The following is a 121,896-nucleotide window of genomic DNA, read 5'->3' on the forward strand; positions in this document are numbered from 1 at the left end:
TGCCAGACGCTTCTGAGGAGGACCGCTGGCGGCTGGAGTGAAGGCCCCGAGCTCTGTACGTCACCTGCAATGTGAGCAGCAGAGCCGGGTTGATCATCGGTTTATTGGTGGCGGCGGCCATCTTCCCGAGGCCGCGCGTGTGCAGATGGAGTGCTCTGCTTCACGGGGCTTCAGGAAAATGGCCGCGGGAGGCCGCGCGTGCGCAGATGGAGATCGCGGCGGCCATTTTCCTGAAGCCGAGTTTGCAGATTTAGATCTCGGCTTCAGGAAAATGGCCGCCGAGATCTCCATCTGCGCACGCGCGGCCTCCCGCGGCCGTTTTCCTGAAGCCCCGTGAAGCAGGGCACTCCATCAGCACATGCGCGGCCTCGGCAAGATGGCCGCCGCCACCGATATTCAACCCGGCTCTACTGATCACACTGCTCAGTACTGCTCTACTGCTCACATTGCATTCCGGGCCGCTGCGTCACCTCACCGGTGGAAGGGACCCTATGCACGCCATACCGCACCTCTGCCATCACCACACCACTGCTGCAACCCCCCCATGGACACCAGGCCGTGTCGTCGCCCACCTAAGCAGGAAGGGACCCTGCTCAGGTGCACGCCACACCGCATCACCCCACCTCTGCCGACACCATGCCTCCTGTGACCCTGCTCTGCCACCACCAGCCCTCAGGTAAGATACTGTAAATTCGGACAATAAGACGGACCCCCATCTTATAAAAAATCTTTTTTTTCTGCAATTTTCACCCCAAATTTGGGGTGCGCCTTATGGTCCGGTGCGTCTTATTGTCCGAAAAATACGGTAATTATATTAGTCCAGCCCTCTAAAACCATCCCAATTTCTCATGCGGCCCCATGGCAAAATTAATTGCCCACCACTGTCTTAGAGCATTAGTGATTTGGTTTGAGTGATCATTCCTCTCACTAAAAACTTGCAAAGTTCTTGCGAGAACTCTGCACAAATAAGTTTGGAGAACGAACTCAGTGTTTATTAGTCCTGAGACAATTGTGTGTACTGGTAATTATCCCTTCCCTTTCTGTTCGTTTTTCTGTCCTATCTTTTATTTGGCAACCATGGTTGTGCTGGGAGAAACCTTTTATAAGAAGCAGTCCATGGACACTCTTATGGCCTTGTGCAAGTCACAGCAGATTGACTGTGCAGGCAAAACCAAAGACCAAATGGTCGCTGAACTGGTGCAATTCGAAGCACACCGCTCTCAGAGCCCAGTGGCTGCAGAAGCCAGCACAAGCGAACATGGTGCTGCAGTAGAGGTCCAACCACTGATTGCCGGCCCTACTATCAATCAGGGCGAATTAGACCCCCACCTGCTGGCGGCCTTGGAAGAATTCCCCACTGACGACCATGAGGGACGTCGGCAGCTGATTCAGCAATACCGGCAGGAGGCCCAGGCCCAGCGAGCCAAGCGAGAGGCCCGAGCCGAGTGGCAAGCAGAGCGGGAGTACCAGCTGCAGTTAGCCCGACTGCAAATGCAGGGGTCGTCCCAGTTCAGCCGTGAGCCCAGCAGCACTCAGATACCGAAGCCCCGGCCCGATCACTTTCCTGTTATGGAAAAGGACGGGGACTTGGACACTTTTCTGCGGGCCTTTGAGAAAGCCTGCAGGCAGTACCAGCTGCCTACACAAGAATGGGCACTATACCTGACACCAGGGCTGAGAGGCAAAGCTCTGGAGGCGTTTGCTGCCCTCCCTCAAGAACAAGATGGTGACTATGAGGCCATCAAGCAGGCTCTGATAGCCAAGTACCAGCTTACACCCGAGGTGTACCGTAGAAAGTTCAGGAACCTCCACCGTGGCCCACATGACAGCTACGGCAATGTGGCATATGGACTGGGGACCCACTTTGACGAGTGGACCCAGGGACTGTCAGTGACCACCTTTGCACAGCTGCAAGACCTGATGATCAAAGACCAGTTCTTCCATCTTTGCCCAGCTGAGGTGCGACAGTTCGTGATGGACAGAGAACCCAAAGACGTGATGAAAGCAGCGCAGATTGCCGATGCCTATGAGGCCAACCGTAGATCGGAAGTGCGGAAGCCAGTCACCACCAGCTGGAGAGGCGGTAAGCCTGCAACCAACGCCAGTACCCCTGCCAGCCAACACACCAGAGGTCCTGTCCCCGTAGCCAACAGCATCAGACCTACCACCGAACCTCCCAGTGTTACGTCTGCAAGCGGACTGGTCATATCAGTCCCCACTGTCCAGACAAGCAGAAGAACCCCCCATCCAAGGCCCCAGGGCCTAATGCAGCAGTTCTTTTGGTGGGTGGTGTGGCTGGGAGGGTGTGTGACAACGTACAGTATGTCACCGTGAGAGGCCATGTTGCTACAAGCCTCAAGGAGACCGGGGCTGAACGAACCCTGATCCGACCCGAACTGGCGGCCCCTGAAGAAATCATTCCGGGGAAAACCCTGTCACTGGGATTGGGGCATCAGCTGTCCCTTGCCAATGGCCTGGGTTTATATTGATTGGGGTGCTGGGAGCAGGGTGAAGGAAGTGGGGCTGTCTGATAATTTGCCCACTGATGTTTTGTTGGGGACTGATTTGGGGAGGATGGTTGCATACTACGTCCCTGACACCCCTCCCCAATCTGCTAATAAGGGTAACGTTAACCCTGATGATGATGATGGGAAATCGCATGTGTTACCTGACCATGCTTTATCTTATAATGATGCATCTGACAACCATTATTACCCTAGGAGTGATGGTGAAAATGTTGTACCTGTGCCAACTGAACCTGATAATGATTTTTTTGTGAAAGTTGATGTGTCTATACGTACAGGAGTGCTCAGCCACATCGCTCTGCGGAGTGAGATGGCTTAGGAACCCCTAGCAGGGGCAATTGTCGGTGCTACAGGAAATGGGGAGATACATGGGAACCGTGAGGAAGGTGATGCCATGCAATTGACCAGTGCCACCGAGGAAGGTAACTGGCCCATAAGTGGCAATGCTCCTGAGGTAATGGGGGTGGATGGGGAGGTAGAGCCCATAGCAGAGTCGGCTGATGGGTCGGTAGAAATCCCCGGGGGAGACAGCCTACGTAGCTGCTGTCACCCGCAGTCAGAGTGCCCAGAACGCAGATAACTGTCTGCCTTCTGGACCCTCCTCAGTCATCTTTGTGACTGAACCAGAGGTGGACCCAGAGCAGGTCTCAGAGGGTTCCCGTGGGGAAGGGACCCTGACGTCGCTTCTGGCTTCCCCTAGCCAGGAGTTTCAGGCCGCTCTGCACACAGATGCGAGCCTAGAGAGTTTGAGACAACTCGCCTAGACGCCCATCTCCGAGACTGATAAGGAGAGGGTGTTCTGGAAAGAGGAAGATTGTACCGGGAGACAGTACCCAGAAAATTGCAAAAGGAGTGGTTGAGGGAAAGACAGCTGGCCATCCCGCAGCAATTCCGGGGTGAGTTGTTACGGATTGCCCATGAGATCCCGCTAGCTGGACACCTGGGGATCAGCAGTAGCTCTGTTGGCTATCTTTTCATGTGTAGGATTTCCCAGGGAGATGCTCACTGATCAAGGGACCCAATTCATGTCTCGCCTAATGGAGGCTCTCTGTAAGAGAATGCAGGTGAAGCACCTGGTATCGAGTGCGTATCACCCACAGACCAATGGCTTATGTGAACGCTTCAATGGTACCCTCAAACAGATGCTACGCATGCTGGTTGAGACGCAAGGGCACGACTGGGAGCGGTACCTCCCACACCTGCTGTTCGCTTACCGAGAGGTTCCGCAGGCCTCAACGGGGTTCTCCCCTTTCGAGCTCCTGTACGGCAGGCGAGTCCGGGGACCCCTTGGGTTGGTCAGAGAATCCTGGGAAGAGGAGCCGAACCCTTCTGAAGTGTCCATAGTGGAGTATGTCATGCGCTTCCGTGACAAGATGCAGACCTTGACGCAGTTGGTGCATGACAACATGACGCAGGCTCAGGCTGATCAGAAGCGCTGGTACGACCAGAACGCCCGGGAGCGGACCTACCACGTGGGTCAGAAGGTGTGGGTGCTGGTCCCCGTGCCAACGGATAAGCTTCAGGCAGCCTGGGAGGGCCCATATGTCGTCCACCAACAGCTCAACCCGGTCACCTACGTGGTCACGCTTGACCACGCTCGGGGTAGGCGAAAGGCCTTTCACGTCAACATGATGAAGGCTCATCATGAATGTGAACCTTTCATCCTACTGGTCTGCAGCTTACCCGAAGACGGGGAGGAAGACACCCTCCTGGACATGCTGGCCCAAGCCAAGGCCGGTGGGTCCATTGAGGACGTGGAGGTAAGCGCCTTGCTAACTGAACCACAGCGGTTGCAGTTGCAAACCACACTGAAAGCCTTCCGGGTCGCGTTCTCCAACCGACCTGGAAGGACTGAGTTAGCAGTCCATGAGGTGGACACCGGGAATCACGCCCCATTACGGTGAACACCCTATCGAATCTCCGACCAGGTGCAGCAGATTATGCGCCAGGAGATCAATGAGATGTTACAGCTGGGGTGATTCGACGGTCAAAGAGCGCGTGGGCCTCACCCGTAGTTCTCGTGCTAAAGAAGGACTGGACCACCCGGTTCTGCGTGGACTACAGGGGGCTCAACGCCATTACAGCCTCTGACGCGCACCCAATGCCGCGCATCGAGGAGCTGCTTGAGAAGTTAGCTGGCGCAAAATACCTGATAATAATGGATCTGAGTCGAGGATACTGGCAGATTCCCCTGAGCCCTGAGGCGCAGGAGAAGTCCGCCTTTATCACACCCTTTGGACTGTACGAGTCCACGGTCATGCCCTTCAGCATGAAGAATGCCCCTGCCACTTTCCAGTGGATGGTCAACCTCCTGCTTCAGGGACTGGAGGAGTACGCCGTGGTGTACTTGGATGACATTGCCATCTTCAGTCCCTCCTGGAAGGAACGCTTGCAGCATCTCGAGGAGGTGCTCAGGCGAATTTACCGAGCAGGACTGACTATCAAGCCGGGAAAGTGCCAGATGGGCATGAGGGAGGTCCACTACCTGGGGCACTGAAGCCACATTTCAGTCCCGAGCGAATTCGTGCTTGACAACAAACCCAGTCCTCAGAGAGTCAGTGCTTGACGACAAACCCAGTCCTCAAAGTCAGTGCTTGATGAAAAACCCAGTCATCAGAGAGTCAGTGCTTGATGACAAACCCAGTCCTCAGAGAGTCAGTGCTTGACGACAAACCCAGTCATCAGAGTCAGTGCTTGACGACAAACCCAGTCCTCAGAGTTAGTGCTTGACAACAAACCCAGCCCTGCCAGAGTCACTGCTTGGCGACAAACCCAGTCCTGAGCGAGTTGGAAGTAAAGCCCCAACCCAGTCTTGAGAGAGTCAGTTCTGACTAAATCTGTGATTGTGGACAAACCCAGTTCTCAGAGAGTCAGTGCTTGACAAAGCCAGTCCTCAGAGAGTCAGTGCTTGATGACAAACCCAGTCCTCAGAGAGTCAGTGCTTGACAGTACCGAGTGAATTCGTGCTTGACAAACCCAGTACGGAGCCAAGAGCCACAACCTAGTCCTAAGACAGTCACTTCTGACCAAATCTGTGTTTGTTGACAAAACCAGTCCTGAGAAAATTGGTACTGGAGCCACAACTCAGTCCTGAGCGAGCCAGAACTAAAGCCACAACCCAGTCCTGACCGAGTCAGCACTGAAGCCACAACTCGGTCCCGAGCGAATTCATGCTTGCCGACAAACCCAATCCTGAGTCATTGCTTGATGACAAACCCAGTCCTGAGTCATTACTTGATGACAAACCCAGTCCTGAGAGAGCAATGCTTGTTGACAAACCCAGTCCTGAGAGTCATTGCTTGACCACAACCCAGTCCTGAGTGAGTCTGACTGACTGAAGCCACAACTCAGTACCGAGCTAATTAATGTTGTCAAGCACGAATTCGCTCGGTACTGGGTTGTGGCTTCAGTGCTGACTCGCTCAGGACTGTGTTGTGGCTTTAGTTCCGACTTGCTCAGGACTGGGTTTGTCATGAAGCACGCTGACTCTTAGAACTGGGTTTGTCATCAATGACTCTCTGAGGAATGGGTTTGTCGTCAAGCACGTGTCACGGGGGAACTGGGTAGACTAAGGTAGGTTACCCGGGCCCCTGCGATATCTCTCAGGCTAGGGAAACCCTGTCTGTCCCTTTCCCAGAAGTTACACTAAAGGTGTGTGTCACGATATGGTATGAAATATCATATAAGTAGTTTCTCTTGCTAGCAAGCTGTGGGCTAAAAAGCCCCCCTTCCCTTTCACTCAGCCAAGAGCTGCCTTGCCAATGTACATGGGGGAAGAGCGTTTTATTGCCTAAAGGAATTTTTACGACCAGGTTAGAATCTTCCTCCAGCAAGAACTGGATTCTAAGTCTCTAGAACCATACGGTCCTTTGTTCGGTTATTGTAAGATATTAGGCAAACTATTTAAGATAGGAGAATGATAAATACATATTTGGAATCTCCCTCGGTCGACCTACCCCTCACTCTAAGCATCAGCTTCTAACTCCATCTAGTAAAGAAGTAGGGATTTCTCTGTAAATATGTATCCCAGATAGGACATATTTGATCTCATAAGAATGCTCACGTTAATCCGAGATGAATGCTGGTTTTGTTACGACTATGATATGTTCAGTAGCGGAACTACAAGTCTTAGAAAGATTTAGCTTATACTTAGTCAGAATTTAGAGAGAGGAGGGTCTGGATAAGCCAGCCTTTCTGTGATGTCACTAGCTGCAGGTTTTAAGTTTGTGGCAGGATCCCCAGCTCAGTCTTCTTGTCTTTTCCTGAAGAGCCCTGAGCACGTCCAATGAGCTGGGACATATGGTTGCCTGCAATGCAATGATCTGAGAATATGTGTGTGTTATCTTTTCTTCATTTAACCCTTTTATTTTCATAATTACCTTGTACATATTTGCAATTGTCTCCTTTGTAACAACTTTGTAAAATATTTTGATAAAGCACTGCCTACATTTTGTGGGGTATATTATTTCATGCCAGTTCTTTCTCCATGCTCTAAAAACGTACCCTGTCTCTTGAAGGGAAATTACGCTACTGTGTTGGGTTAGATTCGGACCCGTTGAATCGAGGCTGGTGGCAGCTTACCGTGTGCAGGCCATTGGGTGTTGTAGTGACTGTGGCATTGATAATTATTGTTCCTGCCTGAGTGGGAGTAGTTATCGCGTCGCTGCAGCGTGCCCAATAGCCAGTACATAGCAGGCAGCCCTTCTGGCGACTAATTACCCTAGGTGCAGTACCTAATCTGACCTGAGGGTAAGGGAGGCGCCAGAGAGCTGCACGTGTTAAGTGGAACTGTAAGCGGGATATACAAAAATCCCTGCAGTTCATGGTATATTGAAGAGCAGTGGGATACCTAAAATAAGCCCCTGCTGTAAACTAAGAGGTCAATAACCTGGTGTGTAGGTTTTTTCATCACATTGTGGCAGTGGAGGGATAACCAAGATAAGCCCCTCTGCACATGTGATAGCCGTCTGTTGGTCTAAAGTCACCCCAATCCGTGACCTAATGGTGGCAGTGGTCAGGAATCCCAGTGGATTTCGTGACAACCTGCTGGCCGCGGCTAAGGGATCTTGACAGTCACGGTGTGAATCGTGACCGTGTGCATGTCTGGGCCGCCAGGCCTGACCCTGACTCCTGTTTCAGCCCTAAGCTGAAACCACCTCCCACCACCCAGTGAAGAGACCACACACCAATCCCCACAGAAAGCACAGACAGGGAGAACTGAAAAACGCACCACGCCGCAGACACACAGGAATACACTATAATGTGCACAGGGCAAAACAAATACAAATAGGAAGGCGGAATGTGACAAAGGATTATACACCACCAGATACGATATTCCTGCAACAAGACCACCACTCCAGACCGGAATCACCAGGCAAAGCACAAGCTATAATCGGCGATGCCCAAAGTCCAGCGCGACTATTTAAAGGCCGTGGGCGTGACCCAGCCTCCAACCAAATTATCAGCTAGATTAATCCCTAGCAAGCTGGATAAAATCTAGCTGATGCCACTGAGCGTGTAGTGGACGTAAGTGGAATTACTGCTGTCTGTCGGACGCCGTAGTGTGAACAGCGTCCGACATGACAGTACCCCGCCTTCTACGAGGGACCCCAGGGCCCTCACGACTTATAGGACCCGGCTTGTCCGGATGGCGGTGGTGAAACATACTGACCAGCCGGTCCGCATGAATGTCCGAGGCTGGTACCCAGGACCTCTCTTCCGGCCCATAACCACGCCAGTGTACCAGGTATTGTAATGTGCGGCGCACTACACGAGAGTCAACCACCTTGGAGACTTCAAACTCCAAATTGCCATCCACCAAGACTGGAGGTGGCATAGGTGCCGTGTCCACAGAACCCACCACCTTTTTTAATAAAGATCTGTGGAACACGTTGTGTATTTTATATACCGTAGGGAGCGCCAAATGGTAGGCTACCGGGTTAATGATGGCGGCAACCCTAAATGGACCAATAAACCTTGGACCCAATTTTCAAGAATGGAATCTAGAGTTTTATGTTTTTTGTGGACAACCACACCCAGTCACCCACACTCAGGTCCGGACCTGTCACACGTTTACTGTCAGCCACTCGTTTGTACCTTGCACCTACGCTTAGCAAGCGCTGTTTCACTCTCCTCCAAACGGATGACAGTTGTGCTCCTAACTGGTCCTCCTCCGGGATGCCAGTAGAGCCCCCCTGATGCAGAGTACAAAACTGAGGATGGAGCCCATAAACACAAAAGAACGGGGTCTCCCCAGACGATTCCTGACGGTGATTATTTATAGCAAACTCAGCTATAGTAGTCGACCACTGCTCCTGATTGTCAGAAACAAAACCGCGTAAGTACTGCTCCAAATTCTGGTTCATACGCTCGGTCTGACCATTTGACTGAGGATGAAACACAGAAAAATGCGACAACTTGATCCCCAGCCGTGAGCAAAAAGCTTTCCAAAATTTTGCCACAAACTGAGTACCCCTATCAGACACGATGTCAGACGGGACCCCGTGAAGTCTGACCACCTCCTGCACAAAATCCTGAGCCAGAGTCTTAGCGTTAGGCAACGAAGGCAAAGACACAAAGTGCGACATCTTTGAGAACCGATCAACAACCACCAGAATGACCGTGTTCCCAGTGCAGCGCCCCAGAGTCCTGGTCGTTGCAGTACTGTGGCTCCGCCACTATGGGGAGCTACGGTGCGTCCGATGGCACTGAAGGAGTTCATCTGATCAGGTATCACAGACACCAATACATTTCACAGCTGGGCCTCCGGGGGGAGCTAAGGGTTCTATTCACTAGGCCACTCCCCACCATAGTGGGTAAACTGGGGGTCAGGCAGGAAGTTAGATCAGAAAGCTGACTGGGTTGGAACCAGGCAACACCTTGTGGCAGAGGGTGTTGTAGGGGAAGATACAGTAGGGTCTCTGTCAGGGGTGGGATCCTGACAGAGGCTTGGCATTGGAAAGAACGTAACGGGTTCGCGCCAGCTCCGGGAAGCGGCGGGGCCCAAGAAAGGACTAGAAGCGAGATAGATTGTGCTGAGTGAGAAACGAGATCAAGCAATAGGAGAATACCAGTAGGGGTCGTGCTGTAAGACCGGAGCAACACCCTACTGAGGCGCACTACCGGTGGCCGGAACGCCGAGGGAGTATTATAACATTCAGCTTCAAGCAATACTCTAAACAGCGGCAGGACAGTCAGTCTAAGGCGGGCTGTCTCACACAAATCACCTATGAAGTCTTGGGGGGCACCTTGTGGAGAGGGGCGACTCTAGGGTCCCGGAAGAGCTCCGAGCCTACCCGTCAAACGGGTGCCGTCCCAACCAGAACATCAGGGAGGGACGGAGGATTAGAAGAACATCATTTAATCGAGTTGTGAGGGAACTTAAGAAACAGACACAACGGTTGTGGGGACTTTCCGTAAGCACAGCAGGGAAGGACCGCAACACATAGCGCTAGAAGGAAGGCACCGATTTCCACCTGTGAAGAGAACTCTGGAGGTGCCATTGGACCGGCCGGACTTGCGCAGCCTGGTGAACCGTATGCTGGACTGTGGACCCAGAGATCTTCAGTAAAGAGGTAAAGAGACTGCAACCTGGTGTCCTCGTTATTTACTGCACCGCACCCCCACTACCAACATCCACACCTATCATTCACTGTGCGCCCCACGGCAGGGTCACGGGCCGGGGCCTAGCCGCCGTGACAACCCCAGAAGCAGAGACCCGTAGGCCCGGTACCGGGTACCCCTCGGCCCTGCGGCGGTGGGGGCGCTACAACTTGGCGTCACGAACAGGATTCTACTTAAGCCTGAAAAATCGGGTCATGTGTGCCTTGGAACTGTAATTTGTTGTGCTTGGACTGTACTTTATTGCAAAGACTGTGCTGCGCCATTTACTGCCAAAAATCCGCCGCCATTACAGCGCAGGAGAAGAAGAGGGGCGTGAAGTGGGCGTAGACAAGCTGGAGAGCGCGAACAGCAATGGCCGCCCAGTCTAAATATTTCTGTGTCCTGAGGACGTGTCCGTCAGAGGCTGAGGTCCGCCTCCTGATCTTGTTTGGAGGGTGGAGACCATGGAGACGGGGCCGCCCACGAAAGAGACCGCGGGAAGAGAGCATTGGAGGAAAGGCAAAGATGGCGACACCAGGAACACCGCGTGGGGCTGACCCGATCCGGCCTGAGGCTGCGCAACCCGACACAGCCCCAGAGGCGTCAACGTTGCGGGGTCTGACCCTCACGGAGTTACCGATGGGCCGACCCCCTTTGCCGCCGTCTGAGGAGTGTGTGGCTGCAGCCGAGGCCCGACAGCTAGCCTGCCGGCTGGAGGCTGATGCCTGCGTGCTTACTCGGCTGGGCCAGCCCACGGAGGTCCGGTTGTCCCCTGTTCCCTCCCACTTGGCCGCGGCTGGAAGTACGCTACAGACGCCGGGCCTAAAGATCATGCCGGACGCCGAACATCTACGGCGTCTGATGGCAGCGTGGCGGAGCCGGCCCCAACCTGCAGCGCCGATTGACTTGGTCAGAGCCCCGGAGATCCCGCCATCACACTGGGGTGTGGTAGTGTCTTTTAACTCCCGGCACGGGAGAGGAGTCATCCAGGAGATTGGAGAGCCGCTGCAGGTCCGTGTCGATCGGGAGGAGGTGGAGCCCTGCAGCAGGAGGTTCGCTCGTGATCTGGAGCCGGGCGACGCTGTGACCTACACGAGGTGGAGGAGGGAAGCTGGTGGGACGGGCTGGATAGACCGAGGCGTACAGCGATGCATTGCCCTCCAGGCTGCTGCCGGAACACCGGAAGAAGATGATCCCGTAAAGGGGGCAGCAGAGCCCGGCCCCGCAGAACCTCGAGAGGCCCGGCCTCACCGTGCCCCGGAGGGACGTGTGCACCTGCCAGTGAGAAGGGCCTCCCGGCGAGGGATCTTATCGCTGCGGGGACCGGAACCGCGTCCTGGCTCACCAGTGCGATCCGTTGGCCTGGTGAGGCCAGATCGGAAACCACCCTGCTCCACAAAGGACGAGTAAGCATAATTGCTTTATTACTATGTACATAGTTTTTAACTGTTTGTTTCCTGTTTGGCTGCTAAACCCGTCCAGGGTAAACTTTTAAAGGGATCCTTTTGTTGACCCGGGATCCCTAGTGTTTTGTTTTGTTTGTCTTTCCAAAGTTTTTGCACAAGTTTTAGAACTGCTGAAATCATGAACAGTGCATGATCCGAACTTCTTGTAAATAGTTTGCACCTTATTAAAGGCGCTCCCTACTGGTTTTACTTTAAAAAGGACTCTTTGTGAAGATACCGCACTGGAACCTTTGCTGAGTATGGACTGGTAGCTTGAGAAGATACGCTACCTCATAGAGACTTGGTCCCCTCTTAAAGGGGATGTTCATTTGTTACGCTTAAACTGTGATATTGCTTTAAGATTGGAAGCAATAATGTCTTGACCAAAGAAAGTGATGATAATGTTTACATGAGAAAGTTATATGTGTTTAATTAGTTAAATGTGAAGAAAAACTGATGATGTGCTCTGAGAAGTAAAAGGTGAAAGATAGAAGAAGGATGCAGTGGACCCGTAGGGATAGATGTGGTGTCCAGCATGCATGAAAGAAAGAAAGATAATGAGAAGGTTTAATGTTCGATAGAAAATGTTTTTGATAATGCTGATAGATAGTTAGGATAGAAGGTAAACCCTGAGTCCTCATAGGAGTCATGTAGAGATGACTTAGTGCTCTTAAACTGAAAGTAATGTTATGTTCTATACTGTGTATAGTAGTTGAAAAGGCAGTAGGCCCTGGCTGAACGGGGCGGTCCTGTAACAGAAAGGAGAGGCAGTAGGTCTGGTGCCGATAGGACAGGCGGTCCTGCAGATTTAAAGAAGGAGAATGAAAAAGTTAAAATACCTTATAATGTGATTATAGGAAGGTCTTTAGTGGATTAAGAGTGTATGTCCTTAAAGGCAAAGTTAAATTATTGTTCAACAATTTTTGCACTTAGTAGAATACCCGGTTGGGTAAGAAAAGTTAATTATAGCATGTTGCTATGATGTTTTACCAAGTTTGTAACGTTCAAGTGTCCTCACCTCCCATAAAGGGAAGCTCTGTTCAAATATGCTTATTGTTATTGCACTCAACAAAACTGTATGTCTTTTTGCTAACTTGTATTGTTGTTTTCTTCCCAGTCCCGGAATACTGTGTTTAACCAGGGGGGAGTGCAGCGCCCCAGAGTCCTGGTCGTTGCAGTACTGTGGCTCCGCCACTATGGGGAGCTACGGTGCGTCCGATGGCACTGAAGGAGTTCATCTGATCAGGTATCACAGACACCAATACATTTCACAGCCGGGCCTCCGGGGGGAGCTAAGGGTGCTATTCATTAGGCCACTCCCCACCATAGTGGGTAAACTGGGGGTCAGGCAGGAAGTTAGATCAGAAAGCTGACTGGGTTGGAACCAGGCAACACCTTGTGGCAGAGGGTGTTGTGGGGGAAGATACAGTAGGGTCTCTGTCAGGGGTGGGATCCTGACAGAGGCTTGGCATTGGAAAGAACGTAACGGGCCCGCGCCAGCTCCGGGAAGCGGCGGGGCCCAAGAAAGGACTAGAAGCGAGATAGATTGTGCTGAGTGAGAAATGAGATCACGCAAAGGAGAAATACCAGTAGGAGTCGTGCTGTAAGACCGGAGCAACACCCTACTGAGGCGCACTACCGGTGGCCGGAACGCCGAGGGAGTATTACAACATCCAGCTTCAAGCAATACTCTAAACAGCGGCAGGACAGTCAGTCTAAGGCGGGCTGTCTCACACAAATCACCTATGAAGTCTTGGGGGGCACCTTGTGGAGAGGGGCGACTCTAGGGTCCCGGAAGAGCTCCGAGCCTACCCGTCAAACGGGTGCCGTCCCAACCAGAACATCAGGGAGGGACGGAGGATTAGAAGAACATCATTTAATCGAGTTGTGAGGGAACTTAAGAAACAGACACAACGGTTGTGGGGACTTTCCGTAAGCACAGCAGGGAAGGACCGCAACACATAGCGCTAGAAGGAAGGCACCGATTTCCACCTGTGAAGAGAACTCTGGAGGTGCCATTGGACCGGCCGGACTTGCGCAGCCTGGTGAACCGTATGCTGGACTGTGGACCCAGAGATCTTCAGTAAAGAGGTAAAGAGACTGCAACCTGGTGTCCTCGTTATTTACTGCACCGCACCCCCACTACCAACATCCACACCTATCATTCACTGTGCGCCCCACGGCAGGGTCACGGGCCGGGGCCTAGCCGCCGTGACAACCCCAGAAGCAGAGACCCGTAGGCCCGGTACCAGGTACCCCTCGGCCCTGCGGTGGTGGGGGCGCTACACCAGCAGAGGAGGGAAAATCTGTGATAAAATCCATGGAAATCTCCGTCCATGGCCTACTGGGTACCCCGAGAGGATGTAGTGGGCCAGCAGGACATCTTAGCCCTAGCGCACGTGGTACATGGTGATACGTATGAGAGCACATCCTGTCGGATTTTGGGCCACCAAAACCGACGTGACACCAACTCCAAGGTACCCCTAACCCCTGGATGGCCAGCCAGGACAGCATCATGATGCTCACCCAACACCTTTAGGCGAAGATGGAGCGGTACAAACAATTTGTTAATGGGAAGCTCTGGTGGCATCTCCACCTGAGCCTCGGCAATCTCAGCCTCAACCTCGGTCGTGAGAGCCAAGACCACTACACCCTTTTGGAGGATGGGTACCGGATCTTCCTGAGGTTCTCCACCCGGAAAACACCTGGACAAAGCATCCGCCTTAGCGTTCTTAGACCCAGGTCGGTACGTAACAAAAAAGTTGAACCGCGTGAAAAACAATGCCCAGCGAGCCTGCCTGGGGGACAGACGCTTGGCTGACTCCAAATACAGCAGATTTTTATGGTCGGTGATCACTGTAACCTGATGGACCGACCCCTCCAAAAAGTGTCGCCATTCCTCAAAAGCCAACTTGATAGCCAACAACTCCCTGTTGCCGATATCGTAATTACGTTCGGCAGACGACAGCTTCTTGGAAAAGTAGGCGCAAGGACGCAACTCGCCCAAAGATGAGCCTTGTGACAGCACCGCCCCCACTCCAACCTCAGACGCATCGACTTCCACGGTAAATGGTTTTGATACGTCCGGTTGCACCAGAATGGGGGCCGAAGCAAAACTGTTCTTCAGAAATTCAAATGCGCGCACAGCAGCCTGAGGCCAGGCAGAGAAATTGGTACCCTTTTTCGTCATGTCAGTAAGTGGTTTAGCAATGGTAGAAAAATCTTTGATAAACTTTCTATAATAGTTGGAAAACCCAAGGAACCGCTGGAGTGCTTTTAGGTTATCAGGCCGTTCCCAACGCAGCACCGCTTGCACCTTAGCGGTGTCCATTTTAAACCCTGAAGCAGAAGCAATATAACCCAAGAAAGGCAACTCCTGAACCGAAAATACACATTTCTCAAGTTTTGCATAGAGCTTATTTTCCCTGAGAAGCTGTAACACCTGCCTCACATGCTCTAAATGAGTATCACGGTCGCATGAATAAATGAGAATGTCATCTACGTACACAATAACGAATTTCCCCAGAACGTGCGAGAATACATCATTTATGAAATGTTGAAAAACTGCAGGCGCGTTTGTCAATCCAAATGGCATCACCAAATTTTCAAAATGACCCTCAGGAGTATTAAAAGCCGTCTTCCACTCATCACCTTGACGGACTCTTATGAGGTTGAACAAATCAGGTATCAGTGGCATAGGGTATGGATCACGAACCGTAATCTGGTTTAACTCCCTGAAATCCAGACACGGGCGTAGTCCACTATCTTTCTTTTTAATGAAGAAGAACCCCGCTACCACGGGCGAGGATGACGGCCTGATGTGCCCTTTGCTCAGACTCTCAGCAATGTAATCTTTTAAAGCTTGCCTCTCAGGACCAGAGATGTTGAACATCCTTGCTTTTGGCAATTTAGCCCATGGTTTAAACCTAATAGTACAGTCATAGGGGCGATGTAGTGTCCATTCTAAGCAACCCTTCTCTGGGAACACATCCGCGAAATCCAGCAGAGACTCAGGAATGCTTGGAGTCACAGAAAACACACATGTGGCCAGGCAATTCTCCTGGCAAAATCCGCTCCACTGAATAATGTCCTGAGTTTTCCAGTCAATAACCGGGTTGTGCATAGATAACCATGGAAAACCCAGAACCATTTGAGCAGGAAGGTTACTGAGCACCTTACATGTAACCTGCTCCTAATGTAGGACCCCAATGTGGAGTTTAACCTCAGTCACAAACTAAGTAATCTCCCCCTGTGGGAGAGGGGTAGCATTGATGGTTACCACCCGGATAGGATGAGGCAATTTTTCGACCGTGAACCCGGCCGTGCGCGCAAACTCCTCATCAATGAGATTAGTGGCCGAACCACTATCCACAAAAAGGGATTGGCAGCTCTCTGCCAGCGACCATAATTCTGTCAGGGAGCATACATTGAGAGACCACCATGGAGGATATGCATAAGCTCAGATTGGCCTCCTCCACACCCACTGAGCTTAGAAGTTTTCCGCCGTTGCGTTTTTCTTAGAAAACAGAGGACAAGCATTTACATAATGCCCCTTTTTACCACAGCAAAAACAGAGTCCCTGCTTCCTGAGCGAGGGGGCTTGATGACGTGACACCCCTGCGATTTGCATAGGCTCCGTGGGCTCACCTGCAGCAACCTCACGTGCACCTACAACCTCCCCCATAGTGTCATGTCGGACGCTGTTCATACTAGGGCGTTCGACAGACAGCGGTAATTCCGCTTTTGTCCACTATGCGCTCAGTGGCGTCGGCTAGATTTTACCTAGCTGGTCCGGGGTTAATTTAGCTGGGGTTCGGATTGGAAGCTGGGTCACGCCAACTGCCTTTAAATAGTTCTTCTGAACATTGGGCATCGCCGATTATAGCTTCTGTCTTGTGCTTGGTTATCTCGGTCTGGAGTGGTGAGCTAGGAGAAGGAGTTTCGTATCTGGTGGTGTATTTCCCTTTGTCTTATTTTCTCCTTCCCATATTTGTATTTGTTTTTGCCCTGTGCACCTATATTGTATTCCTGTGTGACTGCGGCGTGGTGCATATTTTTTCGTTATCCTTGTCTGTGCTAACTGTGGGTATTGGTGTGTGGTCTCTTCACTGGGTGGTGGATTCAGCCTAGGGTTGAAACAGGAGACAGGGTGAGGGTGGAGGCCCAGACATGCACACCATCAGTGTAATCTCTGGGAGAGGGTCAGTCAGGGTTTCCCTAGTCTGAGGGAAATAGCAGGGGCCCGGGTTATTAGCTCTTGCCTACCTAGGCTTCCCGTGACATTATAATCGGCCTACATTATTTGAATTCCATGGATCCCATGACTTCCATAACCCGCCAGTTGGAGGCGCTGTCCATAGATAGTCACTGAGTTGAGGGGGGCAGTGCAGCAACAGGAACTAGCAGTATCTAATGTGCAAGCCAGAGCGACAGGTAGAGTTGCTGAGCCTAAGTTTCCTTTGCCTGAAAAGTTTGCTGGGGAACGCAGTAAATTTGTTACTTTTCGTGAAGCTTGCAAACTATATTTTCTTATGCGCCCGGTCTCCTCAGGTAATGAGGCTCAGCGTTATTAAACGGGGACCCCCAAGCATGGGCGTTTTCTTTGTCATCTGATTCTGCTGCATTTAACTCTGGAGAGTTTTTTTCCTGCTCTTGGACACATTTACAATGATCCTGACAGAATGGCTCTAGCAGAATCTAAGATACGCACTATTCGCCAGGGTAAGCGTGTTGCAGAGGATTACTGTTCTGAATTTCGCCGCTGGGCGGTCGACACACAGTGGAATGATCCCGCGCTGCGGAGTCAGTTTATTCATGGGGTTTCTGGAAGGGTTAAAAAAGCCCTCCTGATGTACAAGACTCCTGCTTCTCTAGATTCCGCTATGAGTCTTGTTGTCCGCATTGATCGCCGTTTGCGTCAAGGGGAGAATGAGACGCCGCCTATGGGAGAGGGTTTAGGTTCACGTGAGGTTGCTGCAGGTGAGTCCACGGAGCCTATGCAAATCGCAGGGGTGTCACATGTTAAACATCGAGCCCCTGTGTTTAGGAAGCAGGGAGCCTGTTTTTACTGCGGTAAAACTGGTCATTTTGTTAACATTTGTCCTCTGCTGTCTAAGAAAAACGCAACGGCGGTAAACTTCTAAGCTCAGAGGGTGTGGAGGAGGCCAATCTGAGCTTATGTATATCCTCCATGGTGGTTTCTCAATGCATGCTCTCTGCCAAAGTTATTGTCACTGGCAGAGAGCTGCCAATCACTGTTTTTGTGGATAGTGGTTCTGCCACAAATCTCATTGATGAGGAGTTTGCGCGCACTTCCGGTTTTAGCATAAAAAAACTGCCTCATCCTATCCGCGTGGTTACCATCAATGTTGCTCCTCTCCCACAGGGGGAGATTACTGAGTTTGTGGCTGAGGTGAAACTCCACATTGGGGTTCTTCATTTCGAGCAGGTTACATGTAAGGTGCTCAAGAATCTTCCTGCACAGGTGGTTTTGGGTTTTCCATGGTTGACTATGCACAACCCGGTTATTGACTGGAAAACTCAGGACATAATTCAGTGGAGCGAATTCTGCCAGGAGAATTGCTTGGCCACATGTGTTTCTGCGGTGACTTCAAGCGTTCCTGAGTCACTTCTGGATTTTGCGGATGTGTTCTCTGAGAAGGGTTGTTCAGAGTTGCCATCACATCGCCCCTATGACTGTACTATCAGGTTTAAACCAGGGGCCAAATTGCCTAAAGCAAGGATGTTTAACATCTCCGGTCCGGAGAGACAAGCGTTAAAGGATTACATTGCTGAAAGTTTGAGCAAAGGGCACATCAGGCCTTCATCCTCGCCTGTGGCAGCGGGGTTCTTCTTCGTAAAGAAGATGGCAGACTACGCCCGTGTCTGGATTTCAGGGAGTTAAACCAGATTACGGTTCGTGATCCATACCCTATGCCATTGATACCGGATTTGTTCAACCAGGTGGCAGGTGCTAAGTGGTTTACCAAGCTTGACCTCAGGGGGCGTACAACCTCATAAGAGTCCGTCAAGGTGATGAGTGGAAGACGGCTTTTAATACCCCTGAGGGTCATTTTGAAAATTTGGTGATGCCATTTGGGTTGACAAACGCACCTGCAGTGTTTCAACATTTCATAAATGATGTGTTCTCGCATGTTTTGGGGAAATTCGTTATCGTGTACCTAGATGACATTCTCATATATTCTTGCGACCGTGATACTCATTTGGATCATGTTAGGCAGGTGTTACAGCTTCTCAGAGAGAATAAGCTATATGCAAAACTGGAGAAATGTGTATTTTCGGTTCAGGAGTTGCCTTTCTTGGGTTATACTGTCTGCTTCTGGTTCTAAAATGGACGCCGCTAAGGTGCAAGCGGTGTTGCGTTGGGAACGTCCTGAACCTAAAAGCACTTCAGTGGTTCCTTGGATTTTCTAACTACTATAGGAAGTTTATCAAAGATTTTTCTATCATTGCTAAACCGCTAACTGACATGACTAAAAAGAATACTAATTTCTCCGTTTGGCCTGAGGCTGCTGTGCGCGCATTTGAACTTCTTAAGAACAGTTTTGTTTCGGCCCCCATTCTTGTGCAGCCAGACGTATCGAAACCTTTTGTTGTGGAAGTCGATGCGTCTGAGGTTTGTGTGGGGGCGGTGCTGTCACAAGGCTCATCCAAGAGCAATTTGCGTCCGTGCGCCTATTTCTCCAAGAAACTGTCGCCCGCCGAACGTAACTACGATATCGGCAACAGGGAGTTGTTGGCAATCAGGTTGGCCTTTGAGGAATGGCGACACTTCTTGGAGGGGTCGGTTCATCAGGTTACTGTTATTACCGACCATAAGAATCTGCTGTATTTGGAGTCAGCCAAGCGTCTGTCCCCCAGGCAGGCTCGCTGGGCATTGTTTTTCACGTGGTTCAACTTTGTTGTTACTTACAGACCTGGGTCTAAAAACACTAAGGAGGATGCTCTGTCCAGGTGTTTTCCGGGTGGAGAACCTCGGGAAGATCCGGTACCCATCCTCCAAAAGGGTGTAGTGGTTTTGGCTCTCACTACCGAGGTTGAGGCTGAGATTGCCGAGGCCCAGGAGGAGGTACCATCTGAGCTTCCCATCAACAAATCGTTTGTACCGCTTCATCTCCGCTTAAAGGTTTTGGCGGGGCATCATTATGCTGTCCTGGCTGGCCACCCAGGGGTTAGGGGTACCTTGGAGTTGGTGTCACGTCGGTTTTGGTGGCCCAAAATCCGACAGGACGTGGTCTCATACGTGTCAGCTTGCACCACGTGCGCTAGGGATAAGACGCCCCGCTCCCGTCCTATTGGCACACTACTTCCTCTTGAGGTACCTAGTAAGCCATGGACGGAAATCTCCATGGATTTTATCACTGACTTGCCCTCCTCAGCTGGGAACACGGTCATCTTGGTGATTGTTGATCGGTTCTCAAAAATGTCGCACTTTGTGTCTTTGCCTTCGTTGCCTAACGCTAAGACTCTGGCTCAGGTATTTGTGCAGGAGGTGGTCAGACTTCATGGGGTTCCGTTTGACATCGTTTCTGATAGGGGTCTCAGTTTGTGGCAAAATTTTGGAAAGCATTTTGCTCACGGCTGGGGATCAAGTTGTCTCATTCTTCGGCGTTTCATCCTCAGTCAAATGGTCAGACCGAGCGTATGAACCAAAATTTGGAACAGTACTTACGCTGCTTTGTTTCTGATAACCAGGAGGAGTGGTCGACGTTCCTTCCTTTGGCTGAGTTTGCCATCAATAATCACCGCCAGGAGTCTTCTGGGGAGTGTTTTTTTTGTGTTTACGGGCTACATCCTCAATTTTGTACTTTGAGTCAGGGGGGCTCTTCCGGCGTCCCGGAGGAAGACCAGTTAGGAGCACAATTGTCTTCAGTCTGGAGGAGAGTTAAACAGCGCCTGTTGAGCATGGGTGCTAGGTACAAACGTGTGGCTGACAGTAGGCGTGTGCCAGGTCCGGACCTGAGTGTGGATGACTGGGTGTGGTTATCCACAAAAAACATAAGACTCAAAATACCATCCTTTAAATTGGGTCCAAGGTTTATTGGTCCATTTAGGGTCGCCGCCGTCATTAACCCAGTAGCGTACCGATTGGAGCTTCCTACGGTGTATAAGATACACAATGTGTTCCACAGATCGTTGCTAAAAAAGACGGTGGGTCTTGTGGACGCGACACCGATGCCTTCTCCAGTCTTGATGGATGGTAATTTGGAATTTGAAGTCTCCAAGGTGGTTGACTCTCGTGTAGTGCGCCGCACTTTACAGTACTTGGTACACTGGCGTGGTTATGGGCCTGAGGAGAGGTCCAGGGTACCAGCCTCGGACATTCATGCGGTTGGGTGGTCAGTATGTTTCACCGCCGCCATCCGGACAATCCGGGTCCTATAAGTCGCGAGGGCCCTGGGGTCCCTCGTAGAAGGCGGGGTACTGTCATGTCGGACGCTGTTTATACTAGGGCGTTCGACAGACAGCGGTAATTCCTCTTTTGTCCACTATGCCCTCAGTGGCGTCGGCTAGATTTTATCTAGCTGGTCCGGGGTTAATTTAGCTGGTGTTTGGATTGGAAGCTGGGTCACGCCCACTGCCTTTAAATAGTTCTTCTGAACATTGGGCGTCACCAATTATAGCTTCTGTCTTGTGCTTGGTTATCTCGGTCTGGAGTGGTGAGCTAGGAGAAGGAGTTTCGTATCTGGTGGTGTATTTCCCTTTGTCTTATTTTCTCCTTCCCATATTTGTATTTGTTTTTGCCCTGTGCAACTATATTGTATTCCTGTGTGACTGCGGCGTGGTGCATATTTTTCCGTTATCCTTGTCTGTGCTAACTGTGGGTATTGGTGTGTGGTCTCTTCACTGGGTGGTGGTTTCAGCCTAGGGTTGAAACAGGAGACAGGGTGAGGATGGAGGTCCAGACATGCACACCATCAGTGTAAACTCTGGGAGAGGGTCAGTCAGGGTTTCCTTAGTCTGAGGGAAATCGCAGGGGCCCGGGTTATTAGCTCTTGCCTACCTAGGCTTCCCGTGACACATAGGCAGTGTCTCTAGCGCCCAATGACGCAAACGGCGATCAATGCGGACAACAAGACTCATGGCAGACTCTAGAGAAGCAGGAGTCTCATACATCAGAAGGGCTTGTTTAACCCTTCTCGAAACCCCACATATAAACTGACTCCGCAGCGCCGGGTCATTCCATTGTGTGTCCACCGCCCAGCGGCGAAATTCAGAACAGTATTCCTCCGTCATTCGCTCCCCCTGGCAGAGAGCGCATATTTTAGATTCTGCTAGAGCCAATCTGTCAGGATCATCATAAATTAGTCCAAGAGCAGAAAAAAACCTCTCTACTGAGTTAAATGCAACTGAATCAGAAGGTAATGAAAACGCCCATGCTTGGGGGTCTCCGTTCAGTAATTACAAAACCAAGCCCACACGCTTAGCCTCATTACCTGAGGAAAGCGGGCGCATACGAAAATACAATTTGCAAGCTTCACGGAAAACAACAAATTTACTGCATTCCCCAGCAAACCTTTCAGGTAAAGGGATTTTTGGCTCTGCAACTTTACCTGCAGTTTCCACTTGCACATTAGATACCACTAGACCCTGTTGCTGAACTGCCCCCTTCAATTCAGTGACCTGTAAAAACAGCGCCCTCAACTGGCGGTTTATGGAAGTCATGGGATCCATGACATACAAAAAAAATATATATATTTTTTTTCTTTTGGGCCGATTATAATGTCACGGGGGAACTGGGTAGACTAAGGCTACGTTCACATTTGCGGCCAGCGCCGCAGCGTCGGGCGCCGCAGCGGCGCCGCATGCGTCATGCGCCCCTATATTTAACATGGGGGCGCATGGACATGCGGCGCACTTGCGTTTTGCGCCGCATGCATCGCTGCGGCGCCCGCGTCGGGTCGCAGAGGACGCAGCAAGTTGCATTTTTGCTGCGTCCAAATTCAATGAAAAAAACGACGCATGCGGCGCAAAACGCAGCGTTGTGCATGCGTTTTGCTGCGTTTTTGTTTGCGTTGTGCGCTGCGGCGCCGACGCTGCGGCGCACAACGCAAATGTGAACGTAGCCTAAGGCTGGTTACCCGGGCCCCTGCGATATCCCTCAGGCTAGGGAAACCCTCTCTGTTCCTTTCCCAGAAGTTACACTAAAGGTGTGCATGTCTGGGCCGCCAGGCCTGACCCTGACTCCTGTTTCAGCCCTAAGCTGAAACCACCACCCGCCACCCAGTGAAGAGACCACACACCAATCCCCACAGAAAGCACAGACAGGGAAAACTGAAAAACGCACCATGCCGCAGACACAGGAATACACTATAATGTGCACAGGGCAAAACAAATACAAATAGGAAGGAGAAATATGACAAAGGATTATACACCACCAGATACGATATTCCTGCAACAAGACCACCACTCCAGACCGGAATCACCAGGCAAAGCACAAGCTATAATCGGCGACGCCCAAAGTCCAGCGCAACTATTTAAAGGCCGTGGGCGTGACCCAGCCTCCAAACAAATTATCAGCTAGATTAACCCCTAGCAAGCTGGATAAAATCTAGCCAAGGCCACTGAGCGTGTAGTGGACGTAAGTGGAATTACTGCTGTCTGTCGGACGCCCTAGTGTGAACAGCGTCCGACATGACAGCACGCCGACTCTCTGAGGACTGGGTATGTCGTTAAGCACTGACTTTCAGCAGCCACAGCCCAGTCCTAAGTCAGTTCTGACCAAATCCGTGCTTGTTGACAAACTCAGTCCAGAGCAAATTGGTACTGGAGCCACAAACCAGTCCTAAGCGATTCGGTGCTGGAGCCACAACCCAGTCCTGAGAGATTAAGTGCTTGACAATAAACTCAGTCCTGAGAGTCATTGTTTGATGACAAACCCAGTCCTGAGTGTGTCGGTGCTGAATCCTCAACCCAGTCCTGAGCAAGTCGGAACTAAAGCCTTAATCCTGTTCTGACCGAGTCAGCACTGAAGCCACAATCCAGTCCTGAGAGATTCAGTGCTTGACAATAAACTCAGTACTGAGCCTGGAGCCACAACCTAGTCCTAAGAGAGTCAGTTTTGACAAAATCTGTGCTTGTTGACAAACCCAGTCCTGAGCAAATTGGTACTGGAGCCACAACCCAGCCCTAAGCAATTCGATGCTGGAGCCACAACCCAGGCCTGAGAGAGTCAGTGCTTACCTACAAACCCAGTTGTCACGATTATATGAATATGCCATGTTGTGAGTATATACCTAAAAGGTCCATGGTTTTCAAACACATACTGTGGGCTTTTCCGACCCCCCCTGTGACGGGGTGTACGGCAGAGCCGGAAGGGACAACAGGCCGAGGGACGATCCAACGAGATTTATTAAAGCAGGGAGCATACAACATCAAATATCCATAATGTCCTTCAAGTTCACGAGAAGTCCACAATAAGTCCAAGTAAAGAAACAGATCTGGAGGTGCTTTCCAGTAATCCCGCACCCGATAAACGAAACAATAGTCCTTCCACGAGTCCCACAGAACAGATCCCAAAACAATCTCACGAATGACGAGATATGTCCTCAGCTCAAGTCTCGCCCCGTTCACTTCCGCAGTCACAGATGGACGTGGGGTCTTGCCTCAGCTAAGAATCCCCACTCCTTCTCCTTTTAGAATCAACTCACATCTGATCTCAAAAATAAGAATGGATTGTCTGAGCTCCTGGGATCCGCCCATGAAGGGGGGTAGGGGTCACACCTTCTGTTCAATGGTTGGGTCCACCAGAAGATTCTATGCTGGTCGGCTCCGCTTAGTCTAGGTAGTATGTACATTTGACTAGCCACCTGCTGTGAGGAGGAATGGCTATTCCTTCACTAGTTGACAAAGCTTAATTACATTAAAGCTTAGGGCTGCAAGTATTGGGGGAAGGAGACATTGTTACAGGTAAACTCGCAGCACAAGAAAATACATAAACTACAGCTAATAGAAACCAGAGAACAGTTACATACATCAAATGGCATATTATTCAAATACAGGACAGGGCAAAAGTACATATCATGACAATCCCTTCCCCTCCCAATTTGTGTACGTACTAGGGACCTCTATAGGTCGCTGGTTAAGTACACACAGGCAGAGCGTAACTTACATGTGGCTTCATGCAGCCATGAATTGGCATCGTAGCTCTCCCACATCATTGCCCAGGAGAACATCTGCAGGCAGACCACCCATCACCCCAACCACACATCGCCTGACCCCAAAACCAAAGTTCAGATCCACAGTGGCTGTGGGAATAGTCCTCCATTGTCCACCAGCCAGTTTAAATGACAATCCCAGGTCCTCTATGAATTGCCTCAGGCCGAACCACTCGGGGATCAGCCACTGTGAGGAAAGCCCCTGAGTCACAAAATCCAATAAGTCTCTGTCCATCCAGCACGACCTCCTGCAAGTGCTTACCTCGATGAGCAGAAGTCGTCATAGCTGCAGGTCGCACACCATAAACTCCTAGTGGTGCAACATTGGTGGGTGAGGCACTAGGCCAGTCCTCACGTAGTGGTGACACGTCTTCCTCCATGGCACTTGGCTGTACATAATTAGTAATATGACTGGGTACAGGATCAATCCTCATTTGAACAGCTGGGCAGGAGGCTTGCAGATGCCCCGGCTGCCCACATCGATAGCATCTGTGCTGGGTCTCACTCCATCCAAGGCGTCCTCTTGGGCGAGGGGTAAGGGAACCTGGAGGCCGGCTCCCACCTGAAGGTGCTGTAGGGGTTTGAGGATGACTCCTCCATGGGCTGGCTGGGCATGAGGCCTGCAGATGCCCCGGATGCCCACAACCATAACACCTGCGCTCTGCTACTTCCTCTCCTCGTCATATTCCAGAAAATGCAGTAGAAGCAACTGGAGGCACATTTACACGGGTATCAGCATGAGGTGTGTTGTGAATTCCGCTCTTGGGCTCCCTCCAGTGGTTATAAGTAGCATTTTTGTGAATTCTGCTCTTGGGCTCCCTCTTGTGGTTTTGAGTGGTATGGCTGCTTCTTGGATTTAGCATCAGCAGCTGTTCTCACTGATCGTCTTTCTGGCTCGGCTATATTAGTCTGGCTTTATCCCTAATTCAATGCCAGTTGTCAATTGTTGAGCTTGGAGTCATGGCTCTCTGAGGATTTCCCTGCCACTCTGACCATTTCAGCAAAGCTAAGTCCTTGCTTGTCTTTTTGCAGTTCACTTGTTGTGGACTTTGTTGTTTGGCATTTTCTAAGTTTTGCTCATTTGTCCAGCTTATCAGTATGGATCTATTTAGCTAAGCTGGAAGCTCTGGGCAGCAGAGTTTGCCCTAAACACCTTTAGTCAGGTGTGGAGATTTTTGCATTTCTCTGCGGTGGACTTTTTCTAGTTTTTATTACTGACCGCACAGTTTTCTGTTCTGTACTAATTCTGTCTAGCTAGTAGTGGCCTCCTTTGCTAAATCTTGTTTCATATTACGTATGTAATTTCCTTCTCCTCTCACAGTCATTATTTGTGGGGGGCTGTCCTATCCTTTGGGGATTTTCTCTGAGGCAAGATAGCTTTCCTGTTTCTACCTTTAGGGGTAGCTAGTTCTCCGGCTGTGACGAGGTGTCCAGGGAGTGACAGGAACATCCCACGGCTACTGCTAGTGTCTGTGTTAAGATTAGGAACTGCGGTCGGTATAGTTACCACCTGCTCAGAGCTAGTCGCATGTCGCTCCTTAATCACCAGACCATAACAGAGGTGGTGGTTTAGAGGAACAGGGAACAATGGGGACAGAAGAACTGGGGGCCACCGATGTTGTGGAGCTGGTAGGCCTCTCTCCATCCTCCAACAGAACCCTCCACTGAGGCTTGATGGTGAGAGCCTCATCAGCGAGAGATGCAGCTTCTTCCACTGTCGCTGGTCTCCTCTCACGCACCCATTCCCGGATCTCAGCAGGGCACTTGAAGTAAAACTGCTCTTTTAGGATAACCTGGAGGAAGGTCTCCCAGGTTAAGGCCTCCTCTGCCTCCAGCCAGCGATGACATATTTGTTTGAGTCTATGAGCATATATCTTAAAAGACACTTCCCCATCACAGGCTAAAGTACGGAACTGAGTCCTGTAAGTGTCTGGCGTCACAGCATAATGTTCTAGAATAGTCTGTTTAATCTCCACATACTCATGGTTCCCCCGAGGGTCCATAGCTCTATAGGCTTCGGCAGCTCCACCCTCTAAGAGCCCCACCAGATGTCGGACTCGCTCCCTTTCCGGGACTTCCATTAATCAACACTGATGCTCAAAGTCCTGGAAGAAGCCCTCAATGTCGCCTGCAGCCTCATTAAAGGGCTTGAAGTCTTTGCGGGACACTCTGGGGAGTTCCCTCACGGTGGGTGCTGGGGTTACAGTCTGTCTGGAGCTTCTAGCTGCTTCCAAAGCGATCTGCCTCTCCAGCAATGCCATCTCCTGAGCTCTGTCCTTGGCTGTGAATGGCCTCCCTCTCCTGAGCTCTGTGAATAGCCTCTCTCTTATCGTCTATGGTGGCCTCCTTGCCCAGCAATGCCAACTCCTCTTCGTACCACACAACCCACTGACTTTTTTGGGTATTTACCTCCGGCTGCAGTCTTTCCTCCATTTGCTGCAAGGATCCTTCCTCAGCGTCATCTTGCAGGCGAACTCCTTCCAAAGCCTCAATTAGCTGCTCCTTGGAGAGTCCTTTAAAACGGACTCCTACTTCACGAGCCTTTGATTGTAGGCTCCCCAAAGTCCAGTTCTTGTACTCTGCGGTGCTGGTTCCCGATGTTGGGCCATTGTCCTCCATTCCTTCTGCTCTGATCCCGCCGCTGCCACCAGTTTGTGACGGGATGTACGGCAGAGCAGGAAGGGACAACAGGCCGAAGGACAATCCAACGAGATTTATTAAAGCAGGGAGCATACAACATCAAATATCCATAATGTCCTTCAAGTTCACGAGAAGTCCACAATAAGTCCAAGTAAAGAAACAGATCTGGAGGTGCTTTCCAGTAATCCCGCACCCGATAAACGAAACAATAGTCCTTCCACGAGTCCCACAGAACAGATCCCAAAACAATCTCACGAATGACGAGATATGTCCTCAGCTCAAGTCTCGCCCCGTTCGCTTCCGCAGTCACAGATGGACGTGGGGTCTTGCCTCAGCTAAGAATCCCCACTCCTTCTCCTTTTAGAATCAACTCACATCTGATCTCAAAAATAAGAATGGATTGTCTGAGCTCCTGGGATCCGCCCATGAAGGGGGGTAGGGGTCACACCTTCTGTTCAATGGTTGGGTCCACCAGAAGATTCTATGCTGGTCGGCTCCGCTTAGTCTAGGTAGTATGTACATTTGACTAGCCACCTGCTGTGAGGAAGAATGGCTATTCCTTCACTAGTTGACAAAGCTTAATTACATTAAAGCTTAGGGCTGCAAGTATTGGGGGAAGGAGACATTGTTACAGGTAAACTCCCAGCACAAGAAAATACATAAACTACAGCTAATAGAAACCAGAGAACAGTTACATACATCAAATGGCATATTATTCAAATACAGGACAGGGCAAAAGTACATATCATGACACCCCCTCTTTACTCTGCCTAAAAAGCTCTGCTCTCTTAGCCTGCAGGCAACTCGCTCCCCCCTGCTATCTCTTTGTAATGTGAGACCAGCCAGCACATTCACTGAAGAATTTATATGGCTCTGTGCTACAACAGCCAGTCTCTGTGTAAATCCCTCATTCCCCCCTCCCGCCGGATACTAGCTAAAACTGGTACAGCCTGTTCCAGAAGGCATGGGACTCTATTGTTCTTCTCTTGTAATGTATACTGGCACCAATCCAGGCTAGAGATATAAGGATTATATATTCCGGATGTCCATCGACAGATCTATAGCTCACTGAAATCGCTAGCAGCTAAACCCAACGAGTTGCAAGGAACAGATTTCTCCGTAAGTGGCTCATTTATCTACGCTGTGTTTATACTTAAAAGAACCCCCCAGTACAAAGTAAGGCAGCCTTTCTAGCAAATAATTATCCTAGGTGCAGTACCTGGTCTTATCTGAGTGTAAGGGGGGCGCCAGAGAGCTGCAAGTTCCAAACCGGAACTGGAAAGTGGGATATAGATAAATCCCCTTCAGAAGGAACCAAACAACCCCAGTCATGACAAATTGGTGTGAGTGGTGCGGAAGATAAGGGCATCCTCCCCGTGAATCGTGACATGTTGGTGGCAGCGTGGTGGGATAATAGAGCATTAGTGATCTGGTTTGAGCAATCATTCCTCTCACTAAAAACTTGCACAGTTCTTGAGAGGATTTTGCACAAATAAGTTTTGGAGAACAAGCTCAGTGTTTACTAGTCCTGAGACAATCGTGTGTACTTGCGATTACCCCCTCCCTTTCTCTTTGTTTTTCTATCCACGGCCTGGACCCCATGGCAAAACCAAGGCCCAATTGGTCACGGAACTGGTGCAATTTGAAGTGGACCAAGTCCGGTCTCAGAGCCCAGCGGACGCAGAAGCCAGCACCAGCGAAGGTGGTGCTGCAGCAGAGGTCCAACCACTGAATGCCAGCCCTACTTGCAACCACGGCGGATTGGACCCCTATCTGCAGGCGGCCTTGGTGGTTGTCTGAGGCTGATCCAGCAATACCAGCAGGAGGCTCAAGCCAAGTGCCCTGCTGAGCAGGAGGCCCAGTGGGAGGCGGAGAGCCGAGCGGCAAGCAGAGCGGGAGCACCGGCTGGAGTTAGCCTGACTCCAGGTGCCGAGGTCATCCCAGTCCAGCGGGAAGCCCAACAGCACTGAGACCCCTAAACCCCGGCCAGAGCACTTTCCTGTGATGGAAAAGGATGGGGACTTGAACACTTTTCTGCCGGCATTTGAGAAAACCTGCAGACAGTAGCGTGTCACAGTTCCCAATGGCAAGGGAACGTCAGAGAACTTAAACAACAGACTAGCTCTTGGGTGATGGAATCTCGAGCTGACCGTGAGCTAAACCTAACACACAACTAACAGTGGCCGGGTGGCGTACCTACGTTTTATCCCTAGACGCCTAGCGCCAGCCGGAGGACTAACTAACCCTAATAGAGGAAAAGACAGACCTGGCTTACCTCTAGGGAAATTCCCCCAAAAAGGAGACAGAAGCCCCCCACATATATTGACGGTGAGTTCAGAGGAAAAGACATACGCAGTATGAAGTTAGGTTCAGCAAAGCGAGGTCCGCTTACTAGATAGCAAGAAGATACAATAGGGAACTTCACGGTCAGCTGAAAACCCTATTAAAATACCATCCCGAAATTACTTTAAGACTCATGTGTCAACTCATGACACCGGAGTGGCAATTTCGGCCCACAAGAGCTTCCAGCTACAGAAAAATAACAAAACTGAGAACTGGAACAAAAATGCAAAACAAACTTAGGACTAAGAGTCCAACTTAGCTGATAGTAGTCTAGAAGCAGGAACATGCAACAGAAAGGCTCTGGTTACATTGATGGCCGGCACTAGAATAACTGAGCAGCAAGGCTAAATAGGATACACCCATATCCTGATGGAAACAGGTGAACAGAGAAAGTGAAGCACACAAGTCCAGTACCACCAGTGACCACCGGGGGAGCCCAAAAACCAAATTCACAACAGTAGCGGTTGCCTGGGAACCAATGGGCCCGATACCTGACCCCAGGGCTAAAAGGCAAAGCTCTGGAGGTCTTTGCTTGTCTCTCGCCAGACCAAGATGAACACTATGAGGCCATTAAGCAGACCCTGATAACAAAGTACCAGCTTAAACCTGAGGTGTAAGAAAGTACCGGAACCTCCAAAGTAGCCCACATGACAGTTATAGCGATGTGGTGCATGGACTCGAGACCCAGTTTGACCAGTGGACCCAAGGATTGTCAGTGACCACCTTTGCCCAGCTGCGGGACCTGATGTTCAAAGACTAGTTCTTATATCTTTGCCCAGCTGAGGTGCGACAGTTCGTGATGGACAGAGAGCCCAAAGATGTGGCTAAATCAGCGCAGATTGCCGACACCTATGAAGACAACCATAAATCAGAAGTGTGGAAGTCAGTCACCACCAGCTAAAGAGGGGGTAAGCCTGCATCCAATGTTAGTACCCTTGCCAGCCAACTCACCAGAGGCCCTGTCCCCGTTGCCAACAGCATCAGACCTACCACCGACCTTCGCAGTGGTTTTCCTGCAAGCGGACTGACCATATCAGCGCCAACTGTCCAGAGAATCAGAAGAACACCCCAGCCAAGGCCCCAGGGCCTAATGCAGTTCTTTTGGTGGGTGGGGCGGTTGGGAGGATGTATGACAACGTGTAGCACATCACCTTGGGGGGCCATGTCGCTCAAGGTCTCAAGGACACCAGGGCTGAACGAACCCTCATCCCGAACTGGCGGCCCCTAGAGATTATTCCGGGGAAAACCCTGAGTGTGACCGGGATTGGGGATATCCTCTGTCCCCTGCCAATGGCCCGGGTGTTTATAGATTGAGGTGCCGGAAGCGGGGTGAAGTGGGGTTGTCTGATAACTTGCCCACTGATGTTTTATTGGGAACTGAATTGGGGAGGATGGTTGCATATTATGTCCCTGACCCCTCCCCCATCCAATGCTGATGATAGAGATGGGAAATTGCATGTGTTACCTGACAATGCTTTACCGGTTAATGATGTACCTGATAATCATTTTTCTGAAAATGCCGAGGGTAATGATGATGCTGATGATGTAAATGTGCATGTTTTACCTGCTAACCATATATTTTCTAAGAATGATGTGTTGACAGGTGCAGGAGTGCTCAGCCACGTCACTCTGCGGGGTGGAATGGCTGAGGAACCTCTACCAGGAGCAAGCGATGGTGCTAAGGGAAATGGGGAGATGCATGGGAACAAAGAGGAAGGTGATGCCGTGACACAGAGAAAGGTAACTGCCCAATAAGCCCAGGAGTAGTGACTCCTGAGATGTTGGGGGTGGATGGGGAGGTAGTACCCATAGCAGCGCCGGCTGATGGGTCTGTGGAAATCCCCGGGCAGCCTACGTAGCTGCTGTCACCTGCAGTCAGAGTGTCTGGAAAGCAGATAACGTTCTGCCTTCTGGACTGTCCTCGGTCACAGGTGTGACTGAACCAGAAATGGACCCATAGCATTACTGTGGGGAAGGGACCCTGACGTCACTTCTGGCTTCCCCTAGCCAGGAGTTTCAGGCTGCTCTGCACTCAGATGCGAGCCTGGAGAATTTGAGGCACCTCGCCGAGACGCCCACCTCCGTGACTTGCAAGGAGAGAGTGTTCTGGGAACGAGGCAGGTTGTACCGGGAGACAGTACACGGAAAATCAAAAAAGGAGTGGTTGAGGGAAAGACAGCTGGTCGTCCCGCACCAATTCAGGGGTGATTTGTTGCGGATTGCCCACAAGATCCCACTCGCTGGACACTTGGGGATCAGAAAAACTAAGGCCCGGCTGTCTCAACACTTCTATTGGCCCAAGATGGGGACAGATGTGACAAACTACTGCCGCTCTTGTGTCACCTGTCAAAGAGTGGGGAAGGCGGGGCCTGCTCTTAAGGCTCCCCTGATCCCTTTGCCAGTGATAGAGGAGCCTTTCCAGAGGATCGCAGTGGACATTTTGGGCCCGCTGGCCACCCCCAGCAGCTCTGGAAAGCAATACGTCCTCACTGTGGTAGACTACGCTACCCGATACCCAGAGGCAGTGGCTCTGTCCTCAACCAGGGTGGATAAGGTGGCGGATGCACTGTTGGCCATCTTTTCACAGGCAGGATTTCCCAGGGAGATGCTCACTGATCAAGGGACCCAATTCATGTCTCGCCTAATGGAGGCTCTCTGTAAGAAAATGCAGGTGAAGCGTCTGGTATCGAGTGCATATCCCACAGGGGCAACCAAACCGCCCCGGTTCTTGACAAATTGGTGTGAGTGGTGGGGAAGATAAGAGTATCCTCCCCGTGAACCGTAACACTAGTACTGATCGAGTCGGTGCTGGAGCCACAACCCAGTCTTGATCGAGTCACAGCTGGAGCCACAACCCAGTCCTGAGTGACACCATGCTTGGTGACAAACCCAGTCCTTAACAAGTCAGTGATGGAGCCACAAATCAGTCCTGAGTGGATGCTCGAGTCACTACCCAAGACCTGAGTGAGTGTAAATCAGTCAATGCTGACATCCAGACCTAAGTCAGTGATTGCAGGTGTTTAGGAGTAATTGGGAAGCCATCAAGTCTTTCCTGTGGACGCTGTCTGGCTACACAGCACGCCGATAGCTCGGGCTACATGAATAGAAGCCAGGGAAGCATTACTCCACTTTTTCAATGGATCTCTGCAGTTCAGATTCTCCATCCACTGCTCAATCCTCACTTTGAGTGTGCAGGCAGATTCTCCTCACCCCATTGCACCTTCCCATCTTGGCAATGCTGCCTTCATCCAGAGCCAACAGAGCTGGGTATGCAGCAGATCACAGGAAACCATGGGATTATCCAGACAACAACGTGGCTGATCCAGGATGCTCTCAGTAGTGGTGCATGCTGCAGGGTGACATCACTGGCCACAGTGACTCCTGTCCACCGCACCAAAGACAACGCACACAGTTCTAGCGCATGGCTTCTCTTAAAGGTACACTTGCCATTTTACGTGGTTTATTTTCCCTGTCCTAGATATCAGAATTTATTGGACAAAATATATATTTCAAAAGTTAAAATAAAGCAAATGATTCTGCACAACAGTTTCCAAACACTTGTGGGATTTGCGGCATTAGGTCACATTACTGACATCAGAAGTTGTTTTGATTACAAATAGTGATGAGCAAATATACTCGTTGCTTTTTAAGTGCTCGGAGATTTAGTTTTCATCACCTCAGCCGCATGATTTACATCTGTTAGCCAGGCTGATTACATGTGGGGATTCCCCAGCAACCAGGGAACCCCCACGTGTACTTATGCTGGCTATCAGATGTAAATCATTCAGCTGAGGTAAGGAAAACAAAATCTCCGAGAACTAAAAAATACTCGGAGGACCCCCGAGCAACGAGTATATTTGCTCATCACTATTTACAAACCTCCTACTAGGCCGAGTCCATGTAACATCGGAGCTTCTGTGATTTCACCTTCACAATTCTGCCTCCATCGAACTTGTGAGTTTTTGGAAAATTTCTGCGTGAATTTCTTTGCAGGATGTCAGAGTCGCTCCCAGAGCTGCTGTTCTGATATGATCGGCCCCCCACCCTCATATATCTTCTGCTGAGGATACCCCAAAGGTTCTCAAAAGAAGGATGAGAGGAGACTTAATAGCTGTCTAAATATCTGAATGGCTGTCACAGTGTAGAAGGATCATCATTATTCTCATCTACACATAGAAACATGAGAGGCAATGGGATGAAACTGAAAGGGAGAAGATACAGATTAGATATTAGAAAAAAGGTTTTTACAGTGAGACTGATCAATGAGTAGAGCAGGCGGCCACAAAAGGTGGTGAGTTCTCCTTCAATGGAAGTCTTCACACAGAGGCTGGACAGACATCTGTCTGAGATGGTTTAGTAACTCCTGCATTGAGCCGGGGGTTGGACACGATGACCCAGGAGGAACCCTCCCAACTCTAATATACTAGGATTCTATGAATAGGGCAGGGGAGGGTGGTGGCCGCACTGTTTCTCTCCTTTATGCCCATAGCAGCCATTGAGTCAAATGTTTCTTTGGAGCATGAGATGGGGCATTGTCAGCATGAAGATGATTTTGCTACGGACGGCACGGTTCTTATTTTTGTACTATGAAAGAATGTGGTAACTATGTACTTTGTCAAGGTAATTTTCACACCTTCAGGGACCCTAAAGAGGCTACCAGCTGTCCCCATGACTCCCCCACCTCCTTGCAGACATCACAGCATTGGAATATGGAGGTCATCCACTAACCGTCCATCTGGGCTATCCAGGGTTGCACATCCTTATCAGTAAATCAGTAAACATGGCTGGTTTACAATAACTCTACATAGATGCCGGGGCCAATGCAGCTGTCTCTGCTTGTAAGCGCTGTTCAGTGGCAGACAAATAGTAGGTTTATGCACAACTGCTGTCTTTCGAGGATCCTACACCTTGAGGTTCACGGACTCCAGATACTTCATATAGCCGTTTGCTGCTTTATAATGGTATTTTATAAGCTGCTCTCTTAATCCAATGAATTTGGCAGAAGCCTTCCTCATTCTGCCTTTATCTGCAGAAACCTTTCTTATTATGTCTTTACATGCACGAACCAGTCTGTGCTCTGTATCAGCCACAAATCTCTTCAGAAGATGATGATCGCACTTAAGTTTCCATGAAATATCTAATGTTTTCATACCTTGTCCAAGGCATTGCACTATGTGAAGCTTTTCAGCAGCAAAGATCCTTTTTTCCCATATTGCTGGAAACCTTCGTCTCCTTAATAATATGGAACGTCTTTTTTAAGGAGTTTTCCTGTAATTGTTCACCTGGCAACTAATTATCACAGTGGCCTGAGATTAACGTCCGTGATCCAAAGGCCCCGAGACACAAACCGTTCAAGAGGATATCAAAAGAAAACAATATTACATTTTTATAACACTGTCATCCAATTTGTACAATAATTTAGAAAGCAGTGTGGTGTCTGCTGGAGGCAACGGTGGAATCCTCCCAGGTACCGTGCAGATGGCTTCAGCCGTGGCCTGTAATGAGTACACATCTACAGACTTCATTCACACCTTTATTTCTGGCACGTTGGTGTAAGGCAGGGTTATACATACAATCGCTGGAGGCTTCTATTGTGAGGGTAAACCTAGAAACCTAATGGATGTGAGGCCACCACGCTACCGTTCTCAACCAGGGCCGCAGACGCGGAGCGCAGGTTCCTAAATAAAGTTGCTCCAGTTCCTCCGCTCCGTAATGTCCTCAGTCTGTCGTGCACGCGGGTGGACGCCTGTAACACAGATCTGTGAGCATTGATCCTGCATGTAGACAAGTAGTCACACAAGGGTTCACTTACTTCAGAGCACCAGATGTCACACAGAATCTTCTCGTGAGCGGACGTTGGGAGTCCCTGGGACAGAGAATTGGAGGACCTGCCAGAAAAAGCAAAATGAATAACAACTCGGAGCTGGAGTCCGTATCCTGATGTGGCTCCGACATTAACCCTTAATGCTGCGAGATCCCCTCAGTCTTGCACATTCGCTGGCACCCCCAAAGGGCACAGGTGGTCCATACAATTCATGAGTAATGAATGGCTTATTGGGCCAGAAATTGCGTGTTGCGTGCCAGGTGGGAAGAGACAGATTGCAGCCAGTCCTCACCTGGATAACACCACCACCATGGCGTAGAGATCGATGGCGCAGTCTGCCACCCTCTGCAGCACGTACTGTTCATCTGGAAGAAGCACAAGACATTACAGGTGGCACAGCACAGACAGCGGGCAGTGGGGGGCAGGGACGTCGTCTTACCCACAATCCTCTTGCCGTACTTGATAAGCAGCTCCTCTACAGCACTGCCGAAATCTTCAATGGCACCAACTGCCTGCAGTGGAAGTGAAGCAGCAGACGTGAACGCTGCTCACCATGGCATATGGCGGCACAGACTACGATGCCTGCACCCAACTCACCAGCTCCGCGCTCTTCTCCACCTCCGGGTGCACCTGGCCTTTCAGTGTGAGCCCTGTGCCCAAGCCGGCCTTCCTGCAGACAGGAGGGAAAACACTGGGGACTAACAGTCTGCACCCGAACCCTTCACCCAACACATCCTTCCCCACCCTGTCCACACTCTGCCCGTATCCCCCCTCCAACCGTGTCCAGCCCACCTACGTCTGCTCATCCCCCACCTCTCTACACCACCCTTCCAACCATATGGTTCCAGCCTCTAACTTCTCGTCCACCCACAGCCTATCTGCCCAGTCTCACCCCTCACCTCTCGTCCCTCCATCTGCTCTGCTTCACCCCATATACTCAGTCATACTCTTCTTGCTTTCTCAGTCTTGACCCTCTCGTCCCCTCATTTGCTCAGTCTCTCACTCGATCTATCTCACCTGTCTACTCTGCTCAGTCTCACCCCTCTCGTACCCCATCTGATCAGTCTCGCCCCTCTCGTACCCCCGTCTGCTCAGTCTCGTCCCTCTCATAACCCCGTCTGCTCAGTCTCGCCCCTCTCATACCCCCGTCTGCTCAGTCTCGCCCCTCTCATACCCCCGTCTGCTCAGTCTCGCCCCTCTCGTACCCCCGTCTGCTCAGTCTCGCCCCTCTCGTACCCCCGTTTGCTCAGTCTCGCCCCTCTCGTACCCCCGTTTGCTCAGTCTCGCCCCTCTCATAACCCCGTCTGCTCAGTCTCGCCCCTCTCATAACCCCGTCTGCTCAGTCTCACCGCTCTCGTACCCCCGTCTGCTCAGTCTCGCCCCTCTCGTACCTCCGTTTGCTCAGTCTCACCCCTCTCGTAACCCCGTCTGCTCAGTCTCGCCCCTCTCGTACCCCCGTTTGCTCAGTCTCACCCCTCTCATTGCCCCCTTCTGCTCAGTCTCACCCCTCGTACCCCCACCTGCTGTCTCACCCCTCTCGTAACCCCGTCTGCTCAGTCTCACCCCTCTCGTACCCCCATCTGCTGTCTCACCCCTCTCGTAACCCAGTCTGCTCAGTCTCACCCCTCTCGTACCCCCATCTGCTGTCTCACCCCTCTCGTAACCCAGTCTGCTCAGTCTCGCCCCTCTCGTACCCTCATCTGCTGTCTCACCCCTCGTAACCCCGTCTGCTCAGTCTCACCCCTCTCGTACCCCCGTCTGCTCAGTCTCTCCCCTCTCGTACCTCCGTCTGCTGTCTCTCCCCTCTCGTAACCCAGTCTGCTCAGTCTTGCCCCTCTTGTACCCCCGTCTACTCAGTTTTGACAGTCTTGTACCCCCATCTGCTCAGTCTCATCTCTTATCCCACCTCACCAAGTCTGCTCAGTCTCACCTCTCTCATCCCCCTGGCGCAATCTACAGTCTTGAACCTCTCATCCCATCTGCTCAGTCTCACAACCCCCAAATCCCCACTGGCCCCATCTACTATCTCGACCCTCTCATCCCTTCATTTGTTTAGTCTCTCACCTATCATCCCACCTCACACAGCCTGCTCAGTCTCATCACTCTCACCACCCTGGCCCCATCTATTGTCTCGACCCATCTGTTCAGTCTTGCACTTCTCGTCACCCTGGCCCCATCTATTGTCTTGACCCTCTCGTCCCACCTGCTCAGTCTCACCCCTCTCGACCCCATCTATTGTCTTGACCTTCTCGTCCTATCTGCTCAGTCTCACCCCTCTTATCCCCCTGGCCCCATCTACTGTCTCGACCCACTAGTCTCATCTGCTGAGTCTCGCCCCTTTCATCCCCCCTGGTCCCATCTACGGTCTCGCTCTTCTCATCCCCCCTGACCCCATCTATGGTCTTGACCCTTTAGTCCCATCTGCTCACTCTTGTGCCTCTCATGCCCCCTGGCCCGATCTACTATCTTGACCCTTTAGTCCCGTCTGCTCAGTCTTGTGCCTCTCCTCCCCCCTGGCACCATCTACTATCTCGACCCTCTAGCCTCATCTGCTGAGTCTTGCTCCTCTCATCCACCCTGGCCCCATCTACTGTGTCAACCCTCTCGTCCCATCTGCTCATTCTCACCCCTCTCATCCCCTGACACCATTTACTGTCTTGACTCTCTCGTCCCCTCATTTGCTCAGTCTCACCACTGACCTCATTTACGGTCTGGCTCTTCTCATCCCCCGGTCCCATCTACGGTCTTGACCCTTTAGTCCCATCTGCTCAGTCTTGTGCCTCTCATGCCCCCTGGCCCCATCTACGGTCTTCACCCTTTAGTCCTATCTGCTCAGACTTACACCTCTCGTCCCCCTGGCACCATCTACTATCTCGACCCTTTAGTCCCATCTGCTCAGTCTTGTGCCTCTCATGCCCCCTGGCCCCATCTACGGTCTTCACCCTTTAGTCCTATCTGCTCAGACTTACACCTCTCGTCCCCCTGGCACCATCTACTATCTCGACCCTTTAGTTCCATCTGCTCAGTCTTGTGCCTCTTATGCCCCCTGGTCCCATCTACGGTCTTGACCCTTTAGTCCTATCTGCTCAGTTTTGTGCCTCTCATGCCCCCTGGCCCCATCTACGGTCTTCTCCCTTTAGTCCCATCTGCTCAGTCTCGCCCCTTTCATCCACCCTGGCCCAATCTACGGTCTTCACCCTTTAGTCCTATCTGCTGAGTCTCGCCCCTTTCATACCCCCTAACTCCATCTACTGTCTCGACCCTCTCGTCCCATCTGCTCAGTCTAGCCCCTTTCATCCTCCCTGGCCCAATCTACAGTCTTAACTAGTGTTGAGCGATACCGTCCGATACTTGAAAGTATCGGTATCGGAAAGTATCGGCCGATACTGTCACAGTATCGGAATCCAATCCGATACCGATACCCGATACCAATACAAGTCAATGGGACTCATGTATCGGACGGTATCCCTGATGGTTCCCAGGGTCTGAAGGAGAGGAAACTCTCCTTCAGGCCCTGGGAACCATATAAATGTGTAAAAGAAAGAATTAAAATAAAAAATATCGCTATACTCACCTGTCCGACGCAGCCGGGACTTCAGCGAGGGAACCGGCAGCGTTGTTTGTTTAAAAATCGCGCTATTACTTGGTTACGTGAATTCCCGGCTTGTGATTGGTCAGGTCGGCCATGTTGCCGGGACGCGGACCAATCACAGCAAGCCGTGACGAAATTACGTCACGGCTTGCTGTGATTGGTCCGCGTCCCGGCAATATGGCCGCCCTGACCAATCACAAGCCGGGACGTCACGGGAGGCTGGACACGCGCTCATTTTAAAATGGGCGCGTGTCCAGCCTCCCGTGACGTCACGGCTTGTGATTGGTTGCGCCGCGATCAACCAATCACAAGCCGGGAGGCTGGACGCGCTCATTTTGAAATGGGCGCGTGTCCAGCCTCCCGTGACGTCACGGCTTGTGATTGGTTGCGCCGCGATCAACCAATCACAAGCCGGGAGGCTGGACGCGCTCATTTTGAAATGGGCGCGTGTCCAGCCTCCCGTGACGTCACGGCTTGTGATTGGTTGCGCCGCGATCAACCAATCACAAGCCGGGAGGCTGGACGCGCTCATTTTGAAATGGGCGCGTGTCCAGCCTCCCGGCTTGTGATTGGTTGACCGCGACGCAACCAATCACAAGCCGTGACGTCACGGGAGGCTGGACACGCGCCCTTTTTAAAATGAGCGCGTTTCCAGCCTCCCGTGACGTCACGGCTTGTGATTGGTTAATGGCGGCCATGTTGCCGGGACGCGGACCAATCACAGCAAGCCGTGACGTATTTTCGTCACGGCTTGCTGTGATTGGTCCGCGGCCCGGCAACATGGCCGCCCTGACCAATCACAAGCCGGGACTTCGCGTAACCATGTAAAAGCGGGAATTTTAAACAAACAACGCTGCCGGTTCCTGCGCTGAGGTCCCGGCTGCGTCGGACAGGTGAGTATAGCGATATTTTTTATTTTAATTCTCTATTTTACACATTTTAACATTAATGTTGTTCCGATACCCGATACCCGATACCACAAGAGTATCGGAATCCCGGTATCGGAATTCCGATACAGCAAGTATCGGCCGATACCCGATACTTGCAGCATCGGAATGCTCAACACTAGTCTTAACCCTTTAGTCCCATCTGCTCAGTCTCGCCCCTCTCAGCCCCACCAGACCACTCACCTCCTTGCTCTCCGCAGACCTTCCTTTACCAGTAGTGGCGTGTTGCTCAGGGGGCTGCTCAGCGCTTTCTGCAGGGACTTCAGCTCCTTCCCGGCACTCTGTAGTAAGGTGAGAGTTGTCAGTTCTAGTGTTGCATGTTCTTTAGTCAATGCTCTGCTTTTAGGCGAAGCCGAGTTAGTTTACAGACCCCCTTTCTGCACATATTCACGTTCACGCCCAGTCAGAGCGCCCATCCGGAAGAGGTACCTGCAGTCCGTACAGGGACACGAAGAGGCGAAGAATATCATTGGCACCTTCAAAGATGCGGAAAATGCGCAGGTCTCTGAGAACGCGCTCCACCCCTGTGTCCTGGCCATTAGAGAAACCAGCGTTACCAGCAGCCTAGGTCAGTCAGGTGTGGTGCCATTACCACGCCCGCGACAAATGGCACTACCTCACACCCCGGGCACCAGTGCAGGAACCAGTGCTCGTTACCTTCATGAAGCCGTTTCCTCCCAGAATCTGGATACATTCATCGGCCACTGACCAGGCCGCCTCCTGAGGGGGAAAAACGGACGTTAGGGAGACCATAACCATCCAGCTGCCAATGACGTGACCACCGGGAGGCGAGAGCACCATCAAGGACCACTGATTGTAAGCAGAGAGTCATACTCACCGAGCCAAAGATTTTGCTAATGGCAGCTTCTACTTGAAAGTCCTTGGCCCCAGAGTCCATGTTTGCGCTGATCATGTACGCCATTGACTAAGCAATAAAAAGCAAAGCCGATTATATGGAGCATCTTCCCCATGACACCGCTTCACACCCTGCTCACCCCAGGTTACCTCCGTCACATACTGCAGGACGGCCATGCGGGCCAGCTTCTCCTGGATGACGCCAAAGTTATGAAGTTTATTTCCAAACTGGGAGCGATTTGTGGCGTGCTCCACCTGACGAGAGATAGGACTGCAGCGTGAGGCATGGTTCACGACTCCATTGTGCTCTGTCCCCCCTCTAGTAACGGTCCGTGCACTTACAGCTTTCTGGATCAGGCCCTTCATGGTGCCAGACATGGCCGCAGCCATCCCAAACCGCCCGTTGTTCAGTATGTTCATGGCCACCTTAAAGCCGTTGCCTTCGCCCCCCAGGACATTCTCTGCTGGGATACGGACCTCATCAAAGTACACGGGAGCCGTGTTACTCGCCCGAATGCCTAGTTTCTTGTCTGGGGGCCCGCTGTAGTGGAAGACATGAAGAGGGGAGACGTTATGGACCCACAGCAACAGAGGCGTCTGGCTCACCCCCTACCTGAGCCTCACCTGTTCATCCCCCTCTGCAATTCTGACCTGCTCTCCCACCTCCCCGATCCTCACCTGCTCACCCCCTCCGCCATCTATACCTGCAAACCACCTCCCTGAGCCTCACCTTGCATCCCCTCCCAGACCCTATTCTGCTCATCCTTTCCACGTTCCACACCCTGCGTTCCTGATCTTCACCTGCTCATCCTCCTCCCCGATCCTCATCCGCTCAACCCCCTCCCTCATCCTCACCTTCTCATCCCTCCCAGACCCTATTCTGCTCATCTTCTCCCCAATCCATACCTGCTCTCCCCCTCCCCGATCCACACCTGCTCATTTCCCTTCCAGACCGTATTCTGCTCATCCTCTCCACTATCCACACCCTGACTTCCCGATCCTCACCTGCTCACTCCCTCCCCAATCCTCACCTTCTCATCCCCTCCAAGATCCTATTCTGCTTATCCTCTCCCCGATCCACAGCTGCTCATTCCCCTCCCAGACCCTGTTCTGCTCATCCTCTCCACGATCCACACACTGCCTTCCTGATCCTCACCCTCTCCCTGATTCTCATCTGCTCATCCCCCTGCCTGCTCCTATTCTGCTCATCCTCCTTCCTGATCCTCAACCACTCATCCTTTCTGTGATCCACACCCTGCCTTCCCGATTCTCACCTGCTCTCCCCCCTCCCCGATTCTCACCTGCTCTCCCCCCTCCCCGATCCTCACCTGCTCTCCCCCCTCCCCGATCCTCACCTGCTCACCCCTTCTCCTCGCTCCACGATAAATGCTGTGATCTTATCTTTCATCTCTCCGGTCGTTGCGTCCCGAACCTCAGTTCTTGCAAACACTGTGAACAATTCTGCGATGCCCCCATTACTGCAATACAACAGACAGATGTTATTCTGGGGGCAGGACAATAAGGGGGTCTGCATGGTCACAGGACAATAAGGGGATCTCTTCGGTCACGTGGAGGCTGGGATAACTGGGAATGATGTGGGTGTGTGTCTCCAGATCCTACTGCCGTTGGTCACGTCGAGACCCTCATATAATCTGTTCATTTCCAGCCCCACATGACACCAGAGTGCAGGTAATATGGGGATCTCTGCCTGTTCTCAGGGGTTTTACTCTCTCCCGGATTCACCTGATCCATAGCTTGCCCCCAGACAGGGTGTAATACTTTCCACAGGGGCTCTTCTTGGCAGTGGATCTGATAGAGGCGGCATCGGATCCACTGGTTGGCTCGGTGAGACAGTATGCAGCAATAATTTCACCTGGATCATTTAATAGGATAAAAAATTAGTGTAACGCTTCGACAACTCGGAGATCCTCCAAGCCCTCATCCTCCATCCTTACCTGAAGCAAGACGCGGCAGGTACTTCTTCTTCTGCTCCTCAGTGCCATACAGAAGGATCCCTTTAAAGCCAATTGATTGATGAGCACCTAAAGTGATACCAACACCAAGGTCGTGCTGCCCCACGATCTCCACCAACCGGGCATACTGAGCAGGAAAGAAAAGAAGAACCCATCAACTCAAGAAAGGGTCATAGAATCATGGAATGTTAGAGTTGGAAGGGACCTCCTGGGTCATCTGGTCCAACCTCCGGCTCAAAGCAGGATTCACTAAATCATCCCAGACAGATGTCTGTCCAGCCTCTGTTTGAACACTTCCATTGAAGGAGACCTCACCACCTCTTGTGGCAGCCTGTTCCACTCATTGATCACCTTCACTATCAAAAAGTTGTTTATAATATCTAATCTGTGTCTCCTCCCATTCATTCAGTTTCATCCCATTGCTTCTAGTCTTTCCTTCTGCAAATGAGAATAAAGATGATCCTTCTACACTGTGACAGCCCTTGAGATATTTGTAGACGGCTATTAAGTCTCCTCTTAGTCTTCTTTTTTGCAGCTAAACATTCCCAAATCCTGTAAACGTTCCTCATAGGACATGGTTTGCAGACCAGTCACCATTCTGGTTGCTCTTCTCTGAACTTGCCCCAGTTTGTTCATGTCTTTTTTAAAATGTGGTGCCCAAAACTGAACACAGTATACCAGATGAGGTCTGACCGAAGAGGAGTAGAGGGTAATAATGACTTCACGTGATCTAGACTGTATGCTTCTGTTAATACATCCCAGGATTGTATTTGCCCTTTTTGCTGCTGCATCACACTGTTGACTCATGTTCAGTCTGTGATCTATCACAGTACTTGACCACCATAGAGCAGTAGTGGTGGCCAGGCTCGGCCAGGGGGTCACAGTATGAGATTATGATTATTATTTTTATAGCACCATTGATTCCATGGTGCGGTACATGAGGAGGTTAGATAAAAATTCCAAATAGAAATTACAATGAACACACTAATAGTGACAGACAGTAAAGAAGGGAGAGGACCCTGCGCTTGGGGGCTTACATTCTACAGGATGATGGGGAAGGTGTAACGCTTATGCCGAGACTGGTTGGAGTGGGCGTCTGGGGGTGTGGCCCCACTGGACCACAGACCGAACTTCCCTGGAAGGGGCGTAACTAAGTAGCTTCCTAGGTATTCACTGGAGCCTCTGATGGTGAGGTCAGAGTTGCGCAATAGGAAGCTACCAGGTACCACTCCAGGGTGGAGTGGGACTGTGGATGCTGATCCCACCGGGGACAAGACACAGGCAGGCAGGCACGTGTTATGATCCGGTGACCTTGGAGCCGCATGAAACTTTCTCTGGAGTCGGTGGAACCTGTACTGACCGCAATCCTGAACTAACACCGCAACTAGAAGTAGCCGTGGGGTGTGCCTAACACGAACCTAGACACCTCGACACAGCCGGAGGACTAAATACCCCTATAGAGGGAAAGAGGAATGCTACCTTGCCTCAGAGCAGACCCCCAAAGGATAGGCAGCCCCCCACGAATAATGACTGAGTAGGAGAAGAATAGACACGCAGGTAGAAACAGGATTTAGCAAAAGAGGCCACTCTAGCTAAATAGGAAAGGATAGGACAGATTACTAGGCGGTCAGTATTAAAACCCTTCCAAAAATATCCACAGCAGATAATACAAAAAGTTCCACAATCAAAAAGGTGATAAAAAGGGGAGAATCGACCCCAAGACGTATCACATATAATCTCCCGAACTTCGCAGCCCCCATATGTTGTCGTACACCACTGTTTGGAAGGCACGACCAGGCTGGAAAGCAGGAGTGCGGTTTGGATTTTGGAGCACAGGTTTTACTGGGGAAGATTTTGAGTGACGTTTGTTGAGCCCTTGAGGGACCACAATAATAATTTTTATTTATATAGTGCCAACATATTCCACAGCGCTATACATTATAGAGGGGACTTGTACAGACAACAAACATTACAGCATAACAATAAACACAGATCAAAACAGATACCAAGAGGAGTGAGGGCCCTGCACACCAGATACCAAGAGGAATGAGGGCCCTGCTCACCAGATACCAAGCGGAGTGAGGGCCCTGCACACCAGATACCAAGAGGAATGAGGGCCCTGCTCACCAGATACCAAGAGGAATGAGGGCCCAGCTCACCAGATACCAAGAGGAATGAGGGCCCTGCACACCAGATACCAAGAGGAGTGAGGGCCCTGCTCACCAGATACCAAGAGGAGTGAGGGCCCTGTTCACCAGATACCAAGAGGAATGAGGGCCCCGCTCACCAGATACCAAGAGGAGTGAGGGCCCCGCTCACCAGATACCAAGAGGAGTGAGGGCCCTGCTCACCAGATACAGGAGGAGTGAGGGCCCCGATCACCAGATACCAAGAGGAGTGAGGGCCCTGCTCACCAGATACCAAGAGGAATGAGGGCCCCGCTCACCAGATACCAAGAGGAGTGAGGGCCCTGCTCACCAGATACAGGAGGAGTGAGGGCCCTGCTCACCAGATACCAAGAGGAATGAGGGCCCCGCTCACCAGATACCAAGAGGAATGAGGGCCCTGCTCACCAGATACCAAGAGGAGTGAGGGCCCCGATCACCAGATACCAAGAGGAGTGAGGGCCCCGATCACCAGATACAAGAGGAATGAGGGCCCCGCTCACCAGATACCAAGAGGAATAAGGGCCCTGCTCACCAGATACCAAGAGGAATGAGGGCCCAGCTCACCAGATACCAAAAGGAATGAGGGCCCTGCTCACCAGATACCAAGAGAAATGAGGGCCCTGACGCTCACAAGCTTACAATCGATGAGGAAAAAAGGGAGACACGAGAGGTGGATGGTAACAATTGCTTTCGTTGTTCGGACCAGCCATTGTGTAAGAATCGGGTGTTCACGTAAAGCTGCATGAACCGGTTATCAGCCTAAATATGTAACCGTACAGACACAGAGTGCTATTAACTGCATAAAGTGTATGAGAACATGATGCGAGGAACCGGATTATGGTTTAAGTTTTTTGAATGGGCCACACAGGGATAGTTAGGTTAAAGGGCCACTGTCACCCCCTCCAGCCGTTATAAACTAAAAGAGCCACTTGTGCAGCAGTAATGCTGCAGTCTAACAAGGTGGCTCTTTTAGTTTTTGATTCATTTATTACCTCAATAAAGCGTTTTAAAAATTGGCCACAAATACCAGATATTGTACCTGGAGGCGGTCCGAATCGTCCTCTATGAATCTCCCAACTGCCGTCACTCTTCTCTTCAGGGGCGATGGTTGCCGCCCACTTCGCGGTGTTTCTTCTTAAATCCGGCGCCTGCGCTGTGCGTGCCTGCCTGGGGCCTGCGCAGTCTTCATTGTCAGTCACAGCTCAGACGCAGGGTGCCTGACTGCGCCTGTGTGGGCAGTGCGGCCACCCTGTTGCTGAATCCCCACCCCGCACTGTGTTATTCATTATGCACAGTGCGGGGCTGGCATTCCTGGGCATGCGCACTGCGCTGTTTAGACGCTCCCCAGCTCAGACGCTACCCAGCTCAGACGATCCCCCAGCTCAGACGCTCCCCCGCCTTCCCAGGAACCCCAGCCCCGCACTGTGCATAATGAATAACACAGTGCGGGGCGGGGATTCAGCAACAGGGTGGCCGCACTGCCCACACATGTGCAGTCAGGCACCCTGCATCTGAGCTGTGACTGACAATGAACATTGCGCAGGCCCCAGGCAGGCACGCACAGCGCAGGCACCGGATTTAAGAAGAAACAGCGCTCAGGGGGCGGCGACCATCGCCCCAGAAGAGAAGAGTGACGGCAGTTGAGAGATTCATAGAGGACGATTCGGACCGCCTCCAGGTACAATATCTGGTATTTGTGGCCAATTTTTAAAACGCTTTATTGAGGTAATAAATGAATCAAAAGCTAAAAGAGCCACCTTGTTAGACTGCAGCATTACTGCTGCACAAGGTGGCTCTTTTAGTTTATAACGGCTGGAGGGGGTGACAGTGGCCCTTTAATGCGTTCAGGCGGTAGGTCAATCTGAACAAATGCATTTTTAGGGCACGCTTAAAACTGTGGGGATTAATTGTATTAACCTGGGTAGTGCATTCCACAGAATTGGCGCAAAACGTGAAAAGTTTTGGAGACGGGAGTGGGAGGTTCTGATTATTGAGGATGCTAACCTCAGGTCATTAGCAGAACTGAGAGCACAGGTAGGGTGGTAGACAGAGACCAGGGAGGAGATGTAGGGTGGTGCTGAGCCATGGAGTGCTTTGTGGATGAGGGTAATAGTTTTGTACTGGATTCAGGAGTGGATGGGTAACCAGTGTAATGACTGGCACAAGGTAGAGGCATCGGTGTAACGGTTGGTGAGGAATATAATCCTGGCTGCAGCATTCAGGACAGATTGGAGAGGGGAGAGTTTGGTAAGAGGGAGGCCGATTAGTAGAGAATTACAATAGTCCAGACGAGAATGAATGAGTGAAACAGTAAAAGTTTTTAAAGAGTCGAAAGTAAGAAAAGGTAAAATTCTAGAAATGTTTTTGAGGTGCAGATAACAATAGCGAGCCAGTGATCGGATGTGGGGGGGGGGCAAATTAAAGTTCGGAATCAAGTATAACCCCAAGGCAGCGGGCATGTTGCTTGGGAGTAATGGTGGAACCACACACTGAGATGGCAATGTCAGGCAAAAGTAGGTTAGTAGAGGGAGAAAACACGAGGAGTTCAGTTTTTGACAGGTTCAGTTTCAGATAGAGGGAGGACATGATGTTAGAGACAGCGGTAAGACAATCACTGGTGTTTTCTAAAAAGGCAGGGGCGATATCAGGAGCAGAAGTGTATAATTGGGTGTCATCAGCATAGAGATTGTTTGTCCAATAGGGGTGGTATACAAAGAGAAGAGGAGGGGGCCTAGGACTGATCCTTGAGGAACCCCAACAGTAAGGAGGAACCAGCAAAAGGTACAGTGAAATAGCGGTCCAAGAGATAGGAGGAGAACCAGGTGAGAACAGTGTCCTTGAGGCCGATGGAGCGGAGCATAGTGAGGAGGAGCGGATGATCCACAGTGTCGAATGCTGCGGAGAGATCCAAGAGAATTAGCATGGAGTAGTGACCATTAGATTAAGCTGTTAGTAGGTCATTAGAGACTTTAGTGAGGGCAGTTTCAGTAGAGTGTAAAGAGCGGAAACCAGATTGAAGAGGGTCAAGAAGAGAGTTATCTGAGAGATAGCGGATAAGACGGGAGTGGACCAAGTGTTCCAGGAGTTTAGAGATGAAGGGAAGATTAGAGACAGGTCCATAGTTATCGGCACAGTTTTGGTCGAGGGATGGTTTTTAAGTAATGGATGTATGATGGCATGCTTAAATGAGGAGGGAAAGATACCAGAAGAGAGCAAAAGGTTGTATATTTTTGTTAGGTGAGTGGTGACAGCAGGGGAAAGGGATAGGAGCAGAAGTGATGGAATGGGGTCAGTGGTGCAAGTGGTCGGGCGAGAAGATGCAACAGACTGATCACTTCTTCTTCTGTGACTGGTTCAAAGTCAGAGAGTGCTAGATACAGTGGAGGAGGGAGGACAGTGCATGGTATGAGGGGATTGAGATTTCATTTCCTGTCAGATACGGTCAATTTTTTCTTTGAAATAATTGGCCAGATCTTCAGCGCGGAGATCCGTGGTTGGGGCCTGAACTCTTGGGTTGAGTAGGGAAGGAAATGTGTCAAAGAGATGTTTCGGGTTATTGGATAGTTAGGTGATGAGGGTGTTGAAATAGGTTTGTTTGGAGAAGTGAAGGGCAGTGTTGTACGTTTTAAGCATAAACTTATAATGGATGAAATCTTTGGGTAGATTGGATTTTCTCCACAGGCGTTCAGCGCACCTGGAACACCGCTGTAGGAAATGTGTTTGCAGCGTGTGTCAGGGTTGTCGCCGTCTGTGCCGCATTGTCGCTGTCTGTGCCATGTTGTTCTATGTACAGGAGGGTACAGCTTCATCCAGGGCACGTTGCAGTGTTTCATTATAATGCTCCAGAGCAGAATAAGGATATGAGAGGGGGGAGATAGGGGCCAATGAGGACTGCAAGTTCTTCATAAGTTTCTGGGCGTTAATGGCCTGTATGTTTCTATAAGTGTGGAAAGTGGGGGTGACCTGAGCGGGATGGCAGTTCTTGATAGAGAAAGAAAGAAAGTTGTGGTTAGAGAGCGGGAGAGGGGAGTTTGTGAAAACATCCACTGAGCAAAGCAGTAGAAGACCAAGTCGAGGGAGTTTCCGTCTTCATGATTTGAAGAGTTAGTATTCTGCGAGACGCCGAAAGAGGAGGTTAGAGATAAAAGGTGAGAAGCTGATGGGAAGAGGGGAAAAGCAATGGGGATGTTGAAATCACCCATGATGAGGGTGGGGATGTCACAGGAGAGAAAGTGAAGTGTGGAAGCCAGGTAGCAAAGTGATCCAGGAACTGATGGGAGGGGCCTGGACGACGATACACCACCACCACCACTCGCATGGAGAAGGGGGATGTAGAGTCTGACAGCATGGACCTCAAAAGAAGGGAAGACAAGTGAGGGTACTTGGGGGATAACCTGAAAGGTACATTTGGGTGAAAGGAGCAGACCAACGCCTCCACCTGTTCTGTTGTCTGATCTTGGGGTATGAGAGAAGTGTAGTCCACCATATGAAAGAGCAGCAGCAGCGGTGGTGTCTGACTGCTGGATCCAGGTTTCATTAAGAGCCAGGAGATTAAGAGAATCAGAAAGGAAGAAGTCATGGATGAAGAGGAGTATATTACACACGGAGCGAGAATTCCAAAGGGCACAATTGAAAGAGACAGAAGGCATGCATGGAATATTACTGAGATTAGAGGGGTTTCTGAGTGTGGCAGTTGGGAGGTTCGACTTGCTATAACATGGGGGGTTGGGAGAGAGGTCTCCTGCGACTAGGAGGAGGACAGAAAGAGTGAGCAGATGGTTAAGTGATTTGTGAGAGCGTCTCTTGTGTTGGATGGTGGGATTGAATGGATCTGCGCTGTTAAGCAATGTGAACAGAGCATGAGTGCTATACATAGGAGCAGAAAGGACAGAGGGGCCGATATGGATGGAGTGTAGAGAGTTAATGCAAGGGCAGTGAATGTGAGTGACTGCAGCAACCAGGATACAGATTATACAAATACATATGGTGAGTATTTGGTGCGTTCCAAATATACAGGGATTAGATTTATTGTCTCCACAAGTGACCCCATATCAGAAATGACACCTCTGGATGGACTCGTCTACATCCACACTGCCGTTTTCTCTTGTCTATGTCCACCCTAGACGTTTTTCTGGAGACCGCTGCAGCTCTGTGCCCGGTTATTGCACGTGGCTTGTGCTTCTAGGGTCTGCAGCCAGAAATTAGGGGCATTACAGCAGTGCCCAACCTGGTGGCTAGCTGCGGTGCATCTATAAATGCAAAGTGGGCATTTGGATTTACAAGCACAGAATTAATTGGATTTTGAGGGGGTGGGGGCCATGTCGCTTTTTCAGAGTCTTTGTTCTACCAGTAACATGGGAACCCCTCCATAGTTCCAGTGACACATGATGGACCTGAGTGGGATAAATTAGGGTTTTATTTGTAATATTTTGGAGTACATAATATTCTTAGATCACTTCCAGAATAAGGTTTGATCACATTCTTGTGTTCTACACTGAGCACTTACCTCAGGGTTTACCTGTAAAACCCACAAAAACGCGATTCAGAGGAAACCCCCAACAGAACCACCCACCATAATGAGGCAGATGGAGACACTTCATACTTTGGTGTCTGCTCCGGGGGTCTTCATCTTCTTAGGCACACAGGTCTGTGGTCACCCAGACCAGTCCAAAGTGACTCCATCTGCCTCATAAGTCAGTGGTTCTGTCCGGGGTTTTGTCCGAATTGAAGTTTTGGGAATTTACACGGAGACTCTGATGTAAGCGCTCAGCGGAGAGTGCAGGATAAGTGGGAGCCGATCCTTGTCCCAATGTTTGGGAGGTAGAATAAGCAGACAGCAAGACAAGAATACTTATTATCGTGCCATGTAAGTGATTAGGTGACTTTGTCGGTGCGATTACTGCAATACCAGATTTATCTCGGGTTTTTAGGTTTGGCTGCTGTCACACACACAGACACTTTTTATAAATACTTTTTTTGCATCCCCATATTCTGAGAGCTGGAGCTTTTTTTGCCTTATGAGCCACTTTAGGATTTGTTTTTTTGTGGGACGAATTGGCATTTTCATTTATAATATATATGTGTATTTTTACATTTGACAGCTTTCTGTTCCATTTTTTGTGCGTCAGAATGATGAAAAAGCAACATTTTTGGCGAGTGTTTTATTAATTCTGTGTTTGGTGTTCTCAGTACAGAATAATGTGACGGTTTTAGGGTATGTGCCCATGTTAACATTTGGTGCATACATTTCAGCAAGAAACGTGATTAACAATAATATTATCATTATGTGAAGATCGCATAAAATGAAATCTGCAGCAAAAACAGTGAAAGAATGGACGTGATGCAGAATTACACCTGCACCGTGTGAACAAGACTTCAGGACTCTCATGCACGTTGCTGCACCAGGAAACCCTTCAGGTAATAAGAATAATCTTTATTTATATTACAGGCTGTGTAACGAACCAGCAACGTGCGCACAGGCGCTTAAAGCGCGGGTTGTAGCGATACCAATGTGTACGTTCCTTTATTTTTACTGGCGAGACGGGTTTTTTTTTTTTGTTTTTTTAATTCGTTTATTAATAACAAAATGAATCATGTTACATATACATTTGTATCCAAAAGCTTGAACATAATAAACAATACAATGCAATCATGCATTGGTAAGCATATAATAGGATAATATTTCAATTATAACAAACGCTCTTTTGAAACTGTAAAGTAAAAGCGTTAAGTTATTGGTAACATATAGAGATATGAGCCATATATTATACCCATCACTAACTACTAATACGCCGCAGTACCTCGTGCCCGTCGCCCATGCCATGTCCCCACTCACCACCAAACATGTTGTAACTACAGAGTAAGGTGGGAAGAATTCCATTTACCCCACATTCTTTCTAACTTTCCCGGACATCCCCTGTTCTGATACAATGTGCACTCATATGGGATGACCGAATTTACCAGGTCAATCCAAGTTCTCCGGGAGGGGCATGAGCCCCCCATCCACCGCAGTGCCAGTGCCTTTCGTGCCATAAAAAGGGTTTCCCGCAAAAGGATCTCAGTGTAATGATCCCAAGTCCCCTCCTCCCACACTCCAAATATACAGATTAATGGGTCAAGGGGAACAGGAAGCGATAACAGCGTTGTTAGTAAGGACGTCACCTCCCTCCAATAGTGAGAAGTAATAGGGCACCTCCATATCATGTGGGTAAAGTCTGCATCCGATGAGTGACATCGCGGACACTCTGATGTTTGATATCGACCCATTTTATAAAGCCGTGTCGGCGTTAAATAAGCTTGATGCATTATATATAGCTGGGTCATCCTATTATTAACTGATGGAGACACCCCACCGGAGACTCGAGAACGTCCTCCCAATCCTCCTCCTGTATATTGGAAAGGAGTCCCTCCCATGTTCCCCTAATAACCTTAAGGCCATGTGCACACGTTCAGGATTTTTAGCGTTTTTTCGCTATAAAAACGTGATAAAAACGCGAAAAAAACGCTAACATATGCCTCCTATTATTTACAGTGTATTCCGCATTTTTTGTGCAAATGTTGCGATTTTTTCCGCGAAAAAATCGCATCGCGGAAAAAAAAGCAACATGTTCATTAAAAATGCGGAATTGCGGGGATTCCGCACACCTAGGAGTGCATTGATCTGCTTACTTCCCGCACGGGGCTGTGCCCACCATGCGGGAAGTAAGCAGATTATGTGCGGTTGGTACCCAGGGTGGAGGAGAGGAGACTCTCCTCCACGGACTGGGCACCGTATAATTGGTCGAAAAAAAAGAATTAAAATAAAAAATAGTCCTATACTCACCCTCGATGTCTTCCCGCCTCTCAGCTGCACGCTGCCGCTTCGGTTCCTGTAGCTGATGTGCGGTGGAGGACCTGCGATGACGTCACGGTCTTGTGACCGTCCTGTGATTGGTTGAGACCGGTCATGTGACCGCGACGTCATGGAAGGTCCTGCGCGCGCACACCATCTATACGGAACGGACGCCGGTGAGGAGATCAGCTGTCTGCGGGTGAGTATAAGCATTTTTTTTATTTTTTTTAAACATTCTATCTTTTACTATAGATGCTGCATAAGCTGCATCTATAGTAAAAAGATGGTCACACTTGTCAAACGCTATGTTTGACAAGTGTGACCAACCTGTCAGTCAGTTTTCCAAGCGATGCTACAGATCGCTTGGAAAACTTTAGCATTCTGCAAGCTAATTACGCTTGCAGAATGCTAAAAAAACGCGAAAAAAACGGAAAAAAAACGCAAAAAAAAAAAATGCGGATTTCTTGCAGAAAATTTCCGGTTTTCTTCAGGAAATTTCTGCAAGAAATCCGCAACGTGTGCACATACCCTAAGAGTAGATGTAGCTCCTGACGATGGCAGATAAGTGTAGAGGGAGGAGATAAGACCCTGAGGGCCCTGGGATTTGAGGATCCCTATCACGGGCAGAGAAGAAATAGCACGACCCGCGCCCGAGTGTCTCATATACGACTGAATAGCGGATCTCAGTTGTAAGTATCTAAAACATTGGGACCGCGGTAAATTGTGCTTAGCTTGTATTTGCTCAAATGATACGAAAACTCCCCCACTATACAGATCACCTATGGAAGAGACGCCATGCGCCACCCAGAAGCCAGAGGACGGGTGATTAGATAATGCTGGGAAATATCTGTTGTTCCACAGGGGCATCTCCGCTATAATGGCTGTAAACTGAGTAATTTTTTTAATTTGCCTCCAGACCAGACGCGCCAAACGAAGCAAAGGTAGCAAACGTGGGGTATTAGTTTTCTCCATTTCCAGAAAGTGTAGCGGACAATCAATCCGGGCCGACTGATAAAGGCGACTTTCAGAGTTGGGAGGGGACCTATCGGGCATCCACTTATCGAGAGCTTTAGCCTGACCTGCCAGATAATAGAAATAGAAATCCGGCAACGCCGCCCCACCCCCCTGTTTTGGCCTAAAAGTTTAAGTTTGGGTCTGGAAGTTCCCCATATGAAGGTAGTAGTCTGAGAATTTAAAGTGGTAGAAAAGGATTTAGGGATCGGAACCGCACTGTGCTGAAGGAAGTAACTGAGTTTGGGGAGTAGTATCATTTTAATTAAATTAATGCAACCAGCTACCGAAAGTGGGAGTTTAGACCAAGCTGCAAATTTAGATTTAACCAGTTCTATCACGGGGAATATATTAAGTTGTAAGTCGAGTCCACTAAGGTGAGAAATATGTATGTCTAGGTATTTGAAACTGGTTACAATAGGAAGGGGAGACAGGGTCCCAAGGCGAGGCATTGGAGTATGGGAGAGGGGCATCAACGCGGAGACTTATCCCAATTTATGTATAGGCCTGAATATCTACTAAATTCGTCTATAGTAGCAATCACCCGCGGCAGAGTTTCTTCCACTTTATCCATAAAGATCACCATGTCATCAGCATATAGACCGATGGTATCCACCCGGCCAGCTATGTCTATACTTTTAATATCTGGAGAGGACCTCACACGTATCGCCAATGCCTCTATCGCCGGGGAGAGGGGGCATCCTTGGCGGGTTCCTCGGTGTAGAGAAAAGGGTGTAGAGATTGTGCCGTTTACAATTAGACGGGCTCTAGGTTTGATATACAGTAGACCCACTCATTTTAAAAATTTGTCTCCGAAGCCATATTTTTGTAAACAGGCTGAGAGGAAGGGCCACTCGAGAGAATCAAAGGCCTTGGCCGCATCCAGCGATGCCAGTGCCCAGGAGTTATCTGATACTAATGAACTGTATTGGACTACCGATTGAACTCGCCTAATATTAATAGAGGTATTTTTACCTGGCATGAAGCCTGTTTGGTCTGGATGTATAAGGTCTAATATAATTGAGTTTAGTCTGGTAGCTAGAATTTTAGTAAAGATTTTATAGTCCACGTTTACCAAAGATATAGGACGGTAAGATCCACATTCCAAAGGGTCCTTCCCCTCTTTTTTAAGTACAATAATGTTTGCCTCGTAATAGGTGTCGGGCATAGAGCCTGCCTCCCACAGCCCCGGAAATATTTTCAACAAAAGTGGCGCCAGTGTACCCCAATATTTCTTATATAATTCAATGGGAAACCCGTCTGGACCAGGAGCCTTCCCGGAAGCCATATCTGCGATAGCATATTCAACCTCCTCCAAGGTAAACTCAGCGTCCATATAGGCTCGCTGTGCTGGGCTTAGTGTGGGAAACGCCATGTCCGATAGGTAATTTAGGTTTTCCGGGACATCAAAATCACATTTGGCTGAATATAGTGACTTATAATATTCATGAAAACAGTGGAGTATCTCCTCGGTCGAGGACACCAGTAGTCCGTCAGCTGTTCGGATCTGCAATATAGTATTGGATATATTATGTTGGCGTACCAAAAAGGCCAAAAATTTACTAGCTTGGTTGCCCAATTCAAAGTAAGATTGGCGCGCAAAGAATAATTTACGCTTGGACTTAGTGTCCGTATGTTGGACATATAGCCTCTGAGAAGATAGCCATTCAAGTCTATTGCCATTGGTGGGGTCAGATATATATGCAGATTCCGAATCTCACAATCTCCGCTCAACCTCGTCATCCTCCCCTGAGGTCACCCTCTTTATATAGGAGATTGTGGACGATAGACATGCCCGTAGATATGCCTTAAGGGCATCCCAAAATATATTAGTATCTTGGGGCTCCGGGTGAGATGAGAGAAAACATTCCAACTGATCAACAGTTCTATCACTAGAATCCAGTAATTTAAGCCAAAACGGATTCAGTTTCCAAAGTATGCTATTATTGGAGTGCCCAAATTTAAGTTTAAGGATAATTGGGCTGTGGTCAGATATTCCCCGATTACCGTGTTCAATACTATCTACCCACATTGCCACCCTCTCGGAACCAAATATGTAATCTATGCAGGAGAGGCTGCGTCTGGTAGATGAATGGCAGGTATATCCCTTCACCCCGGGGTGGCGCACCCTCCACAGATCCAACCATCCACTTCCCTCCATTTAATAAAGCCAGTTGGGTAGGAGCCTGTGATGGAGGCTCCCCAGTCGTCTCATCACTCAATCTCAGTCTATCCAGGCGACTAGCCACAACCAGATTAAAGTCCCCCATACAAATAACATTAGCTTCCGGGAAGCCTAGAGCAAAACTCAGTGCCTTCCGAAGAACCGAGACGCCAGCCGGAGGGGGGTTGTAAACACACAGTATAATATATTCACAAGAGTTAATTAGAGCATGTACAAAGACAAAACGACCTTCGGTGTCCCTTCTAGCCTCTCTGACCTCATCTGACGTCCCTGTGAATGAGCAGTGAGACCCCTCTAGAATAGATAGTGTGAAATGCGTGGACGGACCACTGCACCCATGGTTTCTGTACACAGCGGACCGAATCTCTGGTCAAATGTGTCTCCACCAGCGCCACTATATGGGGGTGATGACGTTTGATCTGAGAAAAGACCTTAATCTTTTTCCGAGGTGATTTAATACCCCGTACATTCCAGGTCATACAGACTACCTCAGACCCCATACCCACATTACAAAATATAATAGATAGTGGCGACCGGGTCGAGGCCGGGGACAACCCATACAAGGCAGGAGAACTGTTGGCGGCGATTTCTACCTACAAAACAAGTAAAACCAACATAAAAACAGAAACAGAGCAAAAACCAAACAGTATAGGAGTGAAGTCCTATGCTCCTATTGACAAGAAAAAACGGGGATACCCTCGCTAGATTCAGCGTCCGGTATTGTTAAGTGGGACGTCCACACAGAGAGCTCCAATATGCAATGATCAGCACAACTACATTAGGATTTCTTTGCGTTGGACACCCCGTGGGTTCGCAGCCATTCAGCCGCCTCCTCCGGATCAGTGAAAAATACAGAGGTGCCATCATGAACAACGCGCAGACGAGCTGGATAAATCATGGAGTATATAACATTTTGGTCTCCGAGTTGCTTCTTTATATCCATAAACCGTGCCCGCTGTTTCTGGAGTTCCATTGAGAAATCCGGGAAGATTGAAATAGTAGCATTGTGGAATTTAATAGGGCTCTTCTGCCTTGCCAGGTGCAGGATAGTGTCTCTGTCTTCGCAATTGAGAAGACGTGCCAAGAAGGGTCTCGGCGGAGCTCCAGGGGGGAGGGGTCTCGTAGGAACTCTATGGGCTCTCTCCACGGAGAAAGTTGAGGAAAAATCGCCTCCCAGAGAGGTCTTGAGCCATTCCTCCAGAAATTCTTCAGGACGTTGACCCTCAGAGCGTTCCGGCAGACCAATAATTCGGATATTATTCCGACGTAGTCTATTCTCCAGGTCATCCGCTTTTTGTTTCCAAGCATTTATGGAGCCAGCCACCTTTGTCAGTTTAGCCTCCATGGGAGGGATGGTGTCCTCCACCTGTGACCCTCTTGTCTCCACCTCTGCGATACGTCCACCCATGGTTTTCATATCATGTCTCAGGCGGCCAACCTCAGTGTGCACGTTCTCCATTTTTTCAGTAAGAGAAGATCTGGTCAAAGAGACGGCCTGCATTAGTTGTTGAGAGGCCTGCTTGAGGGTCAGTTCTTCCTGTTCACCCTCCTCGACATTGTCCGACAGGCGGCCCTTCCGCGGAGCCTGTGCATGAGTATTTCTAAGAGTATGCCCACCATCCGAGTGGTCCTCTCTGGCAAATTTCTTCAGTTTATCAGCAGCTCCTGAACTCTTTGAGTGCTGCATGATTGACAGAGGTGAGGGACAACCAGATGACCAGAATAATAAAAGAGACAGCTCCACTCACAAAAATGATAGAGTAATACGAATCCCGTGTACAGAGCCCAGCAGGCAGCGCAAAATGAGCAGGATAATTATAGTAGCAATAGAGTTCACCATGCGCAGCAATGCCCAGTCCAGGTCAAACTTTGTGCACCAGGGTGAGGAGAGGAGAGCCCGCAGCCCCCGCAGAGAAAGCAGCCAGGAGGGGAGCCAATCCCTCCAAGTCTCTAGCACTGATAGGGATAGGTGACTGCCGAATAGGGGGAGAACGGGGCCCAATATCTCAGGGCACACTCCGACTGTCCCCGCAATGTGGATCAGGATACGTGCACACCTCCCAGACAGCGCGGTAAGGCGCGCGCTTATGGAGTGACCGCTACCTCCCGCCGGCACCACCGACCAGCTCCCTCCAACCTCCGGTGCACCCAGGTCCAACCGCGCTCCGCAAAGCCTCTCAGGCTCAGAAGGGTCTCAGCGGTAATGGAGGCCGGCGCCGCTCTGTATTTCCTGAGCACAGGCGCATGGAAAAAGGCCACCGCCTCGTGTGTGCCTCACCGATCCCACAGGCCTCCCAGGATCACACTGGAAGGGGTTTAGGTGCCAGGATGTAATCAGGATAGCGGGAGCTCTCCCCGGGGTGCGTCCTCTCGCTCCTGTTACATAGCCACACCCCCGAGACGGCTTTTCTGGTGGTTGGTTTTTGCATTTTTACACATTTTATTTCACGCTCTCTCCGTTTTCATGTTGTCCCACTGTGGGACACATCTATTTTTCTTCGATCGCTGGTCTCATGCCGCGTTGTACTTGTGACTTGCAGGCCTGAGACCTGTCAGCGAGACGGTGCCTGTTACACTCTGCTTGTAGCTTGGCCTATCAGCCCACCATACCCTGGAGTCATCAGATGACCTCAGGGTGTGATTGCAACTATCAGACAGTATAAAAAAAGGAGTCCTCTCCCCCTTTAAACATCTAGATGTCACTGTTGCATTTGACAACAGCATCTAACAGGTTAATAAGGCCTGATTGACTCCAAAGCTGGTCCGGACTGATGATGCAGGGTGGCAGCATCACATGTAGCAGGCGTCTGCTGCATTTATGTCCTATCCATTCATTTCTCAGCGTCATGAAAAAGCGGCACTGAGGAATTCGGCCCCCAATGGCAGCGGGTAGAAGCATTGCTCCCACCCATTGTGCGTGCTTTCTGGCACTCGCTTTCTGGCACTCAGGCGGTGCACGCTCTGCCATACAAAAGGTGGAGGAACCGCTGGGAAAGGAGGCGAGGTGGAAGGTGTCGCAGCACGGCTATTAATGGAGGAGGCTTCTTCTTCTAAACATCAGGATAAAAAGGATGAAGCCGCAGCCAAAGAGTTAAATATAACTCAGAGCAGTAAAGTGTTACAACTACAGATGTATATGACACTGCAGGTCTTCTCAAAGGGGGAAATCTATCACTGCTCATATAACAAAACTCAGCAGTGGGGGGAGGGTCTGCTGTAAACATCACACAGGAAATGCTGAGCCTGATGTATCCACATCAAACAGGAGACTCCGAGCCTGCTGTATCCACATCACACAGGAGACGCCGAGCCTGCTGTATCCGCATCACACAAGAGACGCCGAGCCTGCTGTATCCGCATCACACAGGAGGCGCAGAGCATGCCGTGTACACATCCCACAGGACACGCTGTGCCTGCTGTCTACACATCACACAGGAGGCGCAGAGCTTGCTGTATCCGCATCACACAGGAGACACCAAGCCTGCTGTATCCACATGACACAGCCTGCTGTATCAGCATCACACAAGAGACACCGAGCCTTGGTATCCGCATGATACAAAACACACCGAGCCTGCTGTATAGACATCACACAAGGAGGCACAGACTGCTGTATACACATCGTATAGGAGACACTGGGGCATACAGTGGCATGTAAACATTTGAGCATTCCTGGCCAAAATTAATATTATTGCGGACAGTTAAGCAGGTTGGAGATGAAATGCTCTCTAAAAAGAGCTAAAAAGTTAAATGACATTTCCTTTGTATTTTTGGCAAAAAAAATTATATGATAGTCATTTTTTACATTTCAAAAAATACAAAAAAAGTAAAATGGGTCAATGCAAAAGTTTGTGCACCCTGCATGGTTAGTGCCTACAGTGGGGGAAATAAGTATTTGATCCCTCGCTAATTTTGTAAGTTTGCCCACTAACAAAGACATGAACAGTCTATAATTTTAAGGGCAGGTTAATTTTAACATTGAGAGATAGAATATCAAAAATAAAATCCAGAAAATCACATTGTATAACTTAAATAAATTTATTTGCATTTTTGCAGTGGGAAATAAGTATTTAATCCCCTACCAACCATTAAGAGTTCTGGCTCCTACAGAGCAGTTAAGGCCCCGTCTCACATAGCGAGATCGCTAGCGAGATCGCTGCTGAGTCACAAGTTTTGTGACGCAACAGCGACCTCAGTAGCGATCTCGCTATGTGTGACACGTACCAGCGATCAGGCCCCTGCTGCGAGATCGCTGGTCGTGTCGGAATGGCCTGGACCTTTTTTTGGTCGTTGAGGTCCCGCTGACATCGCTGAATCGGTGTGTGTGACACCGATCCAGCGATGTCTTCACTGGTAACCAGGGTAAACATCGGGTTACTAAGCGCAGGGCCGTGCTTAGTAACCCGATGTTTACCCTGGTTACCAGCGTAAATGTAAAAAAAACCAAACAGTACATACTCACCATCTGATGTCCGTCAGGTCCCTCGCCGTCTGCTTCCTGCTCTGACTGCCGGCCGTACAGTGAGAGCACAGCACAGCAGTGACGTCACCGCTGCGCTCTGCTCTCACTGTACGGCCGGATCTCAGTCAGAGCAGGAAGCAGACGGCAAGGGACCTGACGGACACCGAAAGGCGAGTATGTAGTGTTTGTTTTTTTTGGTAACCAGGGTAAACATCGGGTTACTAAGCGCGGCCCTGCGCTTAGTAACCCGATGTTTACCCTGGTTACCCGGGTGCTGCAGGGGGACTTCGGCATCGTTGAAGACAGTTTCAACGATGCCGAAGTCGTTCCCCTGATCGTTGGTCGCTGGAGAGAGCGGTCTGTGTGACAGCTCCCCAGCGACCACACAGCGACTTACCAACGATCACGGCCAGGTCATATCGCTGGTCGTGATCGTTGGTAAATCGCTATGTGAGACAGGGCCTTTAGACTCCTTATCAACTCGTTACCTGCATTAAAGGAAACCTGTCACCCCCAGAATGGAAGGTGAGCTAAGCCCTCCGGCATCAGGGGCTTATCTCCAGCATTCTGGAATGCATTCTGTAATGCTGTAGATAAGCCCCCCATGTAACCTGAAAGATGAGAAAAAGAGGTTAGATTATACTCACCCAGGGGCGGTCCGATCCGGTCCGGGGCCTCCTATCTTCTTACGATGACGTCTTCTTCTTGTCTTCAGGCTGCGGCTCCGGCACAGGCGTACTTTATCTACCTGTTGAGGGCAAAGCAAAGTATTGCAGTGTGCAGGTGCCGGGAAAGGTCAGAGAGGCCCAGCGCCTGTGCACTGCAGTACTTTGCTCTGCCCTCAACAGGACAGATCAGTACGCCAGCGCCGGAGCCGTAGCATGAAGACAAGAAGGAGGACGTCATCGTAAGAAGATGGGAGGCCCCGGACCACCCTTGGGTGAGTATATTATAACCTCTTTTTCTCATCTTTCAGGATACATCGGGGGCTTATCTACAGCATTACAGAATGCATTACAGAATGCTGGAGATAAGCCCCTGATGCCGGCGGGCTTAGCTCAACTTCCATTTTGGGGGTGACAGGTTCCCTTTAAAGACAGCTGTCTTACATAGTCAACTTTATAAAAGACTCCTGTTCACAGACTCAGTCAGACTCTAACCTCTACAACATGGGCAAGACCAAAGAGCTTTTTAAGGGACAATATCATAGACCTGCACAAAGCTGGAATGGGCTACAAAACCATAAGTAAGACGCTGGGTTAGAAGGAGACAACTGCTGGTGCAATAGTAGGAATATTGAAGAAATACAAAATGACTGTCAATCGACATCGGTCTGGGGCACCATGTAACATCTCATCTTGTGGGGTATCCTTGATCATGAGGAAGGTGAGAGGTCAGCCTAAAACTACACAGGGGAACTTAATGATCTCAAGGCAGCTGGGACCACAGTCACCAAGAAAACCATTGGTAACACATTACACTGTAAAGGTGTAAAATCCTGCAGAGTCCGCAAGGTCCCCCTGCTCAAGAAGGCTCATGTGCAGCCCGTCTGAAGTCTGACAATGAACATCTGGAGGATTCTGTGAGTGATTGGGAGAAGGTGCTGTGGTCAGATGAGACAAACATTGAGCTCTTTGGCATTAACTCAACTCGCCGTGTTTGGAGGAAGAGAAATGCTGCCTATGACCCAAAGAACACCATCCCCACCGTCAGGCATGCCTTGTTGTGGTGCTAGTTCTGTGAGCTGCGTACTCTTTAGACCCGCAATAATCTAGGACGTCTCAAGAGGCCGGAAATATCTTTTTGACCATTTTTCTTGAGGAGAATGAGCCGCTAATAATTCTGTACACACTCGCTAAAGGGCGGGGCATTCTGAGGCCACACCCCTCATACAAGCAAATCACCTGATCAACTTCATCCAATCAGCATTCAGGAGTATACAGGTGAAGGCGGAAAATCTGCAGAGAATGCAGATCTGGTGACCTCTGCACTGCTGAGACCTCTGTACACAGTGCCCTGACCACTGTGGACCTGCAGCGAGGACCTGGCTCAGCTCCTCCTCCAGTAATACAATTAGCACACAGTAACACATGTAACATGTCCAGGTGAGCCTGTAACCGCAGCACTCTCTGCACCCCACCACAGCCCAGTACCTGAGTGTTATTCAGTCCTAAGCCTCCCAGCTCAGCGGGCACTTGCAGACCAAACGCCCCAAGCTCTTTCAGAGCAGACATGGACTTGTCATCCACTCTCTGGAGGTCGTCATTCAGGGCAGGATCGTTAACCTCCTAAAATAGGAAGATACAGCAAGACACCTTACATAAGATATTCTCCGGGACGAGCTGCACAAATTAATGCCCCATCCCCAAGAATCAAAAGCAGACATTACCCCAACACAACAATTCTGGCATTTAGTCTTCACAACTTTACTAACCGTTCCTCAATGATCTTACTATTCTACATAGCCTCCCGCATCGTCTCCCATCCCTGCCCCTCCCTGTCCCCCGTCATCACCCGTCCCTGCCCCTCCCTGTCCCCCGTCATCTCCCGTCCCTGCCCCTCCCTGTCCCCCGTCGTCTCCTGTCTCTGCCCCTCCCTGTCCCCAGTCGTCTCCTGTCCCTGCCCCTCCCTGTCCCCAGTCGTCTCCTGTCCCTGCCCCTCCCTGTCCCCAGTCGTCTCCTGTCTCTGCCCCTCCCTGTCCCCCGTCGTCTCCTGTCTCTGCCCCTCCCTGTCCCCCGTCGTCTCCTGTCTCTGCCCCTCCCTGTCCCCCGTCATCACCCGTCCCTGCCCCTCCCTGTCCCCCGTCATCTCCTGTCCCTGCCCCTCCCTGTCCCCCGTCGTCTCCTGTCTCTGCCCCTCCCTGTCCCCCGTCATCTCCTGTCCCTGCCCCTCCCTGTCCCCAGTCGTCTCCTGTCCCTGCCCCTCCCTGTCCCCAGTCGTCTCCCGTCCCTGACCCTCCCGGTCCCCGCTCCTCCCTGTCCCCCGTCATCTCCCGTCCCTGCCCCTCCCTGTCCCCCGTCGTCTCCCGTCCCTGCCCCTCCCTGTCCCCCGTCGTCTCCTGTCTCTGCCCCTCCCTGTCCCCCGTCATCTCCTGTCTCTGCCCCTCCCTGTCCCCCGTCGTCTCCTGTCTCTGCCCCTCCCTGTCCCCCGTCATCTCCTGTCCCTGCCCCTCCCTGACCCGTCGTCTCCTGTCCCTGCCCCTCCCTGACCCCTGTCGTCTCCCGTCCCTGCCCCTCCCTGTCCCCCGTCATCTCCCGTCCCTGCCCCTCCCCGTCCCCAATCATCTGTCCCTGCCCGTCTCCCGTCATCTCCTGTTCCTCCCTGTCCCCCCATCGTCTCCCGTCCCTGCCCCTCCGTCGTCTCACATCCCTGCCCCTCCGTCCCCCCTGCCCCTCCGTCATCTCCCCGTTGTCCTAGGTCTTTTTCGGTCTCATCTCCCTTTCCTATATAATCTACATATTATGCAATTTCCTTACTTGAAAGAATCTGGACACCGGACTGACCAACTCACTGAGGAACTGCGCCCGGTCCCCCATCCCTGCGCCTCCATCATCTCCCGTCCCTGCCCCTCAGTCCCCACCCCTCTGTCCCCCCGTCGGCTCCCATCCCTGCCCCTCCATGTCCCATCTTCTCCTGTCCCTGCCCCTCCCTCATCCCTACCTAGTCCCCCGTTGTCCTAGGTCTTTTTCGGTCTCATCTCCCTTTCCTATATAATCTACATATTATGCAATTTCCTTACTTGAAAGAATCTGGACACCGGACTGACCAACTCACTGAGGAACTGCGCCTGATCCTCACTCAACACTACAAGTAGAGAAGATACAATGAGAGTGGACAGGACTCACACAGGACAGATGTGGACGGTGGGGTGTGGAGCATCAGATACATGGACATCCACAGTCCTCCCAGTATCTTACCTGATGGATATGGGAAGACTTGTTGTGTGTGAATCAATCCACTGAACATCCCCACCGCAAATGACAGCGATTCCTGCGGACGAACGAAGAACAGCAGTCAGCAGAGACAGCCGAGTATATGACTACAACAGCTGAGCACTCGCTCACAAACTACACCCGGCAGTACCAAATACCCAGATGTATGACTGCTCCCACTGTACACTACACCCACCAGTACTATATACCCAGGTGTACGACTGCTCCCACTGTACACCCTACACCCACCAGTACTATATACCCAGGTGTACGACTGCTCCCACTGTACACTACACCCACCAGTACTATATACCCAGGTGTATGACTGCTCCCACTGTACATTACACCCACCAGTACTATATACCCAGGTGTACGACTGCTCCCACTGTACACCCTACACCCACCAGTACTATATACCCAGGTGTATGACTGCTCCCACTATACACTACACCCACCAGTACTATATACCCAGGTGTACCACTGCTCCCACTGTACATTACACCCACCAGTACTATATACCCAGGTGTACGACTGCTCCCACTGTACACTACACCCACCAGTACTATGTACCCAGGTGTATGACTGCTCCCACTGTACATTACACCCACCAGTACTATATACCCAGGTGTACGACTACTCCCACTGTACACTACACCCACCAATACTATATACCCAGGTGCATGACTGCTCCCACTGTACATTACACCCACCAGTACTATATACCCAGGTGTACGACTACTCCCACTGTACACTACACCCACCAGTACTATATACCCAGGTGTATGACTGCTCCCACTGTACATTACACCCACCAGTACTATGTACCCAGGTGTATGACTGCTCCCACTGTACATTACACCCACCAGTACTATGTACCCAGGTGTATGACTGCTCCCACTGTACACTACACCCACCAGTACTATATACCCTGGTGTATGACTGCTCCCACTGTACACTACACCCACCAGTACTATATACCCAGGTGTATGACTGCTCCCACTGTACATTACACCCACCAGTACTATATACCCAGGTGTATGACTGCTCCCACTGTACACCCTACACCCACCAGTACTATATACCCAGGTGTATGACTGCTCCCACTGTACATTACACCCACCAGTACTATATACCCAGGTGTATGACTGCTCCCACTGTACACCCTACACACACCAGTACTATATACCCAGGTGTATGACTGCTCCCACTGTACACTACACCCACCAGTACTATATACCCAGGTGTACGACTGCTCCCACTGTACATTACACCCACCAGTACTATATACCCAGGTGTACGACTGCTCCCACTGTACATTACACCCACCAGTACTATATACCCAGGTGTATGACTGCTCCCACTGTACACCCTACACCCACCAGTACTATATACCCAGGTGTATGACTGCTCCCACTGTACACTACACCCACCAGTACTATATACCCAGGTGTACGACTGCTCCCACTGTACACTACACCCACCAGTACCAAATACCCAGATGTATGACTGCTCCCACTATACACTACACCCACCAGTACTATATACCCAGGTGTATGACTGCTCCCACTGTACACTACACCCACCAGTACTATATACCCAGGTGTATGACTGCTCCCACTGTACATTACACCCACCAGTACTATATACCCAGGTGTATGACTGCTCCCACTGTACACCCTACACCCACCAGTACTATATACCCAGGTGTATGACTGCTCCCACTGTACATTACACCCACCAGTACTATATACCCAGGTGTATGACTGCTCCCACTGTACACCCTACACACACCAGTACTATATACCCAGGTGTACCACTGCTCCCACTGTACATTACACCCCCCAGTACTATATACCCAGGTGTATGACTGCTCCCACTGTACACCCTACACCCACCAGTACTATATACCCAGGTGTATGACTGCTCCCACTGTACATTACACCCACCAGTACTATATACCCAGGTGTACGACTGCTCCCACTGTACACTACACCCACCAGTACTATATACCCAGATGTATGACTGCTCCCACTGTACACTACACCCACCAGTACTATATACCCAGGTGTATGACTGCTCCCACTGTACATTACAAGCACCAGTACTATGTACCCAGGTGTACGACTGCTCCCACTGTACATTACACCCACCAGTACTATATACCCAGGTGTATGACTGCTCCCACTGTACATTACACCCACCAGTACTATATACCCAGGTGTATGACTGCTCCCACTGTACATTACACCCACCAGTACTATATACCCAGGTGTATGACTGCTCCCACTGTACACCCTACACCCACCAGTACTATATACCCAGGTGTATGACTGCTCCCACTGTACATTACACCCACCAGTACTATATACCCAGGTTTATGACTGCTCCCACTGTACATTACACCCACCAGTACTGTATACCCAGGTGTACGACTGCTCCCACTGTACACTACACCCACCAGTACTATATACCCAGGTGTATGACTGCTCCCACTGTACACTACACCCACCAGTACTATGTACCCAGGTGTATGACTGCTCCCACTGTACACCCTACACCCACCAGTACTATATACCCAGGTGTATGACTGCTCCCACTGTACATTACACCACCAGTACTATATACCCAGGTGTACGACTGCTCCCACTGTACACTACACCCACCAGTACTATATACCCAGGTGTACGACTGCTCCCACTGTACATTACACCCACCAGTACTATATACCCAGGTGTATGGCTGCTCCCACTGTACACTACACCCACCAGTACTATATACCCAGGTGTATGACTGCTCCCACTGTACATTACACCCACCAGTACTATGTACCCAGGTGTATGACTGCTCCCACTGTACATTACACCCACCAGTACTATATACCCAGGTGTATGACTGCTCCCACTGTACATTACACCCACCAGTACTGTATACCCAGGTGTATGACTGCTCCCACTGTACACTACACCCACCAGTACTATATACCCAGGTGTATGACTGCTCCCACTGTACATTACACCCACCAGTACTATATACCCAGGTGTATGACTGCTCCCACTGTACATTACACCCACCAGTACTATGTACCCAGGTGTATGACTGCTCCCACTGTACATTACACCCACCAGTACTATATACCCAGGTGTACGACTGCTCCCACTGTACACTACACCCACCAGTACTATGTACCCAGGTGTATGACTGCTCCCACTGTACATTACACCCACCAGTACTATATACTCAGGTTTACGACTGCTCCCACTGTACATTACACCCACCAGTACTATATACCCACCAGTACTATATACCCAGGTGTATGACTGCTCCCACTGTACATTACACCCACCAGTACTATATACCCAGGTGTATGACTGCTCCCACTGTACATTACACCCACCAGTACTGTATACCCAGGTGTATGACTGCTCCCACTGTACACTACAACCACCAGTACTATATACCCAGGTGTATGACTGCTCCCACTGTACACTACACCCACCAGTACTATGTACCCAGGTGTATGACTGCTCCCACTGTACATTACACCCACCAGTACTATATACCCAGGTGTATGACTGCTCCCACTGTACATTACACCCACCAGTACTATGTACCCAGGTGTATGACTGCTCCCACTGTACATTACACCCACCAGTACTATATACCCAGGTGTACGACTGCTCCCACTGTACACTACACCCACCAGTACTATGTACCCAGGTGTATGACTGCTCCCACTGTACACTACACCCACCAGTACTATATACCCAGGTATATGACTGCTCCCACTGTACATTACACCCACCAGTACTATATACCCAGGTGTACGACTGCTCCCACTGTACATTACACCCACCAGTACTATATACCCAGGTGTATGACTGCTCCCACTGTACATTACACCCACCAGTACTATATACCCAGGTGTACGACTGCTCCCACTGTACACTACACCCACCAGTACTATATACCCAGGTGTATGACTGCTCCCACTGTACATTACACCCACCAGTACTATATACCCAGGTGTATGACTGCTCCCACTGTACATTACACCCACCAGTACTATATACCCAGGTGTATGACTGCTCCCACTGTACACCCTACACCCACCAGTACTATATACCCAGGTGTATGACTGCTCCCACTGTACATTACACCCACCAGTACTATATACCCAGGTGTATGACTGCTCCCACTATACACTACACCCACCAGTACTATATACCCAGGTGTATGACTGCTCCCACTGTACACTACACCCACCAGTACTATATACCCAGGTGTACGACTGCTCCCACTGTACATTACACCCACCAGTACTATATACCCAGGTGTATGACTGCTCCCACTGTACACTACACCCACCAGTACTATATACCCAGGTGTATGACTGCTCCCACTGTACATTACACCCACCAGTACTATATACCCAGGTGTACGACTGCTCCCACTGTACATTACACCCACCAGTACTATATACCCAGGTGTATGACTGCTCCCACTGTACATTACACCCACCAGTACTATATACCCAGGTGTATGACTGCTCCCACTGTACACCCTACACCCACCAGTACTATATACCCAGGTGTATGACTGCTCCCACTGTACATTACACCCACCAGTACTGTATACCCAGGTGTACGACTGCTCCCACTGTACATTACACCCACCAGTACTATATACCCAGGTGTATGACTGCTCCCACTGTACACTACACCCACCAGTACTATATACCCAGGTGTTGTGATCCGCTTTTTGGGCTCCCCTAGTGGTGGCTGGTGGTACTGGAGACTTGTGTGTGCTTTTCTGCCTCAGCTCACCTGCTTCCATCAGTTTTGGGAGTTCCCTATTTAGCCTTGCTCTCCAGTCACTTCCTTGCCGGTCATCATTGTAACCTGAGTCATTCAGTTGCATGTTCCTGCTACTAGTCTGCTGATCAGCTAAGTGGACTCTTGTCCTTATTGTTTTTGTTTTTCTTGTCCAGTTTACAGTTTTGTCATTTCCTGTTACTGGAAGCTCTTGTGGACAGAAATTGCCACTCCTGTGTCATGAGTTGACACAGGAGTCTTAAAGTAATTTCAGGATGGGTTTTTGAAAGGGTTTTTCAGCTGACCGTGAAGTCCTCTTTTGTATCCTTCCTCTATCTAGTAAGTGGACCTCGCTTTGCTAAATCTACCTTCATACTGTGTATGTCTTTTCCTCTGAACTCACCGTTAATATACGTGGGGGCTACTATCATCTTTGGGGAATTTCACTAGAGGTAAGCCAGGTCTGTTCCTTCCTCTTCCAGGCGTAGTTAGTTCTCCGGCTGGCGCGTGGCATTTAGGCAGCCGTAGGAATGCTTCCTGACTACTGTTAGTTGTGTGGTAGATTTAGGTCACGGTCAGCTTGAGTTTCCATCACCCGAGAGCTAGTCTGTTATTTGTGTTTCTGATGTTCCCATGCCATTGGGGAATCATGACAGTATGACCGGCCGCTGTTAAAGTAATTGGCAGAAGAAAGGAGAGTAAAAGAAGTCTGTAGATTTTTTTTTTTTTCCTCACGTTTGCTACTTAGTTGGCTCAGTTGTATTTCTGCTCTATTTACAGCCTTGCCTTTCTCTCCTTCTAATCCTTGAATGGCTCTGATCTCTCCGGTTTAAGGATGGACCCTCAGAGTTTGGCTGCAGGTTTAAATAATCTTGCTACGAAGGTTCAGAATTTACAAGATTATGTTATACGTACTCCTATTTCTGAACCTAAGATTCTTACACCAGAGGTATTTTCCGGAGATAGATCTCGGTTTCTGAATTTCAAATGTAATTGTAAATTATTCCTTTCTCTCAGACCTCACTCCTCTGGAGATCCTGTCCAGCAGGTTAAGATTGTGATTTCTTTGCTGCGAGGTGACCCTCAAAATTGGGCATTTTCATTGACACCAGGGGATCCTGCGTTGCTCAATGTGGATGCGTTTTTTCTGGCTTTAGGGTTGCTGTATGAGGAACCTAATTTGGAGATTCAAGCTGAAAAAGCTTTAATAGCCCTGTCTCAAGGGCAAGATGAAGCTGAGATATACTGCCAAAAATTTCGTAAATGGTCTGTGCTTACTCAGTGGAATGAGTGTGCCCTAGCGGCAATTTTCAGAGAAGGCCTTTCTGATGCCGTTAAGGATGTCATGGTGGGGTTTCCTACGCCCACAGGTCTGAATGAGTCCATCACAATGGCGATTCAGATTGATCGGCGTTTGCGGGAGCGCAAACCCGTGCACCATTTGGCGGTATCTTCTGAAGGGACGCCAGAGAAAATGCAATGTGACAGAATTCTGTCAAGAAGCGAGCGGCAGAATTATAGGCGCAAAAATGGCTTGTGCTTCTACTGTGGTGATTCCGCGCATGTTATATCAGCATGCTCTAAACGTACTAGGAAGGTTGACAAGTCTGTTTCTATTGGCACTTTACAGTCTAAATTTCTTCTGTCTGTAACTCTGATTTGTTCATTATCAGTTATTACCGTGGATGCCTATGTGGACTCTGGCGCCGCTCTGAGTCTCATGGATTGGTCCTTCGCCAGGCGCTGTGGGTTTGATTTGGAGCCTCTGGAAGTTCCTATACCTCTGAAGGGTATAGATTCTACACCTCTGGCTTGTAATAGACCACAGTTCTGGACGCAAGTGACTATGCGTATGACTCCAGACCATCAGGAGATGATTCGCTTCCTCGTGTTGCATAATTTACATGATGTGTTAGTGCTTGGATTACCATGGTTGCAATCTCATAACCAAGTACTGGACTGGAAAACTATGTCTGTGTTAAGCTGGGGGTGTCGGGGGGCTCATGGGGACATACCTTTGGTTTCTATCTCGTTATCTATTCCCTCTGAGGTTCCGGCATTTTTGTCGGATTTTGGGGATATTTTTGAAGAGCCTAAAATTGGTTCTCTCCCTCCCCACAGAGAGTGTGATTGCGCCATAGATCTGATTCCAGGCAGTAAATTTCCAAAGGGTCGTTTGTTTAACCTATCTGTACCTGAGCATGCTGCCATGCGAGAGTATGTTAAGGAGTCCCTGGAAAAGGGACATATTCGTCCTTCTTCATCACCTTTAGGAGCTGGGTTTTTCTTTGTCTCTAAAAAGGATGGCTCGCTGAGGCCTTGTATTGATTATCGACTCCTGAATAAAATTACTGTCAAATATCAGTATCCGTTGCTTACTGATTTGTTTGCTCGCATAAGGGGGGCTAAGTGGTTCTCTAAGATTGATCTTCGTGGGGCGTATAATTTGGTGCGAATTAAGCAAGGGGATGAGTGGAAAACCGCATTTAATACGCCTGAGGGCCACTTTGAGTATTTAGTAATGCCTTTCGGCCTTTCTAATGCGCCTTCAGTTTTTCAGTCCTTTATGCATTATATTTTCCGTGAATATCTGGATAAATTTATGATTGTGTACTTGGATGATATTTTGATTTTTTCTGAGGACTGGGAGTCTCATGTTCAGCAGGTCAGGAGGGTTTTTCAGGTCTTGCGGGAGAATTCTCTGTGTGTAAAGGGTTCTAAGTGTGTTTTTGGGGTTCAAAAGATTTCCTTTTTGCGGTACATTTTTTCCCCTTCTTCTGTTGAGATGGACCCTATCAAGGTTCGGGCTATTTGTGACTGGACGCAGCCTACTTCTCTAAAGGGTCTTCAGAAGTTCTTGGGCTTTGCTAATTTTTATCGTCGATTTATAACTGGTTTTTCTGGTGTTGCTAAGCCTCTTACGGATTTGACTAAGAAGGGTGCTGATGTTGCCAATTGGTCCTCTGCCGCTGTGGAGGCCTTTCGGGAACTTAAGCGCCGCTTTTCGTCTGCCCCTGTGTTGCGCCAACCCGATGTCTCTCTCCTCTTTCAGGTTGAGGTCAATGCTTCCGAGATCGGAGCGGGGGCGGTTTTGTCGCAGAAAAGTTCCGATTGCTCAGTGATGAGACCTTGTGCGTTCTTTTCTCGAAAATTTTCTGCCGCCGAAAGAAATTATGATGTCGGTAATCGGGAGCTTTTGGCCATGAAGTGGGCATTTGAGGAGTGGCGTCATTGGCTTGAGGGTGCTAGACATCAGGTGGTGGTTTTGACTGATCACAAGAATCTGATTTATCTTGAGTCTGCCAGGCGCCTGAATCCTAGACAGGCGCGCTGGTCGTTGTTTTTCTCTCGGTTTAATTTTGTGGTCTCATATCTACCAGGTTCTAAGAATGTGAAGGCGGATGCCCTTTCTAGGAGTTTTGAGCCTGATTCCCCTGGTGATTCGGAACCTACAGGTATCCTTAAGGATGGGGTGATATTATCCGCTATTTCCCCAGATCTGCGACGTGCTTTGCAAGAGTTTCAGGCGGATAGACCTGATCGCTGTCCACCTGGTAGACTGTTTGTTCCTGATGATTGGACCAGTAGAGTCATCTCGGAGGTTCATTCTTCTACGCTGGCGGGTCATCCTGGAATTTTTGGTACCAGGGATTTGGTGGCTAGATCCTTCTGGTGGCCATCTCTGTCTCGAGATGTGCGTGTTTTTGTGCAGTCTTGTGATGTGTGTGCTCGGGCCAAGCCTTGTTGTTCTAGGGCTAGCGGGTTGTTGTTGCCCTTGCCTATTCCGAAGAGGCCTTGGACGCACATCTCGATGGACTTTATTTCTGATCTTCCTGTCTCTCAGAGGATGTCTGTTATCTGGGTGGTGTGTGACCGTTTTTCTAAGATGGTTCATTTGGTGCCATTGCCGAAGTTGCCTTCCTCGTCTGAGTTGGTTCCTTTGTTTTTTCAAAATGTGGTTCGCTTGCATGGTATTCCTGAAAGTATCGTTTCTGATAGGGGTACCCAGTTCGTTTCTAGATTTTGGCGGGCATTCTGTGCCAGGTTGGGCATTGATTTGTCTTTTTCGTCTGCCTTCCATCCTCAGACTAATGGCCAGACGGAGCGAACTAATCAGACTTTGGAGACGTATTTGAGGTGTTTTGTGTCTGCGGATCAGGATGATTGGGTTGCCTTTTTGCCGTTGGCGGAGTTTGCTCTTAATAATCGGGCTAGTTCGGCCACTTTGGTTTCCCCTTTCTTTTGCAATTCGGGGTTTCATCCCCGTTTTTCTTCTGGTCAGGTGGAGTCTTCGGATTGTCCTGGAGTAGATGCTGTGGTGGATCGGTTGTATCGGATTTGGGAACAAGTGGTGGACAATTTGAATTTGTCCCAGGAGAGGACTCAGCGGTTTGCTAACCGCCAGCGTCGGGTTGGTCCTCGCCTTCGTGTTGGGGACTTGGTGTGGTTGTCTTCCCGTTTTGTCCCAATGAGGGTTTCTTCTCCTAAATTTAAGCCTCGGTTCATCGGTCCCTATAGCATTTTGGAGATTATTAACCCTGTTTCCTTTCGTTTGGACCTTCCGGCATCTTTCGCTATCCATAATGTGTTCCATCGGTCGTTGTTGCGGAGATACGAGGTGCCGGTGGTTCCTTCTGCTGAGCCTCCTGCTCCTGTGCTGGTTGAGGGTGAATTGGAGTATGTTATAGAGAAGATCTTGGACTCCCGTATTTCCAGGCGGAGACTCCAGTATCTGGTTAAATGGAAGGGCTATGGTGAGGAAGATAATTCTTGGGTAACTGCCTCTGATGTTCATGCCTCGGATTTGGTTCGTGCCTTTCATAGGGCTCATCCAGGTCGCCCTGGCGGTTCTTGTGAGGGTTCGGTGCCCCCTCCTTAAGGGGGGGGGGTACTGTTGTGATCCGCTTTTTGGGCTCCCCTGGTGGTGGCTGGTGGTACTGGAGACTTGTGTGTGCTTTTCTGCCTCAGCTCACCTGCTTCCATCAGTTTTGGGAGTTCCCTATTTAGCCTTGCTCTCCAGTCACTTCCTTGCCGGTCATCATTGTAACCTGAGTCATTCAGTTGCATGTTCCTGCTACTAGTCTGCTGATCAGCTAAGTGGACTCTTGTCCTTATTGTTTTTGTTTTTCTTGTCCAGTTTACAGTTTTGTCATTTCCTGTTACTGGAAGCTCTTGTGGACTGAAATTGCCACTCCTGTGTGATGAGTTGACACAGGAGTCTTAAAGTAATTTCAGGATGGGTTTTTGAAAGGGTTTTTCAGCTGACCGTGAAGTCCTCTTTTGTATCCTTCCTCTATCTAGTAAGTGGACCTCGCTTTGCTAAATCTACCTTCATACTGTGTATGTCTTTTCCTCTGAACTCACTGTTAATATATGTGGGGGCTACTATCATCTTTGGGGAATTTCTCTAGAGGTAAGCCAGGTCTGTTCCTTCCTCTTCCAGGCGTAGTTAGTCCTCCGGCTGGCGCATGGCATCTAGGCAGCCGTAGGAATGCTTCCTGGCTACTGTTAGTTGTGTGGTAGATTTAGGTCACGGTCAGCTTGAGTTTCCATCACCCGAGAGCTAGTCTGTTATTTTTGTGTTTCTGATGTTCCCATGCCATTGGGGAATCATGACACCCAGGTGTATGACTGCTCCCACTGTACACTACACCCACCAGTACTATGTACCCAGGTGTACGACTGCTCCCACTGTACCCTACACCCACCAGTACTATATACCCAGGTGTACGACTGCTCCCACTGTACCCTACACCCACCAGTACTATATACCCAGGTGTACGACTGCTCCCACTGTACACTACACCCACCAATACTATATACCCAGGTGCATGACTGCTCCCACTGTACATTACACCCACCAGTACTATATACCCAGGTGTATGACTGCTCCCACTGTACACCCTACACACACACCAGTACTATATACCCAGGTATATAACTGCTCCCACTGTACATTACACCCACCAGTACTATATACCCAGGTGTACGACTGCTCCCACTGTACACTACACCCACCAGTACTATATACCCAGGTGTATGACTGCTCCCACTGTACATTACACCCACCAGTACTATGTACTCACTGTGAAACCTCATACACAACAGAACATGACATAGGAGTCAAACTTTGGAGCACAACTTACTGGAGAGCTCTTCTGTGCCACGTGGACATGTCCGGAGGATGTCGCTGAAGCGGACACGCCATCTTTATCCAAAACAGTCTGAAGAAAGCATTGAAATGCACAAGATAAGTATCACAAGGGGGGGGGGAATTTGTGCGGGGCACAGACGGGTGATAGACATCGATTACCTCTGCAGATTGGGCGTACCCCCGGACACATCCAGCCTGGGTCCTGTGTAAAACACATACAGTCAGATACAGAGCTATGACCCCAAAAGGGAGACACCAAGTATAATGAAATATTCACCCCCAACTAATCAGTGGGGGACACGGACGACTCCTGCCCGGGTCATAATGTTCCAGGCACCCCCAGAAGCTCGTACTGACGTGTGCGCTGCTTCGGCAGAGCGCTCTCGTTTGGGCGTGTTTCTAGCAGCTCTGCCCAATGCTAAGGTCAAACATCTATGTCCTACGTGGAATACGGAGGGACCCCTGAAAATGCCCACAGTCCATAAAGGGTTAATAACAGACAGTGAGGGTCTCTCATCTTTAACACCCAGAGCTCAAAACTCACAGGGTAACAAGGAATAATGGGGTGTAATGATAATAAAGTGCACCCCCATCACCTCCAAAGATCTCAGACATTCCCACCATGGATACATGTATCGAAAGTACTCCCAATATATATGTAGGGGCGGGAACCACTGAGGGTCTATATCACGAATCCACACCGCTGCACCCAATTTGTCACGATTCACACCGTGACCGTCACGGATTGGGGTGACTTTAGGCCAACAGACGGCTATCACATGTGCAGGGGGGCTTATCTTAGTTATCCCTCCACTGCCACAATGTGATGAAAAAACACACACAAGGCTATTGACCTCTTAGTTAACAGCAGGGGCTTATTTTAGGTATCCCACTGCTCTTCAATATACCACGAACTGCAGGGATTTATGTATATCCGGCTTACAGTTCCACTTGAAACTTGCAGCTCTCTGGCGCCCCCCTTCCTCTCAGGTCAGATTAGGTACTGCACCTAGGGTGATTAGTCACCAGAAAGGCTGCCTGCTTTGTACTGACTATTGGGCGCGCTGCAGCGAGGCAATATAAATACTCCCACTCAGGCAGGAACAATAGTTATCAACGCCGCAGTCGCTACAACGACTCCCAACTACCCAGTACAACTGTATGCTGCCACCAGCCTCGATTAAACAGGTCCAAAGCTAACCCAAAACAGTAGCGTAATTCCCTTCAGAAGGCTTAAGGTACGTTTTAGAACAGGAGAACGGAAACTAGTAATTTATATATTTTACTCCGAAAAGGCAGTGTTTACAAAAGACATAAGGATGTTACAATGAGACAATTGAAAATGTACAGGGTAATTATAAAAATATCAGGGATTAAATAAGAAAGGTAAAACTCACATGTTCTCAGTTATTCAGGCAAAACCATGCTGGCAGGCAGACCCCAGATGTCCCAGTGCATAGTACAGCTCCTCAGGCAAAAAACTCTGCTGACTATAGGCTGGGTTAAGAGTAGAGACTTATATACTCTAGCCTTGGGGCATCACTAAAGGGTTGGTTAATTATATTCACTGAGGTCAGAGATCTTTACGTTTTTTAGACTCTGGAGACAGACATTCCTGACTGAGAAGGGAGGGACCATAGGTGGCTTTGCAGGATTGGTCACCTGCAGGTTAAAGCCACACCCTGCTCACGCACAAGCTTCAGGTTACCCATTGAAAAGAAAAGCTAAACCCTGAAGTGAAAGGGGGGGTCAACGGGTGCTGGCAATGAGAGACTACAACTTATATTATATTTCATACAATATCGTGACACCTCCCCCTTTTGGTCTGCGCTACGGAGGCAGGACCTTTCGGTGCTCCTCCATGCGCACCTCAGCAGGTTCACCCCGGCGGGACAGCCCATCTGCATTTCCATGCTCCCTGCCCGTTTTGTGTTCAATGGTGAAGTCAAACTGCTGAACGGCAAGGCTTCAGCGTAGTAACCTGTCGTTGGTTCCACACATGGCGTTTAGCCTGAGCAGAGGGTTGTGGTCAGTCACCACCGTGAAGGCACGGCCGTACAAGTAGGGCTGCAAGCGCTGCAGGGCCCAGACTATGGCCAGGCACTCCTTCTCAATGGTGGAGTAGGCCACTTCCCTCGGCAAGTTTCCGACCCAGGTACAACACGGAGTGCTCTTGGTGATCCGAGTCAACCTGGCTGAGCACAGCACCAAGGCCAAACTCGCTGGCGTCGATCTGTACCAAGAACGGTCTACTACTGTCGACTGCTTTTAACACAGGGGCGTTGCACAGTGCTGTTTTCAACGCCTGGAAGGCCCCCTCACAGCCGTCGGTCCAGTTGAGGATGTGGGGTAGCTTCTTCCTGGTAAGGTCCGTCAAAGGTTTTGCCAGGCTACTATAGTGCTGTACGAAGCGCCTATAGTACCCTGAGGTGCCCAGGAAGGACATCACCTGTTTCTTGGTCCTGGGAGTGGGCCAGTTCACGATCGCTTCCACTTTCTCAGGCTCTGGCTTAAGGGTGCCTCCGCCTACCCGGTGCCCCAGGTAGTGGACCTCCCTCATGCCTTTCTGGCACTTTCCCGGCTTGATAGTCAGTCCTGCTCGGTGAATTCGCCTGAGCACCTCCTCGAGATGCTGCAGGTGTTCCTCCCAGGAGAGACTGAAGATGGCAATGTCATCCAAGCACGCCACGACGTACTCCTCCAGTCCCTGAAGCAGGAGGTTGACCATCCGCTGGAAAGTGGCAGGGGCATTCTTCATGCCGAAGGGCATGACCGTGGACTCGTACAGTCCAAAGGGTGTGATAAAGGCGGACTTCTCCTGCGCCTCGGGGCTCAGGGGAATCTGCCAGTATCCTCGACTCAGATCCATTATGGTCAGGTATTTTGCACCAGCTAACTTCTCAAGCAGCTCCTCGATGCGCGTCATTGGGTGTGCGTCAGAGGCTGTAATGGCGTTGAGCCCCCTGTAGTCCACGCAGAACCGGGTGGTCCGGTCCTTCTTTGGCACGAGAGCTACGAGTGAGGCCCACGCGCTCTTTGACCGTCGAATCACCCCCAGCTGTAACATCTCATCGATCTCCTGGCGCATAACCTGCTGCACCTGGTCGGAGATTCGATAGGGTGTTCGCCGTAGTGGGGCATGATTCCCGGTGTCCACCTCGTGGACTGCTAACTCAGTCCTTCCAGGTCAGTTGGAGAAGACAACCTTCCCCACTCTTTGACAGGTGACACAGGAGCGGCAGTAGTTTGACACATGTGTCCCCATCTTGGGCCAATAGAAGTGTTGAGACAGCCGGGCCTTTGTTTTGCTGATCCCCAAGTGTCCAGCTAGCGGGATCTCATGGGCAATCCGTAACAACTCACCCCGGAATTGCTGTGGGACGACCAGCTGTCTTTCCCTCAACCACTCCTTTTGCGATTTTCCGGGTACTGTCTCCCGGTACAACCTTCCTCTTTCCCAGAACACCCTCTCCTTATCAGTCTCGGAGATGGGCGTCTCGGTGAGTTGTCTCAAACTCTCTAGGCTCGCATCTGTGTGCAGAGCGGCCTGTAACTCCTGGCTATGGGAAGCCAGAAGCGACGTCAGGGTCCCTTCCCCACGGGAACCCTCTGGAACCTGCTCTGGGTCCACCTCTGGTTCAGTCACACTAATGACTGAGGAGGGTCCGGGAGGCAGACAGTTATCTGCGTTTCGGGCCCTCTGACTGCGGGTGACAGCAGCTACGTAGGCTGTCTCCCCGGGGATTTCTACAGACCCATCAGCCGACGCTGCTATGGGTTCTACCTCCCCATCCACCCCCATCACCTCAGGAGCATTGCTACTTATGGGCCAGTTACCTTCCTCGGTGGCACTGGTCAATTGCATGGCATCACCTTCCTCACGGTTCCCATGTATATACCCATTTCCTGTAGCACCGACACTTGCCCCTGCTAGGGGTTCCTCAGCCGTCTCACTCCGCAGAGCAACGTGGCTGAGCACTCCTGTACCTATGGACACATCAACTTTCACAGAAACATCATTATCAGGTTCAGTGGGCATAGGTACAACATTTTCACCATCAATCCTAGGGAAAAAATGGTTATCAGATGCATCATTACAAGATAAAGCATGGTCAAGTAACATGCGATTTCCCATCATCATCATCATCATCAGGGTTAACGTTACCCTTATTAGCAGATTGGGGAGGGTGTCAGGGACGTAGTATGCAACCATCCTCCCCAAATCAGTCCCCAACAAAACATCAGTGGGCAAATTATCAGACAGCCCCACTTCCTTCACCCCGCTCCCAGCACCCCAATCAATATAAACCCGGGCCATTGGCAAGGGACAGCTGATGCCCCCAATCCCAGTGACAGTTAGGGTTTTCCCCAGAATGATTTCTTCAGGGGCCGCCAGTTCGGGTCGGATGAGGGTTCGTTCAGCCCCGGTGTCCTTGAGGCCTGTAGCAACATGGCCTCCCACGGTGAGGTGCTGTACGTTGTCACACACCCTCCCAGCCACAACACCCACCAAAAGAACTGCTGCATTAGGCCCTGGGGCCTGGGATGGGGGAGTTCTTCTGCTTGTCTGGACAGTGGGGACTGATATGACCAGTCCACTTTTAGAAGTAACACTGGCGAGGTTCGGTGGTAGGTCTGATGCTGTTGGCTATGGGGACAGGACCTCTGGTGTGTTGGCAGGCAGGGGTACTGGTGCTGGTTGCAGGCTTACCCCCTCTCCAGCTGGTGGTGACTGGCTTCCGCACTTCCGATCTACGGTTGGCCTCATAGGCATTGGCAATCTGCGCTGCTTTCGTCACGTCTTTGGGCTCTATGTCCATCACGAACTGTCGCACCTCAGCTGGGCAAAGATGTAAGAACTGGTCTTTGATCATCAGGTCTCGCAGCTGTGCAAAGGTGGTGACTGACAGTCCTTGGGTCCACTGGTCAAAGTGGGTCCCCAGTCCATGTGCCACATCACTGTAACTGTCGTGTGGGCCACGTTGGAGGTTCCGGAACTTTCTACGGTAAACCTCGGGTGTAAGCTGGTACTTGGCTATCAGAGCCCGCTTGATGGCCTCAATCACCATCTTGTTCTTGAGGGAGGACAGCAAATGCCTCCAGAGCTTTGCCTCTCAGCCCTGGTGTCAGGTATCATGCCCATTCATCTGTAGGCAGCTGGTACTGTCTGCAGGCTTTCTCAAATGCCCGCAGAAAAGTGTCCAAGTCCCCGTCCTTTTCCATAACAGGAAAGTGATCGGGCCGGGGCTTCGGTATCTGAGCGCTGCTGGGCTTATGGCTGGACTGGGATGACCCCTGCATTTGCAGTCGGGCTAACTGCAGCTGGTACTCCCGCTCCTGGTATTGCTGGATCAGCTGCCAACGTCCATCACGGTCATCGGCAGTAGTTCCAAGACCGCCAGGAGACTGGGGTCCAAACCGCCCTGGTTGCTGGTAGGGCCCATATTCAGTGGTTGGACCTCTGCTGCAACACCATGTTCGCTGGTGCTGGCTTCTGCGGCCACTGGGCTCTGAGAGTGGTCTAGAGCGGCTTCCCACTGCACCAGAACTGCGACCAGTTGGGCTTTGTTTTTGCCTGCAAAGTCAATGTGCTGTGACTTGCGTAAAGGTACCTTCACACGAAACGACGCTGCAGCGATAGCGACAACGATGCCGATCGCTGCAGCGTCGCTGTTTGATCGCTGGAGAGCTGTCACACAGACCGCTCTCCAGCGACCAACGATGCCAAGGTCCCCGGGTAACCAGGGTAAACATCGGGTTGCTAAGCGCAAGGCCGCGCTTAGTAACCCGATGTTTACCCTGGTTACCAGCGTAAAATGTAAAAAAAACAAACACTACATACTCACCTGCGCGTCCCCCGGCGTCCGCTTCCTGCAGTGACTGACTGACTGAGCGCCGGCAGTAGCAGGGCACAGCGGTGACGTCACCGCTGTGCTGGGCTTTCACTTTCACTTTGCGGCGCTCAGTCAGTGTGGGAAGCAGACGGCGGGGGATGTGAATGTAAGTATGTACTGTTTGTTTTTTTTACATTTTACACTGGTAACCAGGGTAAACATCGGGTTACTAAGCGCGGCCCTGCGCTTAGTAACCCGATGTTTACCCTGGTTACCAGTGTAAAATATCGCTGGTATCGTTGCTTTTGCTGTCAAACAACGATACACGGCGATCGGACGACCAAATAAAGTTCTGAACTTTATTCAGCGACCAGCGACATCACAGCAGGATCCTGATCGCTGCTGCGTGTCAAACTAAACGATATCGCTAGCCAGGACGCTGCAACGTCACGGATCGCTAGCGATATCGTTACAAAGTCGTTTCGTGTGAAGGTACCTTAAGGCAATAAGGGTGTCTCTGGTCTGCTTCTTATAAAAGGTTTCTCCCAGCACAACCATGATTGCCAAATAAAAGATAGGACAGAAAAACAAAGAGAAGGGTAGGGGATAATTACCAGTACACACAATTGTCTCAGGACTAATAAACACTGAGTTCGTTCTCCAAACTTATTTGCGCAGAGTTCTCGCAAGAACTTTGCAAGTTTTTAGTGAGAGGAATGATTGCACAAACCAAATCACTAAAGGCCCCGTCTCACATAGCGATTTACCAACGATCACGACCAGCGATACTACCTGGCCGTGATCGTTGGTAAGTCGCTGTGTGGTCGCTGGGGAGCTGTCACACAGACCGCTCTCCCCAGCGACCAACGATCAGGGGAACGACTTCGGCATCGTTGAAACTGTCATCAACGATGCCGAAGTCCCCCTGCAGCACCCGGTAACCAGGGTAAACATCGGGTTACTAAGCGCAGGGCCGCGCTTAGTAACCCGATGTTTACCCTGGTTACCAAAAAAAACAAACAGTACATACTCGCCTTTCGGTGTCCAGGTCCCTTGCCGTCTGCTTCCTGCTCTGACTGAGATCCGGCCGTACAGTGAGAGCAGAGCGCAGCGGTGACGTCACTGCTGTGCTCTCACTTCTCACTGTACGGCCGGGAGTCAGTGAGAGCAGGAAGCAGACGGCAAGGGACCTGACGGACATCAGAAGGCGAGTATGTAGTGTTTGTTTTTTTTTACATTTACGCTGGTAACCAGGGTAAACATCGGGTTACTAAGCGCGGCCCTGCGCTTAGTAACCCGATGTTTACCCTGGTTACCAGTGAAGACATCGCTGGATCGGTGTCACACACACCGATTCAGCAATGTCAGCGGGGCCTCAACGACCAAAAAAAGGTCCAGGCCATTCCGACACGACCAGCGATCTCGCAGCAGGGGCCTGATCGCTGGTACGTGTCACACATAGCGAGATCGCTATGGAGGTCGCTGTTGCGTCACAAAACTTGTGACTCAGCAGCGATCTCGCTAGCGATCTCGCTATGTGAGACGGGGCCTTAATGCTCTAATATCCCACCGCCTTGCCACCAATTTGTCACGATTCACACCATGACCATCACCATTACGTCACAGATCGGGGTAACTTTAGGCCAACAGACGGCTATCACATGTGCAGGGGGGCTTATCTTAGTTATCCCTCCACTGCTACAATGTGATGAAAAAACACACACAAGGCTATTGACCTCTTAGTTAACAGCAGGGGCTTATTTTAGTTATCCCGCTGCTCTTCAATATACCACGAACTGCAGGGATTTATGTGTATCCCGCTTACAGTTCCACTTGAAACTTGCAGCTCTCTGGCACCCCCCTTTCTCTCAGGTAAGATTAGGTACTGCACCTAGGGTGATTAGTCACCAGAAAGGCTGCCTGCTTTGTACTGGCTATTGGGCACGCTGCAGCGAGGCGATATAAATACTCCCACTCAGGCAGGAACAATAATTATCAACGCCGCAGTTGCTACAATGACTCCCAACTACCCAGTACAACTGTATGCTGCCACCAGCCTCGATTAAACGGGTCCGAAGCTAACCCAAAACAGTAGCGTAATTCCCTTCAGAAGACTTAGGGTACGTTTTAGAACAGGAGAACGTAAACTAGTAATTTATATATTTTACTCCGAAAAGGCAGTGTTTACAAAAGACATAAGGATGTTACAATATGAGACAATTGAAAATGTACAAGGTAATTATAAAAATATCAGGGATTAAATAAGAAAGGTAAAACTCACATGTTCTCAGTTATTCAGGCAAAACCATGCTGGCAGGCAGACCCCAGATGTCCCAGTGCATAGTACAGCTCCTCAGGCAAAAAACTCTGCTGACTATGGGCTGGGTTAAGAGTAGAGACTTATATACTCTAGCCTCGGGGCATCACTAAAGGGCTGGTTAATTATATTCACTGAGGTCAGAGATCTTTACGTTTTGAGACTCTGGAGACAGACAATCCTGACTGAGAAGGGAGGGACCATAGGTGGTTTTGCAGGATTGGTCACCTGCAGGTTAAAGCCACACCCTGCTCACGCACAAGCTTTAGGTTACCCATTGAAAAGAAAAGCTAAACCCTGGAGTGAAAGTGTGTGTGTGTGTGGGGGGGGGGGGGGGGTCAACGCCCACCCTATAGGTGCTGGCAATGAGAGACTACAAGTTATATTATATTTCATACAATATCTTGACAGTCTACAAGGACCACCATCACCTGGTGTCCTGCTGTGGGTCTACAACGGGATCTCCTGCCACATTTAGTCCAGTTGCGCCATAGTGGGTCTACGAGAGTACTCCCTCATCACCTCCTGTCCAGCTGTACGGCCAGGGGTCTACGAGAGTACCCCCTCGTCACCTCCTGTCCAGCTATACGGCCAGGGGTCTACGATAGTACCCCCCCCCGTCACCTCCAGTCCAGCTGTACAGCCACGGGTCTACGAGAGGACCCCCTTGTCACCTCCAGTCCAGCTATACGGCCAGGGGTCTACGAGAGGACCCCCTTGTCACCTCCAGTCCAGCTACATGGCCAGGGGTCTACGAGAGGACTCCCCATCAACACCCGTCCTCCAATACCACCAAGTCCTCATGTCACAACGTTTCCAGATACACTTGTCCTGTCCTGGTTCTTTTAGATTGTCAGGCACCGGTCTCAGCTCGGCTGCGCTCCGCATCAATCCCATATGGCCGTTGCTCTGTTATATTCCACGTCGGGTTTTACACGTGGCCCGGCGAGTCTCCAAAACATGTCCCCTTAGGCTTTTTAACCACTTTCTGACATTGAAGTAATATTCCGTCCTTGTGACCTGGACCAATTTGACCATGGCTGGAATATTAAGTCATTTTTTTAATGCGACACTGCGATCGAAGTCACGGTGATCGCATTAAAATTCCAGAACTATCTTACCTCTGGGCAGATGGTGCCGTCATCCTGGGGGATGACGCCGCCCTCCCACACCCACGATCGCTGTGATAGGCTGTTCAATTCTGAACAGCCAATTGCAGCATTCCTCATTGCCTGAAACAGTGATGTCCGATGTTATGATCCCAGTGGCTGGGGGATCACAGGAAATACTAGCTAAGTATGAATCCAAAAGCGAAATATACACACCACACCAAAAAAATATATAGACGGGGTGCCAGGGTATATCTAGTAAGGTTCAGTGCTAGTTGAATATAATGAACCAATGAGAAAAGAAGCACCAGGAGAACCAAGAGTAAAATATAGTAACAACTTTATTAAAGACAAAAATGTAGACATATAAAACACAGAGAAAACACAGGATACAAGACAGGGAACACACCATGAAGGTGGCACCACGAGAAACCAACAGGTAAACCACAGTAAGGAGCATCAATAAACCTAAATTCTGTGCACCCAATCAAGGTAAGCATACAAGTATCCCAAAAATGCTTGGACAAATGCCAATAGAGAGGGGCACCATTAAGGAGTGACCCCCGGAAGAAGGCACGAGGCCGAAACGTGGCGTTGGGGTGGGTGGCATCACGGTCCCACAGGTATTTTCCATGTTATTGTTACCTCCTGCATCTTTACTTGTCTCTTTAGGATATAGTCACTCCTTAATGGTGCCCCTCTCTATTGGCATTTGTCCAAGCATTTTTGGGATACTTGTATGCTTACCTTGATTGGGTGCACAGAATTTAGGTTTATTGATGCTCCTTACTGTGGTTTACCTGTTGGTTTCTCGTGGTGCCACCTTCATGGTGTGTTCCCTGTCTTGTATCCTGTGTTTTCTCTGTGTTTTATATGTCTACATTTTTGTCTTTAATAAAGTTGTTACTATATTTTACTCTTGGTTCTCCTGGTGCTTCTTTTCTCATTGGTTCATTATAATACTAGCTAAGTAACTAAACATAGACACAAGCTCTAGGGAGGTGGTAACTGGACTGACTGCAAAACCTGATCCTATCCAAACACACTAAAGGTAGCCGGTGAAAGTGCCTAAAATCCTGGACGTCTCGACGCAGCCTGAGAAACTGACTATCCCTAAAGAGAAAGCAAGACCTAACTTGCCTCAAGAGAAATAACCCCAAAGATATAGGAAGCCCCCAACAAATAATAATGGTGAGGTAAGGAGAAAAGACACACGTAGGAATGAAAACAGATTCAGCAAATGAGGCCCGCTAATACTAGATAGCAGAAGACAGATAGCGAACTGTGCGGTCAGTAAAAACCCTACCAAAATATCCACGCTGAGAAATCAAGAACCCCCACACCAACTAACGGTGTGGGGGGAGAAACTCAGCCCCCCAGAGCTACCAGCAAGCTGGGAAATCACATATTAGCAAGCTGGACAAGAAACATATAGAACACTGATGATCAAAAAATGAACAAAACGGAAACTTAGCTTCTCTTGAAGAGACTGGGAGCAAGGTAGTCAGAAGGAATCAGAATAGCACTGAATACATTGACAGCAGGCATAGACAGAGTCCAAGTGAGCTTAAATAGAAAACCAGCCCACAGATAACGAGACAGCTGATGCCAGTCACAAACCTGCAGAAAGACAGCACTCACACAGTACCACTTGTGACCACAAGAGGGAGCCCAGAAATAGAGTTCACAACAGTACCCCCCCCTTGAGGAGGGGTCACCGAACCCTCATCAAGACCCCCAGGGCGATCAGGATGAGCCGCATGGAAGGCACGAACCAAATCGGCCGCATGGACATCAGAGGCGACAACCATCCTCCTGACCATAGCCCTTCCACTTAACTAAATACTGAAGCCTCCGTCTGGAAATACAAGAATCCAAGATCTTCTCCACCACGTACTCCAATTCGCCCTCAACCAGCACCGGAGCAGGAGGCTCAACAGAAGGAACCACAGGCACCACATACCTCCGCAACAAAGACCTATGGAACACATTATGAATGGCAAACGATGCTGAGAGGTCCAAACGAAAAGACACCGGGTTAAGGATTTCCAAAATCTTATAAGGACCGATGAAGCGAGGCTTGAATTTAGGAGAGGAAACCTTCATAGGAACATACCGAGAAGACAGCCATACCAAATCCCCAACACGAAGTCGGGGACCAACACCGCGACGGCGGTTGGCAAAGCGCTGAGCCTTCTCCTGTGACAACTTCAAATTGTCCACCACATGGTTCCAAATCTGCTGCAACCTATCCACCACAGAATCCACCCCAGGACAGTCAGAAGGCTCAACCTGACCCGAGGAAAAACGAGGATGAAAACCAGAATTGCAGAAAAAAGGCAAAACCAAAGTAGCAGAACTAGCCCGATTATTAAGGGCAAACTCGGCCAATGGCAAAAAAAGTCACCCAATCATCCTGATCAGCAGAAACAAAACATCTTAAATAAGTTTCCAACGTCTGATTAGTTCGCTCGGTTTGGCCATTCGTCTGAGGATGGAAGGCCGACGAAAAAGACAAATCAATGCCCATCTTAGCACAAAAAATCTGCCAAAATCTGGACACAAACTGGGATCCTCTGTCAGACACAATATTTTCAGGGATGCCGTGCAAGCGAACCACATTCTGAAAAAATAAAGGAACCAAATCGGAGGAGGAAGGCAACTTAGGCAAAGGCACCAAATGGACCATTTTGGAAAAACGATCACACACCACCCAATTGACAGACATTCTCTGAGATACTGGAAGATCTGAAATAAAATCCATGGAAATGTGCGTCCAAGGCCTCTTCGGGACAGGCAAAGGCAAAAGCAAACCGCTGGCACGAGAACAGCAAGGCTTAGCCCGAGCACAAATCCCACAGGACTGCACAAAGGAACGCACATCCCGCGACAAGGAAGGCCACCAGAAGGACCTAGCCACCAAATCACTGGTACCAAAAATCCCAGGATGACCCGCCAACACCGAAGAATGAACCTCGGAAATAACTCTGCTGGTCCATCTATCTGGGACAAACAGTCTCTCTGGTGGGCAACGGTCAGGTCTATCAGCCTGAAATTTCTGCAGCACTCGTCGCAAATCTGGGGAAATGGCAGACAAAATCACTCCCTCTTTGAGGATACCAGCCAGCTCTGAAACTCCCGGAGAGTCAGGCACAAAACTCCTAGAAAGGGCATCAGCCTTCACGTTCTTCGAACCAGGCAGGTACGAGACCACGAAATCGAAACGGGACAAAAACAACGACCAACGAGCCTGTCTAGGATTCAGGCGCTTGGCAGACTCGAGATAAATCAAATTCTTGTGATCAGTCAAGACCACCACACGATGCCTAGCTCCCTCGAGCCAATGTCGCCACTCCTCAAATGCCCACTTCATAGCCAACAACTCCCGATTACCAACATCATAATTCCGCTCGGCAGGCGAAAACTTTCTTGAAAAGAAAGCACATGGCTTCATCACAGAGCCATCAGAGCTTCTCTGCGACAAAACAGCCCCTGCTCCAATCTCAGAAGCATCAACCTCGACCTGAAAGGGGAGAGAGACATCTGGCTGACATAAGACTGGAGCTGAAGAAAACCGGTGCTTCAGCTCCCGAAAAGCCTCCACGGCTGCAGGAGACCAATTAGTAACATCAGAACCCTTCTTGGTCAAATCCGTCAAAGGTTTAACCACGCTAGAAAAATTAGCCATGAAGCGACGGTAAAAATTAGCAAAACCCAAGAACTTCTGAAGACTCTTAACAGATGTAGGCTGAGTCCAGTCATGAATAGCCTGGACCTTGACTGGGTCCATCTCAATAGTAGAAGGAGAAAAAATGAAATCCAAAAAGGAAACCTTCTGTACTCCGAAGAGACATTTTGAGCCCTTCACAAATAAAGCATTAGCACGCAGGACCTGAAACACCATCCTGACCTGCTTCACATGGGACTCCCAATCATTAGAAAAGACCAAAATGTCATCCAGATACACAATCATAAATTTATCCAGATATTCTCGGAAAATGTCATGCATAAAGGACTGAAACACAGAAGGAGCATTAGAGAGTCCAAAAGGCATCACCAAGTACTCAAAATGGCCTTCGGGCGTATTAAATGCTGTTTTCCATTCAGTGGCGTAGGAAGGGGGGTGCGGGGGGGGCGGGCCGCCCCGGGCGGCACAATGCCGGGGGCGGCTCCGACCCAGAGAGGAGGAGGAGGAAGAAAAAAAAAATTGAGACGCGGGCCCTTTAAATCTTCGGGCGGCGCCGACCACCGCCACGACCAGGGGCCCCCACGATACCAGCGCTGGCATCGGGCCCCCCTTCTAATACTCACCTCTCCTGGTTCCTGCGGCAGCTGCAGCGTCTTCACCGTCTCTGACTCTGCGACGTCTCAGGGCAGAGGGTGCGATGACGTCATCACTGCGCGCTCAGCCTCTCTGTCCTGAGCGTTGCAGAGCCGGAGAGACGCTGAGTGCATGGGACCTGTGCTGGGAACGGGAGAGGTGAGGATTTTCCTTTTTTTTTTTTTCTTTATGTGTCTGACTCAGACAGACTGGGGGCAGATTGCTGGAGACACACTGGGGGCAGATTGCTGGAGACACACTGGGGGCAGATTGCTGGAGACACACTGGGGGCAGATTGCTGGAGACACACTGGGGGCAGATTGCTGGAGACACACTGGGGGCAGATTGCTGGAGACACACTGGGGGCAGATTGCTGGAGACACACTGGGGGCAGATTGCTGGAGACACACTGGGGGCAGATTGCTGGAGACACACTGGGGGCAGATTGCTGGAGACACACTGGGGGCAGATTGCTGGAGACACACTGGGGGCAATGCTGGACACACTGGGGGCAATGCTGGACACACTGGGGGCAATGCTGGACACACTGGGGGCAATGCTGGACACACTGGGGGCAATGCTGGACACACTGGGGGCAATGCTGGACACTGGGGCAGATTGCTGAACACACTGGGGGCAATGCTGGACACTGGGGCAGATTGCTGGACACACTGGGGGCAATGCTGGACACTGGGGCAGATTGCTGGACACTGTGGCAGATTGCTGGACACACTGGGGGCAATGCTGGACACACTGGGGGCAATGCTGGACACTGGGGCAGATTGCTGGACACTGGGGCAATGCTGGACACTGCGCCTGTGTGGCCGCCTTGCTTGTGAATCCCAGCCCCGAACTCTGCATAATGCATAACACACTGCGGGGCTGGGATTACCAAGGTGGGTGGCCGCACAGGCGCAGTCTGCAAGCCTGGCTGTGACGTCAGACGGCCAGAGCTCTCTGCGCCTGCACCAAACAGCGATACACAGCTCAGGCACCGGATTTCGTGGGTAAACAGTGCTGAGGGGGAGGTGCCTGGCGTTGAGTGACGGCAATGGGGGGGGGCGCCAAACTCGGAAACAGCCCCGGGCGGCAAAAGCTCTAGCTACGCCAGTGTTTCCATTCGTCCCCCTGCTTGATACGTACAAGGTTATACGCACCACGAAGATCTATCTTGGTGAACCAACTGGATCCCTTAATCCGAGCAAACAGATCAGACAATAATGGCAAAGGATACTGAAATTTGACCGTGATTTTATTTAGAAGACGATAATCTATACAAGGTCTCAGAGAACCATCCTTCTTGGCCACAAAAAAGAATCCTGCACCAAAAGGGGAGGAGGATGGGCGAATATGTCCCTTCGCCAAAGACTCCTTTATATAACTCCGCATCGCGGCATGTTCTGGTATAGACAAATTAAAAAGTCGTCCCTTAGGGAACTTACTGCCAGGAATCAAATTTATAGCACAATCACAATCCCTATGAGGAGGCAGGGCACCGGATCTGGGCTCATCAAATACATCCTGGTAGTCCGACAAAAACTCAGGGACCTCAGAAGGAGTGGAAGAAGCAATTGACACCAAAGGGACATCGCCATGAATTCCCTGACAACCCCAACTTGACACAGACATAGCTTTCCAATCCAGAACTGGATTATGGGCCTGCAGCCATGGCAGACCCAAAACGACAACATCATGCAGATTATGCAGCACAAGAAAGCGAATCATCTCCTGATGTACAGGAGTCATGCACATGGTCACTTGAGTCCAATACTGAGGCTTATTCTCAGCCAATGGCGTAGCATCTATTCCCCTCAGTGGAATAGGAAATTCCAAAGGCTCCAGGACAAAACCACAGTGCCTGGCAAACGACAAATCCATCAGGTTCAGGGCAGCACCCGAATCCACAAAAGCCATAACCGAGTAGGATGACAAAGAACAAATTAAAGTAACAGACAAAATGAATTTAGGCTGTATAGTACCAATGGTGACAGGTTTAGCGATTTTTTTTAAGCGCTTAGAGCATGCTGAGATAACATGAGTAGAATCACCACAGTAAAAGCACAACCCATTTTGACATCTATGACTTTGTCGCTCAATTCTAGTCAGAATTCTGTCACATTGCATTGACTCAGGTCTCTGTTCAGAGAACACCGCCAGAGGATGCGCAGATTTGCGCTCCTGCAAACGCCGATCAATCTGAATGGCCAAAGCCATTGAATCACTCAGACTTGCAGGCGTGGGGAACCCCACCATAACATTCTTAATGGCTTCAGAAAGACCCTCTCTGAAATTTGCAGCCAGGGCACACTCATTCCATTGAGTAAGCACTGACCATTTCCGAAATTTTTGACAGTACACCTCAGCTTCATCCTGACCTTGAGAGATAGCCAGCAAAGCCTTTTCTGCCTGGTTCTCAAGATTAGGTTCCTCATAAAGCAGTCCAAGCGCCAGAAAAAAAGCATCCACATTCAGCAATGCAGGATCTCCTGGCGCCAGAGAGAAAGCCCAATCTTGAGGGTCGCCACGTAACAAGGAGATAACAATTTTAACTTGCTGAGCGAAATCACCAGAGGAACGAGGTCTCAAAGAAAGAAATAATTTACAATTATTCTTAAAATTCAGAAACCTAGATCTATCTCCAGAAAACAACTCAGGAATAGGTATCTTTGGCTCAGACATAGGGCTATGAACAACAAAATCCTGAATATTTTGCACCTTTGCAGCAAGATGATCCACACTAGAAGTCAGACTCTGAATATCCATGTCTGCAGCTGAACACAAAACCACCCAGAGATTAAGGGGATGAGAGAAGCTAGACAGACTGCAGCAAAGGAGGAAAAAAAAAAAAAAAAAAAAAAAAAATTGTACTCAGGACTTCTTTTATCCCACTTCATGTGATGCATTAAACACTTTCTTGGCCTGCTGTACTGTTATGATCCCAGTGGCTGGGGATCACAGGAAATACTAGCTAGGTAACTAAACATAGACACGAGCTCTAGGGAGGTGGTAACTGGACTGACCGCAAAACCTGATCCTATCCAAACACACTAAAGGTAGCCGGTGAACGTGCCTAAAATCCTGGACGTCTCGACGCAGCCTGAGAAACTGACTACCCCTAAAGAGAAAGCAAGACCTCACTTGCCTCAAGAGAAATAACCCCAAAGATATAGGAAGCCCCCAACAAATAATAATGGTGAGGTAAGGAGAAAAGACACACGTAGGAATGAAAACAGATTCAGCAAATGAGGCCCACTAATACTAGATAGCAGAAGACAGATAGCGAACTGTGCGGTCAGTAAAAAACCCTACCAAAATATCCACGCTGAGAAATCAAGAACCCCCACACCAACTAACGGTGTGGGGGAAGAAACTCAGCCCCCCAGAGCTACCAGCAAGCTGGGAAATCACATATTAGCAAGCTGGACAAGAAACATATAGAACACTGATGATCAAAAAATGAACAAAACGGAAACTTAGCTTCTCTTGAAGAGACTGGGAGCAAGGTAGTCAGAAGGAATCAGAATAGCACTGAATACATTGACAGCAGGCATAGACAGAGTCCAAGTGAGCTTAAATAGAAAACCAGCCCACAGATAACGAGACAGCTGATGCCAGTCACAAACCTGCAGAAAGACAGCACTCACACAGTACCACTTGTGACCACAAGAGGGAGCCCAGAAATAGAGTTCACAACAGTCCGAGCCTAGGATCGGTGCTCCAGGAATTATATATTGGATGGTTCCTCCTCCTCCCCCCGTACACGCTGTATATTGGATGGTTCCTCCTCCCCGTACACACTGTATATTGGATGGTTCCTCCTCCCCCGTACACGCTGTATATTGGACGGTTCCTCCTCCCCCGTACACGCTGTATATTGGATGGTTCCTCCTCCCCCGTACATGCTGTATATTGGATGGTGTCACGATTCACACTGTGACCGTCTCCCCTACGTCACGGATCAGGGTGACCGTAGGCCAACAGACGGCTATCACATGTGCAGGGGGCTTATTTTAGTTATCCCTCCACTGCTAACAATGTGATGAAAACACACACATGGTTATTGACCTATCGATTTACAGCAGGGACTTATTTTAGTTATCCCATAGCTCTACAATATACCACGAACTGCAGGGATTTATGTATATCCCGCTTTACTGTTCCGCTTGAGAACTTGCAGCTCTCTGGCGCCCCCTTACCCTCAGGTCAGATAGGGTACTGCACCTAGGGTAATTAGTCACCAGAAAGGCTGCCTGCTTTGTACTGGCTATTGGGCACTGTTACCATATTGTATGAAATATAAGTTTTAGTCTCTCACTGCCAGCACCTATAGGGTGGGAGTTGACCCCCCCCTTTTACTTCGGGATTTAGCTTTTTTCAATGGGGGTTGAAGAGTTTTTATTGCTCTGGCTGTAAATTCCTGACTTTGCGCAACTCACTCTTCATGACCCTCCCAAAAGAATTTTTACGATCGCTTGTGTTGGCTCAAACTTTCCTCCAGCTAGAACTGGTATAGAAGTCTCCAAAATCCATGAGGGTCTTTGTTCTAATATGATAAGATATTGGGCCAACGGTTTAAGCTAGGAAAATAATACATCCAGTTTGTGAATCTCCATCGGCAGATCTATCGGCTACGGTAAACGCGGGCTTCTAGTTCCAACAGGGACAGAGTTGGGATGCGTAGTTCCAGAGAAATCCAATCAAACTCAAATTTGGTCTCATTAGAACGCCAATGTTAATACAAGATGAATGCTGGGTGTGTTATGATTCTGACATGTTCTGTAGCGGAGATACAGGCATTAGACAAACTTGTGCTAAATTTACTAAGACTGAAGAGGTAGGAGGGTCTGAAGAAGCCAGCCCTGTTCGTGCTGTCACAAGGCTGTGGTTATTTAAGTGACTCCACTTTACCCAGCCTCCAGAGTCTTACTTGAGGAGCTGTTCCTATCCAGACCTCCTCATGCACTGGGATAATTGGGGTCCCGCCCACCAACATGGTTTTTGCCTGCAATGTCCTGAGAAAATGTTAGAGTTACCTTTTCTCATTTAATCCCTTTATTTTATTATTACCTTGTACATTTTCAATTGTCTCATTTTGTAACATCTTTTATACCTTTTTATAAACACTGCCTTAATCTTTAATGGAGTAAAATATTTAAAATACTAGATTCGTTCTTCATGCTCTAAAACGTACCCTAAGGCTTCTGAAGGGAATTACGCTACTGTTTTGGGTTAGCTTCGGACCCGTTTAATCAAAGCTGGTGGCAGCATACCGTGTGCTGTGCCTTTGGGAGTCGTCGTAGCGACTGCGGCGTTGATAACACTGGTCAACAGCATTTTTGGTGCCAAAGATATTTCATCGAATTTAGGGTATTTTTGGGGTGCTGATTCTGAATATGTCATCAGTTTTGCCAGATTGGCTCAAGTTTTTGAGATTTTTGGTATCTTATTTATAGCACTTGTTGGTAAATGCGACGCATCATCTCATTAATTTCTTTGGATTAGTACTTGAACTGAGCAGTTCTCAATATAGTTTTGTGTTAATTAGTGTTCTAAAAGTTTGTTCATAGCTTGATTTTTGCACTAACTTTATGTTGTTGTCTGTTTTCCAGTGAAAAGCATGAACTCATCAAGAAGAAGTTGTCTTAACGATCCAGACTCATTCTGTTACATTTGTGGTGAATACACACTGCCAAAACATAGAAGAAACATAACAGACTTCGTAAAAAAAGTGTATTTTGCCTATTTTGGGGTTATGCTTGGGGACCAAGACAAGTTTTGGGCACCACACATAGTGTGCAAAGCATGTATCGAATTATTACGAAAATGGAGCAAAGGACAAAGAAAAAGCTTCAAATTTGGTGTTCCAATGGTGTGGAGAGAGTCAAAAAAATCATCATGATGACTGTTATTTATGGTAAACACAGGTACAGGCACATCTTCACAATGAGGGACAGGCCTTCTTGCAGATTCCATGTTACTCCCATTTTCGTTTCTTATGCTTATTGAATCCTTGCACTGCACAGAAATAACAGTCATCATGATGATTTTTTGGCTCTCTCCACACCATTGGAACACCAAATTTGAAGCTTTTTCTTTGTCCTTTGCTCCATTTTCGTAATAATTCGATACATGCTTTGCACACTATGTGTGGTGCCCAAAACTTGTCTTGGTCCCCAAGCATAACCCCAAAATAGGCAAAATACACTTTTTTTACGAAGTCTGTTATGTTTCTTCTATGTTTTGGCAGTGTGTATTCACCACAAATGTAACAGAATGAGTCTGGATCGTTAAGACAACTTCTTCTTGATGAGTTCATGCTTTTCACTGGAAAACAGACAACAACATAAAGTTAGTGCAAAAATCAAGCTATGAACAAACTTTTAGAACACTAATTAACACAAAACTATATTGAGAACTGCTCAGTTCAAGTACTAATCCAAAGAAATTAATGAGATGATGCGTCGCATTTACCAACAAGTGCTATAAATAAGATACCAAAAATCTCAAAAACTTGAGCCAATCTGGCAAAACTGATAGCATATTCAGAATCAGCACCCCAAAAATACCCCAAATTCATTAAAATATTTTGGACACCAGAAATAAATTTTTTTTTTGTTGACCTGTGTAATTATTGTTCCTGCCTGAGTGGGAGTAGTTATATCGCCTCGCTGCAGCGTGCCTAATAGCCAGTACATAGCAGGCAGCCTTTCTGGCGACAGTTGTGAATTCTGCTTTTGGGCTCCCTCCGGTGGTTGTAGGTGGTAATGCAGTTGCCCCCGAGTTGCAGCCCTGGTCAGGTGTATCTGCTGATTGCAGTTCTGACTGGGGTATTTAGGCGTGCAGGATTCATTTGTCCTTGCCAGTTGTCAATTGTTCTTGGGAGGTTATGGACCTCTGCCTGGTTCCTCCTGCCTTTCTGCCAAATCAGCAAAGATAAGTGTCTGGGTTTTTTTTTCTGTGGCACACATGTTGTGTGCTTCATAATTCAGTGCTATTCTTTGTGTTTTCTTGTCCAGCTTAGATTGTGTCAGTATTTTCTCAGTCTTGCTGGATTCTCTGGAGTGGCAGATATACATTCCATGTCTTTAGTTAGATTGTGGAACTTTTTGTATTATCTGCTGTGGATATTTTTGGAAGGGTTTTAATACTGACCGCCTAGTAATCGGTCCTATCCTTTCCTATTTAGCTAGAGTGGCCTCTTTTGCTAAATCCTGTTTCTACCTGCGTGTGTCTATTCTTCTCCTACTCACAGTCATTATTCGTGGGGGCTGCCTATCCTTTGGGAGTGTGCTCTGAGGCAAGGTAGCATTCCTATTTCCCTCTATAGGGGTATTTAGTCCTCCGGCTGTGTCGAGGTGTCTAGGTTCGTGTTAGGCACACCCCACGGCTACTTCTAGTTGCGGTGTTAGTTCAGGATTGCGGTCAGTACAGGTTCCACCGACTCCAGAGAAAGTTTCATGCGGCTCCAAGGTCACCGGATCATAACAGGCGACTAGTTACTCTAGGTGCAGTACCTAATGTGACCTGAGGGTAAGGGGGGGTCGCTAGAGAGCTGCAAGTTTCAAATTGAACTGTAAAACGGGATATACATAAATCCCTGCAGTTCATGGTATATTGAAGAGCAGTGGGATACCTAGAATAAGCCCCTGCTGTAAAACAAGAGGTCAATAACCTTCTGTGTGTTTTTTTCATCACATGTTAGCAGTGGAGGGATAACTAAGATAAGCCCCCTGCACATGTGATAGCCGTCTGTTGGCCTAAAGTCACCCCGATCCGTGACGTAGGGGTGAAGGTCACGGTGTGAATCGTGACAAATTGGTGGCAGCGGTGTGGATACCTGACAGGCAGGCTCAAAATCAAAAACAAAAGCTGGCGCACTTTTTTATTATTGAATGCTAATTCAAGAACAATGGGGGTGCGAACATAAGTGGCTGGGACAATGTCAGAACAACCAGAAAAAGAGGCCACTGAAAAATATTCGCACACCACCAATAATGCGTATCAAAAGGAATAACTTTATTGGAAGCACAATATTAAAACCAGTTAAAAAACAATACAAACAACACCTGCCCCCCCAGACCTGTACAACACTGTGTGGACTGCACACATGACACAAGAAATGTAACAGATACTGCACAAAAATGTGTGTAATGAGCTGCTGGGACACACTGCAAAGGATCAAAATACAATACTTGACATGGGCTAAACCACATATAGAGGACATAAAAGACTCAAATATAGATAGGTTTTTGGGGGTCCACTCACTTATCTGATGTACAGCATTAACCCCAAAAATTGGCGCACCATTGAGAGTCAAGGTATGATGAAAAAAAAAATATATATAGCCCATGTCACCTCCTGATAAAGGTGAATACCCGAAGAATCCTATGAGGAAAAATTCCCCAAATAAAGCAGTGTAAATCCCAGTCACCCTATAATCACCTGAAATAGGGAGGGTGACGCGGCAGCCAGAGATGTGACAGGCCCGGGAGGCAGATGAGCCCAACGCGTATCGCGGTAACAAAGACCGCTTCGTCAGGGGAAGTGCTTACCTCCACTAGTACCTTCCTTATATAGGACCAGCAGTAATCCCCAGACGCCAGCGTGTGCGCCGCCATGAACCGGAAACCGGGAAACCGGAAATGAAGATCACAAGCGCAGAGCAGTCCGCAGCTGCGCAGAAGATGAAGAGTGTTAAAAGTGGGCAGACGTCTCTGCCCACATTGATCAAATGCGCACGCGCCGGTAAGATAGCCAGCGGTCCGCATAGGAATCAAAGATAGTGAAAGCCATAGAATCTCATGAACGGTGAGAGAGTGAAACGCAAACCACAAAAGAACCCACTGGCCGCTATCAATTAAGCTATACGGTATCCTATAAGCTGGAACAAATAGGCTCCTCAATAAATCAGAATATAATACAAATAGATCAATACAGAAATCTGATGAAGTACATACATTGTGAACATAATTACATACAATAAAGATATTTGTCCCAAATAGGGACTGTCAGCTGTGAGATGTCACTCTCATTGTCAGTGAACGTCCCACAGAACTGTATAAATATAGAACACATTCTTCATCTTTCAATGGCTGAAGGTATAGACCCACAGGATCCAGACTCCTCAGTATTCAGCATGAGGCTTCTCCTATAAAGAACAGTTAAGAACTTGTCCACAGAGGCAGGAAACAGGACCAAAGGTAGAAGATCTAGCCCAAAAAGCCCGTGAAGAGCAAGTCCTCATTGATCCCCTGGGGCGCTATGGAATGGAGGGAATAAATCCAACGTGACTCCGTTTGTAGTAATCGTTTATGTAGAGAGCCACCTCTGCCCGAGCTCCTGACATGTTCCAGGCCAATTATTTTGATATTGGCACAACTGCCCTCGTGATGCAGAAGAAAGTGGGAGGCAACCGAACTGAGCGTCTTGCCCTTCCGACTGTCCACTGCTGCCGTGTTGATGGTGGAAAGATTACTTTGTATCCTGCGCCGTAGTTCCTGCGAAGTCTGGCCTACATAAATACAAGGACACGGGCAAATCGGGGCATAGACAACATGGGAGGTTTTGCAATTTATGTAGGCTTTTAATTTATGTTGTATTTGATCAACAGGGTTGCAGAAGACATCCCGAGTGGGACGCATGAACTGGCAAATACTGCAATCCCCACACGGAAAGGAACCTCTCAAGATCATACCACGATTGAGCCTCTGTGTTGGTCTCCTGTAGTGGCTCTGCGTAAGTATGTCCCTGAAATTAGGTGCCCTCCTGGCTGTAATCAATGGCCGAGTGCTAATGACTTGAGATTTCTGTGTATCAGAGGTTAAAATTCTCCAATGAGTATTGAAAATCCTACTCACCTCAGACCAGTGGGTATGGTACCCCGTGATAAACCGTGCATAGCCATCAGATTTCCTTTTATTGACAGCAAGTAAAGAATCCTGCGATTGCCCATTTGCCCTCTGGAATGCACGAGAGACGCATTTCTTGGGGTAATTCCTGGCCTTGAACCTGGACGTAAGATCCTGGGCCTCTCTGCTGAAGTCCACATCCTGAGTGCAGTTACGCCTAGCTCTAAGGAATTGGCCAATCGGAATTCCATCCCTCGTGTGCCTGGGGTGAAAACTCTGATAATCCAAAAATCCATTTGTCGCCGTAGGCTTACGGTAAAGGCACGTGGATAGTGTGCCATTCTGACAGCTAATCTCCAGATCCAGAAAGTTGACTGAAATTGAAGAGGATTGATGAGTCAAAAAAATATTAATAGAGTTATTATTGAGAAAGCCCATAAATTGGAGAAGTTCCTCCGATGAGCCAGACCAAATGAAAAAAACATCATCAATGAAGCGCGACCACTGTCGCACCCTGTTCTTGAAAAAAATCAGAGACAAAAACAATAGTGGCTTCCCACCACCCTAAAAAAAGATTTGCAAACGAGGGGGCACAACGCACCCCCATCGCCACACCAGACGTCTGTAAATAATATACCCTGTCAAATAAGAAAAAATTGTGCCTTAAAGAAAAATCCAGCAAATCAATGATGAAAGAGTCATGTAGTCTGTCAGAATTTACCTGTTGGTCCAGGAAGAATAAAACTGCCTGCGTGCCGTCATCGTGATTGATGTTAGAGTATAACGACTCTACGTCGCACGTAACCATGAGGTCGCCCGGACTCAGCAAAACCCCTTTGTGCGTACTGATGAAGTGTGACGAATCTCTTACATATGAAGGAAGTGTAGTAACCAAGGGCTGTAAAAAGAAATCTATATAAGAACATGCCTTTTCGCACAGGCTGCCAATGCTTGAGACTATGGGACGACCAGGGGGCTTGATGGCACATTTGTGAACTTTGGGTAGCATATAAAAAGTTGGCGTAATAGGTTGGTCTACCCAAATGAAATCCCGCTCATGCATATTTATGATCCCCAATTCAAAAGCTCTATCAAGTAGTGCTCTCAGCTTAATGGAATATACCCCTGTGGGATCCGAGGGCAATCTGCGATAGAAACGCACATTCTCAAGCTGCCTGTGGGCCTCCTCCACGTACATCTGATGGGGCCATAAGATAATATTGCCCCCCTTGTCCGCCTCTCTAATTACAAATTCCTTATTGTTTCCCAGGTCATAAAGAGCCTTACGCTCTTGGTTAGTAAGATTGGCACCAACATGAGATTTGCTCGGTAATGCCTCGATGTCCTGTTTGACCATCTCGAAAAAGATCTTAACAGCTGCCACTGTAGACAGGGGAGGGCACACCATTGATCTGTTTCTATGTGGAAATCGTGGCCTACCTCTAGCGGAGTCCCCATCTTGCAGCAGATCCAAAAGATCCTGAAACACTCTTTGTTCAATTTGATCAGGAGCAGATATAGGGCCTGGTTGATTGTGCAGGACCTGTAGAATGATCTTTCTACAAAAAAGAAAAAGATCTTTGATGAGCGTAAATTTATCCATCCCCTGCGATGGCGAAAAAGTCAGGCCCCTCCTGAGCACTGACATTTCGGTGGAATTTAACAGATGTTTAGATAAATTTATAATTTGTAAGGGATCATCAGCTGTAGAGTTGTCATACTTACGGGCGTCATTGGTGGTCTCAAGGATTACTTGCGATTCTTTTTCCGTTGATTGTGGTAAACTGGCCTGTAACCCCCATTCCTGGTGATCCGGGTGAAGAGATTTGTGTCTCCTCCGCCCTCGCCTGATCCTGGCCCTGCTTCTGGCTCGCTTTCCGCGGAAGATAAAAAAAATCACTCGATGACTGCCTTTCAAAAGTTGAGCCGTTGTGAGCTGGCTCACTGGCATTAGCTTTAAGACCACGGCCCCGCCGCTGATTCCCCTGGTGTCTCCACTTGAAAGCCATTTTACGATCAAAGTCTGATTTGTCCCTCAGAAATTTGGACCTCTTTTTGTCCATAATTTCTCGATCATATTTGTCCAGAACCTCTTTTAATTTAGCCTTAAAGGACTGGATTTGTGACACCTCATCAAACTTACTGAGATCACTCTCCAGACTTTTGATCTCCAATTTGACCTGGCCCAACAGATCCCTGTCATACCTGACAGGCAGGCTGCGGCGAGGGCGATATAACTACTCCCACTCAGGCAGGAACAATAGTTATCAACGCCGCCGTCGCTACAACGACTCCCAAATTCACAGAACATGGTATGCTGCCACCAGCTTCGATTAAACGGGTCCGAAGCTAACCCAAAACACGTAGCGTAATTACTTCAGAAGACTTAGGGTAAGTTTAAGAGCAAGGAGAACGAAACTAGTAGTTTTATAGTTTACTCCGAAAGATTAGGCAGTGTTCATAAAAATATTACAAGGATGTTACAATAAGAGACAAGTTAAAGTATGTACAAAGCAATTATAAAATAACATGGATTAAAGATAAAACTCACATGTGCTCAGATCATCTCAGGCGACCATGCTGGTAGGCGGAGCCAAATATCCCAATTCATGAGATAGTCTTTCTATAGTGTGATCCCAGGTAAAAACTGAAGTCTGGGTGCAGAGACTTATACCTGGTTGGCTGTGACATCACTAAAATGGCTGGTTTCCCTGGACCCTCCCCTTTCCTCAGACTACAACTTTTAACAGCAATTCTTACAATTCTCCTATCTTCGCTGGAGACGTGTCGGAATCATAACAAACACCTCATCCATCTTGTATTAAAATTGGCTTTCTATTGGTACCAAATTTGTCATAGTTGTTCCACACAGTTCCGAAGAAATCCACACTTTGTACTCGGTGTGTTTAGCGGCTCGCGCCTACAGTGTTTAACAGATCTACTAATGGAAGTAAGCAATATGTACTTATTATATTCCAAGCCCAAATCGGTGGCCCAATATCTTACTATATTAGAACAAAGAACCTCCTGTCTTGAGGGACAGATCAGACCAGTTTCAGCTGGAGCTGGAGGCAGATTTGTGCAGTTACAAGCGCAATAAAAATTATTGTGGGGGGCCAGGAGAAATTTGGGATCCACATACACACATCTCTGCCAGCAGAAATACAGAGAGAAGGGGGGTCAAAGCCCAAAGCGTTGTGCTATCAGGGAAAACTAATAATCATATTACATTTTAGACATTATCGTGACAGATGGTTCCTCCTCCCCCCGTACACGCTGTATATTGGATGGTTCCTCCTCCCCCCCGTACACGCTGTATATTGGATGGTTCCTCCTCCCCCCCGTACACGCTGTATATTGGATGGTTCCTCCTCCCCCCCGTACACGCTGTATATTGGATGGTTCCTCCTCCCCCCGTACACGCTGTATATTGGATGGTTCCTCCTCCCCCCCGTACACGCTGTATATTGGATGGTCCCTCCTCCCCCCCGTACACGCTGTATATTGGATGGTTCCTCCTCCCCCCCGTACACGCTGTATATTGGATGGTTCCTCCTCCCCCCCGTACACGCTGTATATTGGATGGTTCCTCCTCCCCCCCGTACACGCTGTATATTGGATGGTTCCTCCTCCCCCCCGTACACGCTGTATATTGGATGGTTCCTCCTCCCCCCCGTACACGCTGTATATTGGATGGTTCCTCCTCCCCCCCGTACACGCTGTATATTGGATGGTTCCTCCTCCCCCCCGGACACGCTGTATATTGGATGGTTCCTCCTCCCCCCCCGTACACGCTGTATATTGGATGGTTCCTCCTCCCCCCCGTACACGCTGTATATTGGATGGTTCCTCCTCCCCCCCGTACACGCTGTATATTGGATGGTTCCTCCTCCCCCCCGTACACGCTGTATATTGGATGGTTCCTCCTCCCCCCCGTACACGCTGTATATTGGATGGTTCCTCCTCCCCCCCGTACACGCTGTATATTGGATGGTTCCTCCTCCCCCCCGTACACGCTGTATATTGGATGGTTCCTCCTCCCCCCCGTACACGCTGTATATTGGATGGTTCCTCCTCCCCCGTACACGCTGTATATTGGATGGTTCCTCCTCCCCCCCGTACACGCTGTATATTGGATGGTTCCTCCTCCCCCCCGTACACGCTGTATATTGGATGGTTCCTCCTCCCCCCCCGTACACGCTGTATATTGGATGGTTCCTCCTCCCCCGTACACGCTGTATATTGGATGGTTCCTCCTCCCCCGTACACGCTGTATATTGGATGGTTCCTCCTTCCCCCCCCCACCCCCCCCGTACACGCTGTATATTGGTTTGATCTCGCATACACATTGAACATTCGCGGATAAGCCCATAAATATTTAGAGGGGGTGAAATGTAAGAGCTCTATAAATCTCATTACCACACCCACCCCAGGACAATGGTACAGTCAACATCACATATCGCGCATTAGGCAAACCGCACAGACTGTACCACTGTACACTATCTAGGGGTCAGATAATTATCAGACATAGAATCTTACCCCGGGCCCGGTAGTCTCTTACCTGCAGGCGATATGACGGAGAAAACCTCGGGACACAGCGGCCGGTAACATAGCTGTCCTACTGTATGACCGGCAAGGTCACTGCACTTCCGGCACCGTCTATTCCCGGAGCATTGTGGGAGTTGTAGTTTCTCGAGCTGGAGGCGGATCCTCAGTCATTAACCCAGTGACCGCCGTCATTCTCCGCAGTAGTCACGTGATGAGACCTCTGTGGTGACGGTCAGCCAAAACATTAATACCCCTGACAGGAGAGGAGACGGCTGTGCTGTGTGTGAGCTCTGCAGTCACCGTGTACACTGACATAACACACACCTGACAGGAGAGGAGACGGCTGTGCTGTGTGTGAGCTCTGCAGTCACCGTGTACACTGACATAACACACACCTGACAGGAGAGGAGACGGCTGTGCTCTGTGTGAGCTCTGCAGTCACCGTGTACACTGACATAACACACACCTGACAGGAGAGGAGACGGCTGTGCTGTGTGTGAGCTCTGCAGTCACCGTGTACACTGACATAACACACACCTGACAGGAGAGGAGACGGCTGTGCTGTGTGTGAGCGCTGCAGTCACCGTGTACACTGACATAACACACACCTGACAGGAGAGGAGACGGCTGTGCTGTGTGTGAGCGCTGCAGTCACCGTGTACACTGACATAACACACACCTGACAGGAGAGGAGACGGCTGTGCTGTGTGTGAGCTCTGCGGTCACCGTGTACACTGACATAACACACACCTGACAGGAGAGGAGACGGCTGTGCTGTGTGTGAGCTCTGCAGTCACCGTGTACACTGACATAACACACACCTGACAGGAGAGGAGACGGCTGTGCTGTGTGTGAGCGCTGCAGTCACCGTGTACACTGACATAACACACACCTGACAGGAGAGGAGACGGCTGTGCTGTGTGTGAGCGCTGCAGTCACCGTGTACACTGACATAACACACACCTGACAGGAGAGGAGACGGCTGTGCTGTGTGTGAGCTCTGCAGTCACCGTGTACACTGACATAACACACCTGACAGGAGAGGAGACGGCTGTGCTGTGTGTGAGCGCTGCAGTCACCGTGTACAGTGACATAACACACACCTGACAGGAGAGGAGACGGCTGTGCTGTGTGTGAGCGCTGCAGTCACCGTGTACACTGACATAACACACACCTGACAGGAGAGGAGACGGCTGTGCTGTGTGTGAGCGCTGCAGTCACCGTGTACACTGACATAACACACACCTGACAGGAGAGGAGACGGCTGTGCTGTGTGTGAGCGCTGCAGTCACCGTGTACACTGACATAACACACACCTGACAGGAGAGGAGACGGCTGTGCTGTGTGTGAGCGCTGCAGTCACCGTGTACACTGACATAACACACACCTGACAGGAGAGGAGACGGCTGTGCTGTGTGTGAGCTCTGCAGTCACCGTGTACACTGACATAACACACACCTGACAGGAGAGGAGACGGCTGTGCTGTGTGTGAGCGCTGCGGTCACCGTGTACACTGACATAACACACACCTGACAGGAGAGGAGACGGCTGTGCTGTGTGTGAGCTCTGCAGTCACCGTGTACACTGACATAACACACACCTGACAGGAGAGGAGACGGCTGTGCTGTGTGTGAGCGCTGCAGTCACCGTGTACACTGACATAACACACACCTGACAGGAGAGGAGACGGCTGTGCTGTGTGTGAGCGCTGCAGTCACCGTGTACACTGACATAACACACACCTGACAGGAGAGGAGACGGCTGTGCTGTGTGTGAGCGCTGCAGTCACCGTGTACACTGACATAACACACACCTGACAGGAGAGGAGACGGCTGTGCTGTGTGTGAGCGCTGCAGTCACCGTGTACACTGACATAACACACACCTGACAGGAGAGGAGACGGCTGTGCTGTGTGTGAGCTCTGCAGTCACCGTGTACACTGACATAACACACACCTGACAGGAGAGGAGACGGCTGTGCTGTGTGTGAGCTCTGCAGTCACCGTGTACACTGACATAACACACACCTGACAGGAGAGGAGACGGCTGTGCTGTGTGTGAGCGCTGCAGTCACCGTGTACACTTACATAACACACACCTGACAGGAGAGGAGACGGCTGTGCTGTGTGTGAGCTCTGCAGTCACCGTGTACACTGACATAACACACACCTGACAGGAGAGGAGACGGCTGTGCTGTGTGTGAGCGCTGCAGTCACCGTGTACACTGACATAACACACACCTGACAGGAGAGGAGACGGCTGTGCTGTGTGTGAGCGCTGCAGTCACCGTGTACACTGACATAACACACACCTGACAGGAGAGGAGACGGCTGTGCTGTGTGTGAGCGCTGCAGTCACCGTGTACACTGACATAACACACACCTGACAGGAGAGGAGACGGCTGTGCTGTGTGTGAGCGCTGCAGTCACCGTGTACACTGACATAACACACACCTGACAGGAGAGGAGACGGCTGTGCTGTGTGTGAGCTCTGCAGTCACCGTGTACACTGACATAACACACACCTGACAGGAGAGGAGACGGCTGTGCTGTGTGTGAGCGCTGCAGTCACCGTGTACACTGACATAACACACACCTGACAGGAGAGGAGACGGCTGTGCTGTGTGTGAGCGCTGCAGTCACCGTGTACACTGACATAACACACACCTGACAGGAGAGGAGACGGCTGTGCTGTGTGTGAGCGCTGCAGTCACCGTGTACACTGACATAACACACACCTGACAGGAGAGGAGACGGCTGTGCTGTGTGTGAGCGCTGCAGTCACCGTGTACACTGACATAACACACACCTGACAGGAGAGGAGACGGCTGTACTGTGTGTGAGCTCTGCAGTCACCGTGTACACTGACATAACACACACCTGACAGGAGAGGAGACGGCTGTGCTGTGTGTGAGCGCTGCAGTCACCGTGTACACTGACATAACACACACCTGACAGGAGAGGAGACGGCTGTGCTGTGTGTGAGCGCTGCAGTCACCGTGTACACTGACATAACACACACCTGACAGGAGAGGAGACGGCTGTGCTGTGTGTGAGCGCTGCAGTCACCGTGTACACTGACATAACACACACCTGACAGGAGAGGAGACGGCTGTACTGTGTGTGAGCTCTGCAGTCACCGTGTACACTGACATAACACACACCTGACAGGAGAGGAGACGGCTGTGCTGTGTGTGAGCGCTGCAGTCACCGTGTACACTGACATAACACACACCTGACAGGAGAGGAGACGGCTGTGCTGTGTGTGAGCTCTGCAGTCACCGTGTACACTGACATAACACACACCTGACAGGAGAGGAGACGGCTGTGCTGTGTGTGAGCGCTGCAGTCACCGTGTACACTGACATAACACACACCTGACAGGAGAGGAGACGGCTGTGCTGTGTGTGAGCTCTGCGGTCACCGTGTACACTGACATAACACACACCTGACAGGAGAGGAGACGGCTGTGCTGTGTGTGAGCGCTGCAGTCACCGTGTACACTGACATAACACACACCTGACAGGAGAGGAGACGGCTGGGCTGTGTGTGAGCGCTGCGGTCACCGTGTACACTGACATAACACACACCTGACAGGAGAGGAGACGGCTGTGCTGTGTGTGAGCTCTGCAGTCACCGTGTACACTGACATAACACACACCTGACAGGAGAGGAGACGGCTGTGCTGTGTGTGAGCGCTGCAGTCACCGTGTACACTGACATAACACACACCTGACAGGAGAGGAGACGGCTGTGCTGTGTGTGAGCTCTGCAGTCACCGTGTACACTGACATAACACACACCTGACAGGAGAGGAGACGGCTGTGCTGTGTTTGAGCGCTGCAGTCACCGTGTACACTGACATAACACACACCTGACAGGAGAGGAGACGGCTGGGCTGTGTGTGAGCGCTGCAGTCACCGTGTACACTGACATAACACACACCTGACAGGAGAGGAGACGGCTGTGCTGTGTGTGAGCGCTGCAGTCACCGTGTACAGTGACATAACACACACCTGACAGGAGAGGAGACGGCTGTGCTGTGTGTGAGCTCTGCAGTCACCGTGTACACTGACATAACACACACCTGACAGGAGAGGAGACGGCTGTGCTGTGTGTGAGCGCTGCAGTCACCGTGTACACTGACATAACACACACCTGACAGGAGAGGAGACGGCTGGGCTGTGTGTGAGCGCTGCGGTCACCGTGTACACTGACATAACACACACCTGACAGGAGAGGAGACGGCTGTGCTGTGTGTGAGCTCTGCAGTCACCGTGTACACTGACATAACACACACCTGACAGGAGAGGAGACGGCTGTGCTGTGTGTGAGCGCTGCAGTCACCGTGTACACTGACATAACACACACCTGACAGGAGAGGAGACGGCTGTGCTGTGTGTGAGCGCTGCAGTCACCGTGTACAGTGACATAACACACACCTGACAGGAGAGGAGACGGCTGTGCTGTGTGTGAGCGCTGCAGTCACCGTGTACAGTGACATAACACACACCTGACAGGAGAGGAGACGGCTGTGCTGTGTGTGAGCTCTGCGGTCACCGTGTACAGTGACATAACACACACCTGACAGGAGAGGAGACGGCTGTGCTGTGTGTGAGCGCTGCAGTCACCGTGTACACTGACATAACACACACCTGACAGGAGAGGAGACGGCTGTGCTGTGTGTGAGCGCTGCAGTCACCGTGTACACTGACATAACACACACCTGACAGGAGAGGAGACGGCTGTGCTGTGTGTGAGCGCTGCGGTCACCGTGTACACTGACATAACACACACCTGACAGGAGAGGAGACGGCTGTGCTGTGTGTGAGTGCTGCAGTCACCGTGTACACTGACATAACACACACCTGACAGGAGAGGAGACGGCTGTGCTGTGTGTGAGCTCTGCAGTCACCGTGTACACTGACATAACACACACCTGACAGGAGAGGAGACGGCTGTGCTGTATGTGAGCTCTGCAGTCACCGTGTACACTGACATAACACACACCTGACAGGAGAGGAGACGGCTGTGCTGTGTGTGAGCTCTGCAGTCACCGTGTACACTGACATAACACACACCTGACAGGAGAGGAGACGGCTGTGCTGTGTGTGAGCGCTGCGGTCACCGTGTACACTGACATAACACACACCTGACAAGAGAGGAGACGGCTGTGCTCTGTGTGAGCTCTGCAGTCACCGTGTACACTGACATAACACACACCTGACAGGAGAGGAGACGGCTGTGCTGTGTGTGAGCGCTGCGGTCACCGTGTACACTGACATAACACACACCTGACAGGAGAGGAGACGGCTGTGCTGTGTGTGAGCGCTGCAGTCACCGTGTACACTGACATAACACACCTGACAGGAGAGGAGACGGCTGTGCTGTGTGTGAGCGCTGCAGTCACCGTGTACACTGACATAACACACACCTGACAGGAGAGGAGACGGCTGTGCTGTGTGTGAGCGCTGCAGTCACCGTGTACACTGACATAACACACACCTGACAGGAGAGGAGACGGCTGTGCTGTGTGTGAGCTCTGCAGTCACCGTGTACACTGACATAACACACACCTGACAGGAGAGGAGACGGCTGTGCTGTGTGTGAGCGCTGCAGTCACCGTGTACAGTGACATAACACACACCTGACAGGAGAGGAGACGGCTGTGCTGTGTGTGAGCTCTGCAGTCACCGTGTACACTGACATAACACACACCTGACAGGAGAGGAGACGGCTGTGCTGTGTGTGAGCTCTGCGGTCACCGTGTACACTGACATAACACACACCTGACAGGAGAGGAGACGGCTGTGCTGTGTGTGAGCTCTGCAGTCACCGTGTACACTGACATAACACACACCTGACAGGAGAGGAGACGGCTGTGCTGTGTGTGAGCGCTGCAGTCACCGTGTACACTGACATAACACACACCTGACAGGAGAGGAGACGGCTGTGCTGTGTGTGAGCGCTGCAGTCACCGTGTACACTGACATAACACACACCTGACAGGAGAGGAGACGGCTGTGCTGTGTGTGAGCTCTGCAGTCACCGTGTACACTGACATAACACACACCTGACAGGAGAGGAGATGGCTGTGCTGTGTGTGAGCGCTGCAGTCACCGTGTACACTGACATAACACACACCTGACAGGAGAGGAGACGGCTGTGCTGTGTGTGAGCTCTGCAGTCACCGTGTACACTGACATAACACACACCTGACAGGAGAGGAGACGGCTGTGCTGTGTGTGAGCGCTGCAGTCACCATGTACACTGATATAACACACACCTGACAGGAGAGGAGACGGCTGTGCTGTGTGTGAGCTCTGCAGTCACCATGTACACTGACATAACATACACCTGACAGGAGAGGAGACGGCTGTGCTGTGTGTGAGCTCTGCAGTCACCGTGTACACTGACATAACACACACCTGACAGGAGAGGAGACGGCTGTGCTGTGTGTGAGCTCTGCGGTCACCGTGTACACAGACATAACACACACCTGACAGGAGAGGAGACGGTTGTGCTGTGTGTGAGCTCTGCACCCACCGTGTACACTGACATAACACACACCTGACTGGAGAGGAGACGGCTGTGCTGTGTGTGAGCACTGCAGTCACCGTGTACAATGACATAACACACACCTGACAGGAGAGAAGACGGCTGTGCTGTGTGTGAGCGCTGCAGTCACCGTGTACACTGACATAACACACACCTGACAGGAGAGGAGACGGCTGTGCTGTGTGTGAGCGCTGCAGTCACCGTGTACACTGACATAACACACACCTGACAGGAGAGGAGACGGCTGTGCTGTGTGTGAGCGCTGCAGTCACCGTGTACACTGACATAACACACACCTGACAGGAGAGGAGACGGCTGTGCTGTGTGTGAGCTCTGCACCCACCGTGTACACTGACATAACACACACCTGACTGGAGAGGAGACGGCTGTGCTGTGTGTGAGCGCTGCAGTCACCGTGTACAATGACATAACACACACCTGACAGGAGAGAAGACGGCTGTGCTGTGTGTGAGCTCTGCGGTCACCGTGTACACTGACATAACACACACCTGACAGGAGAGGAGACGGCTGTGCTGTGTGTGAGCTCTGCAGTCACCGTGTACACTGACATAACACACACCTGACAGGAGAGGAGACGGCTGTGCTGTGTGTGAGCGCTGCAGTCACCGTGTACACTGACATAACACACACCTGACAGGAGAGGAGACGGCTGTGCTGTGTGTGAGCGCTGCGGTCACCGTGTACACTGACATAACACACACCTGACAGGAGAGGAGACGGCTGTGCTGTGTGTGAGCGCTGCAGTCACCGTGTACAGTGACATAACACACACCTGACAGGAGAGGAGACGGCTGTGCTGTGTGTGAGCTCTGCAGTCACCGTGTACACTGACATAACACACACCTGACAGGAGAGGAGACGGCTGTGCTGTGTGTGAGCGCTGCAGTCACCGTGTACACTGACATAACACACACCTGACAGGAGAGGAGACGGCTGTGCTGTGTGTGAGCGCTGCAGTCACCGTGTACACTGACATAACACACACCTGACAGGAGAGGAGACGGCTGTGCTGTGTGTGAGCTCTGCACCCACCGTGTACACTGACATAACACACACCTGACTGGAGAGGAGACGGCTGTGCTGTGTGTGAGCGCTGCAGTCACCGTGTACAATGACATAACACACACCTGACAGGAGAGAAGACGGCTGTGCTGTGTGTGAGCTCTGCGGTCACCGTGTACACTGACATAACACACACCTGACAGGAGAGGAGACGGCTGTGCTGTGTGTGAGCTCTGCAGTCACCGTGTACACTGACATAACACACACCTGACAGGAGAGGAGACGGCTGTGCTGTGTGTGAGCGCTGCAGTCACCGTGTACACTGACATAACACACACCTGACAGGAGAGGAGACGGCTGTGCTGTGTGTGAGCGCTGCGGTCACCGTGTACACTGACATAACACACACCTGACAGGAGAGGAGACGGCTGTGCTGTGTGTGAGCGCTGCAGTCACCGTGTACAGTGACATAACACACACCTGACAGGAGAGGAGACGGCTGTGCTGTGTGTGAGCTCTGCAGTCACCGTGTACACTGACATAACACACACCTGACAGGAGAGGAGACGGCTGTGCTGTGTGTGAGCGCTGCAGTCACCGTGTACACTGACATAACACACACCTGACAGGAGAGGAGACGGCTGTGCTGTGTGTGAGCGCTGCAGTCACCGTGTACACTGACATAACACACCTGACAGGAGAGGAGACGGCTGTGCTGTGTGTGAGCGCTGCAGTCACCGTGTACACTGACATAACACACACCTGACAGGAGAGAAGACGGCTGTGCTGTGTGTGAGCGCTGCAGTCACCGTGTGCACTGACATAACACACACCTGACAGGAGAGGAGACGGCTGTGCTGTGTGTGAGCTCTGCGGTCACCGTGTACACTGACATAACACACAACTGACAGGAGAGGAGACGGCTGTGCTGTGTGTTGTGTATCCGCTTTTTGGGCTCCCCTGGTGGTTGCTGGTGGTACTGGTGACTTGTTTGCACTTTGCTGCTTCTGTTCACCTGCTTCCATCAGCGTTTGGGAGTTTCCTATTTAGCCTTGCTCTTCAGTCATTTCCTTGCCGGTCATCATTGTAACCAGAGCCTTCGGTTGCATGTTCCTGCTACTAGTCTGCTGATCAGCTAAGTGGACTTTGTCCTTTTGTTTTGTATCTTTTGTCCAGTTTGCAGTTTTTGTTATTTTCTGTAGCTGGAAGCTCTTGCGGGCTGAAATTGCCACTCCTGTGTCATGAGTTGACACAGGAGTCTTAAAGTAATTTCAGGATGGTTTTTGAAAGGGTTTTCAGTTGACCGTGAAGTCCTCTTTTGTATCCTTCTGCTATCTAGTAAGTGGACCTCTCTTTGCTAAAATCTACTTTCATACTGTGTATGTCTTTTCCTCTTATTTCACCGTTATTACATGTGGGGGGCTGCTATCATCTTTTGGGGTATTTCCCTAGAGGTAAGCCAGGTCTGTTTCTTCCTCTACCAGGCTTAGTTAGTCCTCCGGCTGGCGCGTGGCATTTAGGAAGCCGTAGGTATGCTCCCTGGCTACTATTAGTTGTGTGGTAGATTTAGCTCACGGTCAACTCGAGTTTCCATCACCCGAGAGCTCGTTCGTTATTTATATGTTTCTTACGTTCCCTTGCCATTGGGAACCATGACAGTATGACCGGCCATGTGTTAAACTTATTGGCAGAAGAAAGCAGAGAAAAAAAGAAGTCTGTAAATTTTTTTTTTTTTTTTTTTCCCCTATGCTTGCTCCATAGTTGGATCAGTTGTATTTCAGCTCTAATTACAGCCTTTGCCTTTCTCTCCTTATAATCCTTGAATGGCTCTGATCTCACCTGTTTAAAGATGGATCCTCAGAGTTTGGCTGCAGGTTTAAATAATCTTGCTACGAAGGTTCAAAATTTACAAGATTTTGTTATGCATACTCCTATTTCTGAACCTAAAATCCCTACACCAGAGGTGTTTTCCGGAGATAGATCTCGGTTTCTGAATTTCAAATATAATTGTAAATTATTCCTTTCTCTCAGACCTCACTCCTCAGGAGATCCTGTCCAGCAGGTTAAGATTGTAATTTCTTTGCTGCGAGGTGACCCTCAAAATTGGGCATTTTCATTGGCACCAGGGGATCCTGCGTTGCTCAATGTGGATGCGTTTTTCCTGGCTTTAGGGTTGCTTTATGAGGAACCTAATTTGGAGATTCAAGCTGAAAAAGCTTTGATAGCCCTATCTCAAGGGCAAGATGAAGCTGAGATATACTGCCAAAAATTTCGTAAATGGTCTGTGCTTACTCAGTGGAATGAGTGCGCCTTAGCGGCAAATTTCAGAGAGGGCCTTTCTGATGCCGTTAAAGATGTTATGGTCGGGTTCCCTGCGCCTACAGGTCTGAATGAGTCCATGACAATGGCAATTCAGATTGATCGGCGTTTGCGGGAGCGCAAACCCGTGCACCATTTGGCGGTATCTTCTGAAGAGACGCCAGAGAAAATGCAATGTGACAGAATTATGTCCAGAAGCGAGCGGCAGAATTATAGGCGTAAAAATGGGTTATGCTTCTATTGTGGTGATTCTGCTCATGTTATATCGGCATGCTCTAAACGTACTAGGAAGGTTGACAAGTCTATTTCAATTGGCACTTTACAGTCCAAATTTATTTTGTCTGTAACCTTGATTTGTTCATTATCAGTTATTACCGTGGATGCCTATGTGGACTCTGGTGCCGCTCTGAGTCTTATGGACTGGTCCTTTGCCAGGCGCTGTGGGTTTGATTTAGAGCCTCTGGAAGTCCCTATACCTCTGAAGGGTATTGATTCTACACCTTTGGCTTGTAATAAACCACAGTTCTGGACGCAAGTGACTATGCGTATGACTCCAGACCATCAGGAGGTGATTCGCTTCCTTGTGTTGTACAATTTACATGATGTTTTGGTGCTTGGATTACCATGGTTACAGTCTCATAACCCAGTCCTTGACTGGAAAGCTATGTCTGTGTTAAGCTGGGGATGTCGGGGGGCTCATGGGGACACTCCTATGGTGTCCATTTCGTCATCTATTCCATCTGAGATTCCGGCATTTTTGTCTGATTATCGTGATATTTTTGAAGAGCCTAAGATTGGTTCACTCCCTCCTCACAGGGATTGTGATTGCGCCATAGATCTGATTCCTGGCAGTAAATTTCCAAAGGGTCGTTTGTTTAACCTATCTGTACCCGAACATGCTGCTATGCGCGAGTATATTAAGGAGTCCCTGGAAAAGGGACATATTCGTCCTTCTTCATCACCTTTAGGAGCCGGTTTTTTCTTTGTCTCTAAAAAGGATGGCTCTCTGAGGCCTTGTATTGATTATCGACTCCTGAATAAAATTACAGTCAAATATCAGTATCCGTTGCCTTTGCTGACTGATTTGTTTGCTCGCATAAGGGGGGCTAAGTGGTTCTCCAAGATTGATCTTCGTGGGGCGTATAATTTGGTGCGAATTAAGCAGGGGGATGAGTGGAAAACCTCATTTAATACGCCTGAGGGCCATTTTGAGTATTTGGTAATGCCTTTCGGCCTTTCTAATGCACCTTCTGTCTTTCAGTCCTTAATGCATGATATTTTCCATGAATATTTGGATAAATTTATGATAGTGTACTTGGATGATATTTTGATTTTTTCTGATGACTGGGAGTCCCATGTTCAGCAGGTCAGGAGGGTTTTTCAGGTTTTGCGGGAGAATTCTTTGTGTGTAAAGGGTTCAAAGTGTGTTTTTGGGGTTCAAAAAATTTCCTTTTTGGGGTACATTTTTTCCCCTTCTTCTATTGAGATGGACCCTGTCAACGTTCGGGCTATTTACGACTGGACGCAGCCTACTTCTCTGAAGAGTCTCCAGAAATTCTTGGGCTTTGCTAATTTTTATCGTCGATTTATAGCTGGTTTTTCTGGCGTTGCTAAACCTCTGACGGATTTGACTAAAAGGGGTGCTGATGTTGCCAATTGGTCCCCTGCTGCCGTGGAGGCCTTTCGGGAGCTTAAGCGCAGCTTTTTGTCTGCCCCTGTGTTGCGCCAGCCTGATGTTTCTCTTCCCTTTCAGGTTGAGGTCGATGCTTCCGAGATTGGAGCGGGGGCGGTTTTGTCGCAGAGAGGTCCCGACTGCTCAGTGATGAGACCTTGTGCGTTCTTTTCGCAAAAATTTTCGGCCGCCGAGCGAAACTATGATGTTGGTAATCGGGAGCTTTTGGCCATGAAGTGGGCATTTGAGGAGTGGTGTCATTGGCTTGAGGGTGCCAAACATCAGGTGGTAGTTTTGACTGATCACAAGAATTTAATTTATTTGGAGTCTGCCAGGCGCCTGAATCCTAGACAGGCACGTTGGTCGTTGTTCTTTTCCCGGTTTAATTTTGTGGTCTCGTACTTACCGGGTTCTAGGAATGTGAAGGCAGATGCTCTTTCTAGGAGTTTTGAGCCTGACTCTCCTGGGAATTCTGAACCTGCTGGTGTCCTTAAGGATGGAGTGGTTTTGTCTGCTGTCTCTCCAGATTTGCGACGTGCTTTGCAAGAATTTCAGGCGGATAGACCTGATCGTTGTCCGTCTGGTAGACTGTTTGTTCCTGACGAGTGGACCACTAGAGTCATCTCGGAAGTTCATTCTTCTACTCTGGCAGGTCATCCGGGTATTTTTGGCACCAGAGATTTGGTGGCTAGATCCTTCTGGTGGCCTTCCCTGTCTCGAGATGTGCGTGTTTTTGTGCAGTCTTGCGATGTGTGTGCTCGGGCCAAGCCTTGTTGTTCTAGGGCTAGTGAGTTGTTGTTGCCCTTGCCTATTCTGAAGAGGCCTTGGACGCACATCTCTATGGACTTTATCTCGGACCTCCCTGTTTCTCAGAAGATGTCTGTCATCTGGGTGGTGTGTGACCGTTTTTCTAAAATGGTTCATTTGGTGCCATTGCCTAAGTTGCCTTCCTCATCTGAGTTGGTCCCTCTGTTTTTTCAAAATGTGGTTCGCCTGCATGGTATTCCGGAAAACATCGTTTCTGACAGGGGTACCCAGTTCGTGTCTAGATTTTGGCGGGCAGTCTGTGCCAGGTTGGGCATTGATTTGTCTTTTTCGTCTGCATTCCATCCTCAGACCAATGGCCAGACGGAACGAACTAATCAAACTTTGGAGACTTATTTGAGGTGTTTTGTGTCTGCGGATCAGGATGATTGGGTTGCCTTTCTGCCGTTGGCGGAGTTTGCTCTTAATAATCGGGCTAGTTCTGCCACTTTGGTTTCTCCTTTCTTTTGCAATTCAGGGTTTCATCCGCGTTTTTCATCTGGTCAGGTTGAATCTTCGGATTGTCCTGGAGTGGATGCGGTAGTGGATCGGTTGCATCGGATTTGGGGACAAGTGGTGGATAATTTGGAATTGTCCCAGGAGAGGACTCAGCGGTTTGCTAACCGCCGTCGTCGTGTTGGCCCCCACCTTCGTGTTGGGGACTTGGTGTGGTTGTCTTCCCGTTTTGTCCCTATGAGGGTTTCTTCTCCTAAATTTAAGCCTCGGTTCATCGGTCCTTATAGGATTTTGGAGATTCTTAACCCTGTCTCCTTTCGTTTGGACCTCCCGGCATCTTTCGCTATCCATAATGTATTCCATCGGTCGCTGTTGCGGAGATATGAGGTACCGGTGGTTCCTTCTACTGAACCTCCTGCTCCTGTGCTGGTGGAGGGTGAATTGGAGTACGTGGTAGAAAAGATCTTGGACTCCCGTATTTCCAGACGGAGACTTCAGTATCTGGTTAAATGGAAGGGCTATGGTCAGGAAGATAATTCTTGGGTAACTGCCTCTGATGTTCATGCCTCGGATTTGGTTCGTGCCTTTCATAGGGCTCATCCAGATCGCCCTGGCGGTTCTTGTGAGGGTTCGGTGCCCCCTCCTTAAGGGGAGGGTACTGTTGTGTATCCGCTTTTTGGGCTCCCCTGGTGGTTGCTGGTGGTACTGGTGACTTGTTTGCACTTTGCTGCTTCTGTTCACCTGCTTCCATCAGCGTTTGGGAGTTTCCTATTTAGCCTTGCTCTTCAGTCATTTCCTTGCCGGTCATCATTGTAACCAGAGCCTTCGGTTGCATGTTCCTGCTACTAGTCTGCTGATCAGCTAAGTGGACTTTGTCCTTTTGTTTCGTATCTTTAGTCCAGTTTGCAGTTTTTGTAATTCTCTGTAGCTGGAAGCTCTTGCGGGCTGAAATTGCCACTCCTGTGTCATGAGTTGACACAGGAGTCTTAAAGTAATTTCAGGATGGTTTTTGAAAGGGTTTTCAGTTGACCGTGAAGTCCTCTTTTGTATCCTTCTGCTATCTAGTAAGTGGACCTCTCTTTGCTAAAATCTACTTTCATACTGTGTATGTCTTTTCCTCTTATTTCACCGTTATTACATGTGGGGGGCTGCTATCATCTTTTGGGGTATTTCCCTAGAGGTAAGCCAGGTCTGTTTCTTCCTCTACCAGGCTTAGTTAGTCCTCCGGCTGGCGCGTGGCATTTAGGAAGCCATAGGTATGCTCCCTGGCTACTATTAGTTGTGTGGTAGATTTAGCTCACGGTCAACTCGAGTTTCCATCACCCGAGAGCTCGTTCGTTATTTATATGTTTCTTACGTTCCCTTGCCATTGGGAACCATGACAGTTGTGTGTGAGCTCTGCAGTCACCGTGTACACTGACATAACACACACCTGACAGGAGAGGAGACGGCTGTGCTGTGTGTGAGCTCTGCAGTCACTGTGCACACTGACATAACACACACCTGACAGGAGAGGAGACGGCTGTGCTGTGTGTGAGCTCTGCAGTCACCGTGTACACTGACATAACACACACCTGACAGGAGAGGAGACGGCTGTGCTGTGTGAGCGCTGCGGTCACCGTGTACACTGACATAACACACACCTGACAGGAGAGGAGACGGCTGTGCTGTGTGTGAGCTCTGCGGTCACCGTGTACACTGACATAACACACACCTGACAGGAGAGGAGACGGCTGTGCTGTGTGTGAGCCCTGCAGTCACCGTGTACACTGACATAACACACACCTGACAGGAGAGGAGACGGCTGTGCTGTGTGTGAGCTCTGCAGTCACCGTGTACACTGACATAACACACACACCTGACAGGAGAGGAGACGGCTGTGCTGTGTGTGAGCTCTGCAGTCACCGTGTACACTGACATAACACACACCTGACAGGAGAGGAGACGGCTGTGCTGTGTGTGAGCGCTGCAGTCACCGTGTACACTGACATAACACACACCTGACAGGAGAGGAGACGGCTGTGCTGTGTGTGAGCGCTGCAGTCACCGTGTACTCTGACATAACACACACCTGACAGGAGAGGAGACGGCTGTGCTGTGTGTGAGCTCTGCAGTCACCGTGTACACTGACATAACACACACCTGACAGGAGAGGAGACGGCTGTGCTGTGTGTGAGCTCTGCAGTCACCGTGTACACTGACATAACACACACCTGACAGGAGAGGAGACGGCTGTGCTGTGTGTGAGCTCTGCAGTCACCGTGTACACTGACATAACACACACCTGACAGGAGAGGAGACGGCTGTGCTGTGTGTGAGCTCTGCAGTCACCGTGTACACTGACATAACACACACCTGACAGGAGAGGAGACGGCTGTGCTGTGTGTGAGCTCTGCAGTCACCGTGTACACTGACATAACACACACCTGACAGGAGAGGAGACGGCTGTGCTGTGTGTGAGCGCTGCAGTCACCGTGTACACTTACATAACACACACCTGACAGGAGAGGAGACGGCTGTGCTGTGTGTGAGCTCTGCAGTCACCGTGTACACTGACATAACACACACCTGACAGGAGAGGAGACGGCTGTGCTGTGTGTGAGCTCTGCAGTCACCGTGTACACTGACATAACACACACCTGACAGGAGAGGAGACGGCTGTGCTGTGTGTGAGCTCTGCAGTCACCGTGTACACTGACATAACACACACCTGACAGGAGAGGAGACGGCTGTGCTCTGTGTGAGCTCTGCAGTCACCGTGTACACTGACATAACACACACCTGACAGGAGAGGAGACGGCTGTGCTGTGTGTGAGCTCTGCAGTCACCGTGTACACTGACATAACACACACCTGACAGGAGAGGAGACGGCTGTGCTGTGTGTGAGCGCTGCAGTCACCGTGTACACTGACATAACACACACCTGACAGGAGAGGAGACGGCTGTGCTGTGTGTGAGCTCTGCAGTCACCGTGTACACTGACATAACACACACCTGACAGGAGAGGAGACGGCTGTGCTGTGTGTGAGCTCTGCAGTCACCGTGTACACTGACATAACTTAGCTGGAGTAATTTGTGATCCTCAACCACTAAGGATCATAACAGTATAGCAGGCCAAAAAAGTGTTTAATGCATCGCAGAAGTGGGATAAAAAGAAGACCTGAGTACATTTTTTTTTTTCCTCCCGCTTTTCCTTTGCTGCAGTCTGTTTAGCTTCTTTCATCCCCTTGAACTCTGGGTGGTTTTGAGCTCAGCTGCAGACATGAATGTTCAGACTCTGACTTCTAGTGTGGATCATCTTACTGCACGGGTGCAAAGTATTCAGGATTTTGTTATTCATAGCCCTATGTCAGAACCAAAGATACCCATTCTTGAGTTGTTTTCTGGAGATAGATCTAGGTTTCAGAATTTTAAGAATAATTGTAAGTTATTTCTATCTCTGAGACTTCATTCCTCTGGTGATTCCGCTCAGCAAGTTAAAACGGTTATCTCCTTGTTGCGTGGCGACCCTCAAGATTGGGCCTTCTCTCTGGCGCCAGGAGATCCTGCATTGCTTAATGTAGATGCATTTTTTCTGGCTCTTGGACTGCTTTATGAGGAGCCTAATCTTGAGAATCAGGCAGAAAAAGCGTTGCTGGCTATCTCTCAAGGTCAGGATGAAGCAGAGGTGTATTGTCAAAAATTTCGGAAATGGTCGGTACTTACTCAATGGAATGAGTGTGCCCTGGCTGCAAATTTCAGAGAAGGTCTTTCTGAGGCCGTTAAGAATGTTATGGTGGGGTTTCCCACCCCTACAAGTCTGAGTGATTCTATGGCTTTAGCCATTCAGGTTGATCGGCGTTTGCGGGAGCGCAAATCTGCTCATCCTTTGGCGGTATTTTCTGAACAGAGACCTGAGTCTATGCAATGTGACCGAACTCTGACCAGAATTGAGCGACAAAATCATAGACGTCAAAATGGGTTGTGCTTTTACTGTGGTGATTGTACTCATGTTATCTCAGCATGCTCTAAACGTTTAAAAAAAATCGCTAAACCTGTCACCATTGGTACGATACAGCCTAAATTTATTTTGTCTGTTACTTTGATTTGTTCTTTGTCGTCCTACCCGGTTATGGCTTTTGTGGATTCGGGTGCTGCCCTGAATCTGATGGATTTGTTGTTTGCCAGGCGCTGTGGTTTTGTCCTGGAGCCTTTGGAATTTCCTATTCCTCTGAGGGGAATTGATGCTACGCCATTGGCTGAGAATAAGCCTCAGTATTGGACGCAAATGACCATGTGCATGACTCCCGTACATCAGGAGGTGATTCACTTTCTTGTTTTGCATAATTTGCATGATGTTGTTGTTTTGGGTCTGCCATGGTTGCAAGCTCATAATCCAGTTTTAGATTGGAAAGCTATGTCTGTGTCAAGTTGGGGTTGTCAGGGAATTCATGGCGATACTCCGTTGGTGTCTATTGCTTCTTCCACTCCTTCTGAGGTCCCTGAGTTTTTGTCTGACTACCAGGATGTATTTGATGAGCCCAGGTCCAGTGCCCTGCCCCCTCATAGGGATTGTGACTGTGCTATAAATTTAATTCCTGGTAGTAAATTCCCTAAGGGACGACTTTTTAATTTGTCTATACCAGAGCATGCCGCGATGCGGAATTATATAAAGGAGTCTTTGGAGAAGGGACATATTCGCCCATCCTCTTCTCCTCTTGGTGCAGGATTTTTTTTTGTGGCCAAGAAGGACGGTTCTTTGAGACCTTGTATAGATTATCGTCTTCTGAATAAAATCACAGTCAAATTTCAGTATTCTTTACCACTATTGTCTGATTTGTTTGCCCGGATTAAGGGGGCCAGTTGGTTCACTAAGATAGATCTCCGTGGTGCGTATAACCTTGTGCGCATTAAGCAGGGAGATGAATGGAAAACAGCAATTAATACGCCCGAAGGCCATTTTGAGTACTTGGTGATGCCTTTTGGACTCTCTAATGCTCCTTCTGTGTTTCAGTCCTTCATGCATGACATCTTCCGAGAATATCTGGATAAATTTATGATTGTTTATCTGGATGACATTTTGGTCTTTTCTGATGATTGAAAGCCCATGTGAAGCAGGTCAGGATGGTGTTTCAGGTCCTGCGTGCTAATGCTTTATTTGTGAAGGGCTCAAAATGCCTCTTCGGAGTACAGAAGGTCTCCTTTTTGGGTTTTATTTTTTCTCCTTCTACTGTGGAGATGGACCCAGTCAAGGTCCAGGCTATTCATGACTGGACTCAGCCTACGTCTGTTAAGAGTCTTCAGAAGTTCTTGGGTTTTGCTAATTTTTACCGTCGTTTCATCGCTAATTTTTCTAGCGTGGTTAAACCTTTGACGGATTTGACCAAGAAGGGTTCTGATGTGACTAATTGGTCTCCTGCGGCCGTGGAGGCCTTTCGGGAACTGAAGCACCGGTTTTCTTCAGCTCCAGTCTTATGTCAACCAGATGTCTCTCTCCCCTTCCAGGTCGAGGTTGATGCTTCTGAGATTGGAGCAGGGGCTGTTTTGTCGCAGAGAAGCTCTGATGGCTCTGTGATGAAGCCATGTGCTTTCTTTTCAAGAAAGTTTTCGCCTGCCGAGCGGAATTATGATGTTG

At 49.7% G+C, this 121,896-nt stretch overlaps 2 protein-coding genes across 3 annotated transcripts; both read right to left on the reverse strand.

Moving 5' to 3' along the window:
- Positions 1-35,250: 35,250 nt before the first annotated feature.
- Positions 35,251-103,611, reverse strand: ACADVL (acyl-CoA dehydrogenase very long chain). Of its 2 annotated transcripts, XM_077261454.1 has the most exons (20): positions 103,466-103,610; positions 75,635-75,677; positions 75,468-75,545; positions 64,496-64,568; positions 64,318-64,382; positions 62,732-62,866; positions 42,907-43,051; positions 42,695-42,824; positions 42,307-42,429; positions 41,294-41,492; positions 41,102-41,206; positions 40,935-41,021; positions 40,754-40,816; positions 40,526-40,627; positions 40,280-40,377; positions 36,155-36,227; positions 35,997-36,069; positions 35,850-35,922; positions 35,546-35,621; positions 35,251-35,479 (listed from the first exon to the last, which is right to left on the reverse strand). In XM_077261454.1, the coding sequence occupies exons 1-20, from the start codon at positions 103,513-103,515 to the stop codon at positions 35,339-35,341; spliced, it is 1,932 nt and encodes a 643-aa protein (XP_077117569.1). In that variant the 5' UTR covers positions 103,516-103,610; the 3' UTR covers positions 35,251-35,338. The 2 variants fall into 2 exon arrangements, with proteins under 2 accessions (XP_077117569.1, XP_077117568.1); XM_077261453.1 differs by having other exon boundaries at positions 35,251-35,621; positions 103,466-103,611.
- On the reverse strand, positions 97,053-100,771 carry LOC143774138 (uncharacterized). The gene is made up of 5 exons (XM_077261455.1): positions 100,630-100,771; positions 100,345-100,463; positions 99,626-99,802; positions 98,914-99,278; positions 97,053-98,567 (listed from the first exon to the last, which is right to left on the reverse strand). The coding sequence occupies exons 2-5, from the start codon at positions 100,360-100,362 to the stop codon at positions 98,528-98,530; spliced, it is 600 nt and encodes a 199-aa protein (XP_077117570.1). The 5' UTR covers positions 100,363-100,463; positions 100,630-100,771; the 3' UTR covers positions 97,053-98,527.
- Positions 103,612-121,896: the final 18,285 nt, after the last annotated feature.

The sequence above is a fragment of the Ranitomeya variabilis genome, chromosome 5 (genome assembly GCF_051348905.1).
Source record: "Ranitomeya variabilis isolate aRanVar5 chromosome 5, aRanVar5.hap1, whole genome shotgun sequence".
NCBI lineage: Eukaryota > Metazoa > Chordata > Amphibia > Anura > Dendrobatidae > Ranitomeya > Ranitomeya variabilis.

Coding starts and splice junctions, on each gene's coding strand:
- LOC143774138 (XM_077261455.1), bottom strand. Junction 99,279..99,625: donor TATTCTTCCTGGACCAACAG/GTAAATTCTGAC, acceptor CTTCAATTTCAG/TCAACTTTCTGGATCTGGAG. Junction 98,568..98,913: donor ACCATACCCACTGGTCTGAG/GTGAGTAGGATT, acceptor GTATTTATGTAG/GCCAGACTTCGCAGGAACTA.
- ACADVL (XM_077261453.1), bottom strand. CDS start 103,515: ATGTTACCGGCCGCTGTGTCCCGAGGTTTTCTCCGTCATATCGCCTGC. Junction 36,228..40,279: donor GGTCTGCGGAGAGCAAGGAG/GTGAGTGGTCTG, acceptor TCCTGTCTGCAG/GAAGGCCGGCTTGGGCACAG. Junction 35,923..35,996: donor GTACGGCAAGAGGATTGTGG/GTAAGACGACGT, acceptor TGCTTCTTCCAG/ATGAACAGTACGTGCTGCAG.